Source organism: Balearica regulorum, chromosome 4 (assembly GCF_011004875.1).
Source record: "Balearica regulorum gibbericeps isolate bBalReg1 chromosome 4, bBalReg1.pri, whole genome shotgun sequence".
In the NCBI taxonomy this organism is placed as follows: Eukaryota; Metazoa; Chordata; class Aves; order Gruiformes; family Gruidae; genus Balearica; species Balearica regulorum.
Window position 1 is genome coordinate 7,092,193 of NC_046187.1, and position 144,179 is coordinate 7,236,371.

The following is a 144,179-nucleotide window of genomic DNA, read 5'->3' on the forward strand; positions in this document are numbered from 1 at the left end:
ACCAAAAAGAAAAGGGTCCTTATGAGTTATTTTGTCCCATTTCAAATATTATCATCTTATGGTCTGTTTCACAACAAGGTTATTACTAAATCAAGTCCCCATTGATAGCAACCACTGTATTGTTGCCAGAATTTAAAATTCTTCCTTCTCCAGCTTTTATAATATATCTTTGAAATATAGGTCAAGCCAAACTGGATGCTGAAAGATAGCCACATAAATTAATAGCCTGACATTCAGAAGTGCTGGTCACCAAAGCCACCATATATTTTGAGGGGTATCGGTTGAATACTTGCCATTTTGGAAAAGGTTGACATTGATTTAAATGCTTCAGCGTGGAATTAGGAGCCTAATTTTAATAAGCATTTTAAAATAAATCATGTCAATATTTATGAGGATGTATTGCAAAGTGCTGTTGCTTTGTTTTAGAGGCTTTCATCTGGATGGGAAATAATTTTGCCCAGGCAGAATTTCTTTCCCTTTACAGCAGATTTCTTGAAGTTGAAGGACCTGATTAGGGAATGGCCCTGGTGTGCAGTGGGGAGGTTTCCAAGTCTGAAATCACAAAGACTAGGCTATAGACTGGTGAAACACAAACCCCACATGGTAGCCCTTGCAATTAATTCTAAAATTCATGCCTCTCTCTCAAATTAATTTTTTTTCTCCTTTCCTCCAAATCCTGCCCCATGAGGGGCAGGGTGACAGGGCAGGGTAGGCAGCGGGGCTGACCTACTCTCAGCGTATTGCTGAGCACCCACGGGCTGCGCCTACAGCCGTGCTCTCTTCACCCTACTGATGTTTTGACCACCTTGGGCTGGTGCGTACCAAGGGGTAGCCCGCGAGCTCATGTAGCACCGTTTTCCTGGCCCGGTGGCTACAAGCGGGTCTCCTTGGAGCTGCTGCAGCTTTCACTTTGGTCAACTCCTTCCAGGTAGGACCCTGGGGCTGTACCCTTGACTCCACACTGGGACTGTCGCTGATTCTCAGCATCATTGTGCTGTCCAAATACTAGCTGAGGGGTCTTAGCGGACCAGCAACAAAAGCTGCCTTGCCATGGCCGCCTCCTGTGTTACAGGCTCAGCAACCAGCCGACGTGCGTAAATGAATGTACTCGGTGGCGTGGGTGCTGCCTGCTGGTAGCGCTTGTGCCTGTACCGTGCTTGTGCTTGTTTGCGATTCTGAACTGGGTTTTGAGTCTGTGTGTGAGTTTGAAGCCACGTCCCGCTCAGGTCAGCTGAAGCACAGGCACCGGTCTCCCCAGCCTGGCAGCGTTAACGGTGTTACTCAGCGTTACACAGGCCAGTAGGAGCTGTAGAAGCAGCCAGCTGTCCTCCAGCTACGCCATGTAATGTTTATGGGGAGCCAGGTTTACACTTTTCATGAGAATCTTCTAATTTGTTGGGATTTATCTAGGATGAGCAGAATCATGTTCAAATTGTATATGGAGCATCACAGCAGTTCTCTGAACAACCTTCATCAGAAGTGCTGTTTCAAAGAGAAGGAAAAAAGGCTGAATGGTTACTTGCAAACGTGTTAACATAAGCTCAGTCATCCCTAGGCTTCCAGCACCATGATGGGAGAAGGTAATGAGGTCATGGGTTGTTTTTTTAGGTTCTGAAGACTGACTTTGAGAACTGAGGAAAAGTAAATAAAGGATTATTTATTAAATGAAGAAAGGATTATCCATTACAGGATAAATCTTGCTTGCCTTACGTGTACAAATAGTTCCCATTGACTATGAACAAGTCAAATACTTACATAAGACATTTATAACTTTTTATGTAACCTTATAAAACCGCATATATTCTTCTATGTCCTGGGCTTAGGAACCATGCAGAAGTTAGCCAGTGAGGTGTATAATGAAACAAAGTAGCCTCACTTGTACCACAGATGTCTTTGAAGACGGGTTTAAACAAAAAAATTTCTTATGTATTTAACCATGAGGCAAACTTATCCAGAAAATATCCAGATAACTAAGCAAGTTTCACTGGAGAGTCTCATTTGCTGTGAGAACAGAGAGGCTGGGAAAAGAGGATCATGCAAAGCATAGAAACATTCAGAAGGTATTTAAACGGAAAGTTTCTCCTCCTCCTGCACATTCCTCAGAGTCTCTCAGAACAGAGGGCAGGGCTAGCCCGGGGACGATCCTTGCTGGATAATGGTAACCTTTATTATAAGACACTCCAAATTCATGTCAGAATAATTTTCTTCCAGCCCACCAGCTGTAGTTACTCAAGGCAGATTAACCAGAACATGATTGGTTTCAGCCCCTGTCCAACAGCATGAGCCAAATACCACAATTATAGAGGATGCCAACAGAGATAGTGTTAACTGTTAACTTAGCAATACTCCTAGCTAAGCCCTACTGTCCCGTCTCTGGGCTGAGTTTTTTCAAGGTACAAGTGCAATGTCTCTGAGGAGTTGGGAGGACTGAGGTGCTTCTGTCATCCCCTGCATGGGTGATGCACAGATTCATACCCACAAAATGCTCCACGATGTACGGGTGCCCTGCGCCTGTCCCGGCTTCTCTGTCAGCTGTACATGACACAGTCATACTCGGTGACTGTCTGTACCTCAAGTATGTCTGGTATTAAGTCACTTGGCATCTTGCATAGCTTTTAACTGATGTTATGCTCTATATGCTAGATACAAAAACTTTTCTCATCATCTTTCATCCTTACTGATTCAGTAGAGATCACCCTGCTTTATGTTCCCATAGGTTACCTCAGGAATGTGTAGCTAATGGCCTTTCATTAAAAGAGAAGGAAACATTTAGCCTCCTATTTTAATTTTATTCAGAGGAACAGCTGAATCCAAAAGGAAGATTTGGATGTTTCCCCTTTTCTTTGAAAAAACAGCTACAGAAATTGAGGAGAGCAGACTTGAATCACCACTAGACAAGTGCATTCAGTGCTGCTCTGGAGTCACTCACAGACATTCTTTTCCCTGTGGTGAAATATTTTGAAATCCTTCATTTTTGTCTGAATGGCAAATGCCAAAACCTCAGTGTTTTTTGTGAGGAGGAATTCTTGTCTTCTGGCCAGCTCAGTTAACTTCACAGCAAGAAGTGGGAAGTTAAGGTTATGGCAAAGGGAGGATTTCCACAATCATGTGGAAGTAGACAGCAATTGTTTCCAGTCCTTTGACCTCCTGTAGCACTGAAATATCAAGCGTTAGAATCACGATACTGTACAGAAAATTATTGAATTGACTAATTCCTCAGGGCTTTGACTGTTATCTCTATAATTTTTCTCTGAAGATGGTTTGGTTAAGCATAGACATTCATCATACAACTAAAGATCATGCCAGGAATTTTTCACGGCAGCTATCAAGTACTCCATGTAAACTTTTTCAAAAAAAGGAAAAAAAAGGTAAAATGATGTGTCCTCTCAGTTTCATGCTGGAATGTATTTCCTTTTTTGATCAGAGTATATATTGCCATGGTCTAACCTGTCACCCATAATCTGAGTTCAGTCTTCACCTTGGTCTATGTTTGTGCTGTAACTTTTTCAGATTCTGTTTTACATGAACTCAATGATAGGGCAGTTTTTATTCATCTGAAATATTTGACGAGTCTTTTCCTTGCCTCTTTTCCATGACAACTGCAGTCCTCCCTTGCGCAGCTCCCCCGGAGTGCGGTTGCCAAGATTACACTCCTAGAACATAGTTTTGAGTACGTCCCCCTTCCCTCGGCATCCCCTCGCTATCTGCTTTTCCTCAGTCTGAAGGCCCTTCCTTACTCCTCTGCTAGTCACCGTCGTGATGTCTCCATCCAGTATGTAACGCCAGGCCCTACTGCCCACCTCTTGTTTGTATTTTCTCTCAGAACTCTCCCAGCCCTCCAAAAACTAGAAACAAGAATGCAGAGTTATAGATGGGAGATGTTATATTGCTACTTCCAGTTCTGTCTGTTTCTAGCAAGTACTTTCTATTTCTGTGGGGTTCAAGTGTTTACTTTTAAAATTAATTACAACAGGAATTAAGGGTTTTACAATGGCTTTGTGGTAATGCAGTTTTAAATAGAGATGTATCCGTGAACCACTGCAATCTGACATAACGATGTTTCCTTGGAATAATCCCTGCATTTATCTTTGATGTAAAAAAAACCCTATAAAATCAAGTGTTTTAATAGGTTACATCTGCATCTCATTTTCTTATTAGCTGATTTTACATGTTAAATTTGCATTGACACCTAGCAGCTCCATGAACACAACATGCAATTTTCTAGCGCTAACAACAATTATGTAGTGTTAATAGAGAGCATGTTGACCCACACAATGCATCGCCAATCAAAACTGTCTTCTGAGAGGAGGTGGAAAAAATCTGTGTGGTTTATTATATCCTATTGATCTTCCTAATCAGTTACAGCTGCTAATTCTACGGAAATTTTAAGCTAAAATTCACCTCATTCAACCTAGTCCTTTTTTTCACATTTTAGAGTATTTTGTTGCTGTTGTTACTGGACATCACTTGTGATGTGTCTGTCACTAGAGTCTAAATCTTCCAATGGGAAGCTTAGAAGGGCAGAAAACCCCTAGTTTGATGGAGGGTATTTTCCAAACTAATGTATTAGAAATGAATGATGGACTGTTTGTCTTCAGAAAAATATGGATCTTTCTAGAGCTGGAAGGTTTTGAAGCAACTAGGGAACAGGTGAGGGAAACATAGCTGTAGGGCAAACCTGGAGATAAAGGCTTGAAAAGGATCAGCAGCACTCTGGAAAAATCTTTTAGCTGTGAAACTGGAAGTTTGAGCCATTTGTGATGTTGGCCAAGAGAGATGAAACTCTTGAAGGAATAAGTTGTTTACATGTGCTTTGCTGCCAGGACTGACTCCCAGCATCAAGAATGCTTGGTTATGATGTCTTCTTGATCGGCACTGAAGTCCAGGTTTCTTTTTACCTTCGCACAGTTTCATGTTGTGTAACGGGTCTCACGCCCCAAGTCTGTCCTACATCCCTGGTTAACCAAAACTCAGGCTCTGGAATTCAATCAGGTGAACTAGAAACTTGTCAGGGTGGACACAAAACACTGCAAGGCACTGCAAGCCGGGAGAGAGTTAAGCACTTTGCCATACCCACACCAATCGTACGTGAATTCAGCAGCTGTGCAGAATTAGGTCTGTCTTATCAAGAAAGACAGGAGCTTTCCTGGAGTTATGAAATATTCTGTGGAAACAAATTAGTGGCAAGAAAAGTGGTTTTTACTCTTGAACTCGTTATAGACCATGAGGGCTGGATATTCAACTTGGTACTTCAGGCTATGCAGATCTGGGTCTCAAGCAGTGTCATTTATTTGACACAGTTTAAAGCCACAACTCTAGCTGCAATTCAGAACATGAAAAATAGTTTCCACTGGATTCCCGTAGTTTCGACTTCATCACTTGAGTTACAATGATTTCTTGTTGTGCCTGAACAGAGTCCACAAACTCTGCAATTTACTGCTTCCTGCAACAGTCTGACACGGTCCCTTATGGGAGAAAAATAAGTTAAACAGAGAACTTTTTCCTCTTAAGGAATTATATTGATCTTGCAGATGCTGAGTTGACTTACTGTGTTTTTCCTTAGAGCGCTTGGCTGCAGATTCACTTAAGAGTAAATATAAGAGCCCTATCATCTCATTTCCCCTTAAGTCTAAGCGTTATAATCTCTGTCAGTCACTGACATGCAGTTTTTCTTTTAAAGATGAGATTTAATAGTGTGAAACAGCTCTTCAGTGTTCACTAACTTCTTTGTCATTATTTCCCAACTATAACTATTTAATTTCTCTCAAAAAATCTGTGGTTTACATGCAGCCTGAATTTCAAGTGCAATATATAGAAAATATAAATATTTAAATCTGAGATATGGTTTATACTGTTCTTTACTGGAGTGTCTCTTCTTGTTTCAAAAACCACAAGAGCGTAGCTTAAGTAGCCTACTCGAGAGAGCAAATTCATCATGTGTCTGCTTCAAGCCTCTCTTGTCGTTTAAGGGCTAGCTAGACTGTGGTAAGTAATCCACAGACCTTACTGACAGGCAATGCTGACTCACATTTCTTCTGGAAGACCACCAGCTCGCATCTTTTGGTATCTTCCTCCTCCTTTCTTTTACCCCTTTTCCATCCTGTTTTCTCTGAGATGGGAATGAAGAGGTTCTTTCATCTCTGGAGACTTCTGTTATGTTTATTTGACACAGAACTTTGTAGTTTTATTTCAGCTTGACTGGGCTCCTCGAGGACAGTTTCCATATTCTGCCGCTAGCTACAGTGCATTCTTCCCTGCAGACTGTAATCTGTGTTTCCAAAATGCGGATGACTCTTGGCATGTGCCCGTAGACCCTGCGTTCTTACACAGCATGAACCTGTCGCCTTTACATCTTCAAACAAGATGAGGAACCTCCTCGTAAGCTTCCCTAACTTTGAAGTTCTTTTCGCATTTGGCCTCAAGCATGTGTGTCCATGTTAGGATCTACAAATATATATATATATGATAGATACATATATGTATGTATATAAAGACATGTAAAGGATATATAAAGAATATGTGGCCATTAGCTTGACCTCAACCCATAGCGTGCAGTGTTTTTTTGGTCTTGAGGCGATCTCGTGGTCATCATCACATGTGCTATGGTAAGGCAACACCACATCAATAGTGTGATATGGTTCTATTTTGATTTAATGTTTGAGAATTGACCTTTTTGTGCTAGGTAATGTAAATGTGAACTGAAAGAGGCAGTTTTGGTCCCAAAGTCTTACAGTTTTAGTGTATGAATCTAACGTAGTAATCTCTTATCTGTTTTTGAGTAGTTGGTGTGTGCAGAACGCGTAGCTCAAAGGCAAAATACACCGCCACGGCACTTCCTTTGCAGCTCAATGTGTTGCTCACCATCCAGGGTTACTCTTGTAATCTTCCAATTGCTTGCTGTATTCCAAGTTGTTTGCATATCAGCGCTAAGGTGATTTTATGCTATTGGCAGTTTTGCTATAATTCAGCAAAAGCAAGTAACCTTTGATTTCATTCTGAGGAGCTCATGCGGCTGACAGAAAATGACCTTGACTTGCAAGTTTTATTTCCACAGTGAAAGAGACTATGTTTAGAGCAAATGATTTTCACTTCCCTTAGTAAATAAAGGAAAGAAATATTTTAATCTCTGATGCTGTGTTTTACAGGTAATTGATTTTTAAAAATGACTTGGCTTCCTTTTTTATGGCTAGGAAGCAATAAAACCACCTCCCATTCAATTCAGAAATTCACCACAGAGATGTTGCAAGTAGAGACCGCCAGGAAAATAGAGAGTGTAAAATACTTTTTAAACCAGACATCACATTTCTCTATAATGGTGGATTACCGCAATCATTTTCCCTTCCTTCACAGAGCACAAGGGATATAATACTCATGAGAATTATGCCTCAGCCCTTCAAATGCTAATTACCATATTATAGAGTTTAATCAGAGATGATATTTGTTGGAACGAGCAAGTTGCAGGCAGCCACTGGGCATTACTGTGGAATGCAGGAGTAAAGGGGAGTCCTGCTTCATGTTTGGCTTTAAAAATTGGACAGCCTACAGGGTGCAGTGTGCCTGGCTCCGGCTTTGGTGACGTGGAAGTTCATATAGCTGTCCCTTCTCTTGTGCTGCTGTGTTGAGATCGGGCACAGACCCTGCCTTCCTCCGTCCCCTACCCTGTTCCGGTATGGAGCCTTTCATGGTTTCTGAGAATTGCCAGGACAACTGTGGTGGCACGAGGAGATGGCTCTCCTGGAGCAGAGTACAGCCTTTGCATTGCTGGGAAAAACTGGGGCAAGGGAAAGGGCTAAGCCGTTCCCAGTTTAGGTCAAGAAGCACAATCTAGTATTTAATGCAAAATCTGGGATAGCACTTCTGAGCTTTCATGCCATTGCAGGTGTCTTTAAGGTCTCAATGACTGTTCTTCTCTGCTTTTGGCAAAAGCTCATTGCTGATGCTTTTAAGTGTCCTTGTGCAGAGAAAGTTACGTGCCGGCTTTTCTCTAGCGGTCTTAGATGTGAGCTAAAGATCCACCAAGGCCTTTTGAAAAGAGGAAGGGGCATCTGAGTACATAGCTTATGAAGAAGGGTTCTCAAAACAAGTCTAATAGGTTGATGCAATGTTGTGAGGAAGACTTGAGGCTTTTCTTCCTTTTAATCTGTTAGAGTTATTCAGCGGTGAAGTGTTGAGTAAGGAGGGGGCTTATGGGGAGGAGTCAGTGATATGCATTTCCATCGCAAATTACAAAAAGAGTGTTTTGAAGAATATTCATGAGCAGGAACAGCTTACGGGACAGGGAAATGTAAACCAGTTTCCCTAAGTCTATCCCATGCCTCTTGTGAATGGTACTAAAAATTGCAGCGTGTTTTCCTATGGCTTTTAGTGGCTGCAGGTGGTTATGGAGTACTGTGACACAACAAGTAATTGCAATTTCTTTTTGAGACCCAGGCAGGAAGAGAGTATGTACTTGTACTTTGGCTGCTTCTACTCTTTCTGTTCATAGCCATGATGAGTACTTCTAAATTTTTTTTTTTTTTTAATTTTACCTTTGCTGACTTCCTAAAAGGATAGCAAATAGTTTAATCGAATTAGGCTAGTAGTTTCGGATATGTACAAGCCCAGGCAACTCCCTAAATTATGGGAATTTAAATTTTAATTTTCCCCTAAATTGTGGGAAAAGTGCTTTTTTTTGGTCACTGAGAAGGTAAATATTTTGTAACAGTAGAAAGCATAGAAGACAAAGTGTAGTTGAAGTCTGTGGTGTTCTTCAGATTGTGTTCCTTCTAGAAGGAGTCTTTTGCTGGTTAGAAAAACTGCTTCATGCTGGTTTAACATCAGTTTTGCAGTTTTCTCTTTGACACCTTATCCAAGTTGCTGTGACAACTGTGGCCTTAGAGTTGTCCGCTTTACGGATGGGCCAATAATGTGACCGTTAAAGATGCATGCTGAGGTCAGACGCTGGCTGATGTTTGTTTAATTGAGTCCCACGGCAGAAGCTGGAAAATCCTCAGCAGGAAAGGTTGTCGTCCAGGGCACATGAGAATACTGAAATAGACCAAATAATTTGTATTTGACCTTCCTGTATCTGGCGGAGCGTTAGGGTTTGGTGCGCAGTGACTTGAAACCACTTTTGCAATTTCCTGATCCTAAACGTGCTAAAGCTATTCCTGTGCAATACTGTAACACAAACTCAAGGTCCTAACATGTAAGACAGCTACTACTGGTTTTGGTATTTTTGAATTGTAATAGGCCAGATTCTACAGTGTTTTAGCATTTTACTTTGCGTTCAGTTGATGGAAGAAAAGAAAAAGAAGCTAAAACATGAAAGAGGATAAAGAGCCCCTGGTTTAAGTGAAAACAATTCTGTACCTGAACGAGATGGCTGACGTGATTCATTGATGAACATGAACCCAGAACGGTGTGCAATTGCTGCTGATTTTGCAATGCAAGCTGAAAAGGAAGCAGATATTCCTGGTTAAAAAGACAGGAATTTCCTGGTGTGCACATAGTGCCAGTGGGTGCCAGGAACAGCAGAAGATCTTTAATGCACAGAAGGGGGTTAATGACTTAATGAACCTGCTGCACTGAATCAGTGAAAAACCAGCAAGTAGAGGGTTTAGGAAAACATGCTGACTTCTGGCAAGAATGGCTTATTTACTGGACTTCACTTATTTTATGGGCTATGATACATCATTACTTTCAGATTATATATGAGGATAATTATCAGAATTTCAGTGAAGTAGCTGTTTTCTCGGAAAAGTTCATGTATGTAGGAAAAAAACGCTCATTTATTTACGTGATTTCCTTCAAGAATACACAGAACCCTAAAGATGTTCTCCCTCTCAAAATTTAGTTTCACTAACATATAAATATACCATCCAGGAGAAGATCAATAATGATAATTGTGAGGAAAAAAAAAAAATTTTTTTTTTTTTGCACTGAGACTGTAGGGTGACAGTCTGTTTATTGGCTATAACAGAGACTTGGCATGCTTGGATTATATCGCTTTATCACTACTCACTGTGTTAAAGAAGTGCAAAATAGTATTTTTGGTTTTTGTGCATCATGTACGTTAAGAACTTTGCACTGAAAGAGAAGCGAATGTGCTGGAGACTCTCATAAAAACCCGAGAATCGTGATGGAAATGGTGGGCGTGTAAAAGCAAAATTAGGTGGCTTAGAGTGTGTGCATAGAAGTGAAAATGCTGGTTTAGGTATTTAGGCTGTGATGTTGTCCTGCAGCATACACAATATATTTACAAGACAGTAATATGTAACATTCGATGTCCATAGCTGAGTAGTATGGGAACCTATGTGCATTCTTATAGTTATCTATATGGTGAAGATTGAATATAAAACTCTTTGCAAAGTAAGGGAAAAGTATTTTAATATATCATAAAGATCAGACTCCGCTTATCTCCAACAACTTCTCAGCATAAGTCAAGCTGCATATACAAATGGGTTTGAAATTTTGCACTCATGGTCACATCCTCCCCTTGCGTAAGGCAGAATAGATTCCTTATGTCCAGTCAAGCTGGGACAATTTATAGCATCTGGCAGCTCAACTACATACATTTTAAGTATATAGATTCAGAGGGGAATATTATTTTAAAAATATGCAAAACATTGTTTTCAGAGAAAAGGAAACAAAAGTTATGTATTACAAAAAACTTGGACGTGCCTCAGTTCCAGTTTTAGCGTGAGCCTTAGAAACCTGGCCTGTGTTCCTTAAGCGGTTTGCAACCACAGGCCAACTTTCAAGGGGAACACCCTGCTCCCCATGGGGAAGGATTTATGATTTTATTCAGGATATATGAAATGCGATGATTTTGGCTGGATTTCAGGAAACAAAAGAGGGGGGCAGCGTCTACATTCATTTACACCCCTTTCAGTCTGCTTGTTGTCAATGAAGTTTTAATGACAATGAACAAAGGCAGAATGTGGGCTACAGAATGGGAACCGGGTGCTTTGTAAGAATGGCCAAAAAAAAATTAAAAAAATTGCTGACCCTTTTGTGAGCGGCAGCTGCTGGTGCTGGCAGAGCTCTGAAAAACAAGGCTGCTGCAGAGAACAGCAGCAGCAGATTCCAAGAGCTCCTATTAGGGACCTTTCTTCTAGATCCTGAATTCTTGTTCTCTCTGACCTACTGAAATGATCTGTTACAATGCAGTTGTGAACTCAGTCTTTGGAAATGGATGAAATCAGTTGTGTTTCCAAAATTCATGTATGTGCAGACAAGTACCTGTATTCCTAGAAGATGTGGGAACCTTTCATCCCCTGCGCTGCATGGATGGACATCTATGCGTTTTGAGGGAAACTGTTTGAAACTGAATTATTAAAACCTAAGAGAAGTGCCTGGTATCCTGTCAGTCAAAGGAAATGTTTCCCGCTGTTCCTTCTCACTGATAGTTTAATGTTATCTAACACACGGTAATTTTAATTTGATGAAAGCGGTGTGTGTGGGGAGAGCCGCTATCTAAAATAAGCAGTTTCTGAGCCAGATCCCTGGCTTGCATCCATTGCCCCTGCACCACTGGTGCACGAGGGAATTCCTCGGTACCGCCGAGGAGCGGGCGCCTGGCCCCCGCGGCACCCTCTCGCTCTGCCTTTCACGGGGGGAGCGCGCCTGGGATGCGGCTAAGGCGAGGCAGGAGGGATGCTTAAACCGCTCGTGAACTCTGGCAAGCCCCAACTGCTGAAACAGCCCTTGGGAGACTGTTGTGGCTGAATGCAATTTTGAAGAGTCTGAAGCAGCTCCGTGCTGCTGAGTGGGGTCCCAGCAGGCCCCCACGTGCGATGGAAAGCCCTGAGACTCTTGCAGATTCTTCTTGCTGCGCTTGGATCTTGCTGCACTTGGTAGTGACTGAGTATCTGCACCCAAATATGCTATCAGTAGCTTCAAAAAAGAGAGACAGGCTTTGCTGGATGGGAGTGAAGACCCCGGCCTATCATCTAAACATATCTGCGTTTTGTGAGCAAAGCAAATAATAATACACTGGGAGTAAGAGGTATTGCCTGGGAGGCTGAAAGTGAGAACTGAACTAGTGAGCTGTGTTCCACCTGGGATCTGCGAGAGCCTTGAGGTCATTGACAAAGATGTCTTGACTTGAAACTGTAAACTTTCTTTGGGATATGCTCTGCACTTGAATAATCAAGTATGGAATGATTTATTGACATTTAATGCAGATAGAAGAATCAGTTTAAAGGGAGACAAATACGCTATTGAAATAGGTTTCTTTTTGATGGAAATTAAAATGCTTGGCTTGTTTCGCATCATGATGTAGCTTGCAACCTTCCTCATGTCCTTAGAGAGAGAGGGTTCATACCCGCTACAGATGCATCATGTTAGCTATCATTAAATTTTTCACATATTCTCCAACACATGCACATTGTGGACCTCATTACTGCTCAACAAAAAGCTTGCGCAGCTTCAAATTAATTAAAAGGCAGCAGCGACGCAGCAGCACGCCCATACGAAACCAGAAAATCAGCGCTAGAAACGTTAGCCACCACAAATTGAGAGTCTGACAGTCTCACCGTACTAAGCTGCTCATGTCTGTCTGCCTTCTCGTGTACTAATATTCCTAAATACATGGTAAAATATTAAAATGTAATTACGCAGCAGGTACTTGATTGGAAATCAATTTCCGATCACCTGTAATATACGTCTAGCTGCTCCGTTAATATTGCTATTCAGGTACAATTGAAATTCAACAGAGAAAGTTACTCCAGAACCCGCACGAGAAGGTCACAAACTCCCTTGCAAAGCACCAATACTTCCTTTTGTTCACTCTTATGTATCTGATTACAAATTACTAAATCCTACTGCTATTTGAGAACTTCTAGATTCTAATCAGTACTTTGATGAATGTACAGCACAATAATGCAGATGAGTGATGTCACCCTTTATGCGTACAGCAGCGTGCATGGACGAAAATGCAGAGAAACCATTCAAAAGCACCGGGACCTTTGTGATTTAGGAGCTTCCTTTGTAATCAATCCTGAAGGTAAAATGTTGCCTAACAACGAGACATTGTTAAAATGTCTAATGAAACATTTTAAAAACATCACATAAATACAAAATATTCTGCTTAAAATGTGAAGAGTTACCTTTATGTTGATAAAATAGAATGAAAACCTGGAATAAGGAAATGTTACAGAAATTGCCTTATGTAAATAAGAAGGGAACATGGGTAAGTTTCAGCAATGTCAGCAAATTAAAGATCTTTTCTTTAGCATTTAGGAATTAGGTTAACTTCCTAACACTTTATGCTGCAGTAAAGGAGACTTCTTGTTAAATTAAGTAGAGATAAACATCATAGCCTTTTTTTCATGTAGTGAAATGTAATGTAATCAAAGGAAAACAATGTAGCCAGTTGTTAATAAATAAGAAAAAAATTCTTAAAAGGTAGGGTGTTCTCATAAAATGTGATGAAACCAAGTCATTGAAGTAAAAGTCATAATGTAAGTATAAACATCATGCTGTGTCTTTTTTTTTTTTTTTTTTTTTTTTACTGCAGATGACATGGTCCTGACATGCTCTTTTATTCTGTTTAGCACACTTCTATTCAGTATTTTCACTGGGTATGAAAACTCCATAGGACTAGTCTTTAAACTAAAAACCGCGCTGAAGGGATGTGAGGACGGTGCTATGGATTTATGAAGAGGAAGGAATGCCGACATCTGCCTCTGATACCTATTGAATGTCAGCTGATGTCCCGGGAGGGTAATGCCTGTCCATTCTTATCTAGTCTTCATATCTCTTTGCCTGTGTGGTTTTGCATTATAATGTCAATATTCTTTTAATGTGGATTATGAAGGGGTGACCTTGCCTTATTTTACACCACACACCATTAAACTAGGATAACTGGGGAATTTCCTGCCACCTCGCGCTGCGTATGGGTAGTCGTGTATGGTGGTGTTCTGAGGCTACCCATGAAAACGATAACAAGAAAAGGAAATGTAACCAAAGCGTATGTTCCTAAATGCTACGGGGTGCAAAGCAAAGGGCTCTCTATAGAGGTGCTGCAAACTGAAAGCAACTGTGTTTTAGTAACCTTCCTCCTTGTCTCTGCCAGGGACTGTGGAGACTCCCAGCCCTTTAGGCTGGTGCCTCTGAAGTACAGGAAAAAGGCTTTTCCTGTACAAGTTGAGTATCTTAGATCTACTCCCTCCCTCTTAGATATTCAATGCTGCTTATCAGTTGTACATGTGATTAAGCAATCTGCTGTGCTTCTATCAAACTGGCAATTGAAATAGCGTGAAAATACTAAACCACTTGTAAGTTTGTCACCAGAACTGAACAGGTATTCTATGGTACCAGCTGTGATCATAGCTTGCAGTCGGTGTAGTTTGTTTTCACGCAAGAAATAGAAACCAGCTTCTGTGCTCTTGTAAATTTAAGCTATATTCCTTTATTTTTCTATATCATTCTTTCTGACTCTGTGTGTGTATATATATATAGTTACACAACTCCAATTGTCTATGCTGTTTTATCTGGGAAGCCCATTATACAAACCTGATGCTTTTCCCAGCTGCAAATATGTTCTTCTTGCCGTGTGTCGCTTTTGATTATCATGGGGTGCTGCCTTTTCAACACTTAAGCATGTCATGTCACCGCATGATTAACATTTAAAGCAGTAGTACACTGCTTTTAGCAGTGAAAGCCAGTATTACTTACGTACTTGGTTCCCTTGTTGAGTGGAATGTGGGAAGTCGCTATCCTCTAACAGGACAAATTTCTTTCGAGTGAGCTTGAAATAAACACGGGTCGTGACAACAATATCAGTTCACTTCATTACCCCTCCTTCCTCTTCTTCCGTCATGTCTAATACATCTGATGCACTTCAAAAGATCCTGGGCGTAAGATAAGCTGTAAGAAGTCTCCAGTTATTTCTAAAGAAATCAGGGAGTCTGAAACATTGGGTGGGGTCACCTTGAATCTGTCTGAAAAATGCAGGTATGCTGGCCCAGATGGTCTTTAGACTTTCTGTGCTGTAAAGACAGGGCATTACTGTTGCTTGGAAGGAAGGGTTTTTTATGATCAAGAGCAGAAGAAAAGGATTTAGTATTGTTAATATACTGCTTGAGTGCTTAGCCATTTATATTTACAGTAATTGCTTCTGGAAAAAAAAAAAGTCCTTTTCCTGCCAACATGTAGGAAAAATAAAGGCTGATTGAATTAAGTCTGGGAACCAGTTTGATTAGAAATTGAAACAAATCTCCTAGGACTCGAGGAACCTGGTTCATTTGTGGCATTCCTTCCATACTCTAATGGGCTCTAATGCTCGATACCGAATGATAAGAAATGCTAGTTTCTGAAAACAGCTGTTGTGGGTTTGGTAGTTTGGAACCACATTTTGAGAGCTGGATGTAAACCATGAATATATGGAAATGCAGGCAAGTCAGATTGTTCCTCCAGATAGGATTTGAACCAGTGGTCATTATTTTAAAAAAAAAAAAAAAAAAGCACTAGAATTATACTTTTCACTTTTGGAAAGAAAAGCAAGACCACCATTATTCCAGCGAGTGATACTGTATAAAATGTCTGTAGTGCGTAATGGCATATGTACACCGTGTGACTTTTAGTAGGCACTTGGAGGTACTACATACCAGCTTTTTGGTATTTTCTGTTTACTGAACTGCAGCCCAGTGCCATTTTGCTGGGATGGTGCCAGTACTGGTTCAGAATCTGATTAAAAGAAAAATATTTCTGTCCTACACTCTTAACATAACTCAAGCCTTCAAATACCTGAAAAATCATGACCCTACTTTCTAACTTTTCCATCACTCGTTAAAACTTGTAAGGGATGTTTGGCTATTAGTGCCTTGCAGGGTTTGGAGGTCTTCGCCTCCAGCGTCATTCCCAGTGCAAGCTGGAAATTAAGTTTCTTGCGGCGCTTAGTGGGCCACAACTTGTGAGCAGAGAGCAACACAATCTTTTGGTCGCTAGACGTAGCAGCCTCCTTCACTTCCCCCCTTTCTCGCTCCTGTTACTTCCACTCATCGCAGTTAGGTCAAAACTCCTGGGGTGGTCCCTGACGTAACCCGCAGCTCGAAGAGTTGTGTGAGTGGCGCAATCCCAGAATGGAGGCTGCAAGGATGGGGGTAAATGTTTCCCAACCCGCTGCACTATTCTCTGTTCTCTTTCCTGGGCCTCGTGATACCCTACGCAGAGGCAGAAAATCTGCTTGGGGGACAATAGGGCTAAATAGCTACCGAAGATTACGGATTTCTGGTGGTTTTGCCCATTTTGCGGGTCATGGACAAAACCAAAGAAGTCACATGTGAAATCTCTGCGTTAAATGGTAGTGAAAGTATACAAACACTGAAACGAAGACTATTTCTGGTGCGTTTATGAAACACAGGCTAGTAAAGGAGTTTCTCCTCTGAAGTCTTGGAGATGAACTCTGTGGTTTTGCATACTTTTAAATAGAAAAATGAAAGTTTCCATATATTGGTGATTGTAGAGATAGTCTTTTTAAAAAGAAGTTGTGTAATAACAAGTACATGTCACAGGTAGATCTGTTTTCCGGGTAGCTCTTTGAAAATGACAAATTAACAATGATTATAGTTTTACATAATGTATAATTATCTATTATTTACAGAATGAAGAGTGAATAGTGAAAGTTGAGGTCATGCCATAACATGCAGTATATGAAGTGCTAGAGAAGAATACTTTTTTATGTGGTCACTTCTTCCATCATTCGGAAATTGTGGGAAAATATTTCTAAAATACAGCCTTGCTGGCACTGTATTTCAAACTGAATTTCATGAAGCAGCACAACAACTAATTAACATTCACTTAATTTTTAAAATCTTAAAATGCCTGGGTTTTTTGGTATCAGCTAATCATAGTAGAGTCTTGTTAAATGCAATTTTTATTGAATTGTTTTTATGACTTTTGACACTTTATAGAATATATGTCAGGACAGGACAATGTAAGTTAAGCATTTTGGAAAACAAGTTTTCACCAACTTCAGCGTGCGATGGAACGATAATTGATAATTTTGCAACAATTGCAAAATGTAGTTATTCAGAGAAAAATGTGTAAAGAATTGCATGCATAAGGCATGCAGTAGCACTTTGCATACAAACCTTTTGTTCAAATAGAAATAAAAAAACTCCATGTGGTGTAAACTGGAAGTGTAATGCATTGAAACTGTATGTCTCGTTCTGAAAAAAAACTTTTTATAACCTGGCTTCTTTAGAGCAAATTCATCCTATTATAGTGGGCTAATATATTGAAGAGAGATCTATCTTCTGCCTTAGCAAGACAAAACTTGTACAGAAAAGAGGTAATCTGAAGCATTTGAATTATAAATGTTTACAAATCATTGAACTTGAAAATATAAAATTTATTAGTTTTATTCAAGAAGTAAATGCAATAAAAAGTTGATGATTTAGCAGGTTAAGATGAAGGTTTTATGACATTTACCAAACTTCTTTGTGACCCAAATCTGTGGACCAGGAAGATGGTGAGGCATAGCTGTCTGCTGAAGGACAGCAGGAAGACGATGATGCATAGCTGATGTTTCAGTACGTTCCTGTACATTTTCTGTGGTTTCTGTTTGATTCGGTTGTATGTTCGATCAGATCTGTTGGATGGCTCCACACTCCCTTGGACACTGTGCCTAGTGCATTCTTGCAGGCACTTGATGATATTATGTTGTTGGTTAAAACCTGTAGAATACCCCATGGACCTAAAAGAGCCCAAATAATTTTAAAATGGTTTTGTGGGCAAAATTGCAGTCTCAGGCTTAGGAAAAAGACAGGATTCATTTATCACTAGAAACTGAGGGGGGAGGAAGGAGGGAAGCTGGGAAGGAAAGGACAAGGATGGAAAGGTGGGCAAGAGAAAGTGAGAGAAAGCATCAGGTGTAGAGGTATGCAAGAATGAGGTGAGTACAAACGGAGCAAAAAATGCATTAAGACATATTGTTTTTCTTTGCATTAAATGCCCTGTAAGCAGAGCAGTCGACAGGCAGACAGTTATATCGCCAGGCACTTTAGATTACATTAGAGTGCTTTGCTCTCCATGGTTTATGATATCATTTGAGTCCCCTGAAAGGATAAATGATATAATTTGTGATGTGACTCATACAGGAAAGCAGATAATCAGTGGTGTGCCATAATACAAGTGAGAAAAAGACAAAATAACAGTCAAGGAGTGGTTACAGTAGACATTGCATTCCTTTTATCTTCTGATACTGTTTATCATATTAGTATTATCATTATTATTTGCTAACATTATTGTATCACCTAGTGACAAAAATCCAAGGCTTGGAGCCAGGATCCTAGACAAAACGGCCTAATGGTTATGGCAGCTTCTTCCTTCGTTGGTTATTAAATTGTTTCTGTGAATGAAAGTAACAACAAGGAGAAATGCACACCATGCTGTGAGCAATTTCCTGCCACACCACGAGCGATGCACATAACTGCCTTCTGCAGCTGGAGCGATGCTCTTGGTTGGAGGGAGCCTGAATGCAGACCTTAAGAGTGTAGCTGGAGTGAGCTGAATTGCGCCGTTAATGCCGGGAAGACAGATGCCCAATGTAGTTCTTCAGACTACACAGCTTCCTGCATACTGAAAATACAAGAAAATAGGACTGACAGGGCTGGTTGGCATTCAGACTGAGGGTTCAGTATTGATTTGCTGTGGGGATGTCAGTTTTATGGCAAAGTAAAAAATTTCCTAGCTTACCATCTGTATCTGCATTTTACTGCCTTTAGTCTTCCTGTGTTTTTATTTATTAAATTACGCTAAAGGGCACCAGAGGAAACCCCAGATGAAAATGAAGTGCCTTGGTTTTTTCCAATGAATTCATAATAATTTTAAAAAAGGCTATCATCTGCAGTTTTATGCAGACCCTTGAGCTATGCTGTGTGTCATATTTTTCTAAACCCTTTTTGTTAATACTTCTGTAGGCAGACTTGAGAACTCCAAGAATTAGCTAATGTTACACCAGTAAAAGTGTTTCTTGAAAATGACAGATATAAGGAACATTTCTACTGGGGATTACATTTGGTCATATTTTTTCCATTAGATCATGCTTCTGTGGAGTTCCTAGACTCTTATTGGAAGATCCTGCTGCTCTTGGACTGTGATGCAGAATGTCCCTTACGTTCATTAGTAGCTTATATTGGAAGCAGAGGGCTTCTGAGCTTTTCAGCTGTAATTCAACAACATTAGTCTCAGGCAGGAAAGTGAAAATTTATTTACTGAAAGTAAAATATTTGTTTTGGCCAGAATGCAATTTTTGGCACTAGTACTGACGCCTTTTAGGTCAAATTTTGGTAGTAGGCTAGTAAGCCTGTGATTACAAACACAGGCGAATTTAATAAAAGTTCAATCCCATCTCATTCCTCTTGGTGTAAATCCAGAGTATTTTGCTGAAATCTATTGCCGTCTGACTAAACTTTCTGCTTCTAGGGTCTGCCAGTGTACACAGTATTTGGTGTTATCAGCCCAGAGTACATATATATTTAGATTTTCTTATTATCAGAGAAAGTACGAAAAATAGCCAACCCACTTCATAATTAACCACGAATCTAATGACAACCTAGCAATTCTAAGCAGGTGACATAAACTCGTGTTACTGATGTGACAATTACCTGGGTTAGTAATAAAGGTTAACTGTAACAGCAACAATAATAATGCAAAAATGGCCTCCTGAGGAAAGTGAGCATTACTATCCCTTTTATACAGACAAACTGAATCCAAGAGGTTAAACAGCCTGTCTAGCACTTCCACGTAAGATGGAAACGAAACGCGTGTGGACAAACGATGAATTATGCCACGTGCATAGTGTGACTTGTGGCTTTTAGATCAAACTTGGTTGTACTTATACTTGAAAGCTTGTGCAGGTAATCAAACCAAGGCTGAGTACTTCCCTTCCCTACAAGATGAAACTTCTCTATGTGCCACACAGGAGAGTAGTTTGGTAAAGAACCCTTGCTTTATTGCACTCAAAAAAATATTTTCTGCTTGTATGTAATGTGATGCCTTTTCCTTTTGTTTTCTAGTTGGTCACCGTCTTCATGCTTCCTTTTGCAAGAGGACAGCTGTTAGCAAGAGCCATACAGTTCCTGGAAAAGTTGTCTTCATACCTGGCCTTCGACAGCTCAAAGACGACGGTAATCGTAAGTTTGGAGTCCCCAAGAGTTAGTCTCCGTGTTTTCTAGGAGACTGTGTAGGCAGTAAATGCTGGTATTTCACACAGCGGTCACCTGCTAGAGAGGTGTGACTACCTGAGTATGCTGGGCCATGCAGAGCTCTTGTCACTCTGCAGAATTGCCACTCGCATCCAGAGATGAGATGAAATTTTACTTGCTGCAGAGTTTCACCTCTCTTTTGAGTGTCCCAGCCCTTGGACCAGAATTTCAGGTTTTGATTCCCTAAACTGAGACGTTGGAAACAGGAGCTAGGCACTTAATAGAGTAAACTTGCTGCAGAGGCTCGGAGCATGCTGCACTGATAATGTCAAGCACCCTAATGCAGATACTTCAAGCTCAGCGGTAGGCATCTAGATTTAGCAGTTAAGCCTAAGAGTTCTGGTTTACACTTTTAGATCTGGCCTATGCTTTTAGATGTCAGAAATTATTTAGGCAGCTCTCAGACCTGCAACAAATTGCAGTGGAAAGATCAACAGAGCATGGAGAAGCTCTGTTTACAAGGTACCGGGGACCACTTGCATAACAAACCTGTCAATGATTTATAAAGTGTACAGACGCAGTACCACGGAAAGTCTCACTCAAAACAATTGGTTACTCATTACCACATTGTTTCAGTGATCTTCTCATCTTACTGGATGTGCTGGACAGCAGGAAGGCCTGCCAATCTCTGTAGCATCTGATGATCCTTGGACAGCTTTGTTGTCCTCTCTGTAAATTAATGTCAGCTTTCCTACAGACGTATAGGACTGCCTACTGAAGTACAATGCCTGTTTTATTTGAATGTTCTCTGGGAAACAGTTTCATATCAAACAATTTCTGCACTGTAGTATTTGTACCTCGAAGAGTTAGGTCAAGGGTTTTGGATCAAAGCCTAGCTGAGACTGCATACATCATGGGGCCCAGGGAGAGAAGCATTAAATTTCTTGCTTAAAATTGGCTGTTAAATGCAAATGCATCATCCTTTGCGTTATATAAAATCCAAGCTGAATGTTCTGTATTTTCTTGAGGCAGCAAACTGTTGAACAGACTCCCCTTCATTTCAAGGTCTTTCGATCAGGCTCTTGATGAATTCATTAAACTATATATTCATTATAGGTGCTGAAAAGTATATAACTTTTCCGGGAGGGAAGTGGTCTGCTCCATAAAAAAAATCTAGCCCTGTAAATTAAAGATGTGCTAGAATGAAATACCTGGATCCAACACTGCTGTAACTTGAGCGAGGCAAGTGTTTGTAATGGTAGCTTTGGGAAGGAGGCTACTCACAGTGGAATGGATGAACCTTACCAAGTGCCCTGATGGTCAAAAATCCAGGCTGCGCTGGATCAAGGCAAGAAGTAAATTCCAGAATCAGGGTCCCCCAGGGAGGAAGCCCTGCCAGAGTCTCTCTTTTGCTATATATTGAGCTCCTGCCTGAGCATGACCTCAGATCAAAAGCACTGCAGTACTACACTAACAGAGAGGCCTAAGAAGTAGGAAAGTTTTGGATTATATTCTGAGAGGTTGTCTCTCACGATCTGTCCTTTAGGAGATCAGAGGGCAGGTACTCTGGGAACACTCTCCCTAGTTACTTGCTGCCCTACTTAATACTGAGTCCCTTGCTTTCTGTATTTTTTGCAGCTCCTCATGACTGTGAAAACTGGCTCCAGCATTGAAAGCACTGTAGTAATCTAAGGAAGAGTCGATGAGTTCCACACACCCATGTTGGCCAGAAACATAGAAAACTGCATGGTCTTTCTCACTGTTCTTTTCAGGCCAACTGCTATCAGGTGGCAACTGAGCACTTAACCAGATCCGTATCCAGTAACGTCAGGTGAAAAATAGCAGATGCACTCCTATGCGAGAAGGTCAGGTATAGCCTTTGCTGTATCTTGCTAGTGATTTTTCTGACATACCAGTACAACTTTGGCTTTCTGTGGGTTATACTTTGTGTGTATCCTAAAAGCAAAACATCGGTCAGCCCCTAACTTAGCCAGAGACTTCAAAAAAGGCTCAGTCCTCTACTGATATTATCAAGATGTCAACACTTCGATGTTGGGGTTTTTTTGGTTTGGTCCCCCCGCACTTTCAAATGACCTGTGAAGCTTTGCATACTTTGGTTCTGAATGTAAGTGCACTGCAGACATCAATCCAAAGCACCATTTTCTGACCTTTTTCTCCTTTACAGCTTGCTCATAGTATCATTGTCAAATTTGCTGGCACAGGGAATTGGCCACAACTGGTATACTCCGCAGCACTTGCTATAGCGGTTGCATATCGGTGAAGAACGTTTTATAGCAGTGGCAGTGTTACAGCATCTCAGTGATTTTTCTTAAAGATTGGACACAATCCAGTTACAAACATGGTAGGATAGAAATGTAATCTGTGTTTGCGGAAAAATAAACATCCCAGCTAAGCTTAAGTAGATCTTCCTCAGTACTGACTGTGACCAAGGCATGAGCTGGATCAAGTATGGAGAAGCAAATATTGTCCTCGTATAATGGTTCATATGAAAGCTGTACTGTGTTAAATCTGTAGGTGTTTTACATTTGAGTACCAATTCCTGATACAACTAACTTAAATCTATTAATTGCTACTTTCATTTTTTTTAAGTTGAGCCTCTCCCTCCATGCCCTCTCCTGGTAACTGAATTTTGATCCTGTGGAACCAATTCTGCTCTCATTGAAGCTTTCAGGAGCCCTGTAAAGCCACTGTAGACAAAGGGACTATAGTCAGTCACTTACCAGACACAATGTACTTTTTTTTTTACAGTTTAATGCAGACTCAAATAAGAGCCACATTTTTTAATTTTAGCATGACAAGTCATATGCACCCACAAATCATGCTGTTGTCATCAGGGTCTTAAAAAAACATACTTCTTGGAGAAAAAGTAGACTAATGCAGTTAAACAAAGTACATTACAGGAGAAGGAGAGGAAAATCCACAGAGGTGGAAGGGGAAATTAGTGTACTATTTATTAGTACCTTTTAAAATCTCTTTTCTGTGCCTGAAATATTAAATAGTGGGCTGGAAAAATGTAGTCTTCCTGCAAGGGAGTATTGCTTCCTTCAGCATAAATGTCAGTGTCTTAAAATGTAAGTTTGTCAGTGCATGAATTGTACTCTTATTGTGGTACAAGCAAATGCTTCGTGCTATTGAAAGAGTTTTCCTTAATAAAATGCAGAGGCTAGAATGGTAAATCTTTTGAAGTTGCTCCTAAACATGTAATATTTAGCTTGAGAAGCAATAGTGAGGAAATGAACATGATAAGAGCTCATTCACTAACAGCCCTAAATTGATTATTTCCTTCCTTATGTAAACTTATCAGTCAGCCCTTTGGGCTCACTTCCGAATACCAGCTCAGCACAAGAGTCTTATCACAAGGAAATGGAATGTAAAAGCCCTGACAATTTTGATAAGGCACGTACTTTGGTTATGATCCTTTCTCTTCCCTCCTCCCTTTTAAATAATTCATCTGCACTAAAAGGGGAGATGCCCTCCTTCTAACTTTTATAGGAATAGAACTCAGTGTTGTTATATTCAGAATAAACCCTGGTTATTTATTCTACTGGTTTCTCAGAATATTCTTAGGTAAAGAGACTAGAAGATATATTGACAATTATAAGCAGCTTTGGAATGGGGTGGCATAGGGCTCTGCATAGATTATTTCTGAGTTTTTAAAGACACTCGTATGTGTTTGACACAATGTAAAGATTCTCTGTAAAGAGGATACCATAGGAAACTTAAAACTCTGGTTTTATTTGCTACCTATACCCCTTTACCCCATGCCGTGGTGCCGTGGGTCTCGCATCTCCGTGTGACAGAACCCAGACTGAATAAGGATCCAACAGCTCACAGTGCAAAAGCCAAACAAGCAAACCAAAAACCCCTACCACGTGAACGCCAAACCGCACACACCAACGTACATATGGCAAAAGAAAACTGACAAGCATGGTCTACCCACCAGCCACCACAGCCTAAAACTTCACAGTTCTAGCAGCCAGAAAAACAGCAAAGCAGCCCAAAATACAAATTTAACTTCATTCACTCGTCCCAGTAAAGTAATAATTTAAAAGTGTACATAGCAAGTTTTGTGGTTCATTGCATACCAGGACAGCAAAGCCTGATAAAAGTGCTCGAATGACAGTACTGTTTTTGTTTGAGATGTGATGACATGCTCCTTAAGCAAATGTTATAGGCAGCAAATCCCTGACCCAGTAAAATACACTCCAGACCATCAAAGTAGTTCTACAGCTTGATGAAATCCACTCGTCTCTAGCAAGAATGACCTAAAACTCTTAGAGGAAAAAAAAGTGTGGTGGAATTCAGAAAGAATGTTTTTTAAGCAAACAGTGACATGCCAAAGTTGAGTGTAACTTTTCCAGTGAAACCTAAAACTAAGCCAAATTTACCTGATTTATTTTTTTCCACAGAAACTCAAATCTTGAGTCATTTTATGCAAATTAGGGAAAAGTCATAACTGAAGCTGGACTGCATATTATTTTGATTGGCTGCTTAGCAAAATCTCCTCTCAGGAATACTCATCATCAAAACAACAGCACAAATCAAGAGGGGGCTTAATCCTGACAGTGATGAAGGTCATGGCAAAGACACCCTTGATTTTAATAGGGTTAGTATTTCTCCAAAATTTTCGTGAAGCTTTGCATGAGGATGCCCCTAGACTTCTTCACAAGCCATCCTAAGTGCTTACTATTGAAGAAAAGGTCCATTGCGATGGCAAGTACAGTCGGTGAAGCAGTGTGATTGTGACAGAAACAAGACTGGAGAAAGGTCTTGGAACAAATCCAGAACGTACGTACGTGCGCATTTGCACTCAGAGGTGAGGAGGGCTTTCTGATGGAAGTCTTGGCGTCTTTGGTCTGTCTTTGTGTGCAGTAACAACTTCCATAACTCTCTACTTTCTTTGCCATCCTGATACCACCACACCTGTAACAAACTGTAGGTACCAGTAAGAAAATCTCGTTAATGTTTTGGAAAAAAACCCCCGGAATTAAAAAGGATAAGAAAAAACTATAAATTTCCAAAGTGAATGCTAGGTAGCAAAATAAAAAAGGGTGTAACTGCATTGCCTGTGATTTATTTTTTGGGGGCCTACAGCAGCAAAGTCCTCAGGGAAAGGCATTTTAGTAGGAGATATTATTTTAGTGCTGTACTTCCTATCTTAAATTAATAACGCGTAGGATTTTCAGTATAATTGATATAATCATTCATGAACCTGTTTTGTTACACAAGCGAGTAAAGAGCACTTTGCTGCTCCATGAAGCCTGGCTTGTTTTATGGAGTTTAAATTAAGGCCTTGAAGATATTAGTAAGGTGGACAAATACTATTGCTGAAATTTTCAATCCAGCAGCCAAACTGGCGTTCAAAGCGGAAAGCAGATGGAAGGACAGGGGCTTTGCACCCATTTCTGTAAATGCTGGTGTTTTTATTTAACTCCATAGGGAAAAAAAAAATTAGTGACTTCAGCTACTCTACAGCAACTGGCTGTAGCATGCATGGGTTCTGCTTTGTGACACAGAGCTCAAGCACTGGAGAAGTGCAGAGCAAATAATCAGGCTGTAACGCAGCACTTCCTCTGTTCATAACAGGCTTCATTGGTAGTGATAAAAATGAGGGTGGCATTATACTACTTAGTCATTGATTGCTTGAAGGTAGAGAACAGGATAAATTGAGAGTGCTTTCAGAGATAGTTCCCAGCAAAGCTCAGTTGTCCATCTGCAATAAACATGTCCAAGCCTCTTCGGGTTGGATTCTGCCACCTGTACTGAAGGTAGTACTGTACTATGAGAAGAGGCACGTTGGAAATTTTTTGCGGTCTGCTTAGAGGTGGCAGAATTGGGTATTTATTTAGGTCAAATAGACTTGAGTACTTGGAGAGCTCGGGAGCTGATGTAACGCACCGGCTAAGTGAGCATGGTATGAAGGAGCTATGTGCTGCGCAGCTGAGAGGCATGGGTCGAATAACTGCATGTTCTCTGAGTAGGTGGCTGCCGACACTTCATGGTGATCTGGAGACAATTGTGTGGCCAGAATTTCTCATAAAAAGATCTGCAGAGTCCCAATTAAAAAAATAAAAAAAAAAAAAACCAAAAACCCCACAACTCTCCCAAAAAACCATGCAAACAGACCAAACCAGAAGATGAAAAAGATTTTCACATCTTGTGCTTATTAATGATGAGGTTTTGAAACATGTGAAGATCGCCTACTACCTGGGCCAGCCTTCAGGCTCCTGTACTACTTTGGAAGAGTCTGGGCTGAATTCTGGTCTCAAGTATTTTAAAAGATAAACCAGTACTTTTTATTGTCTGGAAACTTGCAGGAACTGTTTTGAGGAATTCAGCTTGTCTGTTTGGGTTAAGTAGAAGGGCATAAAGTCAGGCTGGTTTATTAACTAACAATAAATATTTTTCCTTCTTTGCTAAACAGGTACATGTTGTATGAAAACAATACAGAGTGCATGTGCAAGGATTCTATCAGATAACTGTATGTTTACAGCCAAAAGTAATTGCAAGATAGTTTTCTCATACCTGAATTAAGCTTTTGAAAGGGCATTTCCATTGCTTCTCTTTGTCCTTTTTCACAAGCTACACGTTTTCCACCAGTTAAATGTAATTCCGGCTAACAGATGATCCATTTTCTGCAATGCTGCCAGTCCTGAATAGTTTGCTGTAAAAGATGCAAGTCTTGAATCAAAATGCCTTTATTTTATACTGTATCTCTAGTGCTAGTTATGTATTTATTAGATACGTGAAGCTGCGTCATACAGCGTCACCTGCATTTCTAACAGGCAAATAAGAGGTTGGGTGAGCAACATATATTCATTTTGCAGACTATCACAAGATTCAAGGCAGTGGTGTCACTCAGGAGCCTCTCTGCCAGCTGGTGTGATAAGCCATGAGATGACGTATATATACGTAGTGCTCTATGCCAGACTCAAGCGCTGAGGAACAGTGCAAAGGTTGTGTTTAGCACCCTGTGATGAGAAGGGTTATTGTCAGGTCAGGTGCAGGTTGTCCTTTGTATGTGAGCCCTTCTGCTTGCTTGAGAACCAGCTGTTTGTGGTCAGCCTAGGGGTATTCAGCTTGTATTTTTGTTTCTGTGGACGTGTAATACAGGTGAGACAATCGAGATCTGAATCACTGCCAGTATAAATGGTAAAAATAACCTGCTGCAAACCAGATTCTTGTCCATCTCAGATGGCATCATGTGATAAGCCAAAGATAAGATCAACAGTGGCCTCACAACCAAGCTGGAGATAAGCATTAAATTGACCTCTTGGCTTAATATGGTTGTTTTCATGACCCAATGAGTGGCATAACAAAGAACATTGCACACCAATCTGTGAAGCTGCTGTATTTTAAATGTATGTTAAATTTTCCACTCTATAGAAGCTGTATGGTGGAGCAGACACCTTTCCTCTTTTGGAGAGTTAAACTCATAAATTAGCATTACAACAAAGCCTGAAGAAGCTACCTCCCCTTCCATTTCCTTTTCTTTTGTGGCAGATCAGTTATTCACGTTCTTTGTTTCTGGAACCAGCTTTTGTTTTGCAAAACCTTGTTCCACCCCTGCTGTCTAGTAGAGACCTGTTCCAAGCTGTGTTCCACCAGCTGGGAACACGCACAGGCAACGGAAATGCTTTTCTTACAAAACAGTCTCTGCAAGCATTGTATCTGCTCCCTGCCCTAAAGAGGAAAGTTTTTGTTGAGAACAAGTAGACCTGTATGCCTTTCCCTTGGGAAGTTCTCCTTAGTCGCTTCAAAAAATGTTAGTAAATATCTGCATTTGAGGAAATGGCCTATACATCAAAATAGGCAAAGAGGTTTCTCAGACATTTTCCATCATGAGCTGTGACACTTCAGTCATTTGTGCTACCGTGGGAATACATTTCTAAAGAAACGTGCATTGGTCTGCTTGTAATACTTCCAAAATCTCGAGTCAATTCTGTGAAGCACATTTTGCTTAATTACATCTAGTATTAGAGTTTCCATTTCTGCAGGTACTGGATTCCCTGCTAGTGATGGGAATTACACCTTTCCTTTCATAACCAATAATCATAACAACTGTAATCTACACTCTGTACATTTATTTTGTGTGGCATCGTTGACTCTTGACACTTGCATATCCAAAGGTGACTTTGTCCTTATGCAAATCTATGGATATTCCCAGGGTCTGCATTGCGTTGTGTAAATTTCAAGAGGAAAACATATGCTAATGTGGAAGACAAAGAATATTAGAAATGCTTTTTATACAGTTGGAAACAAGTCTCACCAAACCGCAGATACTTTTTTTTTTTTTAGTAGAATGGAAACAGAAAAAATGTTTCAGAAGAACTGACTGTGCATCGGATGTGATTCAGGCTCATAGAGAAATTTTAGTATAAAATCTTTTGCAGAAAAAAGTGTATTCATTGTGAAGGCAGTGAAATGAATGGGGCTAAGATAAAAATAATAATTATATATTAAAAAAAAAAGTCAGTAACCTCTGTGTTCCATCTTTATGCACCTGTCCTGGTGCCATGTAGATGGTTTCTGCATCACATCTGTTCTATAGAAATTGAACGTGCTTTTTAATTGTCTGAGGGCTTGTGGAGAAATTGGTTTGTTAGGGTTGCTGCAAATAAAAGAAGATCTCAGTAGTCAACTATTTCTTTGTCTAAAAGAAGTCATTAAATTTGATGATAGAAGCTGTCAATGTATAAAAATATACAACTGAATGGAAGGTGAGAACAAATGCTGACAAGTGCAGTATACAGCCAGTGCTCTTGACAAGACACAGGACTGAATTGAGCAAATGGCTCATAAAGCTCATTTAGCAGGAGGACAGTAAAATCCTTCCTTTAAGGTGATTTAGCTTTTTAGTAAGCATTTATATGGAGACAGGGGTCTACCCTGGTAGATGGGGGTGCTTGCTTTTACTAGGCACTGCAGACAGCACTGCAATATAACTTTAGTTTATTATGGCACTAAAACTATTAAACTGTTATAGTCTTTTTTTTTTTTTTTTGCGTGAAGTGAAGTTTGTCTCTAACCAAAAGGGGATAGCCTTTCTTTTCCTATACTGGCTATTGCTTTTGACGGACAGTCATCTCTGTGTCTTTTTTAAAAGCATGAGTCCACTTTGTGCTAAATGGCTGCAAGGGAAAATAATATCGAGTAAATTACAGAGGTTGATCAGTAACTCACAACTACAGTAGCTCCACTTAAATGTTAAAACAGTTAGTCCATTTTCTGTCTTATTGATTAGCCTCATCCAGATGATAAATTTAGTGATGGACAGCCCTATGGGTGTCCCCCAGCTTCCTGGGGGACAAGAGAAGAGCTGTGGTGGGTGCAGAGAGAGCCCAGGTTAGGAGCCCGCCCACGAGGATGGGGATCCTACTGGTGCCTCAAGTAGCAGATAGCTGTGGTGGCTGCAGCAGGGCATGCCCTCAGGAGACAATTCCCTCTGTGGACAGGTGTGGGTGTTGGAGACGTGGAATCCCCAGATCCCTCGGAGTCAACACTCCAATAGCACAGCTGAGTGTGTTGGACTGAGATGGGGGGCTGTCTCAGCAAAAGGCCACCAGACTGCTCCTCAGAGGCAGCAGGTCTTCTGTCTGATGTCCTAGCCTGCTTGTGTCCACCACTGGTGTGTCACCACTGCTTGTCGTAAAAAACTGCTCCTGCCAGCTCTTCCCCTACCTGTCCAGTCCCCCATACAGCGCGTGGCTCTGGTAAGGTGCCTGGGCAGGCCCACTGGTCCTGGGTTCACTCAATTGTTCCAATTTGGATGCTTATTCTGGGGAGATGCACGGAAACTCTCATTTTGACTTGCAAAAATGTTTTCCAGAGTTACTCTGAGGTCAGAGAGTCCTGTGAGTCACTGAGGTCACTTAGACATAACCCAAGTGTCTTGAAGAGTCCTTTGAAAATTACTGCCAGTATTTTCTCTGACCAGGTCATTATCTGCTTACTGAAAAAAAGGATGTTTTGTAATATTCACACATTTTCGGTCAAACCAAATGAGGTAAAGGTCTTGCAACATAAAAGTCCTCATTTGGACTGAAAGCTTGTCTTTAAATTCATGAGTTGGATTACAAAAAAATCTACACTGACAAATCAAAACTTTCAAAACCATAGTTACGGTAGTGTTTGAAGGTCATATAAGCTTTAGATCAATTGTTTATTGATTTTATTCAACTGTTTCTTCAGATAGAGTATTCAGATGAAATAAGATTTGTCTTCCCATAACAATCTTTGTGTTGAGACACGTGCACTCTATTATTAGCAACCTCTATTACAGAAACTCCTACATACCTAGAAAAAGAAAAAATATAGGCTGCCATCACAGGCAAGCACCAGTCCTAAATCGAGGTCAGGTGTTGTGGATCTGGTTCAGCAAGACAGAAATCCCAGTGCTGTGCAGAGCCTAACCCAAAGCAGGACCCTGTCAGTGCTGCTAGCCCCCGATACGATGCTCACCAGTGGGATAAACTAGCCGGCATTGCAAACTGTGTCTGTGAGTCTCCTCAGCAGAGTAGCCACCTCATTCCCAAGAAACTCTCAGCTGTAATCTTGAACATTTTAGTTTAGACCAGGAGCATCAAGAACTTGCAAACTAGAACACACATCTGTCTCATATGGACACCAACAATGAGCTTTAGGCTGTCTCAGAGACGTTTTCTGGATGTGTTTTTTCACCTCTTGCTCTATGACAAATTCCAGTATACTCATATTAGCAGACTGGTGTTGTTATCCAGAAATCCCACAAAACTGAATGTGTTTTCCACTGTATCTATTTCCCTCCACGACAGAAAACCCCCATACCTAACCTTAACTCCAGCATGATGGTTCTGTTCAGGTCAGACTTTTATGATTTCAAGCCCTTGTGATCCTTCTGAAGACACTTATTAATCTGGGACTTGAGTCATTTCATGTCTCTTGTAGCTGTATAATTGAGGATTATACGAAATGCTTAAAATGTTATTAAACCACTGTTAAAAATAACCAATTAACCAATAGCTAACAAAACTAAACAAGAAAATAACAACCAGCAGGTATGTTAGGAAAACATAGCAGGCTTCCACAGAATGTAAGCTCTGCTTCTTAAGTGGATGAGGCAGACAATTATTTACTATATTTTGAGAGCATCTGGCACTAAGTCTATTGGCCATCAGGACAACTTAAGTGAAAGCGGTGTTGATCACAGTGCCATGTTAAGTGGATCTGAGTGCAACAGAAATAAACAAAACAGCGTCTGGAAAAGTTTCAGGACTTTCAAACTGGTGAGTGCTCCGGTGTTGCAGATAGCTCAGGGCATTTATTAGTAGTCAAACAGCACAAATGACAATATGCGCTTTTGTGTTTGTTGTTTCTTTCTTAAATTTTTTTTTTCTTGTTTTATTTTGTTTCCTTGTAAAGAAGGTGGATTTGATACAGCTATACTAGTGTGCTACCTCCCCTCTCACTTAAAAACAGTCTCTAGCCTGCCCATCTGACAGATCCTGCATCTTCTTTCACATGCACTCCTTTGCTCTCCTCCTTATAAGGAAACCTCTCCTTTACTGCTCTTTTTCTTACCTGACACGAACGAGACAATTCAAGTTTCCTGTAAGGGTATTAAACCATTTACATTTTTACTAACCGTTGTGTACATGTCTATCTGCTTCTCTGAAGTGGTATTTTGGTAGATGATCTAAAATGGACAGATTTGCCTGCTACAAATTCCGGGATGTAACCACCTTGCAATCTTACATCTTGCTTGCAAAGGTTGCAAGATTTGCGTATTGGCCATTTTCTGCAACTAGAAGTCGCCTTTCTAGCCATAGAACGGGCTTCCCATTACTTCTAGCCAAATGTCACATCTTCATTTCAAATGAAGATTGCCAAATCATTTCTGAGTGCAGCATGTTACCCAATTTACCAGAACCCAGAAATTTCCAGGAGTCTGAGATGGAAATCCAGGACTTTGTTTTCAGGTCAGTGATAGTGGTGGAGAGTTTGTAAGACGTCCCCTTAGCCTCTCCTTTGATCTACTAACATTTCTAGATGTGGAACGTGTCTCTACATCGCCTTCTGTTGCAGAAGTAAGCACTCTGATGGGAGAAAGCTCACGTAAGCATTTTCTTGTCAGTGGTCTCTTGTGACAGTTGCAGTTGTTCTCTCCAAATTTGACATGGAAAGATGAGTGTGGATAACTAGGAGGTGGTCGTGGTAAAAAACCAGTTCTGCTGTACTTGTTCCTCCCCTAACCTGAGATCTGTGATATACCTTATTCAAGTGGTATAAATTACTGCTGGCCCTGGAAAGAATCTATATTCAGGCGAAGAATGCTAGAAACAAAAGTAAAAAACGCTAGATAAACAACTTTAGAATGTGTTAAAAAAACAGTCAGATTTTACTACCTTGCCCTCTGTCTTTGAAATGTGAAGACTATTATAGTTTTCTTTCTAATAGTTAAAGATTTTACACTGAAATCTAAGGACACATTCAGAATGTTGGTATTGAATATCTTTTCTCAAAAGTTGGGCTGCTGTGAATTTCATTACTACAAAAAAGAAAAAAAGTCAGCATTTTCACCTTTTAATTGCATATTATGAGGCAAAAAAGTAGGTTTGATTCTTAGCAATTTCTATTTTTTCAATGGAAAATTTATTTGTATCTTCAATTTTACATTTTGGGATAAAACTTTTGCTTCTATCTAGTTTTGAAGTGCATGTACAATATTTAATTCCTTTAATTATGCCATGAGAATTTTATTGTCTAAAATACTATTTTTTCCTGTTAATAGCTGTTTCAGTGCATTTATGTTAGATAAAGTATCATTTTGATCAATGAGGCATTCAGACTATCAATTACAGAATCCTCTAGAGTTTACAGATAGGAAATCTGATGGATTCAGTGTCTCATATGCAGTTAATTGGTAATGTGCAGTAACTTATCAGATAACAATTATACCCAGTAGTTTTATACAGTATTTCTGGGAATCATCCTTTGACACTTTATTTAGAGCGTCTGTCAGCATATATGTTATTAATCTCATTGGACATCACTCAGCAGCCGCCATTCCCCTGTCTGCAGAATGAAGGTAAAGAAACCTGCTTTCTCTTGTTTTTTTTTTTTTTTTTTTTTTTTTTTTTTGGTCGTCTTGTCTTTGATGAAAGTGAAAACACATATAACATTGCGGGCTGCTTACCTTTCCTATTATTCCTGAAATATTTGGTGGCTATGATGAAATTGTTCTAGTAATTAAAGAGGTAAAATAATTCACTAGGCAGCGAATGTATGCAAAGACTACCTTGGGATGGAAAGGACCTGCAAAGAATGAGTGCAATCTCCCTGCTCAAACCAGGTCCAGCTAGACCAGGTTGCTTAGGGCTGATTCAGTCAAGTTTTGAGCAACTTCAGGGATAAAGACTCCTCAGCTTCTCTGGACAATCTGTTCAAGTGTGCTTCGTACATAGTCATCACCACTACGAAATACTAGCTTCTACTTTTGTATGTTGTAAACCAGTTTCTTAATAATGAATTTGTGAGATTTTGCATGCTAGAAGCCAAAGCTTCCCAGAGTTTTTCTAAATTGTAATTTTTTTGCGTTAAATCACTGAAGATTAGAAAAGTGTCTGTGCCTGAAGCAGGGTGTCCCTTGGACACAATGACTTGAATGATGTACTTAATTCTTAAATTGCAACTAAGAAGGCTACTCTGAGTGGTTATCTAAAGTGTTGTGTGCTAATAAATTTAAGCAATAAAACATTGGAAGATTTTGGGCCCTGCTTCAGCAAAGTCCTTAGTCTTATGTTTAACTGTAGATAAGGGAACTCATTGCTTGTAATGTATGTACTAATGCAGTTTACTCTTTCCTAGAAATGTTTTCAAAACCAGCTCCCGAGTCACTTTGAAGCAAAGGCAATGCCGAAACCTACCACTTTGTTGCAGAAACTGCATTGTTGCAGCACTGTTACAAAAAATCACAGTTGACCCGCTGGTTCATCTGAACCTCTTTCTAACATTTCTTGTAGGCTTTTCCCAAACAATGAAAAATATATGTTGCATTAAAAAAAAAACCTTATAAAGCATCTAACCACAAGCAAAGTTACAAAACCAAATCCACCTTAAGGGGAAATGAGAAACAAAACCAAAAAATCCAAGCCTGGGTCATAATGTTGCTTTTCTGTATCGCACACTCATTATGAAGGTAGCTTTTACTTAACCTCTTGGTTCTCACATCAGTCATGTTAATGGCCAAGTTTCTGATACCGGTGACATTTATCAACTGATCATCTGTGACTCCATGAGTCACTGTCTCCAGGCTTGACATAAACCACTCCGACTCTGTGCTGGGGTCACCTGGACTTTGTCACTACTTAACAATTGAAAAGGAGCAGTATTTTCTTAAAGCACAGGCCAGGCCCTCCAGTGATGTAAACGAGCACAAGAGAAGCAAAGTCAATAGAGCGCTGACCTGACGTCTCCTTAACGCTCCAAGGCAGTTGAGCAAATGGAGAAGCTCTGTTTTCCCTCCGTGCTCTCTTTTCTTTGCTGGTTTGTTCCTTTGCTCTCTTTAGTTAAATCAAACATGCCTAGATACGTGCACCAGTTGATAAGCAGCTGTTGGCTTATTGCATCTGAATACTAGGATGCATTGACTATATAATAGATGAAAAATTTTGGGCTGTTCATCTTTTGCTCTGCATCTAATGCACATCTAGAAGAAAGGACAAGATTATTTGTTTTTCTGCTTTTAAAGAGAAGGCCTTCTGAACTTAGAGAATGGTTATCTTGGTGTCATTTTACAGCGTATAGAAAGGTAACGTAGGAGTAGCACATAGGAAGGAAGTGTTTTATTTACCCTGCTTTTTGAATATAGTATTGCATTTTGGCTATGCAAATGTTATAGCTCTGTGTAGAGGCTTTGATTTCTTAAGAGGCAGAACGTTTAAATTAGGCCCATGGCTAATTCTTTCCCGTGCCCACATCTGTGAAGAAAATTCTGTGGAAAGAGGGAGAAATGAAAAGGCACAATCCCTTTAAAGAAAATTCACATCTCTCTTGTGCAGTTTAAGGTCCGTATCGAAGCTTGGACCTGCAAACTGCCAATGCTCGCTTGCCATAGGCTGCAAACTACTGCACTGCTTGTGTACAGCTAGTACAGCTCTAGGTAGAAGAGGCCCCAGCTGCAACCTGGAGGCCAAGGTTTGTCAGTGAGGCAGAGCCATTGACAAAACGGTGTTGTAATTCAGTCCTGTTCTTGGCAGCTAGTTTGAGAATACATATGGGCTTTTTCCAGGTCAGCTGGGGCTCCAAGCCCCGGGAAGTAAAAAAATGCATGCTTAGTGAACGTCTTGAAAATCGCAGTTCTTTTATTCCTGACCTGATAAATAAAATGTATCGATGGAGTTCAGAAATTTATAGTAGGGGAATTTACATCTAAGTGCCTGATGTATATTTCTTTAGTACATGAAGTCTTTAAAATATTAGGCTAAGTCAGGAGAATCAGACCACTGACTCAACGCAGAGAGCTTCTCATTGTCGAAACCCTGTCTGAAACTTCTACTGGGAATTTAGTACTGCTGCTAGCGTGCAGCTGCTGGTTAGTCAAAGGACATGCTTATCCATGTGTCTCTGCTCCTCTACTTCAGTCCTACCCTGAAACAACATGTCACAGGATCTATTTCTGGATCAATGGCAGAAGTCACCAAACAGTGCTTTCAAATTTTTCTGTTGACCAAATGAAGGCTTAACTTTCCTCTAAAGACAACAAGGCCAATGCAATGTTGAATGCCGTAATTAGCTCCGTATGTTTTGAGGCATTAGAGTGAAATGACCAGAAGTATACTAATAAATAAAGACCATATCCTGGTATTGATCTGCATGTGGAACTCACCTCTGAAATCAATAGGGAGCACTGAAAAAAATCAATGGCAGGATATGACCCTCAGATAAGCTAGTTTCAAATCATTCTGTCTCTACTACAAGAAGACAGGTTACTTTGTGTTATCTAAGCCCTCAAACATCCTCAAGAAGTTTGGGAAATAGAAAAAAGCTACATGGAAGGGAACTGATATAGAAAGATTTACATGACAAAATACTTGTGTTTTGTAAGACCTCGACTAGTCATTGCTTTTTAGTATCAACACTCTGGATGAAACATTTAAACGGTTTCTTGTAGTTGAGACTGAAAGTCTCTGAGAATACCTTGGGGAAGAGTGAGTGATGTAGTGAAAGGAACCAGTGTTTATGTGCACTTCCTGCTAGCATTATCGATAACCTTGCCCTGCATTATAACCTGGGGAAAACTCTACAGAAATTAGGCCTTCAGGCAATTGCTCTGCATGAGAAGTCAGCCATGTGTTGAAGAGAAAATGGAGCTAGGAAGCTCAAGGGACACAGCATACCTTCTTTTTTTGAGATATGGTTTTCACAGATGAGCACAGTATAGTGTGGTTATTTTTCCTCTACTGGATATCAAAAAGGCCTGTTTTTGCAACACCTAAGTTGTTTCTTGGCTATATTTGCTTGTGTTAGATCAGTGATGTGTGGGATCTTCTGATGCACAAGACTTCAAACAGGGGTCTCAATGAAACATGTTACAGCTCCCTTCAGGCTCACAAACTTGATTTCTTTCCTTCAGAAACCAAAGTGAAGGGATGGGCATATAGACACCTGGATAGCTCTCTAATATGGCATCAAGGTGCAGCTGAAACTTATACCCAGACCCAAGTGTGCCAGTCCTGGCTAACTAACTTTGATGCTCCCATGACCTGAATCAGCAAATAGCTTTAAGATGGCTGCATGGATACTCCTCTCACTAATTGTTTTCTACTGATGTGAGTATTCAAAAATTTTTTTATTTGCTGGGAGAGCAATCCTCAAGCAATTGTTTCTGGAAGTGAGAAAAACTATTTTTGATATCCCAAAGTTTTTACGTGGGCTTGCTCTGATGAACATTGTCAAATTCTAATAATTTGGTACGAGGCGTGCTTAATGTCGGCTAAAAAGGATTGCTATAATATGGAGAAAATTGTAGATTTGAACCTGAAAAAAAATTGAACGAAAGGCATTTACCCAAAGAGTTTCTATCTTCAGAGTAACTCTCTTTACTTGCCCTTGCTTGTCTTCTGTCTTTTTCTTTTTTTTTTTTTTTTTTTTTTTAAATTGCATGTGCATTTAATGCACATGAAATGTTTCACTTTGCCAGACATGGTATAAGCCTGCGCTCAGAGCCTTGCGGACTTCTTGTTCCTGATATTAGAAGATGTAATCTAGCCAAAATCCCCTCTAGATGGCTCCGATGCTTTCATTACATTACCAATCTTTGATTAGATGCTTGTCTGACTCTCTTTCCCTATCTGTAGCTTTTTTCTTATTTAGAATTGTAAGTTTGAAGGTTCCTATTTCTTTTTATCCATGAAGGAGATCTATCCCAGTAATACAAGCTTTTGCATGCTGCCCCATTAGTGTCTCATCTTAATCCATGCCTTGAGGGTTCAAATCTGCGGAGGATAGAATAATTCAGTCTCCATACAGATCCTGGACTCTTCTCAGACTATGCCAACAAGTGTGCCAATTAAAATTGTGTTTTCATGAGATTGCAAGCCTGCCCATTGCAGAGAATGTGGATGAATAAAATGGATTTATAATTTAGGTTTCAGAAAAAGAATGATTTTCCCTCCAAAATTATTTGACTTGTGTCATTGTTCACGATTTAGTCAGAACCTGGAATGCTACCTTCAGATTGTGGAAGCTGGCAAAATTCATAACCTGGCAACAAGGAAAATATTCACATAACTCTCGGCAAGAAACCAAATCAAACTATTCTTTTTAATTGCAGGTGAGTAATAGCACTCTTACATTTCATACAAATAACGTCAGCACTCTCCTGCTCTGTGATTGATGTGATGTTTTAAGTGGAGTGCTTTAATTCAGCACAGCTGGACATTTCTTGTTGGATTCCCCTCCTAGTCTAAGAAATTTTTGGTTTTAGATGTATTGGCAACAACTTACCCTGTTAAGGCTGAAAAATAATCCCTCACAAGAATAGACGTTGAATTGTCAACTCTTTACTCGGTCGATATCTCTGCTAATGAAAACTGGGGATTACTGTTTGGTTGGTTTTTTGGACCAATTCACTTGGTCTTCAAGGTCTTGTTTGAGCTTTTGGATTGAATTCTAATGGAATGGTCTATCGTGAGTAACGTGTCTGTAGCCTAAGCGCTTCCTCATAGTACTTTCTAAAGGAGTTTTTCCTTTCCCAGGATCATTTTGTTGCCTGCCGTGGCTAGGATTAAGCAGCTGGCTGCAGACTCAGGAGACCTTAGCAGAATTCCCCACTCTCCTTTAACTTGTGTGGCAAGCGGCAGAGGAGGGCTCCTGTGGGTGTCATAGGGAAGCGCTGATAGGGAAAACCACGCGCTCAGCTTGTGTAGATGCTTGAGGACCTTGCTTAAATCCAGAGCAGATTCGAAGAAGAGGATTGCGCAGCACTAGTGTACCGTCCTTCATACCACGTGCAGGCCGCAGTGCTTTGCCAAGCCAACGAAGAGTATGTAGGGAAAGAAAACTGCTGGGTGTTTTAAGAAAGGAGAAAGACTTTAAACCATTTATTTTAAGCTTCCAAAAGGGAGGAATTTAACTGTTCAACAAGTGGAGCAAAGGGCAGGATTCTTTGAGGATCCTACCGTGCTACCAGCTACGGAGCTCATTTAAACGAGGCATATATCCACTTGGTGTCTGAAGTTCCCTAGCATCAGACTCACATGGATTTATTTACAGTCTCTGACTAGAACCAACATGAGCTTTCAGAGCCCTCGAGTACATAATAACAGGAAAATCGTGGCTCTAGTTAAACACATCCCCAGGGAAAGCCTGGTAAATGTCCAGGGTAGTGATTAGGAAAGGTTAACTTATGATGTGACAAGGAAAGTAGTACAACTTAGATAACGCTAATAAATGACACTGGTGCTGAAAAATGATAGATTATTCCGATGTGTTCTGTTAAAAAGGAAATAAATAAACCAAGCAGTTTCTAGAGGAATACCCTGAATCTATCTGTGACTATGTACAGTTACTACTATTCTAGCATATTGATTTGGATGTCTATGTGTGGAAAATGTATTACAGAAGGCATTATTTAATATATAAGGAATCATCTGGTGTGCTCTGTGCAGGACAGGACATTATACAAACTTGCAATTTGTGCAGCTTGCCATGAGAGTGCACCTACAATGCCATTTATATGGGAGGAAAATACCAGTAATAGAAAGCATTTACTGAATGAATGAAAAATTTGCAAGGGAGAGATGATTTTTCTCTTCGCTCTGGTTGGTTTTATGCTCCATATGTTGTAATCCTTAGATTCAATTGTGGGGACTTTTTGTCATAAATATGCAAACCCCTAAACTTCCAACATTAAACCCCCCCACTTTTTCAAGGATTAGCCATTTTGTTATTGTTGATTTTCTTATGTTAGAATTTATACCATAATCTTCTTTCCTTCTAGTTTAGTTATATGAATTATTATTGCTGTGTGTCTGGCAAATATATATTTTCAGACTTTATTCCTTGCTACGTTGCAAGCTTTCAGTCTTGTACAGACTTTCAGATATGCTCTCCCTCTTATACAGTGATCTGAAATACAGATTTCAGTGGGAGAGTTCATAATGAAAAAAATTAAGCAATGCTTTAAAATTTGGGATCTAAATAGTTCTGTCTTGCTCAGTAGTTGAATAATTGCTCAATATTCGGGACTTCCTGTTTCTCTGATAGACTCAGCATGTCTATTCAGCGCCAAGGACTGTGGTGTACAGATATCTGATCTGTCTCTGAGAAATCCTGGTTTGTCTACGCAGCGCTGTCTGGAAATTGTAGAGCTGGTCTCACAACTCGAGCAGAGCCCTGCACCGACACACTCCTACAGCATCCAGTTTGGCAGTTACTTTAGCTGCTGTTTCTTTGGGTGTCGCCGTATTACGCTCCACTACGCTGTGTAGACATACTCAAGTTGTGTCTTTTAGGGGAGTTGATGGAGACATGTCTTAGCACAATGAAAAACAGAGACTCCTTACTGATGCGTTGAGGTCCTGTGGGTATCTGTAAAAAGCTCTGTTTCCTCAGGTCTGTTCTTGAAGCCTGAAACAGATGTTTTATTACACTTTTACTGACTCTAAGGAAAAAAATCTCTCTGCTTCAGCAGGAAGATGAGGCCTCCTGACAACAAAAGTTTTGTTCCAAATAATTTCATGTGTATTCTATGGCACATAAAGAAAAAGCTACTCAAATTACTAACTAGGCAGATGCTTTCCCCACCTCTCCCATAACAGATAAACAATATTTGCCTGGATGAAGCTATTATAAATCATACATCTATTATGCAATAATGCCAAAATGTTAAAACTTGAGTGTTTATATCCAGAGTAAGCTAATGTTCAGCAAGGTCTAACATACATGCTTTACACCGGGGTCTACAAGATGTCGCACTGAAGTGTAAGCAGCTGACCACATGGTATGTTCCCAACTCCTTTCCAGATTCAGGCACTTCGTCTAATTTTGGCAGTCAGTGAGATTTAAAGACCTCAATGTCTCTGAACATCAGGCCAATCCTTCCAGGCTTGCGCAGGCATAACAAGATTTGTATCAGAAATAAGAAGCTGGCTACGGACGTGGCTGCCAGTCGAGAGGTCTCTATGTTACATTAACACAGGTATGTACCTATGGTTGCTTTCTCTCTGGTACAGTTTCTTATTGCTACTGTTACTCTTCTTCTGATGCAATGGTAAGGATTTCAGCACGTTTGCCATGTTAATGGTGTTCTCAGTATTGCCGTGTGAAGCATAAATAGGCACCTAGGGCAGCTGCAGCCTTGTTAGGAGCACAGTCTTTCCCAGAGCCACTGCCGTAGAGGCAATGGATCCAGCTACCATGGGAAGCTCCTGGGCAGCTCCTGTCTGAAGTGGCTCTTTGCACAAACTCCAGATGCCACCCGACTTATTTGCCACTGAGACCAAACAAACCCTGGTTGGTTTTTTTGGTTTAATCAGCTTCATTTACAGGACACATGAACAGGCTTCATTTGCATAAAGGTGCAACGTCGAGAAAAAAACCCCACCAAGTCTGTATAAACTTCTTAGGAAAAAGATACCTTTTCACTTTTGCTGTATGATGAGCAAATCACTAAACCAGAGCAAAACACTGAAAAGGGATGTATCAAATCTGAGGACAGTTACTGTAATGCCCTAGCTTTTCCTTTAATTCATTTAATTAAGGAGATGTTTGGGTAATATGTTGTGTTTTTTTTCCTCAACTGGCTGCAGTCAAAGCTATGACTCTCTCTGCAGTGAACTGATGCTAGATTCCTGTGTGGTTCAGCCAGTTAAAAATACTAAAATTACTTTCTTCCCTCCTGCTCTTCCAAGCTTTCTTCTTTGCAGATGGCAGAGGACAATATGCTGGGTCTGCAATAACACCGACTCAAAATTCCTTGCTAATTGCAAGATAACTTCCTAAAGATTGCAAGCAAAAGGAAGTCAGAGAACAAAGCAATGTCAAGTATGCACATGTCACAACACAATGTGCTGATTCCAAGCCTTTGGAAACATGCTGAAAGACATGTCTGGAAAAAAAAAACAGGGAAGTGCTTCCACACAGTCTTTCAGCATGAAAACAACAGCTGAATGTGCCTGTTCCCACCAGGAAAAAATACCCTGAAATAACAAAAGGTGCTGGAAAGCTAGAAATGAAATCATCAGATGGCAAGTATGCTCTTTTGTCTGTTCCTAAAATTTACGTAGACTCTACTTCCACTGCATTGTAAATCAAGGGATCAATCTGGAGTAGTGTTTGACTGCGAGGTGCCAAGACAACCAAGAAAAATGGAATGTATAAGCAGGTCTCTCTTACAATGAAGGGCTAGTAGAACAAAACAGAAGTAAAGCAAACAAAGGGCCACACTTTCAGATAATGTATCTGCAGGAATGCAAACTCTGTGCATTCCTGATCACCCCTGTAGGTACTGAAGGTACAAAAGACACGCTCTTGAGGAGAATGGCATACACAATGTTTCTTTGTGAAACAGAGTCTGCATACATTCCCTTCATAACCGCAGGTAAATCTTTGCATCATTGGCGTACTCTAAAGATGTAAGTGTTTTCAATTAGGTCTGTCACTGTTGGCTTGCCGAGTCCAATTTTCTGTCATCTTGAAAGCTAAGGGTTAGTGAATTCCAGGGGAAAATGATGAGATCCCTGTGAAGGATGACGTGTACAACACAAATGAAACACTGCATGCATCTGACTTAAGATGTTACAAGATATCACCTCCAAAACCAGAAGGATATCATACATAAGTGCAAATGAAGCAACATTCAGTAATGAGTAATGATGTGACTAGGCATTTTTCTTTCAAAGCTGACAGAAGGAAACAAAATTATTCTTACTTTCTGCAGGCAGAAACAGATACCGAGATGAAAAGCGAGTTGCCTAACATTGCATATCAGCTCAGGAATACATTCTCCATCTTCAGATTCTCAAGTGACTTTATAAAACTGTTCCTTTTTGTTAACTGCTGAGCCCCAAAGAGCACTTATGACAAGTGCACCTGAAAGGCTTGTTTTGCATTTGGTGTTGTAGTTGTGCTCCCAGAGATACATGCCATAAAGTGACCTCAGGGTTTGTTCATGTTTCCTACAGTGGGCATAATGTGCATGAAAATGAAAACCCAACCTTTACTTTAAGCAAAAGTTATTTAGGTACATTTTTACCAAAATTTTCCAGAGATATGTTAAAATCCAGCATAAATATTTCTGCCAAATATAGGAAAAAGTGTTTCTGTGATTATAAAGGCTGAACATGAAATAAACTGAGAAACTATTTATTTCTCCTGGCTGCAAACTGTAGTATCTCTCTCAAACCTGTTTGTCTGCTAGGTATTCCCTGACAGTGTGCTTTTTGGGATTCAGGTCTTTCTTGCTGATTCTAATTTGGACTCCAGCTGTATGAAGCACCATTTAAATTTGGTGTTCAGCTGTCTTCCATAGATTTTCATGCAATTAATGGATTGCTCCTTCCCTTTTGGGCTTAACTGTTACTGCTGTGCATGGCCACATCAAATTTGGGAGCTGGCAGGGTAATTAGGCATGTGAAAACTGTTAGGCAATGAAGGGAAAGAGAGATGGGGAATGCACCTTAAAAAGAGCTTTTGGGTTGCACTTTTGTTGGGCCTGCCAGAGGTTTTGAAATAATGCAAAGGAAGAGCCTGCCGTCCCAGATATGATATTCTAGGGAATTGCTTTTCCAGGACCAAGGGAATAGTGTCTTTCATCATAATTCGTCCTCTGAGCCCTGCATAAATGAATGGAAAAGCTAACTTAGCTAAAAAAAAAAAGAAAAAAAAAAAGAAAAAGAAGAAAAAAGAAGAAAAAAAGAAAAAGAAAAAAAGAAGAAAAAAAGAGAAAAAGAAGAAAAAAGAAGAAAAAAGAAGGAAACACAGAGGTTAAACCCAAGCACTATTACACCTGTCCAAAAGCACTGAAGAGATGTAGCAGGTGGTCCCGTCCCACCACCTGTGCTTGTCTACTTCCATTCCAAATAATCTCCTCATCGAATGCGGGGAGGAGCAGACACCCGGGAGGGTCCCACAGGAAGAGCAGGGACTGAAAAACAGAGTGACTAACCAGAGAGAGAGGAACCTGCCGTGCAGGAAATACATAACTTGGGGAAGGTAAACCAGAGCAAAAACCACTGGCGACAGATCCTTGTCTCATTTACAGCTTGTATATCTACAGCAATGCTGCTGGCTTCAGGGGCAGCCCTTCGCATTTATGTCACGTTGGTAATGGATGGGAGGGAAGAGGTCCTGCAATTCAAATGTATAAGCTGCCATCATCTAATGGCTTGCAGAGAAAAAGGCCAATTAAACAATGCTTTTATAATAGCACCTATTTTCTTTATTCCTCCTAAATTGCTACAGGAAATGCTTTAATTTAATAGAGCAAGCGGATGCATTGTGTGAATTCCAAATGGCACGCTAACAACGTAATGATCCCTGCCCTCCGCATTGCAGGGAGGACTGTGGTTTGTTTCTCAGTGGGCTGCACCTACAATAGCTTTTTTATGACTGTCAAGACTTTGACTAAAAGGAAACAAAGTGCTGGCTGAAAAAGAAATAACAATAAAGACCATTCCTGTCATGTATCTGAATATTCCCTTTCACTCATTCTGTTCTGTGCATGAAATTTCTTAGGTAAATACAGCTAGAAGGGGAAAGGTACCTCAAAGGAGCCCGCTGTTGCCAGCATGTATCCTCACATTCAAGTGGGATCTTTTGAAGTGAAAACGTTCTCAAAGTTGAGGACTTCTGTGTCAAGCTTCCTGCTGGGCATGACACACACCCCAGGGCTGATGTGGCTCTACCTTTTCGCAAGCTCTTCTTTAGCAGAGTGATGCTCTTGTTCTTCATGTGGCAGCCAGTATTCCCTTTTCATCAGGTCTGCTCACCAGCATTGCACCGACATGGCTTCTCGGGATCCAGCTTGGCACTGCTTTGCCACCTTCCACTTTGCACACAGAAGTGGTCCCCGAGTTTCTTGTACATTTTACATCTAGGCCCAAAGGCTTCCAGAGCTTCCAGTCTGCCCCATGCAGTGTGGAATACTTTGTGATAACCTCCTCCGAGATTGAGTATATAATCCTCCCTACTTTTCTTCCATCTGTTCCTCATTGACAGGACATTTTTCTGTCCTGTAAGGATCAGCTTGGTGAGAGCCCTGATGCTAGATTTGCTGTTCTGGGAGGTCCAGCTGTTAGTCCTGGACTTTTCTTAATCCCTTCTCTATTTTAGCAACACAAGAGGATATGGGCAAAAGTGAGGCCTGTTGAAACCCATCAGAAAGGTTGACTGGCACCCTGGGTGAGGGTGACAGACCCCAGGATCCATGTTTTCTGTCGTGATAATTATCCATAAAAATGAACACTGTAGGAGAGCTAATCCCAAGACATCCAGCGTAATTTCTGCAAGCTTTAGTGGTCTGTCTTGTTGTAGCATTACTTTGTATTGTTTTTTCAGTGAAGGTACCTTCAATTTGGATTTAACGCTGTAGTCTCAACGTAAAGTATTGTTCGTGTCGATAGCTATTTGGCTGGTTTATTTTGAGCAGTGGTTTTGAGATCCTTTGAAATACTGAATTAAAAGAATAGTACTGCAGTTTGCTTTCATGAATCAGAAGTACTTCTTTCATTTCTTGCATGATGTTGCCAAGACAACAGTGTCCTAATTCCACCTGTACTATTTGTTGCAGTGTTTTGAAGCACACAATGTTTTGGAGAACCACAATGTTTTGGAGCAATTTTTGTTATGGAAATATTTATAAACCTGAGTAACCTCCCCCCCCCCCCCCCCCCCCTTTTTTTTTTGTAAAAAAGTATTTAAAATCTGTAAGTAAATATTTATTCCTGGCTAGAAATTACTTGACATTTAACATCTAGAGCAAGAGGCTTTTTTTTGTTCATTTGACTCTCAGAATACACAGGCTTTGTGCTAACTTTTCAACCCAAAATACCACGTATGCAGAAGAAGGACTAAGGTTCTAGAAGTGTAAAAGTCAGGATATTGAAAGTGATGACTCTCTGCAATCATGATGCCTCAGAAATATATGACATTTTCTATTATTCTGTAGGGTGATAATTTTAGACCTTCATATACTTAGACAATGTGGCCAATTTTATAGTAACTTTTCATTCATCAGTTTGATACTTTTACAGTCTCAGCTAGCGTTGCACTTAACATGCTTTTTTAATATTTAATTTCCTTGACTAAATCCATAAAACAAAGATGAGAGGATTAAATAACAAGAACTACATTGACTTAAATCAGTTCAAAGTTCACGCTTGGCTTCTGCTGTGTACTTTTAGCAGAGAAGCAAGAAGTTTGTTGGTAAATGAAGTAGCAGAAATGCTTGTGCTATCCCCTCTTGTGAAAGGGTCATGCCAGAACATGGACAGGTCCAGAAGGACTTGGCGTGAAGAAGTGGTCAGCAGTGTTGGTTGGCAGCTTCCTTCAGACCTTTTTCCTGGAAGTGTGGAATCCTGTGATCAGCAGGCTTTTGGTAGTAATACTTAAGGTTCCTGTCAATATGAATCTTGCTGAGGGATTCTGAGCAGGCTCTCAAAAACGGGATATGAGAAACCAATTCATATTGCTATGAATCTAGTTTGAGGACCTTTGATAACAAAAGCAGCAAAATGCATATGGTAAGATTCAGATCTGGGCAGCAATATTATTTTTTTTTTCAGTGTTGTCATTTCCGTATTGATCACATCTCTGACCAGAAAACAAGGGAAGAAGAATCAACTTTATATGAAGTTTCTGCCAACTTGACTCAGGGACATTGTGATTCTTCCCATTTCAGGAAGACCACTCCTTTTCCAGGTGACTCCTATTCTTCTTCTTTCTTCAGCTTAGGTAAACGGAAAGCTGTGTGATAAAGGCTCAGTAATCACACTAGAGTTAATTTTCTCATATATTTAAAAGCCATCCGAAGATGTCGCCTGCCAGAAATTGCTAAGGTTGCAAAGTCCAGAACTTAAATGTTAGGAAATGTCTTATTCATAGCTGCCAACAGAACCCTAATTCAGCTCTTTTCTGTGTTAAGATATAATCTTTAATTGCATAATCACGTACTATTTTTTCCAAAGGACCTCTGTCTCACTCAGGGCACAGGACCTACAAGAGGGCTGAGCAGAGGTTATGCAGGCACATATAAATCTGCCACTTCCTAATTTAGCTGTCCTTGACTTGCACCTAAATAATTTTGCTTTCAGGGAGATACGTATTATTTTTTTTCTTAAGTCATGCCAGACGACCATTCTGTAAATGGTTTCCTTTGGTGGGACTTTGGACATTAGCTTGCAAAGGCTCCGAAAGGAGACGTAGTTAAGAAATAGATAATCCAGTAAACACAGCCTCCATGCGTTTTAAACATGCATAGACTAACACTTCATTTGCTCTCAGTTTGGAGTGTCACATGGTGTTTCAAGTGCTAAAAGATTTACTATGGTTTATGGCTCAAATATTTCTAACTCAATTTGTCGTTTAGCACCAAACTCCCCTGTCCTGCAGCACACTCAAAGGCTAAAGGGCATTGAAGCATTCTCCTGCTTAACTGCCCATGGACTGGAATAGCTCTCATGACCTTTCTATTGCTCTTGGGATCTTTTATGAAATTAATTATTAAAATGCAAGGTCTCAGGTCTATCTGTGATGTAATGCTTGAGGTTTTCAGCACAAACGCAGATTCCCTCAGTCACAATATTTTTTATACATTAAACAGTTTCTGCTGGAAAAAAAGAGGTCCTTCAGTATAATTTTGCTTTTTTAATCAACCTTATTAGCATTTGCTCTTCTGCAAAGCGCTATTAACTGAGTGCATTTCTATAAAATTTCAAAGTACATCTTAGTCTTTATGACTGGATGTTACTTTTAAAACATACAACTTCTGGCAGGTATGACCTCGGGTGCAAACATAACCTTATTTGCTAAGAAAAAGCTATTTAGCTATCTAGCTTTGATTCTGGTTCCACAATTAAAGCGCTTGGACACTACTACAGTGAATGGGCTGAAGCTACAGGTATAATGAGCTGGAAACAGAAACACAGATAAGAAGAATGAAGTTTGAGGAGTAAGTTGTCATATTCAATTCTGTTAACCTCGTAAATGGAAGAATGTCTTCCCCAGTCATCTTGAGTCAGCATTCAGACAGATAAGTGAGGAGGATGTTACCACAGTGGAAGACTTGGAAAGAAGAACAAGAAGGTTGAACAGGGAGGATTTTGGAAAACGCCCAACCTTGACTTGCATTGGATGTCAAGTACAACTTAACCTTTATCAGAAAGAGTCCTTAGTCCAAGAGGCTTGCATGGCCAAATCAGCAGGTTTGTATTTTGTAAAAAGAATTTGCTGCAGAATTGCATATCAGTCAATCGGAACAATAATTATTGAGTGGCAAATGCATTTTAAGGCCTTTTACTGGCACCTCTGCAACTGATCCTACAAACAGAGATCTATTACAATCCAGGTTGTCATGCCTTCAGCAAATGCTGGTTTTGAGTAAGAATTCAGCTGTGGAACACGGAAAACCTTCAATATATTGATACGTGTCTGGGCTGTGTAATAGATGAGCAATCTGAGGCAACACTGAAAGAATCCTTCCTTTTTCTCTTTCCAATTTCTCCCCATCTGGGTTTACTAGATTACCCAACAAATATGAACTAATATTCTAGTCTGCAAAGAGTTCTCCTTGTGTTTGGAGGAACGAGGGATTTCATAACAGTTTTATGAGATGAGTTTAGAGTTGCTTTTTGGAAATGGGTTTTTAAACAGAGGATGTGTTTTATCTTTCCTTAGAACACATTTTCCTGATTTAACTTACAGGGGTTTGTATTTTTTGTATAATTTAAGCAGTGTGGATCCAGGGCCCAAATTGTGTTGACCTTAAATATAATCTTGGAGAAGGGAATGTTGAAATAGCAAAGGGAAGTTCAGTTTTGTGTTGAAGAACAGGGTCAGTGAGAAATATTTCAGCTGTTAGACTATCCTGATTTAGAAGGCAAATGAAAGGCTTCTGTGCATCGTACTGACGTGATGTGACTGAATGAATGCAGATGCATCATGATCTGAAGTCTGCTAAACTTGTGTTTGGAGGGCTGTGAATATATAAGAGAGAATTTGTTCCCAGGAGAAGCCAACCACTGGTTCTGGAAAGATCCCAGAAAATCACAGTGAAGTTATGCAACTAATCTTTATTGCTAGGATGTGGTACAAAATAAGATGATTTATCAGTTTAATCAGAGTTTCTGAGCATGACAGACAGCAGTTATCTGTCAGGTCAGGTACAGGGCCCAGGAGGTGCCCTAAAAGCTCAGATCAAAGTGTTACATGCATACAATTTGTGGCCCATTGCGGCTGCAGCATTTTATATTATGTTGAATATTTGAATATTCTGTTAGGCTGCTCCTTATGCAGTAGATGTAACAGATGACCAAACCCAGGCTAACAGGGAAGAATGACTACAGTATCTGACAACATCTAAGACCTTATGCTCCTGCAGTACTGGGGATGGTTTCAGGAAAACTGGATTCCCAGGGAAAGCAGAAGCTCAGATCTGTTTTTCTATGACTTCAATTGGGAATTGAGGTGGCAGCTAACCCGTTGCCTGTTTTTATTGCTGTTCTGAGATGGCCATTCATTTTCTCCATTCCTTGCATGGGGAGCTTAGGCTCTCACCCCATGTACTCTATGCCCAACAGAAAGGGACCTGAAAGATTAGGCCTTATGTCTGTAGGAATTCTTGAAAGTATAAGCATATTATTATCTCTCAGATAGTCGCTTCTGTAGTAGGTGGCCAACTCTTGTAGTTACTACTGGTCAGAGCCCAAGCAATAAACTTCCAGCCCACAGGTGTTTAAAGACAAATGCCATAGGTACATCTACGCCATACAGCTATGCATCAGGGCAGCTAGCCATACACAGCCCAGGTGGTATTTCTACATGGTCCAGACATTAACCCATGCATGAGCATGGGTGTGTGCTTGGGGTAGCTAGCCTCGCTCAGCTTAAGCATTTGGTGTGAAAATTCTGTAGCACAACTGTTGTTTTGGGTTTTTTTCATTGGGTGGACGGGGAAGGGAAAGCAGCGTGTTCCCTGCCTGAAGTCTGTTATTCAATATGATTTCTAGTATTTGAAAAATTATTTGACTAATATTTAGATAGTATTAGTCATCCATTTCCATCAATTATTAAAAAGGACTCTGCACAAATGTTTAATTTTTCAAGCTGCTCTGCTGCTTGAAATAAAAATGGATGTAGAGAAATGCTGAGATTTTTGAGAGAGATCTAAAAACAATGGAGTCCTCCTGAAAAAAAATCAATGGAATTTGTTCAGTTCCTTTAGAAACCCAGCCTCCGCCTTCAGAGCTTTCTCAACAGTCTATATTTTTCCTAATCACTAGCAAAACAAGGGTAAAGGCTTTCCCAAGGGAAATCTGCTTAAGCCTGTTGCAATGTCTGTGAGGAGTATGGGTGCTGGTGGAGAGTGATACAGGGAGGAACTGTGCTGTCAACAACAGGAAGCTGGTGAAAAACGAGCGGTGCCCCTGGGGAGGTGAATGCAGAGCAGATGGCTCTAATTGTGAGTCACACTGTGACAACTGACAAGAGAAATTCTGCACTCTTGACACTTTAAAGATACCAAAAATACCAGAGAGCACATTCCATGGCTTCTTGAAGACTTCCATATCGAGGTAGCTGGGGGGGGAGAGCTCCAACTCCTCCTGTTTCCATCACTAAACAGCCCATAAAATTTGCTGTTGATAAGCTTCCAAGCAGCCAAGCATTCTAATACTTAGATAAGTCACTAATGTTAATAAAACCACTGAAGAAATAAGAAGGAAGAGGTGCAAAGGGGATTCATGTGCAGGGCAGCACCAGTTGCTTTAGATACTGATCCTTTCAATTAAGGGCAGTTCTGGATAAGAAAGGGAAAAGTAACATCCTTGTTTATAAGCACTGATAGATTTTGAAATCTCTCTCTTTTTTTTTTTTTTTTTTTCCTTCCATCCGGAATGACTGCAAACATTTTCTTGATGTATTTCAATTATGGCCCGGATACAGGGTTGCAGATTTATATTGTGCTTCTTTAGTGGAGTTACAAAAAGTCAAGACCAGAAACCATTCATAGTTGGTTGCCAATTTTTTATTTTGGGATGAATGCCTGGCTTGGGTAGGTCTGCAGATGTCAACAGAGCTACCCCAGAAATAGGTTTTATTTGCTGTATTTGCTTGCTTGATGCAATTGCTTTAGTACCAGTAGTTTAATACCACACTCAGGTAGTTTGTCCCTTGAGCATAGCCTGGTTGTTTCACACGCACCCTGATAACATAAATCAGCTCCTTTACTTGGAACTCCGTGGCCATTAATATCCGGCGAGGCATTGTTGTTATTCTTCTGGTACTGTGCAGAAATTTTCCCTGGATATTTGGGGAGGTGGGGGGGGCGCGGAATTTCATAGTGTTAGAAATATTTTTGGGAGTGTCTCATTCTGACTGGATTCAGATATCTGATATTTTGGCATTCTCTACTGCTTTTCAAATTGTTGTCATTTGTGAAAGTTCCTGACAATGGAAAAGTGCGTCGAGTCACTTGGGAAGGCAGCTACGCTGCACAGCTCTTCCTCCGACAGCTGTTAAGCTGCTGCTCAAAGGTGCAATTCAGAAGTTGCTGGGTTTGCTCAGGCAGGTCACACAGTTCAGCACTTCTGAGTCCAGTTCAGTATTTCTGAGTTGGAGCTATTCTTATCATTTCCTTTTATTATTATTATTTTGTTTTATGTTATATCAGTTAGCTGGACTCCGCAATTTCTTTCTGTGGGGTAAGTCTGCTATGTAGAGATACTGAAGACGAACTGAATAAGCTTGGTAGAGTACCAGCAGTAGTATAGCCTTAGTGTGGTGCTCTGCTAAGGTGGGCTAACTTGCTCTATTAAGTGTTTGTGTAAACTGCAGTACCTGTGGTAGTCATGGCATTTCGCATTGCATCATCTAGAAATCCCACTAGGTAGCCTTCCCCTCAGCACTGCTGCGTTAACACTCCTGAGGTTACGCCAACGGGTACTTCTTTTGTCCGGTTCTTTTGTGTTACCGATGCAGCTTGAGATGGGGATAATTTAAATCCTTGGGCATTTTAGAACAGAATTTCCCTTTGTAACTGCTGTCCCAGACTGACATTTGACTTATTTGCTAGCAGATATTTTATATAAGGTCAGCTGTTAGTGCCATTTTTAAGATTTTTGTTACCTCTGTGAAAAGCCCAGGATTTACCACTAATTGGAATAAACCTACCAAAATGCTTGTGTGGTCATGCTTTAGAATTTGTAAGTTGTATAACACCCATGTACACTGGGCCATATTTTCTAAAATCGTGAAACTTTTTTGTATCTAACTCATGGAGAGCTTTGCAGATACACACATCCTATGAGTCTCCTAAGACACGCAAAGCCCTGCCATCCTTCTGTGGTATCGCCGCTGCCAGAGAAGCCTACAGCAATGCAAAGCCAATGAGCAGGACTTAGGAAGCCCCCTGCTTTCACGTTCGGTATGAATTTCAAAGTTTGTCTCTTGCGGTGTTTTTTGTTTCCTGCTGGTAGCAGTGGAGGGGAAGAGGAGCAAGCACCATGTGATCTTCTGTGCTTGAATCCTTGGCAGGGATTTTGAGACCACAAGTCTTTGTCTCCTTATAAATGCTTTTGCTTGGAGAAGTTGTACGATGCGGTGGAATTTCTTTCTTCTTTATATCTGTGTTGGCTAAAGCAAGACAGAGGAACTTGAAAAGGCTCGCCCTCCTCAAGGAACGCTATCTGATTCGTAAGCATTCCTAGAGGTTAAGGCTGGTGACTATCAAGAAAGCAAATACTTCACGCAAGGGTAAGTCCTCTAATTGTGTTTGTGTTGAATAGCTGCCAGATCCCCATGTCAGGATGTCTGCAGTCACGGCTCTGATCTCACCATTCCTTCCTCGGCTGTTGCACAATTGTGTTGCATGTTTGTGGTAGGGGAGAAAGTTGGAGAGCTGGGCTATGAAACCATCTCAGGGAAGGAAGCCATGTTTTATTTTAGTTGCTTGGTTTGGATAAAAGCCTGTAGGAGATTGAATAACATAAAAACCCCATAATGCGGCCCATTCATGGATCCCAAACCTGGTCTTCTATACAGATATGTGAAATATGAGGTTTAATAGCCAGGGTGAAAAAGGAAATGTCGATGAAAATGTGTTCGCTGGTGTAGTAGAAATCCTAACGTACATATGTGATAAGTCCTCGCTTGTTCTACCTGGACTTTCACCTGCAGTTGCAGGGTCTGTTGGGCTTAGCCTTGTAGATGCAATGAGGGAGTTTTTGGAAAACTGGTTGTGAATCTGCTCTTCTAATGGATCACGTCAAGAGTCTTTTGCAGCAGACAAGTGAGACAAAACAGTGACAAATAACAGGCTGTGAAAGAGGAAAGAAACCCAAAGATACTGCAGGCCATGAGCTTAGCAGAGGAGAGAGAAGGAAAGAATATCATAACTCCTTCCAGCTGCAGCACAAGGGTTTTGGGGTCTCTCAGCACATGTAAGGATTGAAAGCCACTCTGGTTACACAAACATTCAATTCCTGAAAGAAGAAAGTTGTCTTAGCCACAGAAATGTTGGTTAAAAGTAATATCCTGATTAGTCTCAGGACCATAAATCTTTCTTAGATGATAAAGTTGTGCATTGCTCCTGTTTGGTTAGAAGAAAGCAAATTTCACAGAAGTCTAATTTTACTATCGAAAAATAGTAAGAGGTTGGGTTAATCTATGACCGTCATGTCATCTCACATAATAAAATCTGGTGAGCTCGTAGCAGTGCTCCAGGAAGACGTCAGTTCAACTTCCACTAAACCAGGAAGAGGAGAATTATCCAGAGCAATAAAGAGCTTGTACAAATAATACTGAGGAAATCAGAAGTTAATCTGAATACCAGCTCACTCAATCTAATCAGTATGAATAGCTCCCTGCCAGATGCTCCATTACCTGAAACAGGGGTCAACTGATAAACATCAGTCAGTCCTCTCATTTAAAAAAACCCACCAAAACCCCCAAGAAAACTAACAAACCCTCTTCATCTCAGAATCTCAAATTCCATCATACCCGATAAGCACTAACCAGTTCCTCATCGCTCATTTGCAGTTCATATCCTGAGCTACATAGATTTGCTGTTAGAGATAAGGATATGAAAAAGTAAAGCGATATTAATATGCAGGTTGCAACCTGTTAACCTCTTTCAAGGCTGCTGTGCCTGACATTGTAAATAGAGGTGGTCAGTGAGTCTGCACAGGAACTTGGGGTCTGGCCACATGCCATTTGTTTAAGGACGTTAGCCCAGATGAGTATGTTCAGGGAAAACAGTAGGAATCATCTGATGATTGAAAAAAAGAGGGAGCAAGCAAGAAAGAACAGGAACGAGAAGGACCCGCTGTATGGCTGGGGGCTGCTTTGGGAGCCGGCAGAGAAAGACGTCGCCCGGCTGGCATCAAACCATACAAGTTACATTTTGATTCTTATACCGTGCTTACCACCGTTAGATATTTGTGAAAGTTATAGCCAAGACGGTGTTTTTCTGCCTTTCCCTTTTAGCATGGGTGGGATTTTGCTGTCCTAAGAACCAGATGACCCCAATGAATAGTGGCGTTAAGATAGCAGTCAGGAAAAGATGGTTCCTGACTCAGTATTCTGGTGTTTGAGTCAAAGGTTTGTCTTCAGTGATTTACACAGTAGTTTTCTAATTTTTTGGGAAGGTACAGGAATTGACTTTTTTTGCTTTTCTTAGTAAGTGAGAGAAAGGAGGCTTGAGCCACGCTATAATGCAGAATCCTTCTTTACAACAGCCTAGAGGCTGCCCAGAGAAAATCGTTCTTTTCAGTTCTACAGACTTTTTTTCTTCATGTGTTTTAGATTTACAGATAAACTAATTAAAGCTAATCAAAAGAAAAATAGAACGCAACCAATATAAAATCCCCAAACATGCTTTTAAAGGTCACTGACACAGTTATATTTAGTTTTAACATATTTTTAATTTCATTATGTAGGAAATAAGCAGAGATTATTTCCTCAGACAAACCAATATTTTCTTAGCTTGTTTTGTTGACTTCAGATTTAGCTAAAAATATTATGAGCTGTAATAATCTGAGAACGGTATGTCTTTTTCACACTCAAATTGTTATTCACTATCACCTTACCTGTTAAGGAAAAAAATAAAGCCTCTTTGAATGAGCCACAGGTAAATTAAATTTAACTCAATTCTGTGATCGAGGTCTTCTGGAGAAGAACTGCCTGTAGCAGCTTGTATCTGCTTACAGTCATGGAAAGTCTACACCCAAATTAGAAGTCAGTCAAAATTATTTCAGTGAAACATTTTCCTTTTAAGAAATGATATTGTCATTTTTATCAAAGTGAAAAATAGAGAAACCTATAAAACTGATTCATTTAGGTCATTATTTATGGAAACCAGATTTACTGTTTCACATTATGTTGAGTTATCACTCATTTTTCTTTCCAAGCACACATTCTCTTTCCACTATTTACTTTTAATTTCAAAGGGGGAAATAATGAGATAAGGATTTTTTGATTATTTTTTTCACTTGAAATGCCTAGCCAGTAATGAAGTAAAATATTCTATGCATCCTTAAAAAGCCAGACACCTGCTATTGAAGGGGAAATAATAATAAATAATAAAAAAAAAAAGAGAAAGAAAAAGAGAACAGGTGCAGTTAATGGGCCAGACTAAAGTATCATGGGAGATTTTCAAAGCTGCGGATGAATTTAGCCGCACCACTTCCGAGGAATATAAATGAATGTTGTTTACTTTGGTTTTCTGAAGTTTGAAATTATCCTCTTCAGTGTAGGCTTTGGAGGGAAGTCCACTTGGAATAATTGCAGACATTTGAAATTACCGTGTTAGCGCCACCTCACATGACAAGGATAAATGCCACGCACACGCTAATTTTCCACGGACAAACAGTATACCAGAGAACATTAGCACGCATTGTCAGCGAGAAGGGAGGAATAGCCTTGCCTTTACATCTCCTCTTTCTATTTTGTTACTTTTATTTCAAAATTGCCTTTGAGTGGGGAGCAAGGTCTGGGCGTTTGTCCGAGGCAGGCAATATTATCTCTTTTTTTTTTTTTTTCCTCTGGTCTACCAGAACTTTTGCTCCTACCCACACTCCCTGTTGCGTTTGTTTATCTAAAACCATGCTGGAAAATTACGAGTTTATGAAAATGTAACACTGTGTCTGGATGCATGAAATCGTTACGTTATTAACGAAAAGGTCTTTTAATCATTCATGCCCCTACTCCAAATATATACATGAATTGATACACATGCATTGACTCTATTAAAAAAACAGCTTTCAGAAAGCTTTGGAATTACACAAAAATTAGACAATACTGTCCAATTAAAACCCCATCTAATTTATTAATAGATAACTCTTGCTCATCTCTGGACCTAATTCACATGTTGGGCTGATCAAAAGACACACCAAATTAATTTAGGTAAATGATATCGATAATCTTATTCTAAAACCTTAGTTCTTCGTAAGGTCTACCATTTTGTAAGGTTGCTGTGGAAAGAGTGAAAACTGCTTATTGAAGTGATTGTGGCTTATTCTAATATCCATAATGAGGGACCGTTTTTCCCTGATGTATTCTACCCTTAGTAGACCTTTATATTCAGTATTTAAAATTGTTTTGGGAAAGTGCCTGTGTACTCAGACATGCAAACTGCTTTCCTTGGCCTGTTTTGTTCCTTTTTTTTTTTATTTTCCATGAAATACTCTCTTGTATTCTTCCCGTACAGTGACCCACTGCATGTAAATTCAAGGCAATAACCATGTTACTTCTTTTGTTCCACTGACCTACTTTAGTTAGGAACAAACCCTGTTGTGTTAGTTGTTACTGCTAAGGTAATATCACACGCTGCATTCCAACATCATAACGGATTTTAATTTGAAATTATAGAAAAACAAAAGGATTGAAAATAACCCGTAGGTGATTGAATGAGCTCCATGTAGAATCATCCTCAGGTCTGGATTCATCTGTCTGTCTTTTCTACAGACTGGGGGGAGGTGTGTTGTTTTTTTTTTTTTTTAAAGACAGTTCTTAATGCTTGAACAAATCCCTTTTTCTTCCCCTCGGTAATGTGGTTAACTGTCTGGAATGTGAGCCACTGGAAATTCTTCCCCACAGAAGAATCTCCATTAAGCTTTCAAACAGAGTTACTTCATCCCCACAGCTGCATGGATAGAAGACTTGCTAGTGCCTAAATACTTACTGTATATGTCATCCTTAAATTTAATTATTTTTTTTTCCCAGCCAGAGCTTTGGGAGCAGGTGCTAGCCTTTTGCTTCCTTTCTGCTTCCTCTGTGGGGAACGGGCTGGAAAGAGCCAACTAATTAGAAAATTCTACAGGGAAATTAATTCTGCAAACAGCTGAGGAATGACATTTCAGTATAATGCTCACTTTGTCTGTCAGCAGAGCGCTGGTCGGCTTGACAAGTGGCAGTTCTCCCAGATGTTACATATGTTGTGATGAGACCAGAACTGCATCATACGTTGCCCGTTTACTAAAAACCGTGATGCTCTGGAAGAGTAAATACACTAAAACTAACCTCTAGGATGTGCTATGTTGCTGCCATGAGGCGACAGCGTGGTATTTTTACATATGCTTGAAGTGTAGCGATGAACCAAAGCGTTTTTAGTGAGCTGAGTTCCAAATGTTGGCTTTGCTTTCATGCAGGGCTGAGGCATGGGGCAGGAGGGTGAAAAGAGACATACTGAACGACTCGGTGTGAAAGGGCTGGGTTGTCAAAGTTAGGCTTGCATATTGGACACATCTAAAAATACGTGCAGATCTGTAACGTGTCTGAGCAGAACGCTGGTTTAAACAGTTGGCTGGTTATGTGCACCTGAGAAGAGTCAGATCTGCGTACGCAGGCTCCCCTGTTCAGAGATGCTGGTGACTGAAAACTGCAAAGACGGTTTGCTCTGAAGGAGCCTGTTGCGAGATGTTTGTGGAAACAGCGCTGCCTTAGTGAAGATGATGACAGCCTACTCATTTCTCAGAGATCTTGCCAGTATCGGTTTTGTCATCTTAGTATTTCTTACTTAGGGACTAACCTCCATTTAGTCACTTATCCCATCTTAAGTGATGTGCCAGGTGCTCAGTTCACTTCTCGTGACAGACCTTTGTGAGCCTCAAGCCAAGAACAGCATAAAAACCCCAGTCCTCCTCCCAACCACATTCCTTATCTCTTCCTTCCAAAAAGCCCAAATTTTCCTCAAACTAACATGAGGTAACCCTCAGGAGCAGACTTCTCATGCATACCGCTCCCAGAGTGACTTGACAGCCCTTGTTTCTGTCCTGCCAGGAGATGGCCCTGGGCTTCGCTTTCATCTTCAGCTACGCAGAAGTGTCGCCCAGACTCCAGATGTCTGGGAATTTGCTCTGGACTTAACACGGAAGGAAAGACTTGCAAGTGCCCATTGAGTAATATAGAACTGCTTTGCTTATCTCTTTGGTCCAAACACGATGTTGAAGCTTGCAGTGTTATGAATACCTCTTTGTGCGGCAGCTGGTTCATTTTTGAGATGTCTTATTCTCCCTTAGCGGGGCTTGGATTCTTGAGCTCTTTTTTGTACTCTTTATCTCTGTCATGAGTATCTGAATGCTTTTCTTTCCTGTGTCTCCTAAGAACTAATTTGTCATATCTAAGAATATAAAAAGTAGTACATTCATGTAAGTCCCATGGAGATACGTCACTTTTCTGTAGCTGAAGATTTTCCAATGCATTTTCCTTTTTCTCATATTTGCTCTACTGTAACAGGACGTGACTTTTTCTTTCTTTCTTTTTCTCTCTTTCCCTTGTCCTGTACTTCACAAATGCAGTAATATCCCATATTCTGTCTCAGTCAAAAATCTCATCACTCCTTATTTTCTTATCAGTCTGTTCTCTCCGGCATAATTACATTACTTAATACATTGCATAGTGCTGGAGCCAAGGACTGGTTTTAATGGCGAACAATCTATATCCTATTACCAGTTCAGTGCTACCATGCAGATGTTATTGGAGAATTACTTGGTTATGACCCTTTTTTAATCAAAAAAATTCAAATTTTTGCTATGTTCATGCTGAAGTGTAATCATCTTCCAGTACTAAAGGGCTTTGACTTCAAAAGAGTCACTTTCGCCGATGAAAATAACAGCATTTAAGAAAAATCAAGCCAATTTCTAAACTTCCTAAATTCACTTCACCTGATAGCAATTATAGCTTTCCTAATGAGATGTAATTGCCTAAGAAACCATTGAAATAATATGCAGCTATATATTAACAACTTCCCCTTATCATCTTAATAATTAAAAAAAATCTCTTTGCATGTTTTAATTAGTTTTTATAGTTGCATACATTAACAAATTGGCAGGACTAAAAGGCATCTATCTCTATGAGAGAGGTGCGTGGACTCTCGAATGTAAGCAACTTGTTTCTAAAGTCTCTTTGAGCTAGAGTGGTCCTAATGTCCTCATATAGAATATGATTTATTCTGCAGTCACATTTGCTGAATTAATTGACTTTTTAATTTTGAAATCCTAAATGCATCACTACTTGGCAGTTTTCCAAAGTGCATTGTGATATATCTGATGCATGTATTATGGAAATGTGTCAAGCGGTCCATGTTTAATGCGAACGCCTGTTCGCATTTACAACAAGAGCACAATTAAATTATTAAATATTATTATCACATATTCTTCCCAGAATTACCTGTTTTATTATGGAGTGCTTGATAATTACAGGAACACTTTCAGCTGAAATTTTTAAAGCGATTGTCAAATGGGAAATAAAATGGAAAAAGTGTGCTGTTTATTGCAGGTAAGTGTCTAGCTAGATTGCCTTTATATACTACCTAGATAAAAGTTCTTGGTGATTTAATTTTCTATTTATTGTCATCTAGACGCTGAAAACACTGACCCAGCTGGCATGGAAATTTCATTTTTTCCAACTTATGATACTGGATTAAATCATAAAAAAGAGCCATATTACATCCATGGAGATTCACTAGGGTGATCTGCCCTGAATGGATTTTTATATGGGATAAATTTTTTTTCCAAAGTTCAACAAGAGTCAAGATTATATCTGTATGCGTTTAGGAGCCAAAAAGCATAAGTAAAGGAGAAAGACACATCTGTCTGTGGAAGCTGTTGAATAATTGCACATTTGTACTGTTTGCTTAATGGTATGGCTGATGAATCTTTATGAGTTCTGCTATAGAGTACAAAAGAGCGAGAGCAGTGTGGATAAGGATGTTTTCGTGCGATGTGGTGGTCATTAGAAAGACCAGGAGGGGCCAAGCTAGAAGGAAGAGACGTCCTTGTTTTGGGGCCATGGGAGTGTGTGGGGCTGTAAGGAGAACAGGAACGTTAGGGGAATTGGGCAGTGAATTTAAAAAAAACAAACCACCTTTTAATTAAAATGTTTTGTTATGTTCTAAACACAATGCTTGCTTCACTTTGGGGTAAAGTGAAATGCTTTGTTTTCTCTTCATGTGTTCAAGAGGACTGAATTTCTATTTTGGTTTCAAGAGATCTACCCTTTTAAAAATTTGAATTCTATTTCAAAATGGTAATGCTGGTTTAAGAATCAAAACTTCTGTTTACTTATTTCCGCTTCAAAGCCCAGTAGTTCACTTACCCCAGTTTCAGGGACAAAGCTACTCACTGAAGTTGATCTGAGTTTGCAAAGGGGTTTAGTGTGTCCCGGATTCCATTTTTCAATTAATTTTGTATTCATCAAGAAATTTCATTCATCTCTAGCTATAATGTTTTGTTTTGCAAGATTTTTTGGTAGTATGTGTTTGCACACATACTGCAACAGTTAATAAAGAAAACCAATTTGATTTATGACTTGTTTTGCTTGTACAAGTTTGTGAATAGCAATGCTTTATATGTTTTTAATTAAATTCTTTCTTTCCTCCGAGGATGTCGCTATCCAAAACAAATTGAGAGTTTTGTTTAGAAAGTTTACTCGCACCTTGTATTGTTATGTATACTCTTGAGACAAAGTTGCATCTGGGCTAGATATTTATTAAAGAGCAGTTTGCAAAGTTCAGAATGGAAAGTTTTAAACTTTCATGCTGTCCCTAAGTTTTAATATATGCCTGGCTTAATACGGCATTGCAGTATTAACAGAAATTCTTTATTTTGCATAATAGACAAATCTCTGCAAAATGTAAGCCTTTTCTTGATGCAGTTTTGCAACAGCTGCAGATAACATTCTTTGTCGAATTTCTAGATTGTTCAGTAAGGCCAACATTCATAAAGCATTTTATCTACTACACTTTAAACATTTTCCTTTAGCTGTTCTAAAAATGCGAGTGTTATTATTTTCTCTGAAATCCCATCAATTTGTTATTTGTAGGCATGGCCTGGAAAGGAAGGAAGGAAGGATAAGGAGACAGTGGGAGTGAATCAATATTTTATTGTAGTGACACTCTGGTGTTATTCCAGCCAGTCAGTTTTACTTATAACCTCCTGACTGCAGCGCTATCTATTGTGGTTGCTGAAAAATGAGAGGCTACGTCTTCTTTGCTGCTAGTTGATGTGATGTAGCACAGATGAGAAAATAGGTAGGTATTCCTGCCAGCTCTGTTCTTTGGCCGGAGGCTCTGATGTTTTAAAGCTGTGCCAAGCTTTCCCAAATGGCAGGCGGGCGGGGGGTGGACCTGTGTACAAGGCAAGGCACGCTAACCTTCTTCTTATGGTGTCTCTCTTCTTCTTCCTCTTGCAGAAATAACGCCTGCCTCAGACATAACGTCTTGGGAGCTCTGAGGACTTTAGACCGAGGAAATTTTATGCGTCTGCTGTTCTGAACTACTGAGGAGACTTTTGCAAATGTACCTTCCTTGCATCAGTTCATGGGAAGTGTTTGGTGCTGCTCATATCAATGCACTTTTTTTAGCCTTCAGAACTCTCTTTAGGTACAAGATTTGGCACTCGTAGCTATTAGAGGTACATCTCTAAGTGTGAACACAGGCAGATGTCTTAATATTTAAATGGTGTCCAAGTGATAATTAGGTTATGAAACTGGTCTTTATCTAAACAGAACATAGAAAAGCAAGAGGGGTTTACGGAAGGTTGTTTACCTTGCTTTCACACTTTTCTTAATTTTAATTGGTCATCTAATCATTCCATTGTATTGATCAACAATATCCAGAAAGACACGAACTTAACTGTGCTAAGGATTAATCTAAGGAAGCTATTTACACATCTGCAGGTTGTGGCCAGAAAACCATGCTATGAAACTCATCTGAGGGCCTGCTGTTGCCATAAGAGAAGTGTGTTGGGGTCGCTAAAAGGAGCAGGTCAGGTCCCTCATAGCTGAAAAAAATAAAGTCATGGCATGTGGATCAAAACACAAAGATTTCCAGAAAAGACCATGATTCTTTTGCCATTGGTCAATAAAATTTTTACTGTTGACTCCCACAGAAGCAAAGTTAGGTCAGTACTGCCTGCTTCTGAAATCCCACCCTTAATACCAGCCGCCTTAAATGTCAGCCTGCTTGCCTTCTTTCCAAATATTGGAAAAGACCTTGAAATCTCCGCCCTTCAGCCCCACTGAAATCAAAAGAAAAGACTTTAGTTGGTAGTTTTTTGTTTGGTTTGGTTGGTTGGGGTTTTTTTTGGTTTGTGGGTTGGGTTTTTTTTTGGTAGGCCATCTAGAAAAAAAAAAATTGAGTGAAAATCGGATGAACATAGAATGATTTTTGACACATTTGGCAAATGGTAGTGTTTTCAGAAGTTTGCTCGCAAAAACTGTTGTGTAAGCATCCACTTGCTCAGTTTGAGTAAGAGGGTTTCTTGCCAGGAAGGGGAAAAAAAAAGATCACCAGTTGGCAATATTCATCCTTTCCACTCATATTTTCTTTGCCTATGACTCCCGAGGTGTTTGGTGGAAACGGCAGTGTTGCTTGTATATTTACAACTAAAGCACAAGAGACTGAAGTGAAGATATGAGAACATGAATGCTTGAAAAGTTACGTTCCTGGAAAAAAGACACACAGATGAGCTGACAAAGAAACCTGATGCTCAGAACCACACTAAGAACCTGCAGATGCTCAGCATTTAGGAAAATCAAAACACTTATTTAGGAGCCTAAGTTACGCATTAAGCAACTGCCCCAAACTTTCATAACACACTAGGAAAAGAGCAGGAATAAGAAGAGTATAAAATATTCATAGTTATCTATCCTAACTACTAGACCATATATTATATCCTTTGTCTTTATTTTTGGGAAGAAAACTGTATGACCTGAATTCTTTTTTTTTTTTTTTTTTTTTTTTTTTTAATAAAAACATAATCTGAGATGCAATTTTTATGCTGGGCTGTTTTTTAACTGGGTTGTTGCTGAGGAATTAAAAAAAAATCTGCAAGTCTCACATTTTTCTTTACATAGTTAATGTTACAACGACTGCCCAATTATTTATCATTCTGTTCCATTCATAAAATTGTGCCATATACAGTCATGTAGGAGTTGTCCAGAAGTTGACATGGCCTTTCATTGCTAAAAACTTTGGTTTGGAATGGAATGAAGTCAAATACAGGAAGGAAATTATTATGGAAACTAAGAATTTGAGACCTCAGCTATCAGCAGACACAACAAAAAAATTCCTCCTTTTATTGGAAGGCATGTAATTACTGATCAGACAAAAATTGCCAAGAAATATTTCAAGAAGGTATTTGGCTTCTGCAAGCTAATTCTGCCATCAGAGTGCTTGCCAGACATAAGCCGAGCATCACATTGTGATATATTTTCTTATATGAAGAGAAGTTATAGATATAAAAAGGGTAAAATTTTGGAGTTCAGGCTGTTACTGTCTGTTTCAAGGAACCCTACCGAATGTCTTTACAACCTCGAAAGCTCCTTTATTAAAGGAAAGATAAACTCCAAAGAATGTTGGTAAACTAACTTTTTTTGCATTGAAGTGGATAAGATTACCATGGATATACCTGCTTACATTATCAGAGTCTAGGAATTTTAAGATAAACTCAGGTTCCAGAAAAATTCAAGCTATTCACAAGTCAAAATAATTTTCAAATACATCATGTGAAATAGAGCTATACATGTGATGCTCATGCAAAGAATTTTCCAAGTTAGTTGGAGACATTTAAGTGTGGCACTGATTGCATGTGTTTAACCTTTGCATGGTAACAGTGTTGCTTTCAGCTGGAAATGATGAAGCCATGCATAGGACATTTGCATATCTAAAACATGTTCATAAACTAGACTTTAATGAAGCAATTTTCAAAATTTTATCGTCATGTTTATTCGAAGTTAAAATGATATATCGTACACAAGAATATCAAAATAACAACAGTATTATTTTGCTAGTGTGACAGAACAAGCTCACATAAGTAAAAATAGAGAATATTTACTGCACAAAAGGAAGCAGATGTGTTAGGCATGGATAATAGTTATTCAGAAAATGGTAGCATGGGGGAAAATTAAGAAACATTGCACATCTCAGCTATTCTTAACTGTGATTTCAGCGGAAGCCACCTTTTTTCTGAATAGAGCTGGTTGTTATGTGTACCTGCATCTTCATATCTTAAAATGACCTTAAAAAATGTTGAGTGAAAGCTAATTCTAATTACTATTTAATCAGTTAATATTTGAAGGGATCAGCTTTGCATGGAAGAAGTACAGGACTAAATCTGCAAAGAATACAATGCTGGCTAGCGCAACACCTAACTTTAAGGCACCCTGCCAGCTAGCAGGAATTTTTGCTCCGATTAGGCACGTCTCTTCCTTAATGAAGGGAGAAGAAGAGCTAAGTCAGCTCAGAGCAATGTCACTGGAGACCAGCAAGCTGAACTCTTCCAGAGAAAAACAACAAGATGCCAGCTGTATCCCTCAGAGTAAGGCATTTAACTCTACTTAGGTTTCTCCACTCCGAATCTGGTCTTTGAATTAAATATCTCCAAACTGGCCAAAGGAAATCCCATCCCAATATGTAAAGCATTCACCTGAGTAGGGACCTGTTTTCAAAAATCTCTTCTGCTTTAGCATGAAAATGTCTTTCTCTGGCTTCCTGGTTCTTTTTGTTGATTTTTTTTACTTAGTATATATTGCATACTTTGAGAGACGGGGAGGAAAGTGCATTTGATCAATCAACTTGATAGTTTTATATTCCTTGGCAGAGGAGAGAATGGTATTCAGGTTCCTGGTCCAATGAACATTTATTTATTTATGCAGAGAAGTGCTTCAGTGGGACAGGCTGGTACCGAATAGTCATAAACTGCCAGGATTACTGAGGGATGGCTGTGGTAATCAAGTAAATTAGTGCAATCGATATTCAAACACAGGGCCATATATATGTGGAGACAGAATATCAGGCCAGAGACCTATGAATATCACCTTTCTTCATGTACACCACGAAGAAAACCATCTCTCTGTATAAGGCAAAATAACAGTACTTCTGCCTTTTCAGAACTTTTGTTGTTGAATTCTGAAAAATCATGGAAAATGCCATTGTCTGATGTGAAAAACTTTATTAAGATGAATCAAAGGAAAAAGGTAAAACCAGCAAAATCCTTTATTCTGCATACTTCTAAGGGAAGCATAAAGCAAGCCACATGTGCAAAATGGCAGAGAGATCAGATTGTTTTGTCTTTCTGCAGGGAGTTGAGCTGTAACCACCTGGCAGAGCGAGGAATTGCTGCTCCACCAAACACTTAGCCCATGGATAGGTAGCACTCTCCTGCTATTTCATGACAGAGTAAATTGTTTGTTTGAACTTGTCGCTGGAGGGGCACCCTGTTTACGATGGACTACGGATGTCTGTGGAACGTTGCCCTTGAAGAAATTGCAATATTTCCAGCAGGAAACCCAAATGCTAAGCAGATGTAATTTTCTTCCAGACCTAAGCTATTGGCCTCTTCAGTTTTAGGTTTATACTGGCAGAAAAATATGCGCTTCATCCAGTTTAACACTTTTAAGACAACGGTCACAAAACAATGACATTTCAGCCCTGTTGACAAAGACTGGAAGCCACTGGGAAGATCGTGCAGATCTGCATTTCCCTGAGGGCACACAGACTGCTCATTAAATCTATTCGGTCTTATCACTTATGCATTAAACTTAAAAAATTGAAACAAAAAAAGAAACCCAACCCCTAAAAGCAAGTAACACTCCTACTCAGAGGATGTTTAAGGGAGTTATTCCAACTTGATCTTTCTCCCACATACCCTCTATGGGAGGAAAAATTTATGGAGGAAACAAACTGAAAAAGATCACAAAGATCCTGCCACATAGATTTCCTGGTCTTATTCTATACAGGAAGAGGCAAAAGTTCTTTCCTCAAATTCCTTTCCCCATGTAAACAGGGAGAAGAATATTGTCTTTTGTCAACATTTTGTTTTGCTCATTTGCTGTTATCTTCAGAACATGCTCTATGAAGATGCAATTTATTAATCATGTCTGTGTTGTGTTCTATAACAAAAATGATCCTTTGGGACCATATTTGTAATATGTGCTGAAATGTATTGTTTGCTAAGTGGCCTTATCTATAATTCAGAGAGTCTTGGTGTGCTTTGGAAGACCATTTGGCAAACTCTGTGCAAGGAAGTAATTTAGTTATCTGGCTGCATTAAGGATGAAATCAATTTAAGATGAATTAGGACATCTAGAAAAAAGATATGAAAAAAAACCCAACAACTGAAGGTCTTGGCTTTGGAAGACGTAATTAGCCAGTATTGCAAAAGCCTTGGTGAACATGCAGACAGATATCCTTTAGTGGATCTAGAGGAGCAATTTAAGAAAGTATTGTCCCCAGCTTTCCATTCCTACCTCTCAGCTGCTTGTTACTTTATCAACGGTTTAGATGTGGTGTGTACCCTAGCAAAGCCTGTTTCAGTGACAAAACAGATTAATTTAAATCACTGTCCGAGATTATTCAGGGGGCAGAGAGCAAATCACTTTCAAACGACATGAGACTTCATTTCAGTTTGAGTCCCTGTCTCCTCCTCTTGTTGCTCCATGGCCATAAAAATGCTGTAGAAGGGATGTTGCAACCCAAGTACTCCAGTGAAGGCAAAGCTCCAGCTCAGATTGACTTCAGTTCCAGAAGGTTCAGGTTTATAGCATGAACTCAGACTGGTTATTGAGAATACACTGCTCAGTCTTGGCTAAGTGAAGATACAGTTCACAAGCATTTATGTCAAGTCATTTGCAATACAGTGATAAATCTGCGCAATTTTACTTCCAGCTCAACAGGGCATTGGACGTTACTAAATCGTTTAACATACGTAACGTGATACTCTATGATAAAAATGATCCATTAGTGAGCTGAGTGACAAAAAAGCGTGTCTAAAAAAAATCCGTAAGAATAGGCCAAGATCATTTGCATTTATATTTTAATGATATCCAAATGGTCTTCTAACTGATGAGCAATAAAACTCTAGAAAGAGTTGAACTTACTGGCAGGCTTTATTCTGTTGCAGTGTTCTGTTTGACATAATTCCATAACCTCTTCCCTTCAATAAATGTCAACTACGTTGTTTTATTTTTTTAATTTCGTAAATGCCCTAGCTGTGAAGAGAGACAGAGCATGAAAATTGTGAGGGATATATCACGTTTTGCATTCACATGCTCATGGGTTCTGTTAGGGTGACTGAAGGGCCAGAGACGATCCTGCGGGAAGACTTTCAAGCAACAATAAATATGGAATTTGTTTCCAACTCAGTGTTTTGAAATGCTTTGAAAGCTTTAATCAAAAGGCCTTGCTATGATCATCTCTGGTAGAGGAATAAGAGTAGTATTTTATTTTTATTTTATTTTTATTTTCGGTGGTACTTTTTCTGAAAACCACCAATGGGGAAGACAGGGGACTTCATGACAACATAGATTAAAAAAATGCTATAAACGTATCTACTGGCAGAAGATGATAACAGTTTTTGAAGATCGCCGACCAGTCAAGAACTGCTACAGCCAGATGACAAACCTCCATTGCTCTTACTCTGAAGCTCGAGTAGTTAATGAAAAGGTCTGTGTGATACAGTAGTATCTGACACAAAGGAACAGCCTCAAAGGCCTTTGAAGTCCTTTCTTATCAAATGTCCTTTAGAAGGTAGAACAAGGCATTAAAATAAGATCTTTGTGGTAGTTCCACATCATCTGCAGGGACCATGACCATCTGGCTTTCAGTGCTCTCTCTGGCTGATTGGAGAGTGTGGGACTGGTCTTCTGTTGATGTGTCTATTAAGAGACACTTTTGCAGACTGTGTGATTTGCAAACATTATAAAATGATTGCATTATAATGGCCTAATCCACCTCCTACAAAAAAAATTGGAAGACACTTAAATCTTCTCCGGGGCTGAAATTAAATGCGTTTGTGAAGAAGTCACAGAAAGCACCGAGCATGGTCAATACTTGCACCCTGCCTCACAGCGTTTGATACGGGACAAGCAGAAAAAGGGAAATTAAGAGCTTTCATTTCTGTGGGTACTTACTTTTACACTGTTATTGACACAGAACCTTTAGATGCAGATTTGGTCTTGGAAAACTGTTTGTTTTGGAGCATAAGAAAGATGGAGATGGCCTTAAATAATCCCTTACCCTACACGTCTTGGAATAAACTAAGAAAATAATGTGCCATTTTGCACAAGCATGAATTGGGATCCATACAAATAATGAATAGCAAATGAAGCGCATTGTAATGAGTGAAATGAGGCTAACGACAAAGCTGTCCCTGAGTGTCTTCCTCCTAAGGTCAAGGCTGACAGAAATAAGCGAAGCTAATAAACTTAATCCTCGACCCAGCTTTAACAGTATTCCCAAAAGCCATTTCAGAAAATATAAACACGTTAAAGACAGCCAGAAACCTAATCTGCTCAACAATCACAGATTTCTCAGTTGTGTGTTGAAGACATAGCAACCTAAATTACCCTTGAAATGACTCTATTTCAAGTCATATGCTTTTCTGCGCTTCATACTAGTAGTACAAGAACTTATTCCAGACAAGGACTTAGCTTGGGTTTATGTTAACGTATAATTTGTAAAAGTTTGTAATAAACATGCCTCGCTGAGACTGGCAGAAATTATAGGAAGGAAAACACCACTACTAACTTTGGGCTACTTGCTTTGATTCAGACCTCATTGTGTTATGTTTGTTATGGGAGCTTCAAAACTGCAGAGAAGTGATGAATCGTTGTGTGACTAAGACCAGAATTTCCAAAGCAGCCTCTTCTTTTTAGAAACTCTCTTTTGATTAAGGATTTTGACTTCCAGTGTAAATATTCACCAGAGGCCTGATGCTTAGGACGGGAAGCATACTAACAGGCTTTCATTCAGGTAGGAAGAAACATGCAATGCATAATTCAAGACCTTTGGCCTGGCATCCTGTTATACACCCACTGAAGTCGATGAAATTTTAGGGTGTACAGGAAGTGCCAACTGAAACCTTACAAATAAACACTTAGTGAATATTTATATAAATATGGTAAACAGAAAAGAAAAATACCAGTGTGCATGCTGGTGGTCAGTCTGAAATTGCTACTCTTCTCAGGCCAGTTTTTATATCCTTTAGAATAATAGGGCTGTCATTATTTTTCCAATGCTTTTCAACTCGTGGTAAGAGATAGTTTCCCCTCTGTTAGTCACACAAACTAAAAGCAGGTCTGTAATCTCAGTTTAGCAGCATTTGGCAACTAGTCCTGTTTGTAAATGATGAAAGGAAACCAGGCAGGAACCTATTTACCAAGTTTCTCTGCAGAAGCATTCAGTTTTTCCAAGGTTACTCTTCTCTCCACACTGACCAGCTTCTCTGCACTGGATAAAATTTTTGAATCCTTCAAAATACCAGTTTATTGTTGGTACAATTCAGGAGCTTAAAAATTAAAGCATGCATCAATGTCTTTGAAAGTATGTTTTAGAAACTACCATGATACTGCACTTTGTGTGTATGTTCTGTTTTATTATTTAAAACCTGTAGATGTTTTGATCAAAATTGCTCTGAAGAACCACACCTTAAATAATAAAAATCTATGTTTCTTGTTCTTCAGAAATGAAGCTTAATCTATTACTTAACTATCCAGGAAGCTACTGTTCAAAGGTGATGGACAATCTTGAATGAAGTGGAAAAAAGTTGTTGGTATAAATTAAATAAATATTTATTTATAATAAATGGTGGTATTTTAATAATTAGTGAGAAGTCTTGCATTTATAGATTTTTCATAACATACTGTGTAAGTAAGTGATGAAAACAAAAAGTTGATTATTCAACATACAAAAGCCAATCTTAGAGCTACAACAGATGGAGAGTGCCAGAGCCAGAAGAGAGTGAATATTTTTTAAAAGCTGTGTGATCACGTAATTAAATGGAGTCGATTAAATATGAGAATTCACAAACATTCAGGTCAGTTAGGTTCTGTTCTCACTGACACTGGAGAAGTAATGAAATTTCTGTTTTCCTACATGTACACACTGTTTGGAAAATATTTACTAATGTTGAAATTAATAGCATCACGGCCATGCGCTTAGCAAGCCCAAAACTATAACATGACTCGAATGATCAATTACACATAACAAAGTGATTATGGGGGCAAAGAGAACAGCAGAAGTTCTTCCAAATTGCTGAAAAATTACACGTATTGTTAACATTTGTCTCATAAGCATGACCAAACCAGTGACACAGAAGAATGGCAGGAAGGAGAGTGGGAAGAAAAGGGCATGATTGACCTGTTAATGATTACAGTGCTTGACAAAGCTGGAAATAGTTCCACCTTCTCCAAGTCAGATTCTCAAAAGACTATATTCTCTCCTTAAAGAAAAAATTTCATTTAAAAAGCCTTTAAAAATGACACCAAGGACAGTGTCTATCTATCATCTGCAGAGTCTTTTCCAATGATAACTGTAGTTAGGCTTTCCATTTTCCCAGAGATACCGTACGTACCTGTTGCATCTTCTGCTGCACCAGTGGAGATAAAGCAGACACTTGACTGGCTTTATGATTCCTGAGGTCACACAGTTCCTCTGTTTCCTGTTTTATGGTGGGTTCTTTTTTTTTGTATTTAGTTCTCACGTAAGTGGGGCAGCTTTCATATGGTTTTGGAAGTATGTGACCAGCCGTGAAGTCTCAAAGAAACAGTCAGTTTTCTTTTTGGTTTATATTGCTGTAGGTCTGTTTTGGCTTGACTATCTTCCTCTTTACAAGCACCTTTCTGTCAAAGAAACAGAAGACAGCTTTCTTACTCCCCAGCCATCCTGCAAAGTCCTGGGTGAAATAGTCTCCTGTAGCCCACAGGTCTCACAGCAGTAATTCAGTCAAGTGCACAAATTCCACCCTTACCCCTGTGTTTCTTACGCTGACGTTGACAATCTCTGTGGGGAATGACAGCGAGGAGACTGGATGGCTTAAAATATTATTGATGGGCTGCTGCAGGGCTGGCTACAGTTTTTGTAGAGTCACGCACTCTCCATTAATCTTCTGTTAATTCATCTTGTGGCTGAATCCCACAGCTAATGTAGAAGACTTCAGCCCTCTGTTTCGCCAATTTGCTCAAAGGCAGGCTGGTGGCAACTGAAAGCTATCATGGCTAGACCCAATGGTTGGTTGTGAAAATTGCTCTAGTGGCCTTGGTCACAAAATGTCAGTATCTTAAAAGAAATTCCTCCAAAATAACTGCTAGCCGAAGGTTCAGGGGCAACCAAGGGTTTAAAGAAAAGAAGGGTGAACTTGTGTCTTCCCTACAAGTGTTTTCCGTACGCCAGCAATGAAGTGCAAAGGGGCACTTTTATGTTAGCACCACCCAGGCTGTCAATAAAGAACTTCTGTCCTCAGAAATACCAAATCGAGTTCATATGAATTTCCCACTCTTCCAAAACCACTTTCCCACCAGGCAGAAGAGATCACAAAATTAAACAGCATTCCCTCCTTCTCACATCTCTGCAGTTTGTAAGCACTGTGCCTCTCATCATGTTCCCAGGAGGTTTCCTTAACCATAATGTCTCATCTCTGCAAGCAGCTGCTTCCTTTTTGCACAAGAGTTCTTGGAGACTTGCTTCGCTTATGAAAACTAAACCACTGAAAAGCTGGTAAATAGCTAAGTTCTATTGGGAAGATGAAATCCCACTTCAGATGGACAGATTTGCTTAACCTAGAGAATAATTCTGGAATAACTATTGTTTTGGCAAAATTCTAAAATGGAACAAAGTTTGATTGTTCTTGGCTTGTCCTAATTTGCTTACTTTGGGGTTACAGCTGACCCTCAATATGCACGTGTTAGTCCCGTCACTGCTAACAGGAGTTAAATACACACACGGATCTAAGAGAGGCTTGACCGTTTACTCTCAGTGTTCCAAGGTCAGCTGCAGTCCGGACCTTTTACTTTCTCTGTGCTCCACTAATTGAGAACAAAGCTTATGCAAGACTTCCTTGGGGAACATGGGGTCTGAGGTTTTTACAGTCCACAAGGCTAACATTCAAATATGAACCACAGCTGTTTGGACAGGAATCTTGGACCACTCTGTTTTGAACGATAGTGACCTGCTCAGCCTTACCAACTCCTGAAACTGAAATCCCCGCACAGCTAATGACTGGGATGTGAAAACTGCCTGGCAGGCAGACCTGGGTAAAGTGACCAGTTTATAGTGCTCTGGGCTTTGCAGGTGGAAGGGCTGTTCTTTCTCTTCCTCCCCTTCTCCCCCCATTGCTCTACAGATCATTTCATGCATATACATATACGCATATGTAAAGATTTGAATCCGTATTCACCATCCAACCAGCTGACCCAATGTTCTTGTTGCAGATGGTGAAGGTCCTCCCTTCTGCCAAGTACAGGTATTTTTATGAGTCCCTGGTAAGAGGTAAAATAAGAAGGGAAGCAGAGCGTGGGATAAACTAGTCACTCAATTTAAGTAGTGATAGACCTCCAGTGCCCCAACACTTTTAAATGCAATCTATATACCCGTGGTAGTACATGTGTTTTGAAGTATATAACACATATAAAAGTGTCAGTTAAACCTTCCCTTTGATTGAACTGCAATTACACAAGTATTTAGAATATCAGCAATGAGTAATTTTGCAGAGTGAGAGATGATACGCTGGATAATAGTTAACCTATTTAAATGGACTGGCAGTCCACCTTCCAGTGGCCACTGCGGCTTGCATCGGGTGATAATCACGGTGGAGGCTGCTTGGCTGATGGTGTTTTTCTTCAAGTCAATGATGGATCGTCTTATAGCACCTTACATTTAGAATCCATTATCTTCTTTGCAAAAATGATATGTATTCTCTGTATTAATACCCGATTGCAGCAAGACAAAGCATATCTTGATCTGTTTTGAGTGTCTGACCTTTCACATTCATTTTGCTGTTGCAAAGCACATGGAAAGACTGTGGAAAAAAACGCAATTTCTTACCATCTAGTGCTATAATGAATATCTCTATGCATCCCAGATAATAGGAATTCCAGCATTCATGCTTGCTATAGAATATAGCAAGCAAATGCTAAGTATATTCTGTTTGTTTTAATACGGAAATAATTTTGACTGCATCTTTGGCTTTGTATGACATGGAAACTGGTGATTGTTTATGCTTTGCTACTTTTTTTGGTCTGTATTAAAATCCCACATGAGAAACAAATTTTTCTCTAGAAACAAAATGTTACTTTTTTGGGAATGAGTTCTAATTAGTTGGGCAGTACGTCTGTTTCTTTTCAGCTGGGAAAACGCAATGCATATAAAATCCTGATGGATAGCACATGACGCTGGAACCAGCCCCAGCCAATCAGCCACGTCACTTGATTAAAAGAAACCTATAAGAATTTAAGTAAAAAAACAAACCCAACAAGATAGTAAGAGCAGCAAACTGGCTGCAATATGGGATTTCATCATAGCTCTCAGATTGCTTTTCTTTTGCTGGTTGGCCTCCCCACACCTTATTGAAAGTTAACCTGCAGTTGTATTTAATTTAACCATGTGCAGGATTGGTGGTTAAGACCCTAAATATCAATGGTGGAAGACATGTGGTAAGCGGGATGGGGAGGAAATTTGTCATCAGACTACATCGGGCCGCAAGGACCACAGCTTTAGGGCAACGGGCTCTTTGAAGGAACTTGACTGAGAGAAACGCAACAGAAATCCACCCCGGCACAAACCGTGGTATCGCAGACCAATTCCTTTTGTATGGGTTTTGTCTGTCACCGAGACAAAAGGCACGTCTTTCAGAAAGCAAGTAAGCACATATTACGGCAATCACTCACAGCCTCGCTGGGCGCAAAAGCTCCTGAGGATCCCGGGGTTTCACCCGATAGGAGGGTGCGATTTTCGGAGAGGTCTAACGCGGGCTATGAAGAAGTCTGAAGGAGAGGGAGGCAGGCCTTGCGGAGGGACGGAGCGGCATCTGGAATCCCTACGGACAACTGCAGGAATGTTTATTATTCTTTGTTTATTATGTTGAGTGTGTGCTCTCTCCCTCTTCCTCTCTTTGTCTCCCTTTGTTATTTGTGTAATAAAATTCCTCTAGGCATATAAAGTAAGTCATCTGGAATTGTGCAACTCCCTCTGCCAGGAAGCTGGAAAAGCCCCTCTCCTATGCGGAGAGAAAAATACGGACTCATCTCGACCACTGAGAAATTACAGAAATACAGCATTTGTCTTTGGGTTACATTTATAGAGCAAAGAGCTGTGGCAAATAATTGTGCTTCTGACTGTTAAAAAAATCTGCTTTTATCCTGTCCAAGGTGTTATGTTTATTTAAAACTTGAGAAATAATTTGTACATTTTAAAAGAAAGCATGCAAAATACATTAAAAAGGCTCAGTGTCAGTGTTGTTTTTTCTGCCAGCGGGCGCAGAGAAGGAAAAGGAAATGAGTAAGGAGAGAGGAGCGTCTTTACAGCCACATGGCTAGTGAAATTTTCTATTTATTCTTTGGGGAAAAAGCAAAGTAGCTGCATAGCTGCTGGTTGGATGGGTGCCGGTACTATTTTTATTGGCAGGCAGGTCTGAGTGGCTGAAAGGTGGTCATTAACACCCTGACACAAAGTGCTGACAGGGCGATTATAAGATTAACACCCTATGTTATATTAACAGTGTCAAAACCTCCCCTCACCTGTCAGTGAGAAATAATGGCACGAAGAAAAACATTATAGACATACTGAGATTTTAACACTAAAATGCCACACAGCTACTAACTTTTTCAAATTGGTCTAAATATCTAGATGACTTACCGAAGTCCAATAAAATGAAAGAACATATTTTAAATTTTAGTTTCACCAAATTAAAAAATTAACACAAAAGCTAAGGCACCAGGCTTACTTCTTCTCTTGTTGATGGCTTTTAGCTCTGATCTGCCTGGGAGGGGGTCTTTCACAACTGATGCCACTTGACATTTGGGTTGAGATCTTGCAAACTCAGGAGTTTCCCTTGAGACTTGATAAATTCGACAAACAGAACTTTGCTGGAGAATCTTGTTGCTGATATATGCAAGGCAAAAATTGACCAGGCTCTTCCTACAAGCTCCCTGGTTATCCCAGACAGCACGAGAACCTGGTTTTACCAGTGGAAACCTCAGGACCCTGAGGACCCATCTGAATTCGAAAGGGTTTCTTCTCTCTGTTCACAGAACAGGAAGGGCAAACCCTCCAGCACAGCTTTAGCTAACGTGGCTTATGCTGCCCAGTCTTCTGCCAGTGTGATTAAATAAAATAAGCTAGGGCAGAAAATTCTTCCCGTAGCACTAAACCTACACTTTCATTGGTAAAAAATTAATTCATTGTGTTCCTGAATTGTATAATCATTTTAATCTTTCAAAGAACTAAAATGACAATATATTTTACTACTTGGGGAGAGGAAGGGGGGAAAAAAAAATATTAAAAAAAATAGTAGAAGAGATTCAACTTCCAACAAGGCCTTTCCAGGAGGAACATTCCTCCTTCCAACTGCCTGCAGGAGGAATGCCCCTGCATCCATTTTGGCCCTGCATCAGTTTTTGCACCTTTCCAGCAGCGGTGGTACGGCCACTGGGCATGGCGAGGCTGTGGATGGGAGCAGGACAAAACTGTCCTGGATGCTGCGCCTGCAGGGACCCCCAGGCCTTTCGCCCCTCTCTGCAGCATGATTTGGGCTCCACAAGCTCTGCCAACATTCCCCATACGTGCCCAAATATGCCTGGCCACTTGCCTGGCCAGTTTTATTCCGCAGTTGTTCCCCTCCTAGTGTACGTGCTCTGGAACACCGGTGATGCTCCATATGATTTCTTTACCTTCAGTTCTCCAGGGTGCCTACCTTCACATTGCCCAAGTTTTGCCAACCCGTGCATTCTTTCTATATAGTTTTTAAATTATATTTTATATTGTATACGATGGCAGTATATTCTATATGCTATATAATTTTATCTGTAAGATCTATAGATAGAATATATAATACATATTCTTTATATATACTTCAGTTTCTAAACAAGATAAAGATACAGTCAAAGCACTCAAAATGCCAGGAAGTGTTTATGTCTTGCATAAGAAAAGTTCAGTAGTTTTAAGTAAGATTTTGGGGATTTTTTCAGAGCCCTGCAATGCCATCATATCATCGTAGCTTAAAGTTTATTGAAATCCCTTAACAAAGCGTATGTCGTTAACTCAGAACTTGTTACAAATTACTAAAGCGCCATCTGAAAAGTTCAAATGTCTGGGAAACAGATCCAACAGAAACATTTAATAACTAAACAAGGATAAAGGATGGATTTATGACTGCTGTTTAGTTTGGGGGCTGTTGGAAGACAATGCAAAAAAATTCACAAACACTTCCAGAGCTTCTGTTAAATGAACACTGTGCCTGCAGAAAATGGAGTATTTATTACAGCAACTGATGAGAATTGCCAAAGGTAGGGAGTTTCCAATAAATAGGATTCTAGGTTTAGGAACAACCTGTTAAAGTATTTGTATGTGTAATTTTATTACAGCATCTGCTTTGGCTGAAGCCAAGGTCTCCAGGGCAATTCTGAACTTTCAAGTCATCTATAGAATCAAGTGTCTTCATCTACAGATCTTTTTTACATCAAAAAATGAAAAATATGACATAATTCAGAGAAAATTATGTTTAATCATGTTTTGTTAATGATATTCATGCAGTTTTCTATGCTGACAAGAATCTCAGAATATTTTCTGAAATGTTAGAAATGCCTTTAGAGATTCTTGGCATTTCACAAAATTTGAGTGATTTTTTTTCAAAACGAGGAAGAGTCAAGAAACACTGCCAGGGTAGTTTGGTATCAGTGGTCTAGTTTATAATGAGATCAGGTGGCCAGTGAAAAGACACTCAAGTAATGAGCCCTTGCATACATTCCAGTCTTCTGGGAATTTAAGTCATACATAAGGGCTTTGTTTACCAAATGAATGGCATTGGGTTCCTCTCCATCGACTTTAGCCATAAAATGCTTAACTACACTGTTGTAGCTGTTCAGCAAAGGTGTATTTCACTCTGCTTTATTTCACCTTTATTAACAATAGCTCTAAGCTGCTTTGGGGGAACCCTCTGCCCCGTTTATATGTCTCTGGAAGTAAGCAAAACTCAGAGCCGTCGGCTGTTGCCCTGTTTGCCAGGAAAGGGAAGATCGTGCAGCACTCCTGGCCCAAGGACCTCTTGCTCTGCTGGGTGAGACGGAGGCAAGCTCTTCGAGCGTTGCTTCTGCCGGGAAGTATTAAGAGGAGATTATGGGCTTGGTAGAGCTAAAATCAGTGATCGGTACCCGCCACAGCTTCGCTGGCTCTGAGGTCTGAACGGGAGCAGAGCAACAGGCTGTATCCGCTAATCCTTATCCCTTTCTGTCCGCACATCTTCTGTGTGACAGGGCGAGATCACGGGTCACGTTCTGCCCCAGCCCCAGCCCTTCTTTCACCGTCACAAATCAAGACACACTTTGGCAAAGCCAGGGTGGCAGTCAACAACAACAACAACGACAAAGCCACAGCACAATGAAAGCCACCAAATAGTTAATAAACTATGAAGTCACGTGTAGACATGAAAGTGGGAGGAAAACTACCTAAGACCTTATTTACAAAGGAGGAAAGACATAAAAGACAATTTTCTGTGACCACTAAAGGGATAACTTCATTAGGAGATATTTGTGCCAGAACATGAACAGACTCTTGACGTCAATCATGCTGCAGTGCCAGAAGCTTTACTGTAGTCATTTGCAAGGGGTTTTGAATGAACAAGGTGGGGTGGTTTTTTGTTGTTGTTGGTTTGGGTTTTTTTACGGGTTTTTCTTGCAGTAAGGTGTTTCCCTCTGACAAGCAGTTTGTGAACGCTGCTAACTGAACGCTGGAATCCTTGAACTTTGGTTCCCTAATTTGAATCCAGTGCCTCGACGCACTGGGAAGACAATGACCGTACACTCGTCAGCCAAGGTTCATGCTCCTGCAACCACTGTGCAGCCCGGTCAAGAACAAAAGTCACTTTAGGTGGCCAGTGTAACTGGGCATTGTTTTAGCATTATGTGAAAAGCAGTAAATTATCTTAGTGCTTTTTTAAACAAATAGCCTTATATTGTATCTTTGCCTCAGACAAATTGCTGAGTGACTTAAACCCCACCTACATTAAAAACAAAATTCCACCTTCTCCAGAAGAAGCATGTCTCTATTCTCGGGTGCACAGAAATCACGTCTTCTGCAATCCCTACATCGTGCTTGATGTGAGGTGTACTTTATCAGCTATAATATGTCCATATTGTCCGTGGTGTCGAAAGGGCAGGATATTGATGTAGATTTTTATTTCCAGCAGGCCAGAACAAGAAATGGGGAGATATGTTTGATGTGAGCAATCTATTGACACAGAGTTTTGTATGTGCTGGGTTTCCCAGAACGGCAACATGTGAGTGATCAGCAGTAGTCCTAGGAAGAAATGGGGAGCAAATATTTTTGTGAGTGCAGGAAAAGAAGTAGAAATCAGGTACTCTGTGTAGCTCATACCCATGCATTAGTCCTGATGTAGGGTATACTCTATCAGCTAGTTACATATTGTCCAATGAAAGTATTTAATTAATAAGTTCTGATTTATTTATTTTTAGAAAGCTAGTAAAAATGTGACACTTTGTCCTAGAAATGTTGCCTGGTGTTGTGCAAGGTCACCTATGTGCATTAAGAAAGTGGGGGGAGAAGTGGGACAGAGCCCACAGATAAGCCACATTTTAACACTGAAAACTGTTGTCTACCTATGTGTCTTCTTATCTGCATTGCTTTGCCTTCCTTAACATATGGATAGAGAAAGATGGATTTTTTAAGGCAATTATAGCATGGTATACAGAACACTCCACTTTTTCATCTCTTTTGAAAATACTTCAGTGCATTTAAAATTTTGGAGACTCTTTTTTTATACAATTGCTTTAGGTGGATCAATTTTATTTTTCCTCTTTACTTTCCAGGCTATTTTAAGCGAATAAATAGATTGTTCCTGCTATCCTTTTTATATTAAAAAAACCCAGGCAAACACACTTACATAGATCATTGACATCATGGTGAGTTGCAATAGCAACAAGAAAGCAAAAGAATTCCTGCTTAGACTATTGCAGTTTGGAGATGAGTCAAAACTGGACAAAGCATTGAACGGTGACTTACTGTCATAAGCTGACTTTTGCCAAAAGCATCGAACCTTCACAGATCCAGACCGGGAAGTTTACATCATCAAAAACATCCCACGGATGAAATCCCAAGCATCTACGGATGAAACTCAAGCGCTGCCCATGGGACTGCTCGGCGGCGCAGCACTGCTCACGCCCACCGCATCGTATCAACGCAAAAATAGCAATGCGGATGCGTGCCGCGAAGACTTTCCCATCCCCTCTCTGCAAGTTGAAGGCTAGGTTGTATAGTGGGCACAACAATGCCATACTAAAGCAAAGTTGTTTGTCTATGGTAGCTCTGTTGGCTTCGTGGCTATTGTTGCTGTTTGTTTATTATCGTTTGTCAAGATCTATTGCTGTTTAGAACAAAACAAGCACTGGTTTTGAACGGTTGCTTAATGAAAGGAACAAGTTTCAACTTTATTCCCCGCTTTCATGCAATCAGGGGTTATGTTTATTTAGAAAGCTAACATTTATACAGATTATGCACTCTCAGTGGTTTCATGCCAAAAAATACACGACTGAAATGGGTCTTTCCATCACTCTCTCAGTGTTGACCTATGATTGTTTTTACAGGAACTGGATCTTTTAAGCAATAGCCTCTGGTAGAGGAAGGGGGAAGCACGGCACCTTGTGCAATAATTTGCAGACGGTGGCTTGAGCAAAAGGATATGCAAAATGCATTTGAATCACTCAGCTGTCCAGACTACCCCAAATACTATTTGATTAGGATAATTGCCAGTGGGACTGGGAAGGGTCATCAAGCAAAGCTGGATGATGGGGGGGGGAAGGTCACCAGTTTAAGGAAGTCAAATTTTTACGCAATGTGAGACTTTTGATTGATTAAGCCATCCAACAAACTTTTCAAAGTATTAAAAACAGTGCAATAAGAATTATTAGAGATGGCAAATTGACCTGGAAAAGTCAGTGAATTTGAGTAGTAAGTCTGCGTTTGTTGTATGTGCCTCTCATTGTCCTGCTCTTGAAAATGCTTGGAATACTGCTGTTTCTAAGTGAGCGGGGTCCTGAGAAATAAATGTTTGTCTCATGTTTACATGCAAGTGCATATTTAAAACTCTTTTTAAAATTCTCCCACAGCAAAAATGGAAAATTATTATGCTCAGAAGGATCTACCCAGCCACTGCCTTTCTATTAACAGATTATCTTGAGGTGTAAATACCCAGCCTGAGAAATGCCCTCTGTGTCAGTCAGTCAGTAGAAATGGTACACACTCATGTGACTAGAGAGCGCTTGAAAACTGACTTTTCTCAGTTGAGTATCTTTCCTAGGAGACAATGGTTTTCCTATGGAACCATTCTACATTAAGGATGTATGAAAAAAAAAAAAAAAAATGTCTTTCAGCTTTCCAATATTTTTCCAGCTGAAAAACAGTGACAAAGCTTAAGGATGTGATTTCGCCCCCCCCCCTTCCACATTCTCACACTTTCTAAATGTTTTCCAACTGGCAAAACACTCAGTGTTACTCTGTGTTCTTTCCTGCCTTTAGACAGAAAGTCAGTTTAAAGTACAGGAAAGCCCTGTTTGAAAACAGTGCTAGCATTTCTCTGTTTTGAACTATTTTGGGAGAAAACAGTAGAATTGAATTAGTTTTCATAACTACAAAATGAAAAATTCACTAGTTCAGAAAACATTGTCCTCTGAAACATCTTCCCAAACTTACCAGAAGCATATTTTTAACTTGCAGTTATTTTTCACTCACCTTGATGTGGCAGTCTTTGTTTTAGCCAAGTCTGTCTTACAGAGCCACAGTCTCTCAACAGACTTTTTCAGTATTTTCCTTTAAATAGAGATCTCGAGGCTGATTTGCATCAGCAAAGTGTTCATTAAAAAGGATTAAGCACGGTGAAGTGCTACGGCCCCTTGAAAGAAAGCGAGGCTAAACACCATGCACCTTGTCTCCATTGACGGTGACAACCCAAGCGTCCTAATTTGGGGGCTTTTTGCCTCCCGTACATCAGGAAACCTAAAGCTTTCATAATGTAGCACAAATTACCACTTTGGCAGGTGACTAAATAATCACCGTTGACTTCTTCCCTGCACAAAGTTTACGTTGGGGTTGCGTATTGGTGGCACAAAATGTGATGCAACTGGGGGGGCAGGAAGGCGGGGGGTGGCCAATTGGCTTTTCCTCTGGGTGAGCCGTTTCCGTCTTTCTTTCCCCTGTTCCTTCTCAAAGCAAGAATTAAGTGCCTAACTCGCTTTGTCTCATCCCTCGATGAATGGGTGTATATGTTGTGGACCCACAGCTGCTTTCGGTGGCTGCAGGTCCCTCAGCACGGGGCTTGGGACCGCTGGTGGAGGTAGATGTGCCTCAGCCCTGCTGGGAAGCTCCCCCAGACCCAAACAAGTGGCAGAAAAACTCAACCCAGAAAGACAGCGGGGATTCCTTTCCGTTCATCTCCCGTGCTTGCAATTTCATCGGGGAGGAGGTAGTTAAACTCATTGCGATGAATAGGTTCCCCCATTTCAGAGACAGAGGTGAAAGATGCAAGCAAGAACAGGGTCCAGAGGTGGGTGAACCTGCTCTGTGTCTGTACAGAACATGCACAACCGCCTCGAAGTGAGGAAAATGTTGCGATTTACGTTTATTTGCTGAGCTGCCTCATTTCATTGCGCGGGGTTATCCCTCTCCGCTCTTTCATGTAAGTCAGTCGTGCAATTAACTGGCGTGCTGCTGTAAGTGAAGATTTCTCTTCAAACAAAGGAGAGGAGGGTTCTGACTTTCAATATATTTCTGATCACCTACAATCCTACAAAGTTTACTAAAGTGGTTGTAGGGTTTAGCAGCCTTTCATCCTGTAATTACATGTTGTGTCTCAAGAATTACATTAAAGCTGGGGATAGAAGCTTCTCAGAAGACTTAGTAAATAACTGAAATGTGTAAGACTCTCTTTATTCAGAAAATCTGCCTGGAAAGCTCATAAGAAAAGGCTTTCCTGCAAGATTTTCTATACTTCCTACTTGAAGACAGGCTGGAAATCTGAGAAGAGTCTTTCTGTTCCAGTTAAAGTGGGTAGGTGCCAGGCTTTCAGGAGGCGAGGGAAAGGCGAGGGGAGGAAAAGGGAGTTACACTTTTTCTTCAGAAATTCAGGTTCATCTTGAGTTTTCGGAAGAAGCTAGGATTCACTTCTGTTTTGTCTGAACAAATTTCTTCACTTTTATTTTGTCTAAGCCTTCTGGCTGAAGTACAGCATGGGCTTGGCTTGCCTGAGAAGTCACATTGAATTAACAGGTCTATTCACAAAGCGTAAGTTGAAGCCTGTTGTAAATCTCGGCAAGAGCTAATCTAGGCTCCGCGCACCTCTTGCCAGGCACATGGGAACCTCTTCTGCACTGCTCGAAAGACCAGCTCAGCCCACGTTATTTGAGCTGTGCTTGCACTGAGCTTAATACAAGTCCGAAGCCGTGCTTCCAGGATGATCTTTGCTCCAGGAACATCAGTCAATATGAAGTTATTTTGATGTGAGGCGCTACATTTTCCGAAAGAACAGACTTCATTTCTCCCTGCTTGTGCTATTTAAGACAACTGCAGTTCAGTTTTTAAGATATTGAGGTAGACTTCATAACCGATAACCACTTAACAGCTGTGAAACTATGATCTGAAGTCGGCTAGTTCTTAAGCAGATATTGTGGCATGAAAGGCAAAGCACCTGGCAAATCCTTTACTGCGTTTTCACCTCCGAAGAGGAACACACACATGTGTAGAGCGGTGGGCACAACGGGCTTAGGTACATGTGATGCAGAGTAAGACTCCACCAGAGGAGTAAATGTGCAATTCGAGTAACTACATGAATAGATATGTGAGCATGTAATGTTCCAGTCACAAGCAAAACATTCAGATTGAATCATGGATAATGGTCAAAGATATTTCAGGTGCAAAATTAAGGAGCTAAGAAAGAAAATGGGAACTAAATTGCAGACAATTTCTAAACCAGCCATTTTTTTCCCAACCAAGCTTTGGAGCTAACTTTTCAATAGCAAGAGAGGTAGGTTTAGGATATCCAATGCATACGAGTTCAGAACCACAACGTTTTTCCACAGAGAAGCGTGCCATGATCACACAGGGTCGGTGTGATCACTCAGGACATCTCCCAGAAGCTCCAACCCATACCCCATACTGCTTTTGGACTTTGAGACCAGGAAACCAGAGGCACCAACCACACTCGCTCAGAGGTACACAGTGGTCCAAACGCCAGCCCCACACATGAAAGACACACCTGCCTCCACCCCAAAAAGCAGCATCAATAAGATAGCAGCAACAAGATCATTTGTAAGAAAAAAGGTGCAAGCCATCAGATTTTAGTTAGGCTTTAGTGTGACTACGGTGTAAATGGCACACAAAATGACTTCCACCAGTGATTTGCTGCCACCCTTCTTCAAAAAAGTGATGGGTGCTGCATTTTTCAGGTGCCTGGCTTGAAATAAAGCAGACCTTTTTTTTTTTTTTTGCTGTCAATCCTCTAACTGCATCCTCTCTCAAAACCAGACCCTGCTAAGGTGTCTCACGTCTGATGGCCAAGGCACTGATGGCCAGAGTAGCTCTGTCCTATACTGTGCTACCAAGAATAAACACTGTAGGAGCATAAGTGCCAAAAGAGAAAAAAGAAAAAAAAAAAATCCCTCCCTTTCATTTTTTTCTTTCCTTGCAAGGCCAAACATGCTGTCTTTGGACAGATTTCAATCCTGCTTTAATTCATTAAAAAAAGTGAAACAAAATCACCATTTACATCCTTGACAGCTGGCAGGTTTTATGTGTTCTTACTGCTCCTGCCAAGTCAAAAAAAGTTTTCATTCAGCTCTGTCATGCATCTTTGGAGTGCTGGAAGTGTGAGAGATGTCAAAATGTACTCATAACAATGACATACAGTACCTGAAGGCAGGAACGTATTATGCTAATCTACTGGTGTAAAGGAAGTTACAATTCGCCTTTTTGCTTAAAAAAAAAAAACAAACCAGAGAAAAACCCACGACAACATCAGAAAACATACCAATCCCGAAAGAGGGAGCATTTTGCTTTCTACAAAGCCATCTAACATGTTCCAAGAGCTTTCTGTTCACCAGATTGCATTCCAGCATATACTGGGGGGGGGTGGGGGGGGAAGAAAAAAGAAAAAGGCAAAGATCTGGTGTTTTATTGTCATTTCTTGATGCTTATTGCTTCTGTGAGAATAGAATGGTCATGGAGCTCAGGTGGTGGGAAGGGCCACCACAGTGCTACGGGCAGGTCCTGCCGCTGCTGCAGACCCAGCAGTGAGATGAAGAACGGCAGCCTTCCTCTCCCGCAGGGCAGCAGCGCCCCGGACAGCGATAGTTCGCACTCCTACGCGATTAGATTCGCAATATGCCGCACAACAGGGCGCCGAATGGAAACATGGTGATTGTTTATCACTGCCTTGCAGCTGCTGCAGGAGAAATAACAGAAATGGTCTCCAGCTTACATTTTCCGCAGGTCTCCCATGGCACTAGCAAGACAATAAGGACCCCCCCCCCCCCATTTCCAAATAAAAAGCAAGCACTCATGTAGCAGATCCAAGGCACCCCCACCCCCCCAATGTTTTATGCCACAACGCACGTAGACCACAGCCTAGATCACATTGCACAGAATCTATAACTTGCAGGCATACGATCCAATCCTATGCATCCAAGCTGTATACAGTCAATGCGTTTCTTTGCCAGGAAGGGGCTGTACAGAAAAGCTTGGCAGCTGTTTGAACTCGGTGGCATTAGGTGAAGTTGTCTAGATTACAGTTCAACAAAATCTTAGTTGCCACTTTAATTCTGATGGGGACAAAGATAAATTAGAAATTGGACCTCCTGAGATTGCATTTCCTTGTCTTGCTGCCCACCCCAAGGAAAGGCAAACAGAAGTTAAATCCACCTAAGCACAAGTGTAAGAGGCGAAACTTTCCATTTCCACCCTGCACAGCTGTTTACATTAGAGAGAAACATTTCGGGGGGGGGGGGGGGCGGGAATAAAGAGAAGAACCCCGTGATCTAATTACAAGCCATGAGCACACCACTGCCATCATCTCCAGAGGCACTTGGGAGGGAGCTGTTGCAGCCTTCAGAACTGACGCCTCAGGAAGGACAGATGCCAGATCATTATTCTTGGCTTTAAGATAGAAAACAGCTTATGGGCATAAGGTGCTATTTACTGCCTACAGTACATTTCAAAGAACAGCTATCATGTCAATCATATACTCTTTGTATTACTTGACTAGGTCATTTTAATTTTGCTGTGGTTAGTTATTTTAAAATCAGTGTTATTCTGTGATCAGCTACCCCTTATCTACGGTGGAAAGAATAGCTTGGGGTTGTGTCTTAAAGACCACAAATATGACTAGTCTTGGCTCTGAAACTTTGAGACCCATAGGCACAGTCTTTTCTTACAAAATGCAATCATTATGGCATGCATACAGCCCTAAGCTATTTCACTTATTAAGCCAACAACTGCTTAAAATGGCAAGCTGCTCTTGGAAAAATCAACTTGCTGCTTTTTGCCTGTACAGGATCCCTTTTGATACACATAAATTTTTAGAAAATCTAAGCCTAGGGCAATTGTCTACCTCTGAGATACAGTTACAACAGGGTAATAAGTAGAGTCTCAGTTACACTTCTGTGCTCATCTTTACACACAGTATTGTGGATGCAACAGATGATTTGTTATTTGCAAGAGTTCCTTTAAAAAAACCCCACACACCAGTGGAAATGTGGCTTTGTGTGCGTACCTGGTGTGAGGGAGATGAAGAAAAACACTAGCCTGAAGGAGCAGGAATAGCGCGGTGTCTTTTTACCAGAACCAGTTCTGGGAAGTTGGAAAATCCAGATGCGTAAGATGTAGGTACGTCAAACCGCACCATCTTTTGGTCACTGCTTTTTAGGAATGGGTATGGTGCCCCAGCGCTCAGTTCACATCGCTCCTTGTAAAGAAGTCCTCACACAAATGCCTGTGATCATCTTGGGAAACTGAGGGGATGAAAAGAAGCAGCAAAAGAGATGGACTAAGCTGGAAATTGCTGAAATTTAGTCCTCCTTTTCCTTCCATTGCACTTGTGAAAGTTGTGCGTAGCAATAGAATATCCTGGCTACAAATACAAAACTCCTCAGCAAAAGGAAATCTGAAGTATCACTATGAATCACTCACACACATTCTTAATAAAATTAGACCTATGCCAAGCCAGGGCTCTCCAAAGACCTTATGACCACACCGTTGTGACTGAGCAGACGCTATGTACTCTTTGAGTAAGGAGTCTAAAGAGTTGCTCCTGGAAGTGTATTTTCAAAGAAGAAAAAACAGAGGTGGAAAAACAGGGTGGCATGGTGTCATGATGTTGTTCCAGGATGTTGGCTTTGGGACTCTGATCCAAGACAGTGGTAGACAACATCCCCATTTCTTTTTGTATATATATAAAAAAAAAAATATCCCAAACAAATAATCTTTTGAACCATAATATATATTTCAATCTCTTACAAGGAAGTGAGTCTTGAAGTAAAATATTTCTTCATATTTCTTTTGATTTCCTTTAGATTAAGTGACAGGTTGCAGATTTCTGCAGCCCCGTCAGGTTATGATCGTGAAGTCCAATATGGTCCATACAAACGAACACCCAAAGAACCTTCATGTAGAGACAACGCTCTGAATGCTGATCAACCAACACGAGGTCCACACATCGCCTCTCCAGCAGCTCTGATATTGTAACAGCACGTCATTTCTGAGACACGGCACTGATAACAGTCATGCATTGGCTTTCGGTCCCCCTTCCTCAGCAGGCTGCACGCACGTCACGCCGAAGGCTGGCTGTCCTCCACGCGGGCAGGAGTGCCTTTCACCAGCTCTGACGTGGGGTTGGACACGTGCAAGGTGCTGGCAGCGGTGGGGGCTCTGGAAGCCTTCAAGATACATGGCGCTTTCTGAAAGTAAGATCACTTTTATTACTGAGATGATGTGAAACTGTTTATTTTATTAGGTATCTTTTCAAATCATTTAATTACCATATTAGTTGTTTTCATAGCTTATATTCTAAGGGTGCAATTGTGTGACTGAATGAAAGATTGTCTCCTGCCAATTTCATTGTACAAACAGCCTGGAGCTCTCTCTGCCTTAAATATATATCCAGAAGTGGGCTGAACGTGTGTGGGAAGTGGAGAGAGACTTTGGAAACAAAAGGCGCTCTTACCCAAGTTCTCTTTTTAAGACTTTTGTTCACACATCGGTATTTTCTCAAATAGTTAATGATCCTTTGAAGACAGAGGGAAAAAAAAAAGAAAAAAAAAAAGTAGTTCTGTACTTTGCTCAATGCTTATCAAATGATTTCACAGTTGTTTACAATCAGTAAAATGTTGCTCTGGCCATATCAAGGTAAATATCGAAAGTCACAAAATTCTGTGATTGCACATCTGGGAAAGATATGCTTTTCCACATGAAATATAATGCAGCCTTGGAATATTGGGACTGCCAAAAAGCATATCTCCACACCATATAAATGGTGCAGTTGCAAAAATTATTAACCTATGGACCTTAAAGCCAGCAGAGTTGTAGATAAATGATATAGGGATATAGAGACATCGGTAAATAGAATTGTTATCAAGCATGATTTTTATTTTCATTTTTTTGCTGTTCCAAAGTTATCCTCCCTTTGGATCGGGGAGTTAAAAATGTAATGGCATAAGAATTCCAAAATATTTCTAGAAAGGAAAAAAAGCAGCCTTTAGAAGATGCAATCCACTATAGAACACCTTTATAGGTCAAAATTGCATTCTTTGTTTTCTTGTTTCCAAAGAAGAAACCACATTGTTTCATCAGAGTAAGTCTTTTGGTCACAATACAATTGCATTTTTCAGAACTGCATTTTCAGGGTGAAATATTCTTCTCACAAGAGGTTTAGTCAAGCCTCTCCCTTTCTCCTCATCTGCTGGTATATCACCCTGGCAGGAAAAGCATCTCCGGTGTGCTGGAAAAACCTGTGACCACCACGTCCTCCAGGCCCTATTCAGAAATCCCTGGAGGGTGTCAGACCGGTGAGCTCCAGCTCCATATTCCCAGCCAGATGTTCCACACAGGGACACGGGGTGTCACCACAACAGCTGGTGACCATAAAGCACCTGCATGGAAGCTGCTGTGCCTTTCCCAGCGACCGCAGCTGCAGGAGCGTTGCTGTTCGCTGAGGTACTGAGCTGTTCCTCATCCAGCTGTGCTCCACCGGACACTTCTTCATGAAATGAAGGAGGACAGCTGATAGCACGGTGACACTAACGTTGGCCAGATGACAGCTGAAAGTTGTCTCTACACACACCCTTGCTTGATTGGACTCGGTGTCCTTCCTTTGACCCTCAGCTCCTTCCTCTGACTTTGAGTAATGAGTGTAAGCACTCCCAGCTATTTCAATACACCTTTTTCCTATTTTTCTACCAGCAGAGAGGATATTCCTCCTTCGTTGCTCATACTCATATTTGTCTATTTTCTAAAGAAGCAAACATATCTTCTGGGTGGTTGGTGAGATTGAGCTCATCCATTGGGAAAGGTTCATGAAATACTCTGTACTGCTCCGGTAGCTTGTGACAGCAACCTCCTCACAGTTTGTTGGAGGGTTTTCCTTCCAATATCTGGATAAAACACACCTGCTGAAAAGCCTGATCCTATACTAGTGCCACCTGTAATCTGTTCTAATACGTCTAGAAGGACATGTTCTCAGGGCTCATCCTCTTGTATGATACAAAAGTAAAGGAAGATAAAACCTTACTGAGCACTGAATTTCCCAGAATATGGCTGAGCTCATCTGCAACTAAGCCACAGTTGGTCATGTACCTCTGTTTGCCTCAGATTAACCCTTCCCCCTCCGTCTGTGAGGACTATACTTCACACAGTTGTTTAGATGGCCATATCAAATATAACCCAATTTCAGAACATGGGATGCTTATTATTCCAGGATGATTTCTTAAGTACATCACTAGCGTGTTTTCATGTTTGATTAGGTGTACCGGAGTGGTTGGTGGGCACCTGACGTTGGTGCTGAGATGGCTCCTGTGCTCGGCTGAAGCCACCCAGGGAGGCACGTGGGCAAGGGGAGCAGTCCAGCAAAGGACCAGAACAGGTCTCCATCTACCCAAGCCAAAAGGGCTCCGGAGCGCTGCTGAGAGAAAAGCTTTTAGTAGTTAGTCAGTCGTATACTCTTTGTGATTTAATTTTTTGCTCTTGTGCTTTCCTGGGTTCCCACCGCCAGCAGTGGAGAAGTCCAGCGTGGCTGCAGAAGACAGTTGCGGGGGGTGTGTGTGCGCTACCAAGTGCCACATGCTATTACACAGCAGCGAATGCTCCTCCGTGGGTCTGCGCGGGAAAAGTCTGAAACGCAAAGCCAGGCGCCTCTGTGATAGACCAAGAAAACTTCCCTACATAACTGGGGGGCAGAGAGAAAAGCAAATTTTCTTCCTGAATGGGGTATTATACAGCGTGTTTCTCTCTGAACAACAGAAACGATCGCGAGGAAAAGTGGAGAGATTAAAACGACACAACGCTGACGGTTCTAAACCGAGCGTAAAGGGGTTTGTCTATGTGGGGCCAAAGTTACACACTACTGTGTACAATCAGATAAACAGGCAAAGTGTCAGATGAAATTGCTTTGTGAGAAACAGAATCTTAATTAAATGATTTTTAATGATGTTTTAAAATGATGATGGTTCATTACATAACCATTTTTTAATGACCTCCCCACCCTAAAGACTGCTGCCTCTAAAAACCTAAGGCTCAGAATGGGAATGTCAGTGGTGGCTAAAAGGGAAGGATTTTTCTCTTCCTCAGTTTCCCACCATGGAAAATGTCTATTAATGAATACAAAGAGCAAGGCAACAGCTTGCAAAAATGCAAAGTCAAGCTTACCTGTGGCCCACCTCTGCAGCAATCTTGTTTACCCATCAACACCTCAGGAACAATTTCTTCTTCATTCACATTCCTCAGCAGCAGCCTTTATTATATGGTGTACCACATCCTAACGTTAATTAGCACTTCACTGGCAGGCTAAGTATCATTTTTCAAAAGGACTGCAATTAACAAAATAAAACAAATCCCTTTTTAGTTCAAACACCATCGCTTCATCCCCTCTCTTCAAAGCGATGGTGTCAAATTGTTGCTTTCCTCTCGCAGCTTGCTGTAAACCAGCAACAATGGAAATATTTTCCAACGCATGATGGTTTTCACTTGCCTACCACCTTTCACCTGAGTATTTTAAAACACTTGGCAAAAGCAAAGGGTGGGGAAGGCTATTGATTTTCTTTGGGGTTTTTGTTTGGGTTTTTTTTTCAGTTTATATGGGGAATAGTAGGCAAAGAGGTGGTAAGTAACTTGCCTTGGGTTACAGAATGACTCAGCAGCAGAGTCAATAATAAAGCCTGCTTTTCTGGACTCTCCGATTATTCTCTTCACAAGATAATCCAATAAATGTGATGATTTCACTTCAATTCGAAATTTGGTAATGTGTCTTTCTTGGAAAAAAGTGTTCTTTTTGTGTTGGGGAGACATCCTGGTTTATTCATTGTGTCGATATAATAAATCGCCAGCCCCATCCAGCCTTTGAGACCGATGCCAATGATGGTCTGAATGCAGAGTTGGTGAATGAGTCTCACACAGACATCAGCTCGAATGATGTCTAGCAAACTCACAAATGCAAAACTGTAATGCTACAGCAGTATTCGTCTGCAACAGATGGGAAACCATGACAGACTTGCTGGTGCTTCTTGATTTTGCTGGATGGGCCTTTCAGTTGATGTTATACTCAGAGATGGGAGAGAAGGCAAGCTTAGAAAAACACAGTATTACCTCTGGAAATTTTTCTCTGGGCAAAATTGTTTATCTCCCAAAAAAGAAAAAAAGGAAAAAAGAAAAAGGAAAAATGAAAAAGGAAAAAGAAAAAAGAAAAAAGCCCCTTCTTCCTGGGGGGGGCTAGCAAAGCAGTGCCTTCAATGTCTCGTCCTCACAAGCCAGTTAAAGGCCTTAGAAGAGGCTTCCAAAAATCACCCTAAATAACCTCAGAAAGGAAAAGCAAATTTGTTACACTCAGTTCAGCCCAATTTTGGGTGAAACGTGACAAAGCCACGTGGCCGGCGGTGCTGTGGAGCCCACCCGGTGGTGGCAGTGCCTTTGCAACACCTCCCGATGCCGGCAATATCTGTGCTTCGTAATGAACTTTCAGGGCCTCCACGTGGAAAAGAGGCCGTTGACAAGTACCATCCCCTCCTCATGAAACGTGTCCGTGCTGTGAGAAACTACGAGTCGTAGTGTCCTTCCAGCACCTGGGAAGAAGGGTGATGTTACATCTCTCTTGAAGGTGACGCTGGCCTCTTGGGCAGACCTCATGCTGCCCACCTTGGACCTTGCCCTGACTTTTTGGGACCGAGAATTGTATGGCACAGCTGGGATTTAATCAACCCCATCACACAAATCTCTCAGCTGCGTTTCTAGACGTCCCCCCCCCCGCCCCCAAAAAAAAAAAAAAAAGAAAAAAAAATAATTAAAAGAGGTCTGGGAGAGCCATCACAAAGGGACTAAGAGCTACACTGGAGGTATCTCCCCTGCAGGCATTATGCCTCTGAACAGGCCAGAGTTTAGGGCAGGTCAAAAGCAAGCTGCTGATCTGGAAATAATGGTGCACGCCGGAAAGACCCTGCCGCCGCGCCCGGCCCCCCCGCTGCGTGGCCCCTCTGGCCAGCACCACAAAAGGAAACACAAACAAAAATTAACTGCAAAATTATTATTATAGCTCCCTGGAAGTATTATTGTTATTATTTTGATTACTATTATTATGCTCAGGTCATTAAGGACTGCAGTTTTGCGTCAGAGAGGTGAAGCAGTGGTTTCGGGGATGCTCTTGGGAAGGGCAGGTCCGTGCTGCCTCAAACCGCTCACTGTTGTGCTGTTTTCCAACCAGCCTTGCTGTAATGTAACCTCTGATAATGCATTCTGACAAGGGTTGTGTGCTGCTTTTGGCTGGGAGAGAGTTAATTTTCTTCCTAGTAGCTAGTTACGGGGCTGTGGTTTGGATTTGTGCTGAAAACAGTGTTGATCACACAGGGATGTTTTCGTTACTGCTGAGCAGTGCTTACACAGAGCCAAAGCCTCTTCTGTTCTCACCCTGGGGGTGCACGAGGAGCTGGGGCAGCCGGGACAGCCATAATCATGGTTGGACACAGCTGGGACAGCCATAATCATGGTTGCTTTCCCTATGGATAAAAATAAATGTTAACGAGTCATTTTTGCTCCTGTTGGCATCTTAAAGCCATTGGAAAAGTGCCTGAAGAGTCTGTTCATAAGCTGCATCACCTATAAAACTAATATATCTCTTTCAAATGCAAAATCCTCACTGTCAATGCGAGCATTATAACATGTGCTGCCTCCTCAGATCCTGGGGGAGTTTGCCAGGAGGGCTACAAACGCCAAGATTTTTGCTAGAAAAGTCACATGTAGCGATCACAGGTGCACAAGCTTGGGGCATTCACTGCTTTTCTATACACCTTCAACCTGCCAAGGAAAAACCAGGCTTTAACCGTCCCGAGAAGATTCCTCCAGACTGAACACGAGGGTATGGAGCAGGGCAGCCATGGCCACAGTGAAAGATCCGCATTTCCCTGGCAAATACGCTTCCCGCAGTACTGCTCGCCTTTTGAACGCATTTGAAAAAACACGCGCTAGAACGGCGTGTCCCCGTTTGCTTTTCGCGCTGACAATTGCCAGAGCTCAGGTTACAAGAACATCAAGTCTCCTCTACGCACGCCAAAGAGTAAAAATGTGCCGCTTCCAAGTGAACGTGAACTTTTCAAATAACCTCCTACTATTCCTAGCCTGCGCCGTGTTTCCCCCGGCGTGATATTCTCCCCTCCGCAAAACGCTGGGTTCTCTCGATGGGTGAAGGAGGGGGATGATGCACGTATTCAGGTAACCCTCTGCGTCACTGGGGGTGCAATGCACTGAGTCTGTGGGGCTCAGTGGGTAGGATACATCGGGGTTTTTTGGTGGCAAACCTGGCTAAAGCTGTTCCCGGTGACTACTGGATTTCTTGTTTCCTTTCAAAGCAACCTAAGGCACATCAGCCTCAAGAAGAAGAAAAAAAAGCCTAGCCTTATTTCTGTATTCGATGTACGTTTTGCTTACCATTACTTTGGGAAAGATACCAATTCACTTATATCAAATTAACTTGTTGAACATTAATATTAAGCAAGCCCAGTAATTCCTATCAAACGTAATATGTTAACAAGGATACAATTACATATACTCGTGGTCTATACCAGTTCAAGTTAATTAGAGCACAAGCCTTAACAGCTAGTGACACTCCGCGCACTACAGCCGTCTCACTAAATCCAACGCTCCTCTGAAACACCTCATGTAATTTACAGTCGTGGAGCCATGCCGTAGCCAGCAGATGAAACAAGAATGTAAAAGACGATCCTACAACAGTTATGTTTTTCTGAACATTTCCACCCCTTGACATTAACTGTAATTTCTTTGATTACTACACCTCAGATAGTTCTCTCCCCACCCCAGTTTTTGGTTTTTTGGTTTTGTTTTTTTTTCCCTTTATGCTGCTGAGAGAGCTTTACTCACTGTCACCGTTTCCTTTATACCACCAATTAGTCACAGCCCCTGGTTGTGTGGGGTTTTCATGTGAGTGTGAGAAAGCAGGCATGAAGAAACCTAGGAAAATATGAATGCAAAACCACAAAAATATGGCAGGCATCGCCAAGGCCAGGTGCAGGCTCTGAAACTGTATGTAACTTAGTTCCAAGTCATCTTTACATAAACTTGTGGTTAATATTGTCACTGTTGTGTTGTCAGGCTAGTTATGCTCTGAAGTCTGGGCATTAGTTTTTTTTAAGGTACATCCTAGGACCAAAGATATTCAAAAGCAACCATCTAGCTGTGACATTTCATCGGGAAACAGATGGAATATGCATACGTTAAATCAGGTCTTAAGTTCTTTAAGCAGAATGAAAGGAACTGCATTATTCACTGTGGTTATTGGTGCACAGTTACCCTCACTGTGTCCTCACTAAGCTGCAGAAAAAGCAGATAATTTTCAGGTTTTACCCTTTCCTTCTCTCTTCTGTGATGCTTTTTCTCATCAGAGCTCGCTGCCCATCCCCTCCTCCGGCTGCCCTTCCTCACAGGGTACACACTATTTCCTACCAGCCCTTTTCTCTCCCATCCCTACTGCCCACATCACGCGAGGAGATCCTGCCCCAAGCCACCGGCAGGCCGCCGCGCCAGCCATGGCTCCCTCCCCTGCTAGCTCAGCTCTGGGACAGGCTTCGGTGCCCTTTTTGAACTTGGGGAGGGGGGATTTGTGCCCAGCTGCCCGGAGCAGTTCCAGCAGCGATCCGCAGCCCTTTCGTGCCCTCCCCCTCCCTTTCTGCTCCAGCTGCTGGACCCGTTTCCCCGCCGTGTCCGCCCACCCCGGGCATTCAGGGCCACAGCTGTTTGATCAGGTCACGGTCAGAGCCAGCGGTAACTAGCACGATAAACTGCTGCTGGAGAGATCTGACTTCTTCCTTTTCGTTTCTTTTCCTCCGATGGGGACCTCTCCCCTGTTCATCCGAGGGTACGGTGGCCATCGAAGCTGCGTGGTGGCTGCTGGATGGCTGGCGAGGCACACGCCAGCTAAAATCAATATATCTCGTACTCCTTTGCCATTTATTTTGCCCCCCCCACCCCATTTACCCTTGCGGGCGTACAGAAGGAAGAGCAGGCGAGCAACGCTGCGGAGTGCCGGTCACACTTCTGCTCCTTCAATCACAAAGTGAATTATAAAAGCAGACCACTTTGATTTAGTGTGAGGTACCAGAAGACTTTTGGATGGTCACTGCTGTATGACCTCATGCAGACGAGCCACCTGTTAGTGGGCTGTAGCAGCCATAAATTGGTCCTGGGGATGCCTGGATAAAGAACTGTTTTCTCTGTTGTCCCAGAGGAGCTGACTTATCTGTATAAAATATCTACTTCATCTGCAGAAATTGCCATTAAAATATTAGCTTAGTAATATTTTCCATTAGCAATTCCTGAGCTTTCTGTGCTCCCACGTGCATGCAGATGTAGGTACCTACATGTAGACGCACCGCAGGCTGTTGGAAGAAACACAAGTGTGTATAACGCTGAAACATAAATGCAACTGCTAAGGTTCAGCAATCATAAAAGGTAGGAAATGTATTCTTATTAAAAAAAACCCCAACAACCAGCATCAGGAATAGATAGCAAGGAAGTTTTAGAGTCAGTTGTATACTTGTTTATGATTCCAGTTAAATTCCTTTTTTTTTTTTTTTCCCCTCATGGATTACATAAATTTTGAAATCTCGTGGCTTCTGGAGTTTTGATTTGGATGCACCTTTAACAAAGTTAAATACAGATTCTATAGGAGATCAACATTTTTATTTTTCAAGTGCAAAAATGAACTTTGCTGTAGTCTTTTCTACTTTATTTTTAATTCTTTATGGAATATTTTCAGAAAAGAAATATTGATGGTTTTTTATTTCCCCCCCCTCCCTTTCTCCCTTTTTCTCTTTTTTGCCATCACCTGTAACAGAAAATCTAGTAGGCTTGTACCAACTCTTTCCTTTTCCTCACTCTGTACTTTCTCTTCATATCTTCAGGTTTGGAAAAGTCATAGGGTGGGGAGAAATGGGATTTTTCAAAAGGTAGCGGGCTGCAGAGTGGCCCAAGGCAAAAGCAGAACCCCAGTCTGCCCAGCATTTTTCAATTCATAGCGATAAGGAGCAAAGAGAATTGAAGACAAGCAGTAATGATAATGCTGCTGCTGCTAAAGTAATTCCCTTTTGAATATTGCCAGATAAAAATAACTGCAGTGGTTCAGAGTGAAGGATTAAAATCTGGCTTTTGCAAAACAAGTGCGTTTCACGGGAAATGTTAAGCAATCTCGATGATAACACCGTATGGTGCCTTTACAAAAACACAGGCCAAGAGCCATGCCAGCCAGAAACGGGAACCCAAAGCACTCTGCAGCTTTTGGAAAGGTCTGGTGCTCTCGGAGCGTATCTGTGCCATGGAAAAAAATGCACCTGATCCTTTTCTACCCACACCAACGACTGGGTGGTTTTTACAATGTGGCAGAATGGGGAAAGGGTGCGTGTACGTGTGACAGCGAGAGAAGGGGAACGAGAGGAGCGGGCTTTCTGCGCTGCTGAGACATCTCCATCTCAGTGTTCAAAATCAGGAGCCTTTTATTGCACTTCACCTCAAACCTAGCGGAAAACCTCTTCCTCAGACACGGGTCTTGTGCCAGTTTCGAGATAGATATTCCATTTTGTGTTGGTTTTGGATGTGAAGCCAATACTGGCCTAATCATGGGAACTGAGTTGCAGCTTTAAATTTGGAGACGTAACCAGTTCTCCTGAATGCTTTTAAACACTTTCAGCCCTTTGGATGAAAAACGCTCACGCCTGTTTTACCATTAGTCACTTGGAGTAAGACCGCTGGCTCCAAAGGACCAGCCAAACCCTACTGGATACACAGCTGCTTCTTGAACATCCTTTGCATTACCTCAAGTATCTAAAGAAAAGGTATTTATACTGATGAGTCATGTGCCAAGTGGCATTTTCTTTCATTCCAAACAAAGATGTGAGGTTTACATACGTAAACCACATACCTCTGTCTGCCATACTTTTCCCAGTGCGTTTTCAGGCAAAATAACACGCCAGATGCCAAGACTACAAGTTGTTCAACAGCAAATCCAGCTATCACTAATGCAGGTATCCATCCTCCAGTGGAAACGGTCTCCATCAACAGCAGACAGTCGTGGCTTTTAATATAATTCAGTGGCAGGTAATACAAAGCAGTACTTTCACAACTGGAGCATGGATAAAAAATGACAGAGTCGAGGAACATGACAAGTTACAGGCCTGCGGGGTGAAGTTCTGACTGGCTTTAACTGGAAAGCTTGTTTTCTCTCGAGCGTGCATGTTTGCCAACTTCAAATGGCACTTACTATTTTTGGTAAAGTTGTTGCAAGCCCTCACACATGCTTCATCCAGCACCAGTTCAACAGTATATGATAATCATTTGGTATTAAATGCTGGCAACGGAGCCAGAAGGTTTCCTTCATGCATCCTCCTACCACTGCCAAGGCAATCAAATTAATTCCGTTAACAGCCTGCCAAGTCAACTAGCCCACTAAACTGTCCCGTCTTAAAAATGAAATCGAGACATTCATATCAAACCGTGCCGTTTCCCCACTGAGTGTGACAGCTGGAGCCCTGCCAGCGGGAAGGTCTGCTATCATCGTACGATGCCATGCGATGGCTCTAATGAGCTGACATTTCCTGTTGCTAAATTGCCACGTCTGAAAGCCAAACCAAATAGCGTTCAACCTCTTTAGAAACCAGACGATGGTTTCTGACTTTTCCTTCTGCCTTCTCTTTCCTTGCTTTCGACGTTTCTCCATCCAAACCTGCCTAGATAAAGAGGTCTGAAGTAAAAAACTGCTCCTGCACCATATGGACTATATCAATATAAAATGAAGCTGTCTCATGTTGCTTCCCCAGCCTTCGTAGTCTGCTCTGCAAACTGAACCATTCCCCTGTTAATTGAAAGGGGGGGGGCTGCCATGAGCAAGCACAGGTTGCCCACACTGGCCTGGCAACACGGTTTTGCCCTGGATCCATATGGTTTCCTTCCATACATTTCACTCTCCACTGGCTGCTTCTTTCAGCAACTACAACCAACAGCGGAAGAAGGGAGATTTCAAATACCTTTTCTAGGATCTCCAAGGAATCAGTGCAGAGCGTTCAGGCTGCTGTCACTATTACATCTTTTGAGTCTCTCATTAGCACCATTTGTCACAGTGAAATGTTAACGCTTCTCTTCGGAATAATTGCCTGAAGTTTTTCATCTTAAGTTTTTCATCTTCAGTTTTTCACCTAAAGGAATACTCTTTGAGGAGGTCAAATCACCACTGCGTGTTGAAACCACTGCTGTCTTAAGTCCAGCAGTGCTCACTGACGTAGACACTTCTTCTGAAGCAGGGACACAAAAGGTAAACCCAAGGAATATTAATGGGAAGAAAAATTACAGGTTCAGGCCTCCTATGGCAATAGAGCTAAAAAAATAGCCAGTCATCCTCCATGGTTCTTAACGCACACTCCTCAGCAGAGGTAATGAGCTATCGGACAAATCGAGTTGAACAAGCAAGAAAGAGAAGTTTTGCTAGAAAGAGGATGGAAAATGGGCAGAATGGCAGAAAGATTTTTTATTCACCCGTATAGAGAAGGCCACTAGGTACAAGGCAGTGCAATTTTTCTACATTGTTATTCACTAGGCTTGGCTAGAGTTGGAGAGGGGACTTCATCTACCTGCACCAGGCTGCTCTATTAAGACTACGAGCTAAATAGGGGCCTGTTTAGCTGGCAGCATAGTTTTCTTCATAGCCTGTACTTTTGCTCTCCAAATGGTATATGAATTTCATATACCTCAAGCTGTACTTGCAGACTTTTCCCTAATCCACTGCACTGGTAGTCTTGGCTATCCTCCATCAACTTAACTATTAAGTCTCAGAAGTCTGTTATAGATTTTATGGACTTGGGGGAAGCTCACTTTGCTAGCGTGCAGGCTACTGGCAAGGGGCTGACACTCGTCTGTTCGGTTTGGTTTGCTCCTTTGTGTAGCGACACATTTCATACTAGTGGCACTAATAAATAACTAAAGGTTATTCCATCTATTTCTTTGGATTAGGTTGAATTCAAGGAATGAAAACTACCTACTACAGGGAAGTGTCTCCTCTGGCAGCAATGTGCCACTAAAAAATTGACAGTACTGGTGAGAACTCAAGCGTGTCTTTACAGTTTCCAATTTTCTATGCCATGAATTAAGTCTCCTCTTTAGGGATGCATCAGGTGACAAGAAAAGACCATCAAAAACATCAACACTAGGAATGAGAACTCTAAAGAGTTTGGTAATTTAAGAGGTTTTCAACAGAAGTCTTTTTCCCAGAAGAAAAAAGAAAGATGGTAATGCCCCAAGATATCTCAAATAGACTTTTACCTAAGAGACGTCCCATAAGATAACCTGTTGCTTCCCTGACCAGCCTGGGACACACAAGTCAGTGGTTGTGGTCAATTTAATCACTACGTACGGCACGTATGCCTTAGAATTTTGAAGACATCCACTTCATCCCTTTCCACATTAATAGGGCAAAGATTTCCAAGGAGGCTTACAGCATAGAGAAAATTAATGAAGAAAATAGGTACTGACATACCTATATAGAACTATACATTGTGTCAGACAATCAGAAGTTCAATAATATTAATATACAATCATCACTCCTTCAGACTTTTTTTAAAGAGCTTTGTGTAGAAAAAAAAAAAAAAAGCAGCATATATATAATAGTGTGCCACGTACGCAATGCAAATAAGATTCAGGTAAATTATGTCATGTTGAAGAAGAATGGCCCCAAATCTCCACAGGGAACTAAAAATGAGTTCAAGGTGAGTGTGCTCACCTTAGCCATTCCTGAGAGAAGGTTTGGATCCTGTCAGAATAAATGTGTTTGTGAAATCCACCATGCTCTGATTTTTAAGCGTCTGGAAATATAGCAAGGATACAGCATTACATATGGTGTTAACTTGATGGTTAGCATTTCTGCCTCAAAACCCAAGCAGGAAAGGGCTTCAACCTTATGTGAAAAATTAGTAAGTACTAATTGAACCTGTCAAATTATTTTGTTCATGTTTAGTTCGAGGTCCAGATGAAAGCTGGCTGGAGTGCCACTGTGGGTGCTTGAACCAAGCCATCGGGAAGCGGTACGGGCCACGGGTGGTACTCAGCATTCTGAAACACGCAGTCACTCTCTTCGATGCTGATATTTGAGCTCAGATCCTAAAAGTAGGTACCCAAATGAAAATTACCTAAGAATATTAGATTAACAAGTCTGAGATACACAAAAAAACAAACAAAACCTGCAAACCTCCCCCCCATACCAAAACCAAATCTCATCCCAGTCAGGATCAAGGTGGACTTTTCCATATGCGAGCTTTTTCTGGAGTTCTTAAAGCTCACATATAGAAGTGATTTCCAATTTAAAGACCTTCTTAGGAGTGTGTATGTGTGTCTCATTTTCTACCTACTTAGTAGATCATAAAATCTTGTCATTCCAGTTTAGAACGAAACTATCGCATTCCCATCACAGCAAAAGATCAAAGTTTTGTTCTATATGAGATGCCAGTATTAGAAATTTTCTGTCTTTGAAGAGACTGTGCTGTTTAATTTCTAACAATCTGGCATACATAGTGCGAGACACCATAACAACTGGTTTCTGTTGTGACAAGTGGCAAAGGACATTTAGCAAATAGCTTCAGTGTAGAAATTAGTTTTGGTCTAAGGGCAATATCACTTAAAATCTAAAAGGGGGTATTTAAAATATAGCAGGAATTCTTTGCAATTATTATGTTAATACAGACAACGTGTTTTCCAGCAAGTGTGCTGTGATATACATTACATTCTGTTGACAATTTGTTTGTTTTCTGATGTAACAGCTGGGGTCATATGAATTGTGTGTAATTATGAGAGGTGATCTTTCAAATTACTGTTTCTTGGAGAAGTCCCAGAGAAGAAAATGGGATCTTGTGTTAAATGCCCACAGGATCAGCTCTGCTCTCTTCCGACCAAGAGGAAAATGCAGGAAGAAAAATCCAAGTGACTTTCCATTCCTGTTTGCATGATATTTGCTTTTCTTAACAGGCAGATGTAGGCAGACTGACCTGTTGCTGGAAGGGTGAGCACATTGAAAAGAACAAGGAAGGTTACATCCTGAGATGACGATGTACGTTAATTGATTAAGAGAATGTTATGTCATTTCTGAATGGGCTTAGTGTCAAACTCATGCTTCCCTCAAACTCTGGCAGCATTAATAGCATGCTGTTGATAAAATAACTCGAGGTCTTGCTAACTTTGACAGCTCTGCAAGGGTATTTTGGAAGGATTTAGTGGTTTTGAATAGCTTATTTCACTAACCCATAAAGAAACACTTTCCTTCAACACAAGCATGAGTGGTTATTTTCTATACTTAATAAGGCCAAGGTAAAGAAAACCCAACTGCATATTTTTAAATATTTTATCTTTACACAAGCCTGGGTTATGCAGAGCACAGAGCCATACACATACTTTCACAGAGAAGGTAATAATATCTGACAAAATCTCAAGAACTGCCTAACTTGCATGTCAAATTTTTCAAGCAGGAGTACAAAATCGGAAAGAAATAGTCACAACAGAGGTGTTATTAAGAATAGGAACCTCCCCATCCGATAAGAAGCTACATCTTCTGCTCACCTCTAGGGATAGAGAAGCAACAGGAAGTCAACAACTTCTGCGCATTTCCTACAACACTGCAGTATAATATTAAACAACCATTTTTTCTTTCAAGTGTGTGTGGAAGATCCATGCCTATAAATGGTCCTGCAACCATATGCAGGGCCTAGCTATTTATCCTAGAGATTTCCTAACTTAGGGGTGAGAGTATGGGAAATATGGAGACAGCTGTAGGAGTGAAGGAATTCTGACTTTTCCCAATACTCTTGGTCAGTTTTTAGATGCCTCTGTTCTGTGGTGGACTTCTGACAACCTACTGAAGTCTCTTTCTATCCATTACAAAAAGTCCCATGCAACCAGTGTTGAAAACTGTAGTTTTAATTTATTTTCTATTATTATTATTATTACTACTACTACTACTACACATAAAAGAGTTTCAAAATCCCTCAGTGTTTCACATAACCTTTCTCACATGACGTGAGAAACACTAGCAGGCTAGAGACTATTATGAAATATGCTGCTACAGAATGGAATTAATATCTAACATCTCTGTCTCATCTACATGAACAATCTGGGGAAAGAAAAAGTAAGCAGCAGAAATAATTAAAAATAACCACCATCATCTACCTCCTTGTGAGTCCTTGTTTCATTAGTCACGGAGTTTTTGGTTTGTTATTTTTTTCATCTTGTTTAGATTAAGGGTCATGGTGATGTCCTGTCATCATCTCAGCACTGTGCGCATGTGCCCCAACAACTCATAGATCAGCGTACATAGGAAATTCATTAAAAATACAATCATTTACTACTAGCTTTGGATTTCTTCAAAATGGACCTTCATCTCCATAAGAGCCTTTAAATGCTTTCTGATCAACAGCCAAGGCCTTTTTTCGTTGGGTTGGCGGAGATGGTTGTGTCCCCCTTTCACTGGGGCTGAGAGTGGTTTCAGATGTTACCTTCTTCATATCCTGTCCCGCGCTGTCCCAGTAGATCTGGGATCCATTTGGAGCCCTGCACTTAGTCATCACGTTAGTCATAGACGACGAAAACATTCTGTTCCTGTTCGCCGTCCAAACACTAAATCCCTGCCCTGGAGGATACGCAATAAATACAACGTTATTGTGCGCCGAGAAAGCCCGGCTCGGCTGGGTAACGCAGGAAGCACACAGTGTGATTAATATATACACGTTAAATGCTTTTTAATGGTAAACTTCTGAAGCTGCAGAATCTATATGACCTCCCCCTGGTATTCAAGTGTGACTTTGAGGGGTGTTAGAAGAGAGAACTGAGACGCACCGAACTGGCACCGGGGAGCGGTGTGTCTCATTCCTCAGTCAGCTGCGTTGACACTCATTTATACTAGACAAATGTGGTAAAAGGGAAAAAAAAAAAAAGCCTTCATAAAACATACTCTATTTTAATCACTGTGTTTTACAGAAAAAGACTGTAAGCAGACAGAGCCAACATGCAGTATCCATAGCTTTGACCAAGCACAAACACTGACTGTACTTCTCACTTCCAGGACAAATACCTTTACTCATTGTTTGAAAATAAAGGATAAGCATTGCGGTAAGACCTGTGAAAAGCAATCAAATTAAATGCCATCCGTATAAACCTGAGAAAAATCTGAAAAGTAAACAATGCCTCCATCAGAGAATTGTTACAACACTTCACTGTTATAATTAATATTATACTGTCTTCCTCAGCAACAGCCTATGGCTTGTTCAAGCTACATAAATTTTGAAGAGGTTGACATTGTGATGATTCAGTGGATAATATAGTTGGGCTCTTGTTAAACTACAAGTAAAATTTAACCCGATTTCATTTCATAAATGACACCTGATTAAGCTTGCCCAGCATCTCATATGTCAGAGGACAGCCAGCCTGATACAAGAGCTGAATTGACTGAGAAAAATGACTGGAGAGGACCGAAATAACAGCCATAATAATTCATTCTTCTACTTCAGTTCGAAAAGGAGGTGACTATTCCTGTCTTGCACAGACTTGAAGAAAGTGACTTTCCCAAGGTCACCCAACAGTACATGGACTAGAGTCCAAATTGCCAGGATCCTACCCAGTGCTCTCCCCGCTAGGTTACAGAGGAGATGCTCTCATTATTTCCAGCAATGAACGCATGCTGTACCTTCTCACCTTAATGCAGCGTGTTTTCTGTTTGCATGTTTTAACTATGGAGCACCTTGTTCTTCTCCCATCACCATCTGCTGTCACAGTTTACATCTACACATCAGGGAACAGGTACTTCAGTGTGTGTCATTGTTCGGTTTTTCTCTTCATACCCATGTTTCACAACACTGTTGGAATTAGCAGTTTCTAAGCATTCACAAACCAGTTTATTTCATTACTGAAGTTACTCCAATAACAGTAGCAACCCTATTGCTATGTGTTCAGTGGTGCCCCTCAAGTCCTTGGCATCTGGAGTGTGGTACATTGGTATTACACTGTGACTTCTGCGGCCAAGAAATGGGCTTTTGTATGCCCTATGAAACCTCCTCTAACTCAGCCATAAGTCCATTCCCTGAGTTTCTAGGGTCATTAATCCATTAAAATGTTAAGGGTGGGGTTTTCTACAAAGCCTAGCTAGGAAGGTGTCTGTGGCTTTCGGTGACAATTCCCATTACAGTGATCCCTGTGATTTCCTACTAGCAACTGACCTGAGTCAGCGTAGAAAATAAAGGAATAAATTGCTTCGGAAGGCTGTGAAAGCAAGCACAGGTAAGTCTTTGCTGTAGTGTCAGCAACACCATATTCCGCTCCCCTGCTTTACGATCTGGAACGACAGTAAAGAGAGCTGAGAAGTTACCGTGGTGGTTGCAAAAACAACCAATTGCTTTTCTCTGTCCGGGAGCCATCTGATCTGCTTTGCATTCAAAGTCTTTGCTGGAGGGAGTTATAGCTCTGTGAATATTACTGTGTTCTTAGTCATACATTTATGAGATACAAAATATTTTCACTGAACATTTCTTAGAACCATTATAGAGCACTTCAACACTTTTATATGCTTTAGCCAGTTCTATTCTTTGCCTCGGTGACTTTCCCTCTCCCAGATAAAAGAACATGATGATTTCACCTAGGAGACCAATGCTGAGGGCATCAGCAGATGTGCTTTTGTTTCTCCACACTGACTCCGGGTCTTCTCCAAATCCCCAGTCAACGCAACTGATTTCATTGTTTCCAAAGGGGTTTGGACAAGGCCTTTTTCACCATCCTGAGGAAGTCACTTTGCCCTCTCTGCTCGGCACACGCTTTTGTGAAACAGGGATGGCCACAGGAACCCGTCTGGGAGCTGTCATATTAACTAACTGCATGTTATTATGATGATGGATAAGGAAACAGTTAACGGGCTGGCCATTATTACTACAGGTTGGAAAGAAGTAATTTTTGTTTATATTTCATTGTTGTTTAAAGTACTCGAACTAAAAAAGGAAATATCTGATGATTAATGATGTGTTTATATTGACTTTCTTCCCACCCACGTTTTCCTAACACGAAGAAACGCTTCCTCAGCAAAGGAACACGGTGTTAAGAGGGAGGTGTCACAGGACAGAACGAAAGTTAGAAGTCTCTTTTGCAGGAGGGCCGGTTTGCAATTTTCAGGACTCGAGCACGAGGAAGGAGCCATGTCTCAGGCCCCACGACGGCTGCTCCAAACACGTGTGGCACTGGTGGTGGTTGTGTGCGGGGCTGGGTGCATTGCAAGGCCCCGCGCATGCTCCTCACCGGTCCCGGAGAAGGGATGAAGCCGTGCCGGCCCATCGGGGGCTAGCGGTGGCCGGGACGGGGAGCCTGGCAGCCGGCTGCCCCGCTCGGAGGTGCTTTGCTGCTGGGGGATTCCTGGCCGCTCCCCACCCTGCTTCTCCGCGTGTCCCTGCCTGCTCGCCGCGCTTGCCGAGTCCTCCGGCTTCATTGATTTATCTGTTTCTTCACGCAGAGCTCTCCAAGATCAACCCCGAGCCACGGGCGAGTGCCGGGAGAGGCGGCAGAGAAGGAGGGCAGCAAGCTCTTAAAAGTGAGCCTCTCCAGCCGTCGCAGAGGTGGCTGTGCCAAAACGTGGAATGATTGCCTATCCCCGCTTTTGCACGGTTTTACGGCTCCGTTCACACTTCCATCCGTCTCCCTCCCCCTCTCTTCCCCCCTCTCTTTTTCTGTCGGATGCTTCAAGGAAAAGAAAATTTATGGAAGCGGTTCCAAGAGCTGTTTTCTCTGCCTTGGTGCTAGTCGGTGCACGCTCCTGGCTGGCTCAGCCCTCCCTTCTCCCTGCCCGGCTCCAAAACTCCTTCACCTCACACAAAAGATAGATCATGTTACCATTCATTAGCTGCCTCCCGGGCCCCGGCCCCCAGAGCTGGGGAGTGCATCCCTAAAAAGTGCCAGGTACACGCAGCTCCCTGCCCCCTGCACCTCCTTTACAGGATAAAATTCCCTTTCCAGGTTCCCACCCTGGGAAAAGTGTGAATTTCAAGTCTTTTCTGAGACAATAAAGTAAGTGATGCTAACTTTCTGTGTAGGGACGAGTAGTAGGAAAATCAGGTTGTCTTCCTTTCTGGTCTAATCAGGAGATGGCTTAATAAATTTAAGCTAATGATGCAGAGCAGCGATACCAGCCCGAGCGGCACCGTGCTTGTCCCGCATCCCCAGGGTCAGCTTCAGGCATGCTCCAGCAAGGCAGGCAGGACGCCTGCTCCCTCCAGCCTCTTTTCCTGCCTCAGCGTGCCACAAAAGCACCTCGCCTGTCGTGGACAGCAAAATTAATTTCGCCAGGACTTCTGAACTTGCTCTGGTCATCCAAGCCCAAGCAGCAACGGCAAAAGGCAGTTCCCTGCCCTTCCTCTGCCCTCCTCGTCCTGTCCCGCTCCTTATTTCTTGCTTCTCCCTGTATCTCACCCCAGGGCTTTCAGACCTTGGTACAGCTCTGTCTCCATCAGCGATAAGACTGCAAAGTGCAAAACTTGAAAACCCTGATTCAGTCTCTAATCTCGGTTTCGTGCTCCTCTTCTTCTAAACCCCGATGGCCATTTTTGTCTAGAGTTGGATCCTGATCTCAACAGCAATTTCAAGAATTCAGAGTTGTTCACCGCCTCCCTTCTGCTGGCTCAAACCCAGATCAAATCTGGATTTCAGGGACTGCATTTTCATCACTCGCATATTTCTGTATTCAGACACTGCTCACGGCATAGAGAACATGCTGCGGCCAGCCGTGAGAACGGGGTTTGCAGGGTTGCAAACGCAATGATATGGGTGCTCACCGAATATCATAACACATTTATAACACAATCATAGTTGTTATTAAAAGTATCTAAATAAAACCTATTTCCTGTATGCAGTGTTGAATATTTGTAACGACTGATTTTTTATAGAGAAAGAGAGATCCCCAAATGGCCTAGTCTGAATTTACAGTTAGCATCTGGGAAAATATTTCAAGTAACAAATTCATAAAACACACTCAAAGAACGTGTTTATTTGACTAATGTTGGTATAAAAACAAGGAGCTCAGAAACTAAGATCTTGTATGACCGGAGTCAGTGGAGAGTGATTTTCTGGAGGTGAATGGGTAACTTAGAAATGGAGTGGTGATGCTGACGGGCCCCGAATCTGGTGACACTCATGGGACTGTTGTGAAGACTGCCGGGCTGAGGGATATAGCAGCAGTATAAAAACAAGTCCGTTTCTAAGCTTTGTTTCTTGGCCTTCCCTCCGCAATGATGTCTCACCTACAATATAGCCAGTGACTCATCCTTCAATTATTGCTGCTGTCATTCTGGTCCAAATTGCTCGGAGGAAGGGAAGTACTGATAGAGACACTTCGGGAGATTAAAATAACCGTGTCTGCGGTGCTCTGTAACAGCTTTGCTATAAGGAAGCCGCTTCCTCCATGATTACTTTGTTATGAATTCACTTGTGCAACACGTTCTTGGAACAGCACGGTTTGTTTCTGGAAACAGGAATTAGTGACAGGAGATTCATTATAGACAGGGAATATTTTCCTTAAAGAAAAGCTGTCAGGTCAAGTCAGGCTTTTATATTACTGTTTGTAAAACAAGGTGTTTACATACCTGTAAACCTGCCATACATTATTTTTTTTTCTGATGAAAGTCACCTTTAGAAAAGTAGGTGGAAACAGTTCTTTGGCACCGAAGGCAGAGCAAGAGCAGAAAAGGCCAAGCCGCCGCGCTTCCCCGCTCCTCCCTCCCTTTGCAAGGTGCCAGTCCCCGCGGCAAGACGCCCGGGGCGGCCGAGCACCCCAAACTCAGTAGCAAACCCTGCGAGCAACAGGGACGTGCAACGTGCTGCGGGGAGCTGTGCACCCCACTGCCGGCGGCAGCACCCCCGGCTCTGCCCGCGCTGCAACGCTGCCTGCAGGGATGGTGCAGGCTCCTGCCTGCAACCTGCCTGCCTCCTGCCTGGAGCCTGCCTGCAGCCAGCCTCCTGCCAGTCGCTACCTCTGTCCCCAGCTCCATGGGAGAAGCCTGAGTCTTTGTTGTAATGCTAATAATTAAGATACTCTAGATGATAAGTAGAAGTGCTAAGAAATCACCATGCTGTGTATTCCTCCTCTGTAGGCAGCTAGTCAACTGTTTTATCTAGATTATCATCTCTGAAGGAAAGTATTTATAATTTGGCAAGCGTGGTCAAAGTGTTTAGACAATTCAGTCAATGGAAACCCCTGAGCAAAAAAGAAAACTAAAACAAAAACATGGAGAGAGAGGGATGTAGGGGGAGTGTAAATCTCATTTGATAAACTGTGTCTTTAAACCAAATCCAGCCTCTTTTGCCCATGGTGAATTCATAAGGACTGTTACTTTCTCGGCTTCAGAGTGTTTTGCACCCCAAAGGTGAAGGAAAGCAGAAATACAGAAATCAGATGCTCAAATCAGAAACAGGAAAACTGGAAACCACGCAGGATCTCTGCACTTCTGCTTTCCTTACTCCGGGGCTGGTAGAGTTGGCATTGGACATTTTTATTCTGGAGTGAACACTCATGTCCCCTAATTTACCCTGCCACTTGCCCACCCCCAGGAAAACAAAATTTGCGTTCAGATAAACACAGACCCACTCACAAGCCTACACAGACAATTTAATGAAGAGTTTCCGAGTGGAAACCGCACATCATTTCCCCAAATTAAGGGCTGCTTGATAGAAACCCTCCGTTCCGCTCCGGAATAAACAGAAATCAGGAGGCGAGGGGCCAAGTCACCTCCTTAACTCCCATCCCCTCGCAAGCATCACCCATTAGGCTGTGCAAACACAAACCTGTGCCTGGGAAAGATAAAACCAGCCGGGTTTGCTGCTGGCCTGGCTCTGGCGAGGGTGGAGCTGGCTTTGCAGGCGTAGGGCTGGAAATGCCTGTCTCCTCCGCGGTGAAAAAACTGGAGGGCGGCCAGGCTCTGCCGGTCTGACTGCTGCGGGGAGGAAGGAGCTGTAAGCCAGCAATTAGTAATCCTGCTACTAACAGGAAAAATTGCTGGGAAGTATAAATAGGGTCGCTGTTTATATGCGAGTTAGCGTAGGAAGTCGTGTTGATGATGGTTGGGTTGTTTTGGGTTGGCTGGGTTTTTTTTTCCGGAAAGCTGCCTTGCGTAGGAAAGGATGCGGTTTGTGAGAATTGCAGCGCCCGGGTGGGGAAGAACTTCATGCACGGAGGTTTGGGGGATTTACCTCACTGATACTATGCATATATAATCATGCATTGATGAGCTCCATAGCGTAAGACATAATGTGTAATCCTTTGGTATATACTGAGTTTTATGCTTACCTTGTAGTGTGCAGGGGGGGAGAGTCTTGGACTTTCAGAGTGATTGTTTCTTATTTTTCCTTCTAGTTTTAGCGCCATTCAAATGTTACCACGTACACACAGGCCGTCCACAAAGATCCTTGCAGTTTTTGAAGGGACAGGAGCTTTTCCAAGCAGCATGAAGAATAAACTCAGGAATGATCCACAAAGTAGTCATAATAAGCACAGAATTGAGCAAAAGACAGACAGTATATGCTTTAGAAAGTGGATTAGGGTGGGATTTTTTTGTGCAAACTGTACAGCAAGGAAATACAACTCTATAAGAACTATTGGCATCACTTAATGCTCCAGAGGCCTGAAATGAAGAGAAAATAGGGTCCAGAAAGTAACTGGACTTCTAATTTTCACCGACTGCACAAGTCTCTGCTGTCATCAGTCACCTTCTGCTTCTCTTTCACTCACGCAGCTCCTCCGAAAATCGAAGGGCTGTGCTGCAAGTGCAGAAGAGTACGGACACGATGAGCCCCTCTTCAGGAGAGGGACAGAAGCCAAGCGGGTAAACTACAAATAAAGCTGTAAATAAGCTTTTTTGGTATGCGTAGGAAGATAAACTCCAACATACAGAAAGTAGAAATGGGGAAATCTCCTTGACTTTGTTATCTATCTATCTATCTGTCTATCTACCTACCCACCCATCCATCCTTCCCTCCCTCCCTCCCTCCCTCCCTCCCTCCCTCCCCAGGAAAAAGAATGGATTTCACAGTGGGCAAGTTGGAAAAGGAGCCATCAGAGCACAATTACAAATTTCCCCGAGTTCTTACAAATTAAAAATGTTAATTTATTCATAATACTAAAAATGAACTACATTAGGCTAGAGGATAATGACAAAGCATGCCTCTTGGAACATCAACTCATACATTTCATTGCAAATCTAAATTTGAAATCAGTCCCTTAAATATACCAGCCATGTCCCCACTGGAACTCACAACCATGTGTAGTTTGGCCGGTCCATCTAACCGCTGAATTAAAGCGGAAAACAGACGTGCTGTGGGGTGCAGGAATTATTAGTGATGACATGCATCACATTTGGAGCAATGGGGCAGAATGACAACATAACACGAAGAGGAAATTATCTCTGACATGCCCTTCGCTTTCTTTAACGGTATATCATTTCTGGTCCAAACTATGTAAGGAACTCAAGTGCTATTTGACAGTACCTGGAGGAGATGACCTTAAAAATTTGCCAGTTTTGTCTTAGATAAATAGATACAATTTCTTCAGTGTTCCCCACACTTCCTTGTGCTTACCTTAGAGAGTGCTCCTAATCTGAGGCAGCGATATTTAGCTCTCAAGCAATTGGCAAGTTTTAAAGGATCGTTGTATGCTTTTGTGCTCAAGTGATAAATCTGGATGAGAGTTCCTGGCACGGCCAACGGGAACGTGGATGTGTGCTGCAGAAGACAGGTTTACAGCATTAAAACCTGGGAGAAATAATTATGTGAGCCACTTTGGATGAAATCATAATTAAGCCTTATTGGGGTTTGAAAGTTTGGATTTACAATATATTTCACTCACCGTTTTTCATTTTCATGAACCTCTGGCAGTTTCTGCTTCCAGCTGGGACAAGAAGCAAAGTGGCTAAAAGTACTGTGAAGAAAACTGTGGGAAACCCATATACTTTCAAGAGGGCACGCTGGAAGTCTCGGGAGAAACTTTGTTCTTTTGAGACACAGAGCTCTGTCGTATTTCTCGGGCTGAAGAGTAGGACATAAAAATCAAGGAGCTGTGATACTTTGGGGGTTCATTCAAAGTGAAACCCTTTTCCATGCAAGGGAAGGAAAAACGCCTGAGGTTCAGTTGTATTTTCCCTGAGGAACCCTTGCCTTGAGGCAGAGCACAGCAGAAAATAAAACACTCCCATCCTGGGCCAGGATCAGAGAAAAAAGGACCATGTTCCCTCAAAAGGGAAGTGTAATGCACTGGTCTGGACCTTTGATAACAAACCACATGCACCAGTATTATGTTCTCCGGTTTCTATGCACCATGCAAGCAGGAGCAGCAAGTTGGATGCAATAGGAAGGACTGCACTGATAGCATTGCTTATAAAATTGTATTTCAAACAGCACTGAAAATGGTTAACTTGCTGTAGTAATTATTTTGCAATATTATTCCTCGGACTGTTAGAATATGCTACTATCAATACCAAAAATTGGCATTTTAAAGGCCCTAGATTTCATTCCAGGTAACACAGGCTGCAAAGTGCTGCAAGAACTGAACCGTGGACTCTTGCAAAGGGGAATTATGTAGAAGTCCAGGAAAGAGACGTGAAAAGATGTGTTCCGTTGTCAGACATACGTTCAGCACTTGTCCATGCATTGTGAAACATCTGAGCCTGTTTGTGTGCTCACCGCAGCCGTGAAATGACTTCACGGACTCCCATGTCAGAACTTTACACCTGCATCCTACCTAGACCTCTGACCTCAGTGCCTATAGGAAAGCTGATTCTCCTCACTGTCACTTTCTTGCTTTTTCATGTGGCTAAGGAGGTAGAAACTCCAAGGTTAGGCTTGCAACAGTGTGACTATGCACTTACTTACTTGAAATTTTGGCCAATATGTTGATAAATAACGCAAATATCAAAGAATGCAAAATATTGTACAGTGGCAACACCCATTACCTCCAGCACTGGCAAGGATTACATTATATAAACATTTATGTAATACAAAAATTCCATTAATTTAGATAATAAAGATTAATACACTAGTCTAAAACCACACACCCCTGAAGAGAGCTTGAATATTTTTTACATTAGATCCTTGGGAAAAAAATCCCAAACAACAGACAACTTCTGATTTCAAATGCCTTGAATAGAGATTTGCTTTTTGGGTCATTTAAAATATAGCAGTTGGATTATAGGTGCCTTCGTGCCTCTTGTGTAGAATTCATAAAATGAGGCTTTATCTCCAGAGGTTATCGGGACAGACTAAAAAGAGTAGACTTTCTGGTAAAAGAAACAGCAAAGAAGTGGTGGAGACGGAGGCCGTGAGCCAGGAGAACGCGCAAGCACCTCCCCGATGATGGACCCTTGAACTCGGAGAGCACTTTCTGCTTTACTGGGACTACTCACATACTCAAAGCTACAGAGATCCTAACTTTCCGCTTTGCTCCCCGCATAGAAGACATGTGAAGGGGACATACCTGGCCTGTCTCTTCAGGGAAGAAAGGGGACAATCAGGAGGTAAGCCTCCACCAAAAGGCAGTGGCTGGTCCACCCAGGTTGTTTTGCTCCCACAAATAGCCTGTGACAATCCCGTTATAGTTAAGGAGATGACAGTGCATCCGAAGTAAAACATCCTAGGTCTTGCTCATGGGAGAGCATCCCTGTCACTTCAGCTGCCAAATTTCTCATTTCCAGCCACGACACAGGTCGCATGCAAATCAAGGAACTGAAAAAGAGGTGCAGAAGGACAGAAATAGCTCGGTGGATGGATACCGGGGCTCAGCCTCCAACCTGAGGTCTCTCGTGAGCTGCTTTCTCACCCACAACACATGCATGCTTCACCTGCGTTATTTCCCAGTTCAATTCAACAGTTACTTGTTCAGGTTGCTAACTTTCGTGCAATGACGTGCTGTGGACTTCTCTTGGGCTTGGGACTGGGCACATACCTCACTGCCTTCCAGAATAAAGATATAAAAGCAGATTTTAAGACCTAAACCCCATGCAATACAACAAGGATATGGAATTAGGCTTCCACTTCAAGTGTCTCAGTAATCGAAACAATGTCCAAATCCTCTGTCTGGTTTGGGTTATCTGGAAGTAGTCCAGCATGCTAGATTATCCAGATAGTGAGTTATATATGTTAATGGGGAATTTAAGTAATACGATTTACAAATGGCAAGTACACACTCCTCTGGTTTTCCAGCTAAATCCCAGGAATGCATTGCTTGGAATTTCACAGAGCAATCATAAACCCCCCACCAGCACACTCCTTGTATTCCTTCTTAGGGAAATACAGTGCTGAAGATCATTATAATTCCCTTTTTAAAACTGATTTTACAACTGAGGTCTAATTCTATAGAAAACAACATCATACCACATTGCAAACCCGTACTTTCATCACAGCCTTTTCACTTCATTAGTTTTTCTCATTCTTGCATGTCCTACAAATAGCAGAACACAAATGAAGACTGAAAACAACCAGCGGAGTGACAGAGTGACAAAGCCAGATTATTACTGGCTTTTATTTTACCCAATAATATCCCAACCCATTCCGTTTTAGGCTGAGTTTAATCCTAAACCTTACAACCTCACATGGTCGTGGCAGTGTTGGCTGCTTTCTCTTAGAAACAACCTCCTGGCCACTGCTGGAGACGCAGTACCTAAATTAGATTGTCTCAGCTGGGTATTGCATGGCACCAGAGAGGAGTGGAAATAGCCTCCCTGCAAGGATAATGAAATGCACACTGTAAACTTTTGCTGAAACTATACACCTTTCCTTATTCTTCTATTATCAAAATCAAGTTTATAGGAATTTTATTTCGGAATGTATCAGTTATCTCTGCTTGCAACATTAGCAACTGCTATTAAAGATAATAGGTAAGAGGCAAGTGATAATAGGGAGAAGGTGACAGCTCTGACTGACATCTTTACTGGTATGGGAAGATGGAGCAGTTTACGAATTTTTCTAGCGGTGGCCCAAAGAACAATCAAGACTGGCTCCATAATGTCTTGCCAAGAATGCTATAATCTTACTCTGCAACGTCTTCAGCAGGAGCCAGTGACATGAGAGCTTCACAGGAGGTCATGCTATTGTGTCAGCAGATGTGCCTAGGCATATAAGGCGTAAGATGGGCATAGGCATAAGTCTCCCCCAAAACCTGGGTTCTCTCTCTGGGGGCAAAGGAGCAATTGGGGTAGATTTAATGCAGGGGCAAAAGGGTCCATTTCTTTTTGAGGTGATCGGTATGGGCATGCTACCACCAGTGAGGAACCACTCTGGTGTCTCCAGAACCATTCTGGAGTACCTATCTTGTTAATATTACTGCACTTGTCTAAGCCTGAGGCTGGAGTTAATTTTCATTCAAAGGGGCAGGGACGGGCTCTGCTTTTCTGGTGGTTCTTGCTCTCTCCTCATGACCATATTGTTTGCGTTTTCTGCAACCTTTAAGCGATAAAGGGAGTATAATAATCTGTGTGTTGTCTCCCAGCCAAACTGTCATCTCAGCCGATCCAGCAGATCAGCAGCCTCAGAGATTTTCTAAAACAACTTCCAGGCCATACGTACGAGATACAGGGCACTTTATAAAGCAAAACCAGATCATTTCTCAGTCTACAGCCACCCGTGAAGTGTCAGTCTACAGGAATCAATTCACACATGTTTTAATCAACTTGTAAGTTACACTGGATATATGGGAATAGTTAAATTTATAGAGCTTGGAGTCTGGCCCATTAAACCCTGTCTATACTGTTTTAACACTTCTGGAAGCCTACATTCAAATTTGCCTCGGGTCACGATTGAAATAAATACTCCTTATTCCAGCGAAATACCCAGCACAGATTCGTCAACATGTACTGAAAACAGAACAAAAGCTTCCCCGTGCCATCCGTGGGGACCGTGGGGCTGCTGAGGGACTGGGGAGCGCAGGGCAGTGGGGTCATGCAGGGACGTCCAACGGCCGAGCTCACAGCTCCGGTTTGCGGAAAAACAAACCTCACCAAACATGCACGAGCAGAAATGTGCCTTGCTATCATCGGTTGAGATGAGACCCAGGCGTTTGCCGAAGCGCTCTCGATTACCAACGGCTAATTTGGACGTTTTCGAAGCGTCTGCAGGTTTGCTCTTATCGACAGAGTAGGGTTTTCTATGGCATTTTCTCTTGGAGCAGATTTGGTTGATAGCATCAGCATTTGTGCGGCAGTGTTAACAGGTCTGCCTATGCAGGTACCACGGAAACCAGAGACAAGGGGTTTGCCAGTCAGGACAGGAATGTTTATTTAAATGTAAGGAGAGAACCAGATCTGCAGCTGCTATACCTGCAACGCGTCTCAGAGGGGGACCCAAGGCAAAAAGTGACTGACCTTGAAAAAAAGCCTTGTGCCCTGTGAAATGGGAAAGAAAACAAAAAACGACCAAAAACTCTTGTGAGAATATGCACTCTCCATACTGAAAATGCATTTTCGGTTTTCAGAAAAGACGGCTACAGCATGCATGCCCCAGGTTGCCCAAGACAGGCAGGCTTACGTGCTGAATATCAACACGAGAATTTGTGAAGGTAATTACTTCAATTATCTTGTTACCTTGGCAGCCACATAACACACACTCAGGCTTTAATGAGTCACCTCAACCCACCGACCGGCTCCCACGCAGGGCAGGAGCCGTCTCCCAGAGCTCCCTGGGCAGCTCCAGCTCTGCCGGACGAGCCGGGGGGTGGCGGGGGGCTCCAGCAGCGCCGGTCATCCCCACCTCCCTCGGCTCACGAGCCCGGCAGTGATGTTCGGCTCAGGGTGGTGAAGACACTGGTTTGCTGCCTTGGACACACGCTTTTTCGAATGGCAGCTGGTGTTTGGGGGTGCCCAGCAGCCTAAGAAGTACATGGGGCTTTTTTCCCCAAGGGCTAAGAAAGACCACAGTTTAGTATTTAATATACTACTGGTGACACAGTTGTGAAGGTACTGGGTCAGAGCAAGCATCATTGTAACAAAAAAAGCCTAATGTCAATTAGTGCAAAATAAAGCACAGGTAAAACCCTTATTTTCCACTACTTAGGTGCACGGACTGTGTATAAAATTGCCAGTACTGAGCCAAATGCTGGCCTGGATGCCAGCGGTGTGGATCTGTAGTGCTGTCACCGAGTGACCGCAGCTTTTTTGTATACACTGGTGGATAACTGGCTGTACGAAGCCTGTTTTCAAAACACTGCACTGCAAAGCCTGCATAACTTATTTTATGTATGTTAACAAAAGTATGCAGAATATATAACTTTAATATCTCGTTCTGTATTATGTAAGTCTATACATACACCTATGTATCTAGGCATAAAATATTCTGAATAGATGGGTTGATTTTGATTGTCTTATTTTTGATTATCTGATTGTGACCAGGAGGTCGAGGGAGGTGATCCTGCCCCTCTACTCCGCTCTGGTGAGACCCCACCTGGAGCACTCCGTCCAGGTCTGGGGGCCCCAGTACAGGAGAGACATGGAGCTGCTGGAGAGAGTCCAGAGGAAGGTCACAAAGATGATGAGAGGGCTGGAGCACCTCTCCTATGAGGACAGGCTGAGAGGCCTGGGGTTGTTCAGCCTGGAGAAGAGAAGGCTCCGGGCAGATCTAATTAATTGCGGCCTGCCAGCACCTGAAGGGGCCTACAGGAAAGATGGCGAGGGACTGTTTGTCAGGCAGTGTAGTGACAGGACAAGGGGGAATGGCCTTAAGCTGAAGGAGGGTCAACTTAGATTAGATATCAGGAAGAAATTCTTTACTGTGAGGGTGATGAGGCACTGGAACAAGTTGCCCATAGAGCTGTGGCTGCCCCTGGCTCCCTGGCAGTGTCCAAGGCCAGGTTGGATGGGGCTTTGGGCAACCTGGGCTAGTGGAGGGTGTCCCTGCCCATAGCAGGGGGGTTGGAATGAGATGGGCTTTGAAGTCCCTTCCAACCCAAACCATTCCTGTGATTCTATGACCTTAGTTACATAGCAACTGCAAATATCCAGAAAGAGCAAGAAAAATGATTAAAGTTCCTGGGAAAGTTTGTATTAAGATGACAGGTGAGAAAAATATTTTATGTATTCAGTAAGGAATTGAATAATAGGAAACAATACAATGTATAAAACAAGGCTAGTGATAATGAAATGATAATGAGCCTCGGGCTTTTATTCATCTCTCTGTGCAGTGTGGCAAGAAGATGACCTGAAAATAAAAGGAAACACACACATACCTTTTTCGTGTGTAATCCCTTGCCACACAGCAACTTTGCATATACTGCTGCAGCAGTATGTACAGATCACGGTGTTTTAGAAACACCATATAGTTACTACACTTGCTAAATCAAAAGTTTGCACAGGAAACATGGATCATGTGGGAAAGGTCAGAAAGGAGTCTCACTTCAGGTCAAGTAAATCCCTCTCCAGCTACTTTTTTATTAAGTAATAATTTAAAACTCAACAAAACCCACTGTTGTTATAATGAGGGAAAAGCAACTGAGAAAAAGAAAAGAGCTTTTAGTCCAAAGTTTTGGAGCTTGTGAATATTTTGTCTCTGGAAATTTGGTCTTTTTTGTTTTACCACTGTGCCGGTCCCATCATAGGTACGATCATGCGTACAAACGGATGTTTTTTCCAGTGGTGGCGGGTGAAAGGATATTTTGCAGACAAAAGACACCAAAACATTTGTATTGGCTACTCAGAGGTGACAGTTTCAGCCTGATGTACAAACACTACATCTAGTTCGCATCTGACTACAAGAAATACATGTATTCCTTTCGTTCTCTTCTTTTTAGTCTTGCTTGCTTAGCTTTCTTTTATTTTTTGGTTGGATGAAAAAGTTCAGAAAAATCAGCAAATAACATTGCAAGCAAACTGGAATAATTTTGACTACCATCTTATTAATACCACTAGCCTAAATTAAGCAAGATGGAAGAAATGCAGCTAGGGTTGCTGCACATATTTCCCATGAAGCTGGTAGCAGAGAAGGAGAGAGAGGAGCATGGCCAGGGGTTGAACAGACAGAAATCTTGACAACCAACTGCATCACGGCAGCAGCTATAGGGTACAAAAGTAACAACATTTCCCCATGTAATCACAACAATTTATTTTTAATCACAAACAGATGGCATTCATAATCAGTTTTCTAAAATCAATCTAATGAGAGTCCCAGCAACTCCCAGCTGAAGAATTACTTTAGAGGGCAAGGGAATACCTATAGCTCAATTTACATACCTTGGCAGCAACATGCAAGCCAATGGGGATATCCCGAAGGAAATAAGGTCACAAATCGCCAGGGCAGCAGCTGCATTTACCAGTTTAAACAAGATTCGGTTGTTGAAAGTCTACATCTTAAAGGCCAAATCAACAACTCATAGACCAAACTACGAATCTTCAACGCAAATGTTATTTCCATCCGAACATATGGATATGAAACCTGGACATCCTCCAGAGGCACACAGGCAGGCAACTTAAAACATTTGAGAGAAAATGCCTCAGAAACGCTAAATGGAATGAAAATATGAAATGGAATGGATTCGTAACAAAGGTCAGGAGCTATCAAGGAGCTCAATAGCTCCGTACCTCTGGCAAATGAAATGGTGGATTTGGGACACACGTCAAGAACGAAGGCAAGCATCCGCCCCATTAGAGCTGCCAGAGGGTAACTGGAAGAACGCATGCGCGGGGCTGACTGCACGACTCTGTCAAACATGCTCAGAGGATGCAGGAGAGCAGCACGAGGATGGCCATGTACATATGATATTGGCCCTAATTAATATAAGGGTCCTCTACTCTTTGTTTATTGTTACAGGAATGAATTACAAGCTGTGCAGGTACTGTATAAATGAACAAAATTTTCATTGACACCCCCCCCCCCCCAACATTTTAGTTAGGCTGTGTTATGCTTTTTTGGGATGTTACTTGAGTCTACAGGTTCCTAGAAATATTAACACTGTATTGAACTGATAATAGAACTCCTGAATTTATGATTGGTTACAGCTTGAGGGGAAAGAGAATTATTTTTTAAGAGTGGATTTTTCTTAATCATGGGAATATATTTTTAAAATCTTAGACTTATAAGAAAACTTCTGCCTTGTAACCTTAGATACCAAAACCACGGATAGATTGATGTCAGTGAAACTAGCTCTATCATTTAAAAAATGCAGGAAGAACAACTGAATTTGTGCTCACAAACACCTCCAGCAGCTGACGTTGGGGAGTCACTCAGGCAATTTCAATGTGAGTTTCCAGGGTGCTGCAAACTGGCAATGGAGCTCTCCCAAAGGAACGGAAGGCAGTGCTGCTGCTGACTGGGGCTCCAGAAGCAGCTTTGCACCGAGCTCCCTGCCCGGGGACGTACATGTCCAACCTTGGCGCATTCGGGGTGTCTGCGACACGGACAGTTCTGCTGCCTGCTGAATGCGATGGGTTGGATCTTGGCGGATTTAAGCTGTCACTATCAATCACAGCTAGTGAAAAGCTGCTTTCCAGGTGGCAAAACCAAGCTTTGTTTGGAAATCCTTTCCTAGAATGGTTTCTTGTGACTGGGGGGAAATATTTTGTTTGTTTTCTGGTCTCGATGTGATGGTTTTTCAGATGCTGCGAGCAATCCACCGTATTGGAGTAGATGCACAAACAGCAGGAGGTAGCTCATATTCAAAGGAGAACAAGAGAGAAAATAATGAATTACTGCTGGCCACTTCAGTAAGAACACCAGTCATCTAATGAAAATATTGACATTTATGGGAATCCACAGACAGACTTAGACATAGTTGTGGTCTCTGCTACTGTATCACGTTTCATAATGTTTTATTTCTGTTTACCTTCCAAAACAAACTACTGTAACTAATATGTTTATAATAATTAAGGAGACGACAGCCAAGTCTGAGAAAAGACTGGCCTCTGAAATTCACGCTTTTCCCAGCTGGAATGCTTAATTGGGCTGGGGACTTCTTTTCTCTCCCTAATCAGATAGGAAAGCTGGGAGAAATGAACAGGGGCCCTAATTATCGCTAGTAGAACTTCATGAAAAACAATGCGCTTACACAAGGGATTCATTTAATGCATTGTCCCTTGCTAATCATACAATTGGCAGCTAAATAACCAGAACTAATATATGGGTATATATGTGTGTTTGTATGTATATGTGTGCACGTGCATATTCATGCCTAAGGATGTGGTATATACGCCATCCTGGTCACTTCTGAAGCTGGAGGTTGTGCACGGTGCCCTGAGTCAGTGTGATGATAAGTATCTCAGAGACAATCTCCCTTCTGGCCTCGAAGCAGCTTTTGTGGTCTGTCATTGCGCTGGGGCTGACAGTGCACAGACCCTGCCTGGGAGGAACAGGGAGACAGCTTTCTCAGCGAAAGATCTGTGACTATTTTGCAACCAAGAACTATACCAAACCTGAGGGGTTTCCCTCCAGGAGCAATGCGATTGCACTGAGCGTTACGAAGATGTGACCGTGTTTGCGGTTTTGCAAGGCTGACGCAGGCTGATCGCTGCGGCAGCAAGTCTGTCCCGTGCACGTGTGTCCCTTAATCTCACCGAGAAAAACATATTCTTTGCACATTCTCTTAATTACTCAACAGGGAAGGCCTTGCTCAGCACGTAGCAGAATTCAGCTGATGCCGCCTTCAGTCTTCTTGTTCTGGGAGCAAAACAGAGCTACCCTTCTTGATCTACCGGTGGTGAAGGTTTCCTCAGGTTTGTCCATATGATGCTCACAGATCTGGCTGTCACCGCAGAGATAAGCATCTATCGGCCTCTCATCAAAGGCTCTCGCAGCTTTCCATCTGCCCAGCCACGCTCTTCTGTGGCGGGACTGGGGAAGCGATTCCTTAAAGATAATCATGACATGGATCTGCCAGCTATGAAGTAATGTTTATTCCTTCTGGATCAAAAAATTGTCAGGAGAACATGTTTTAGAGCCAAGGCACACATGTCTCTTCTTCCAAAAAAGCTGTATGCCCTTTCAGGAGCTAGCAATCTATTTTTTTGGCACTTTGTTAATCGTGTGTGTCAGCTTGTTCCTTAAAAGTATTGATTTTGTTTCCAAGCAAGTGACCAAGTAAATTAATAGAACCCATCAAACCCAAAACAACAGTGAAGATTTCCTTAACTGAAGATTGAAGGGTCTAAAATGAGCCTGACACTCACCTTAAACACTTCGTATTGCTAAAAGAGATTAACTGACATGCAAAACCAGCAGGCAGCAGAAATGCATTTCTTGCTGTCAACATTTCTTTCAATTTTAAATTACTGGGCATGCACAAAAGATTTCTTCAGGTTCTGCACAGAGCATAAGGGAAAACACTGACCTTGGAAATGTAACTCTCTCTCACAGCAGTAAATGTATTCTCTTCTACAGCGTAATCACTGTTGTCTGAAGTAAATTATTGTTTGAAGACTACGTCCTAGCACTGACAAATACTACATTTCCCATTTACTTCTAAACAACCTTTTCTGCTCTTTGCAGATCCCAAGTGCTTTATTAAATGGTTACAATTAAAGCATCAGTTACCCCATAGGTACTGGAATCAGTCTCTCATTCTGAAAATAGGCAAGCACTGTGTGGCAGCTGAAAGTTCAAAACCCAGCTTTTCTCAAATAGGCCAGCCGTGCTTAGATTTGGGAAAGGGTGAAACTAATTTGAAATATTTAATTTTTAAAAAGGACAGTAGAAAGGATTAATTTTTTTCCATTTATCAAATCTGAGAGTGAAAATCTGATTTATATAGCTCTCTAAGTTACGTAGCAGTTATGCTGGAAAAGTATAACTGTGATACCATAGTTTCAGAAGAATCATGATAGAGCTTTAAATCAAAAGATTTTATACCATTTAACACTAAATCTGCAGTGATAGAATATGGCAATATAAGGATTCTATAACCGAAAAGGGATTAAAATAAAATATTCATAAACCCAATGCATCTCAATACATTCTCCTAAATCGCATTGGAGTTGTGTTTGTGTGGCCAATGCTGTGAAAAGTTGCTGGTTAAAAATGCTAGAATGTACTTAGGTGTCCTCTTCTGAGGGCAGGAGTCTCTGAATCTGGAAAGCGTTTAGGTTTCACAAAAGGATATGAGAAAACATTCCTGACAAAGCCTCCACGGTCCTACTTGATCTGAATTTTTGAATGACGTGTTGCAAGCTGCTGAGGTCTCTGAGCAAGACTTTGCGAGAGTGGTGCACGCTCTGCTTCTCAGCTTTCTCTATTTCTTGGTATGTGATGGGTTCTCCACCGTTCTGCTGAAGCACGGCGGCAGGGAGCCCTGTCCACCTTGCGGGAACCCCTGCAGCCTCGCCTAGCTGGAAAATCACTACTAGACAAATAATAGGAGAACCTGTTTCTTAAATCCGTTTTTGAAACTTCCTGTGCTACTTTTTTTTTTTTCTTTTTTTCTTTGCAGGGTTTATCCCATGACCAATTTTGGATGTTAATGCTTCGCATTTTGGAAAATGATCTTGCTGGTTATTTATGCCCTATATCTCTATTTCAGTTATGCATTCAGCAGCTGGAGTCCATATGGAAATGTTAGTCATTTTAACTGGGTGAAGACCTTTGCAGATAAGGGATAGGAAATGTGATCTTTTTTTCCTATTTGGTTCCTAATCATATGCCATTAAAGAGAAGTATATACGGAACAGGATATTTTTCCTAATATTGTGATTTACTATATCAATTTCAACCAGCAACTTAGGCCCTGGTGTAGGAAGCAAACAAAGAAATGTTTTATTTTAGAATTGTGAGCAGGAATTAATGGGACTAAACAATGCACTACCTGTTTGAAGCAGCTCAGCCTTGAGCAATACCTTCGTCCTGTAGGAACTGTCATCTTTTTCACTTTCCTACATCCCTCAGAAACATTTCTACCAGGGAACCAGCTCATAAAAAGCCCTGCCACCTCCAGGAGTCACACTGGCTTGCTAATATACGCCAATACCGGACTGAGGTTGTAAATACCTGTGCAAAGATATACTGGCCATGGGTGGCACATAACAGTAGGTCAGCTGTACGTACAACACAAAGAAGTTTATAGAGATCTAGGAGAGACCCAGAGGACCCATCTGCCTTCCCAACAAACGTCCCACCATAAACACAGTGGGTCCTGCTCAGCCCTGCTCTCTCCAGCCATGGTCAAGGTAACACAGCATCATTGACCTTGACTATTTATTTGCAAGGCTCCCAAAAGCACACGAGGTGTCCTACAAGAAGGGGGGAAAAGTAACTAAACCTTGTCCTGGAAAGCTAATAATCCTTGGAAAGACACAACAAGAGCTAGGGTGAAAGGCGACAGATAATGCAAGAGACAGGGAGAAAGTCCCCGAGGTGATTCAGTGAGCACGTCCCTGGGGGGAAGGGAGGAAATGTGTGTATTCAACGAGGTTAGCATCACTGCAGCACAAGGGGCCAGCAGAGTCTTTTAGTCTCACAGGGCTGGAATATTTAATTTCAATTAAATATCCAGGCTCTTCTGGTAACCTTCAAATCCAGGCAGCTTTATCAGGTCAACGGGGTACCATGCTTCCCTGACCGGATTTGAGTTTGGTCAGCAGAAGATGCAGAGGGTGCTAAGAAGTGAAGCAGATTTTGTTTGATTTCCTTTTTACTTCAGGAATGTAAATGAATTTCAGCTCCCAGCTAAGTATCAAACATCTGTATGTTCCACTTCCTCGAGAAGCTGACAAAACAAATTCAGCATTAAAAGCAAGAAGAAAATGAACCTTACAGACTCATTCTCATCTGGGCATCCTTTCCTGGTTTACTCTTTGCCAAGCCATGATTGCAAAAGCAATTCCTTACGCCCTTGAATAAACGACAGAGAGAGCTGTTCCAACAAGTACAACCAGATAAGTTGGCATGGGGGTGCTGCATTTAATAGAGTTGATAGCTGCGTGCAAGAGAGTTAGCAGGAAATGCCACTACTGGAAGTCCAAGGCAGCAATGGAGCTGACAGGAAAATCAATTACAGAGCTACAGTGAGATGGTGGAAAGAGAATGATGGAGAACTTGAACATTAAATATATATATATATATACTAGAATTTCAATCGAATAACCATCTTGCACCTGCTACACCTACACAGAAGAGGAATAGCTTGTGCAAAACCTCCTCAGTGAGAAAGCAGGAATAGGAAAACCATAACCTAATGTTACCAGAAGTTTTGAGGCCAGATGGAAAATCCATGTAATAGTACAGAACATAGCTGGTCTGCCGGTGTGCAAATGTAAACAAGCTGCACATCAGCTTTATTAAACTTAAAACAAGCAATGATTTTAGGCCAGTTTACCACAAATAGCTGTAAGATGTTGCCAAAAGAAAATTGCGAATATCCTCACAAATCCTACGCTTTAAAACTGTCAGTTTTTCTGACAAATTCAAGTCTGAGGAATCTGAATTCACTTAGTCATTTTTCAAAGAAATGCTTTCGGAAATGCAGAAACTGCTACACTTAGATGAGCAAATATTTTTGTATTAAACTCTTTGGTGACAAAAAACTTGGATAGCTAGCTTCTTTGTGCAAGTCAGTGTCAAGCCCATCACTTGTTTCTGGTGAAGAAGAAACCTGGGGAATTTAAAATCAAAGTTTTTTGCTTTTCTGTTTTCGACAGTTCATTATGAATATTGTCTGAATTATATAGACAGAGCATGCAAAGATTAAAAATGGGGGCGGGAATTATTTTGTTGCCGGTCCAACGATAGTATGAGATTCTCATCACCACAATGGATTCCACTTGGCCAAGAAGGAGAAACCCGACATCCAAAGGAGGAATCGAGGCCGTGAGCTGGCCCCCATGGCCCCCAGCTGTATCCTGCTTGCCAGCCCTGGGCTCACTGGAAGCAAGGCAGGGGCTAGCCATTTCTCACCACAGTATGGACGTGGCTCTGGAGGGCACCATTGGGGTGATTCATGGGATAACGTGGCCACCACCATGACACCATGCTGAAGGTCTGGCTGAGATCAGAGCTGCTGACAAAGTACTCATTCAGCAGATGATTTTAGTCTGGGTGCCTGAGTATCGTTATTTCTGATCTAGCGGAGGAATGGGTTAGCTGAGCGGGGAACACACCACTCCTCCCAGGCTCCTGCCACAGATCCATCACAGTGATTTGTGCTGCGGTGATGCAGCAAGGCACGATGCAGAGCTTCGAGAAGATGCCTGCAGAGCCTGCCAAGGAACACGACCTTTTTTTCCTGTCTGTCAGCTCAGGGTTCACAGAGGAAATCATTAAATTGGAACCAAACATTCCTGTTGCAAAAATAAAGGACCTGGTAGGCCAAGACAACAATTGCCAGACAGGTTTGAGCTGCAGATGTGTAGCGCAGAGTAAATACTTTTGTTCTGGAGTTGATAAATATCCTAATAAAAGATTGCATCACGAAAATGGAAATTTATGCCCGGCTTATGGTCTCTACCGTGGAGCGTGGCTGCCTAACTAAAGGTCTCCATGTACTCAAACTTAAGACAAGATAGAAGTGGATGCCGGATCGCAGCGTAAGGAAAGGCTCGGTTTCTCTTGGCTAGGGCATGGCCGAGTCCATCATTTAACGCCAAAGTGTTTTGAAGCAAGAGAAGCAGATGGTGTCCTGACTATCTGTTGTAAAAAACCAAGCAGGTGTTGTTGGGTTTGTGAAAGTCATCACTGCTGAATTCCTTGTGGCTGCAGACATCGTGCCAGGATCCCACCAGGAAACCAGGATCCAAGCAGGGTGTACAGTGCCCGGGGGTGCAGGACATGGGGGACTGCAGCCACGGGGAGGACTCGTGGGGTGCTGCCCATCTCTGCCCGGTGGCAAATGGCTCTGGGGAATGGTCCAGGGAGGGAAACGCTCACAGCTTGTTTTCTCAGGTGTGCAAGGAAATCACATCACCTATACATTTTCCTTTTTTTTTTTTTTTCTTTTTTTGCATGGGCAGTTTTGCAGTATGAAGCTTGCAGAGCTGAAATAATATTGAAAGAAATCCTTCTTTGCAAGGTAATTTGAACTCCAAACTGAGTTTGGACTTAATGATGTTTGCAGGCCTGTTGTGTTCATTTTCCCTGTACATTTCAGTGCTCTGGCGTTCTTCGTGAGAATACTCACGGAAAGTGAATTTCAGGTAACAGCTCACTTTGGACTTTACAGTTGACTTTTATGCTTGCCCTTTGCAAATCTCATTATAGCAATTAGTTAGATAGATGGCAGAAGAACAAAAGTATCCTGTGGGGGAAAACCTGGGTCTAGTGAAATCCAGGATTTCTGCCCGTATTTGTAATGTGACAAACAAGACATATGCAAATTTCAAGTATTCATGACTGGCTAAAAGAAGATTTCCACTCCAAATAAATTAATCAAATAGTGGGTGCATCTAACCCAATTTACAGACAGGAAAAAAGCAGTAGTTGTTTATTGTAATGTGAGTTATTGGCTCAGGCTAGAATTCCAAACCAGAACAATTTTGCCAAATTTACAGAGAATTTTAGTGTATTAAATCTGTTCCATAGACATGGCCCCAGTAGTTGATCTACAGTTCCTGAGATGCATAAATTATACAATGACTCTTTTTACGGTTTGTCAAGTTAGCAGTGGAAAAGAACGCAGCCCTCTTCTCTGGTTGCATTTAAAACCCCTGAAAAGCGTTGTTAGGAATTGTTGTGTTACTGTTACGACACTGAGTTCCACATTGACTTACAGGGTCAGTGGGAAGTATCATCATCTTGGGACAGATGGGAGTTATGGGAGGGACAGATGGACTATTCTTTCCAATATTTCATTGCTATCATTTCTAACAAATTAAGAAAATTAAAATAGTTGTTTTTCCTCTTTCTAGATCAGCTTTAATCTTGGATTAAACTTGGAACAAGTCTTGAGTTTATTTTACCCTAAATACTCAAAACAGATTTTCTCTGTTAAAACTCTTTTTCCTGTACAGTGAGGCTTGTTCCAGACCTATTTCTTTGTGTAATCAGTGAATTAAATATAAATAATACAGAACTGAAAGAAAATACTTGGTCATTTAGTCACTGGTGACTTGTTTGGATGAACTGGAAGGCTTATGGTTTTCTCAGATGAATCTATGCCCGTGCACAAGTAGTTATCTATCTAAAAGCAGCAAAGTCCCAAAATGTTTTACCTTGCTGGTAAATCACTGTGCACTCTGTGTACGTGCACTCGTTCGTGCCTGTCCTCATCGCCGTGCTGGAAAGCGTGACCGCCCTGGTAGCGCCCTATGCAGCGCTATCTCAGCCCATGCTGATTTGGGTGGGCACATACTTCTTAATTATGTCTCAAGGCCTTAGAGAACAAGAGGAAAGGTAAGTACGGGCTATAAACTGACAGTTCGGGTAGGGTTGTTCAAGTTTCTTTTCCCCCCAAAGCTGAGCTTGTGTGTCAGGAAGTTGGCAGTGTGCAAAAATGGCATTTAGCAGGAGCTGGCAGCTGGCTGCATGGCGCCGGGTTGCTGGACCGTAGATCCTCTCAAGGTTTCATATCCCAGCACTGTTTTCTAGAGTAGAGAAACAAGATGGGCAACCTAGATGCTTAACACAGAAGTGAGTGTCTCATTTTATAATCTCTTTACTTTATTGGCTCTAGGGTAAAAGGGAATTATTCATAGAGGAATTGTGTAAGTGCTGTCTTTGTCAAACATGTGCAAAATGAGAAATAAACATTTAAAACAGCTGAAGGGCAAAGAAGGCACTGCCAAAAAATGCTTGTTGGAAAGAAGAAAATTAAATTTAAACCAAGTGCTACTAGTATTGCAAAAGAACAAGAAACAGAACCTTCTTCTATACACAGCACAGGAGCCACAATGCAAAACCCGGGAGGGGAAGGAAGGTGCCAGCACCGACAACGGGAGCAGCACCGACAGAGCTGCGGCGGGAGCACGCGTGCCGCAGGCCAAGTGCGAGCCGGGGCTGACTCGGGCAACCTTTAATCCATGTCTCTTCCTGCAGCCATGCCTCCGTCTGCTGGTGGTGGGACCGGCCCTGTTGCCATCCCCTGACCGGGAGTCGCCGGCTCTCATTGCAGTCGCTTGCTTGGGCAGCCCCTTACACCCGCCGTTGTACCCCAAGCGCCTCATATGTCAACGCTGGCAAAAAAACGGAGCTTCAGTAGAGCAGAACCGCCTTGGTCTGCTTTGCGGCAGTGGAATAATTAGCTGTAGGATGCACCAGACCGAAAGCATTTCCTCTACGTTTTCTAGCAAGTTTTGAGCCCCAAATTGAAACACCCGGTAACACCTGAGACACAAACAGTAGGACTGTGGAGCAACTGCAGCGTATTTTCTTCTACAGCTCCCTGTACACCTAGCTGAAGGGCAAGTTTTAAATAACGCCTTTTGGGGGTGCCTCCGTCCTTCTGCAGGCTCCTGAACTCCTGCTCTGCGCAAGGGACCAGCGCCCTGCGCTTTCAGGGTGGGCAAGTTCCTACACTTGAACATCAGACTGGTGAGTCTTCGCAAACCACGTTTAACCAAGTACCCCGTTTGTGGGAGGCTAACAGAAAAGCACCTGTGTTTCAGGAAAGGCTGTTCTATACCGTGCCTGTAATCATGCCTTCCCGCACAGTTTACTACAGGCTGGATTGCAAAGTGGATTGTAAATAAGCTAAGAGAAAAGTTAAGGAAACAAAAGGCACGGCTGCTTAGAGCCCGACGGTCCTTGGCCTGGGATGCTGAGGAGCAGGACCCTTTCCCCTCTTGTAGAGCTGGTGCAGCTCCATGGTAAACAGCGTGCAGCCACCAGCTGCAAGGAGCTCCTCTCTCAGGAGGAGTCATCCGCACTTGCCTCATAGCCTAAAATCTGCTCATCCCATCTGATTTTTGTCTTTCTGTACTACTTACAGGGATAAAGAACAGCCAAGATGTAATTTGGCCGTGCTACTGTCTTTTTGTTAGGATTACAAAATATCATATCATCTTGGTCAGCTGAAGGAACAGGGTGTTTAATTTCTTTCTCTCACTCTTTATGGAGACAGGCCTGAGCCATTGCCATTTAGATCCAGAGCCCACGTTGAGCATTTTCAAAGCTGCAGGTTATTCAGATGGGGGCTTCCAGCTTAGACCCTGCGTGCTGCCAGCCCCATTTCGGACTTTGCAAAAGGACAGAGATGCAAAATCTGTGTTTGAGACTTGCGATGAGAAACTGGGGTATGACATCTCCAAATAACATCCATCTAAGTTCAAGAGTGGATTTCAGGTCGTGTGTGCAAACCCTGCCCTAGCATATGTTTTCTACGAGTATCTGACAACTGATGCTCTGCTAATTAAAATACTTGGGCCGGACGGGGAGAAAGGATTATGAACTCAGAAAACCAAGTAATTTTCAACCGCCAAACAAACGTAAGCTTTTAAGGGACAGAGTTATTTCACTTGCACCGCGTCTGTCTAAATTTTTACTCTCCAGTAGACAGATGAAGGTACAAAGCAGCTGGAGAAATGGAGAGGTTGTGATGCTGAGAGCAGAGCAGGCTCAGGTCTCCACTGGTGGGATAACCACCAGCAGTGGAGCTGGTGCTTACTTTGGCAGAAGCAAAGAGGGAAAGGCAGCCTTTCAGGCAGCCAGGAGAAAAAAGCTGCAGAGAAAGCAGCAGCTTCCTTCTTGCTGGTGGCAGCTAAGGAAAAAGAGGGGAAAATCTGGTTTGGGACCACCACCTCTATGAGGCTGAGGGGATGGGGGATGCTCAGATTTGATCTTTTGGTGCTTGACGTGCAATGGGGTCTGAGGCAAGAGGGCGTTGCAAATGGCTTTTGAAGGCTGTGGAAGACGAAGGGGATATACTTCTTGCAGAGCAAGGCAAAGCCAAAGAGGTGAGGGAGGTGATGCTGAAGGTGCTGAAGAAAGACCCAAGGAAAGAGAGGGAATATAATAAAGAGGAGGAAGGGTCAGAAGCAAGAAAGAATAGAAAGAATTAAAAACTCTGTAGATATACAAAGGAAATGAGAGGAAGTGTCCCTCAAAAAAGAGAAGAAAAGCTAAGGAATGGACTGAAGGGAAAATTGCAAGGAAAAGGGTGTTGCGTGGCTGACGCTGCCACAAATAGCAGAAAGCACGCTGCATCTGCCAGAAGACTGATCCCAGGAGAGGTATTCCTGAGACTTTCCAGGGACTGGTCCTGAAAAAGAGCTTCTGCTCTTCCCCAGTGTCTTAGAGCTGCAAGGTGAAGATAAGAACCAGATTGCATTTTAACTGCAATTTAAAACACACCGCAAACATATTCATGTTAATAAAACATAGCTACATTTCAACCTCATTATATGATGAACCGGACATGTAAATGAAGGGATCCTTCAGGAGAATTGCAGGACAGGAGGAGGTAACAGGCTGGTCTTAAGAGACACTATCCCTTCGCAGCTCTAATTTTGGGAACAGCTCTTTAAACTCTGCATCCAATTGTAAACTGAGCTATCCAAGTTTTGCCCCTTCATTTATGTATGTCATACAAGCAGGAAATGGGAATTATACAATCTGCCTCTGGCTTCTGTAGCTAAGCAAAACACTGCACAGGCTTACTGCAACAAACTGAAGAATTCCTTAGTAACCTGGAATGCAAAGTAAATGAGACTGTTTCCCCTTTCTGATGATAGATGTTTTGCGTGAAGAGAAAACCCTAACATTTGAGTACACGATTATGTGTGAATTCCTCACTGAACCATACTTCGTGTGTTTTAAGATGGTTCTAGTAGCCCATTCAGACACTTAAAACCAAAACATAAACTCATAATTTTTTCCTTCCCCCCCCCCCCCGAAGTAAGTGGATATATTACTATCTAGAGGCATGTAAATTTGTACAAATTTATGACTATGTTCTAATTCAGTTTATTTGTTGATTTATCCATTTCACCTCTTTAAAGAAAATAGACCTGAACACTCTTCAAAAACTGCATTTGTGCTGGAGGACCACAGGTACAGACGCAGGTTATACAGGCAGCGCTCAGCTCTCGGGACTCCCGACACAGAAGTCACCGTCTTGTTGTAAAGCTTGCGGGCAAGAAGTCAGTCCTGCCTAATCCCAACAGCAAATGCAACAGCAGACCAGCATGTTCTGCCTGCAGAAGCGGAATGGATGTCTTTTAATTCACCTTCTGTGCTCCATAACTTTATTTGGGGTGTGTGGGTGAAAGGGGAGATGGGCGGGATGCATCATTTTCAGGCACCCTGGCTTCTCCAGGGTGCCACGCTGTCGCTCCTCCCACCCTGCCCATGTCTTGCAATCTTCTCCCATCTGTGGGAGAGGAGGTTGATGAGCCTTCATTAGCAACTCTCCCCACTGTCACTCGGGGGATCAGGCAACAGGGTGTGATCTCAGCTGCTTCCTTCCTTCCTTCCTTCCCTCCCTCTCCTCTGCAGGGACCCAGGACCTGATGTAAATCCACTGACGTCAACAGGAGTCTGATCAAAGGGGCCGGGGTTAGACCCCAAGGGCATTGTCTCCAAGAACTACTTATGGCAAATCGATGTAACTTCAAGGAAGTGCCCTGACTTCAAAATTAAACATAATCTAATTTTAAATATCAGATGGAGCAATCTTCTATTTAGGTCCTGATCCAGGAAATCATTGAGTACTTATTTAACTTTAAGCATCTCATTAAGTTCTGTGCTGTCCAGCGTGAGACCAGAATACAAGTTCACAAGTCTTTGGTTTAAGTACATAATTAAAGGTAAGCATGTGGCTAAGTGTTTTGCTGAATGGGGATGAAATTACTCGCACGCTTAGATGTGGCGCTGAACCACAGAGACAGTGGCTGCTTTGTGCTGGCTCGGAGTAGAGAGCGCGGGCAGCCTCTACTATCCTGCTGCGGACAGAAGAAGGGAACAAGGCACCAAGCAAGCTTGAGGAGCAGCCATTTCTTAGGGAAATCAGTAGGATTGAGACCTGCTGCAGAAATATTGACTGGAATAGAGAAAATTGTGTGCCTCGTCAGTCTGAGCAACTTCTGCAGGCTTTTCCCCATCTGGTTTTTCCTCCATCTCCATTACCTTTCCAGAGGGGTCTTGCACAGATGCCGAGAAAAGCGTGGCCAAATGAAGAACAGCACAAAGAAAAGAAAGCGCAGAAACTAAACAAGATGGAAAAGCACCTGGAATGTTTTCTAGGAGCTTGCAGGCTGTCAGATATTTCATTGCTGCTGTAAGCTGAGCAGAAAGGAGAGACCTAGCGTTCCTTGCTTCACGTAGATGGGCACACCCCGCATTTGAAGCTGTTCCCTGAGTTTCGTTGCTCAGAAAACGAAGCGCATGGCAGTTGGATGACACTAGGTACGCTCTAAAAATGAAAGCGAAGAGCGTGTGTTACAAGAGCCATGGAGAGGCAGAGCCGTGCGGCCGGGACGCGGGGCTGGGGGGCGGTGGTGCTGCGGGAGCTGCGGATTCCTGGAGCGCTGGTGCCACCTGCTGACCCCCCGCTCCTCCGGCTCCCCTACCGATGGCGTGGGATGGGGGGGTCTGCAAGTGAACCTTTCTCTGCCCCCTCGCGAGCTCCAGCTTTCTCTTTGCTTAAAAATCTCAAGGAGCAAACACATCTCTTCTCCTTTTGCGTTTCTGCAAGTCTTTCAATCCCCAAGTTTTTTAAAACAAGCGATGCTCAGATCCAGGCTTACTTATTGCCGTTAATATTCCTGGGCTAGATGCCACAATCAGTATCTTGTTTAACCTTCATTTATCTCCAAACCTCCTGAGCTTTGCAGAAACGAACCTGCCCTCACACAGGGATGGGAGAGCCACCCAGCCCTTGCATTCGCAGCATCTCCGCGGAGAATGAGAAAGGTGTCCTGCACTGTCAACTACATCCTCTTAGGTTTCTTCATTAAGCTTTACACCCTGCATCAGGATCGCGAGGTGTACGGGAACAAGTTCTCCTTGGAGTCACACTAGTGATGTCAAGGCACTGCCACAGCCCATTGCCACACGTTACACGGGCAGAATCCGGTCACCTTCTCATTCCAGAATAATAGCATGACACAGCAGTAAGAGGAGGGACACAGATTAACACAGAAAAACTAGCGTGAAAACATTCTAAGTGGTGAACACTGCAGTTTGGACAGCGTGTGATGTCCAGAGTGAAATCGCAGTTCGTGTAAATCACTGCAGCAACGTGGACTTCAGCTCTGGTGACTTGCACAAGATCTATGTCATTTCTATATGTGTGGCGCAACAGGCCAAGCAGTGGCATGTAGCCATGGGTCTGTGGATGGAGATGAGAAAGGAGACACCCGAAAAACCTCCTCTGCAGGACCTGTTTTCCAGGAATGCAGCTTTCCCTCAGCCGGGCTAGAGCGGGGAGAGCCTTACTAAACACCCTCACAAATTCCCTGACAGAGCAACCCAGCGGTTCTTCTATGGGTTTTAAAATCTATTTTAAAATGCCTGACAGCATTTATTACTGCAAAAACATTTTTCTGGTTGATACTTATCTTGATATTCTGCGTCCTCCCCTGGAAAAATCCACAATTACCTTTACAGACTCAAAGTGGGTGATATTTAGGGGCACGTGGTGCCCACCACCCCTCTGCCATCCACAGGGCAGGCTGAAGGAACAGAGCCAAACCTGGCAGGCTCACCTCCACAACTTGAGACAGGAGCTCCCAGGGTCCCTGTCCCGGACAAGGGGAAGGAAGAGAGAGATGGAGAACACCACACCGCTGCGTATTACGCTGTGTCAATGAGCACTAGAGATCCAGATGGGCTTTTTGAAAAAATGCACATTCAAAACATTTAATGCAGTACCTCATGCGTATACCAACAGGAAAGGACTACACACACAGAGCGCCCATTCCCAGTCTGACACCCAGCTTAGTGTCCAAAGACACTTCCCTTCAAATGCTGCGCACTCAGATTTATTAGGCAGCTTTATGGACTGATACTTCCTCACATTTTACTAGTTTGATTAATTCAGCTGGCACCTCTGATCTCGCTTCCACTATTAACATTTTCTCTTGAATGGGATGACTCTGTAGTCTCACCATTGATGTGTTTGAGTCAGATTTTACATCAAAGATGTCCTGGGTTTTATACTGTCAGAAGCAATTTTGTCCCAGAAGAATGAAGATTGTGATTATCCCAGGAGGAAAGCTGTCAACTCAGCTCTGTGTAGAAAAACTGTTGTCTACAAAAGCTTATTTTGGACACCCCTTGGCAGACTGCCCTCTTAAAAAAAAGCCCACTGTTACCTACATGAAAGACTTTTTCTAAGAGCATTTGTGTGTTTGCTGACTTGGTTTGTACAGCAAATTCAAATGAGAAGAAAGAGAGTAAGTATGTCTTTTTTCATAAGCACTCAGTTTTCAAGGCAGTGTATAGACAAGTGATAAAGGGGAGCGTAAGGAAGGCATGTTTTGAGAAAGGACTGACAGATGCTGAGCTTTGATGATGCTCTCTCAATTAAATCCAAAACACTGCGGGATCACACATTTTCAAGAGATGACCGAGCCTCAGTTCAGGCTCTCCATAGACCTCCAAGACTGCTCCGAACACAGGGGATCTCCCAACCTTTGCTCATTTTGGCAGGTTTCGTCCAAGACGCACCACCGTGGTCTGAAGTGCAGACGCCTACAGGCGCAGAGGTGGGACACCACGGCTGGCTGGCGCTAGCTCCCAGGGAGGCAGCTGTGTCAGGCTACCTGCGATGCTGGATCGTGCAAAAAGCTCTCACCCTTAAGCATGCTGACTGCAAGCTGGTTAAAATCCAGCACGCACCATATTTTATGCAAAGAGCTGTCTCGCTACGATCCCAGCAGCATTTCTGTTGTGCTGCAGGATGAGAACACCTCGCAGCGGTCGCTTTTCACATAGTTGGGAGTGTGCAACTCTTCTCTGCCATATAAATCAGCTTTGTTTCCAGCCGAGCCAATGTGGTCATCCAGGAATCTGAACGTCAATGAAATTTCTTCTGGTCCAAGGATCCTTTTCCTTTTGACTTGTTTTCTAAAAGTACCCCAGAAGAAAATGCTGCCAATGAGCAAACCTGGCTTGCCTGTATTGACATGAGATCTAGGAATTGAACCAGGCACAAGAAACACCCTGTCCCCAAAGCGAGACTGAAGAACAAAGATTTTTGGTTATGATTTAATGAAGCACTTCAGCAAGACCTTAATACCCACTGATGTCAAGAAAACAAGCTTACAGTGGAATAGGTGTGTAAGTGGTTTACTGATTCCAGGCTTAATTACACAAAGTAACAGATAACGAAAAAAATAAAAAAATGGTGAAAGACAAAAAGAAGAAATCTGAGTGCCAAAGTCAAAAGGTAAAGTGGGAAAGACAATTAGAAAATAGCTATTTTGAAAATTCTACACTGTGAAAACTATAAGCCGTCAGAGTGTTCAGAAATACAGGTTTCTCCCTTTAAATGCATGCCTTCCAGGCTTAATCTAATACGGTGGTATTTTGTATAACTTCAAAAAAAGTCCGCCCCAAAAAAATGACAGGATGGGGTACATTTCTATTACTGGAAATGGAATTTTAAGCACCGAGTTTATCTTGTCAGTTTAGCTCAGCGGTGATGTGAGCTTGCAAGGGGTGAAGTGGATCACTAATTGCCAGAAAGCATGACAATAAACTGATAAGCACCGGAGCTAAGAGTTTTTAGACGGGAGATGTTTCGGTAAAGTGGGGACTGTTTGAACAGGTACTTTTTCTCTGCGAGTTGACTTCTCCCACAGCTCAGTGGTGATTGCCTGACTTTTGTTCTCTGATCCCAAAAAGCAGCACGCTGGGGGTTGTTTGGGCCAAATCAGAGAGACAGGTATATACCTGTACACCTCTCTGCCAATGCCAGCTCCACCCTGCAAGGCTTGCAGCTCTGTTTATGCTACATTTTTCCATGGCTCCAGACAGCCACAGTTTTAATTGGACCGGCTGATTGTTTTTTTAACCCTTTTATTTTATTTCATTTTATGATGCTAATCTTGGCACTGAAGAACTCCTGTAATTCAAATTACAATATCAAAATACACATCAGCTAATATAACAAAATGGCCATTCACCTAAAATTAGGCAACCTACCATAAACAATAAACCAAATTAAACCCACGCTGCTCCTCTCTTCCTTTTGGCCTGAGCTGCTCCCCAAACATCTAAGGAAGAGACTCCTCATGCGGGGAAGGTTAAGAGATGCAGGAGGGTGACAGGGGGAAGTACCAACCCTGCCCTGGGCTTTCAAACCTTGTGATGCATTTTCCTCCTCACGAGGGATGTGCAGCAGAGAACAAAAAACCCCAAACAAACCCACAAGACGACTTGGCCATCTTGAAAAGGAAATCCTAAAAGTTGTGGAGGACTAATCGGACACAAGCGTTTCCTTCTGAAGAGTTGCCATGGCTGGCAGGAAGAAAATTAAAGGAAGGGAGAGAGGGACTGGCCCATTTGGGGTGCTTTGTTCTGCTCAGGACTGGCCTCCTGGAGCTTCCTCCACACCCCCCAGTCCTCAGCTGTTAGAAACAGCAGCAGCAGCAAATGAATAAAGCACTTCAGGAGCACACGAAAACCCTCAACTCCCTCCCCTCACACCAATTAGAAGAGGCACAATTTCAGCAACCGCACAGAAAGTGCATTTTTGTCTTTTTCTTACTTCTCCCGTATCTCTTGACACGACGTGACGTAAGCCAAGCCTTGCTCCTGCAAGCAGCTTGTGCTGGCGGTGTGGCTGAGTCACCGGCTGTACCCACACGTGCAAATCGGAGGCTCTGAAACGGTAAGCCTTGACAGCCCCAGTCCCCCGGGAGAGAGCCTGGCTCTTAACCTTGGTCTGGAAAGTGCCCTCAAGACTCAGGCTGGTCTATCCAAGGGGTCCACAGGCAACGTTTGAGCCCGGGCGCGTCGGCATCGCCCGGCAGCGGGCAGGGTAGAGGGAAGGAGTGAGTCGACAGGCGCTGCTGCTACGGTGCGTTTTGTGTTTTTCTTCCAGGTTTAGGCAAAGTTTTCCCTCATTCCTATTTGCTCAGAAGGTTATTTATGTATTAGTGAGCTAGTTTTATGGCACGTAGCATCTCATAAATTTCCCCAAGATCCCACTGGACCACTTCATAAAATACTTACATATGCTACTGACTGTCAGAATAAGAAACGATTTGCAAATAGTCTGAACGCTGGCTATCACTAAAATAACCCAGAGTGAGTTTTGTGGAGGTTCTCATGGCCTTGGCCATTACCTCAGCAGTCAAGCTTACTGCTGCACAATAAAAGATACGAAGTATTGTGTTTCCCACCGAGGGTACAATTCTGTACGGTTCGCAGTGTAAAGGAAAAGTGCAAAATAATGTGCCAGACAAAACTTTAAAAGCATTTTTGTTTAAGGTAATTATGATCTCTATTTATGCCTATTAAATTACAAAGATTAATATTAAAGAACACACAAAAACTGCCAGAAGGCAACACCTGAACTGTGTGTGATTAACACCCATGCTGTTTCTAAAGTAACTGCTCACTCATCTCCTTAAAGCTGCCTAGATAATTGCGACTTTTTTGTCTAGAGTTCATTTGAAATGGAAGAAAGCAGGGATTTCCTACTCCCTAGCCTGGGAACACTTGGTGGACTTTGATCCATTGTTTACGTAGTGTATCTTTGATAACACCTTCCAGTACGGGAGGTTTTATTCACCTAAGCACGGAGGGATGTTTGCTGTAGCCACGGCTGTGCCAGCTTTTTCCATTCAAATCTTGCACAGGTACAATTGCCATAGTTTTCCTGAGCCACACATAATCATAGATAAATAAAAAATGTTTTTTAATATTTATATTACTTGGACATACATGTGCTATATAGCTCCCAGAGGCCAGCAGTAGTGCTGACATTTACTGTTACAGTTTTTTCTAATCTCTTCAAAGGTTCACAGTCATTTCCTCAGAGTTTCAGCTCAAACAATACTGTAAAGTGAGTATCAAAAAACCTTCTACATACCGCCCAAATTTTTTGTAGGCCAAAAAAATATTATCCTCAAGTAGTAAGGAAATATTAGACAATAAATAAGAGAACAGCTTAAACCAATCTAGATAGACATTTGCTGGCTTATGCTGAATTAAGACAAAGGTTGAGAAGAACAAATGAGTCATCCAGATATTATGGATTTCCAAAGTGATCTTTTTCTACAAAACACACCTCTTCTGAAAAAGCTCATGTTAGACAATATTAAACCTATCTATAGCAGATGTACTTGACAAACACCTTGCAAAAAACCCCACTGTGCTATTACGGCATTAACCCCTATTTTTTGGAGCTGTTGAAAGTAAAAAGGACTTGTGCAAACACCTTCATTTACACAGGGCCACCAGTGTAAACTTTTGAGGAGTAATACTGATTTTTTTTTTGAGTGTTATTAATAGCTTCAAGCCAAAGTTAGAAGAAAAAAAAAAAAAAAAAGAGAAACTTGGCATCTTCTGTCCCTCTGCTTGAGCTGGAAACTTCAGTTATGAAAACAGGATGGATAAAAAATAGTTCAGTCCAAGTCTCATGTGGACTAATATGATTAAAAAGATAGCATATCACTCAGCATGTTTCTTTGGTTCTTAATTAATGAAGGATAGCTACAGATTCATGTCTGTTAGTACAGTGTTTTATTAAATGCCAGAACCTTATATTCTGCTTGCAACTATTGATTTAATCTGCTCACAGCGTTTGCTTGTGTAGAGCTACTCGCACTTCACATCCTGGGTACAGGAAGAACAGCTGGATTCTTCACACATTTCTGTAGGCGATAAGAAAACCTAGCCTGTCTGGTATTTGCCATAAAACTCTAGCCTGGGTTTTTGGGTTATACATTTATTCTCTGGCACTGACCATCACTGTTTTATCAATGCTTTTACAGGCTGCAGGAGCAAGCCAGCAGCACGCCACAACAAACGTGCATGCTGCCAAACTCGGACCCAGGCTCTGAAACCTCTGCCCAAGTGTTGTGAACGGTTAGATATGGCACTTCTGCTTTTTCTTTTTTTTTTTTTCTTTTTTAAAGAAAAGAACCAAAGGAGCACTTACATAATAGAAAGCAGTTCATAGCATGAGGAATGTCTGGGAGGGAATAGCATGTTTAATTTCCTCAGCAGGATCTTTTGCTTGAACTGCAATTGCGGCCAACCTGATGTAGCGACAGCGTGCAACGGGAGGATGGAGTAAAGGAGTGGGAGGGCTGGGGTTAGGTGGACCAGAGGGTTAACGAGGGCACTAAGCTGAGGTTTCTCCCTTGCAACACAAGCTTCATAGCCTTCATTATTTAAACAATGAAGCAGGTATTAGACATCTTTAACAGTTTTCAGGAGACCAAGCCTCCTTTACAGTAGTCTCCAAAAGGGGAAATGTGGATTAGACCCTGTTTAAGGCACTCTGCTCTGCAGCTGGCACCTTGGAGGTTCTCCAGGGTGCCCTCAGAGTTGGCTGAGAGGGCCAGCCCTTGCATACAGCCTGTGTAAGGAGAGCAATAGTGGACAAAAAAAAAAAAAAAAGAGTTCAGATCTTGTCAGGAAGAAGTTACACGTCACCTGACAACCAGACCCATCTCATATCCTTTGACTTGCTGCCTTGGGGAACAGCTTCAGATCTCGACATTCATGAAGCATAGCACACAAATGCAGGAGTCCTACAGCTACCACCACTTTTTGCTACAAAAAGCCTACAGACAATGCTAAGGGTCAGGCAAGGTCCCCTTCATACAAGAAGGCATGGCCAGGTACAGGTTGAGCCTTGACACAGCACAGGTATCTGAAGGGTTTTGCCCAGGGATGCTGTAAGGGGTGGTGGCAAGGCTCACACGTAGAGGCACCAAGATGTGGAGAAGCGTAGAGGGGCCTGGGCAGTCCTGGTGCATCCCAAGAGCTTTCCGTGGAGAAGTGAGCAGGGCCCCTCATCAGGGGCTGCCCTCAGGAGCAACCTGACAGAGGAACACTGACATGACCAGCGAGGTCCCACCCGAATGCCTTTGCAAAGCCCATAAACTTTTCAAATGAGTCATCAGGAAGAAAATAAATTACCGGTTTATTTTCAAGTTTGTGTAAAAATAAAGGCTCCTATACTGTTTCTATTATGAAGGGCTCTCTTCCCATAACATTTCAATCAATGCTTTGCCAGCAACTGCTCCTTCCTCATACCCTCCCCTTTCTCATGATTTCTACCTGCAGGTAGGAAAAAAGAAAGCTTTTCAATTGCTTGTTTCAAGGCTGTCATCAGTTAGCAGTTTTTCTTCCTACCAGATGACCAGTCAAGGTAGAAATTATAGAGCTCCTATGGAAGATTATATGTTTAGCCTTTCAGAGTGGGGAGGTATGTAACCTTTCTTTCAAGCATCCCTCTGTCACCTTCCCGCCCTCTCCCCGAGGCTCATTCCAGCTTGTTCACAAATCAGAGGTAACTGACAGCAGCAAATCAGATCACATAAATCACTCGCTAGCGGGCGAAGCGCTGCAGCGGGGAAAGCAAGGGTGCACCGCCATCGCCGTGTGAACCAGAGGTCACCGAGATGCTCCTCACCGCTCGCCTGCAGACCCCGGTGGTAGAGACGGCCCCCGTTCCCCTTGCTCCCACGTGGGACCGTGTCCGAGACTTCCACCCTGGCCATGAGGGGAACCTGTGATTTCAGAATTATGGATGAACGGTCAAAGTTGGGGGCTTAATAACACCTTTAAGAAATAAATCTTGGCTCAACCCACTGATGTTCATCATCTCAAAGCCACTCTTAGCGTGCTTCAGAACGGATTTTGACATTGAAATCCACATACGTTGGTTTATAACTCCAAGTTAGGGAACGAACTGCATCATTCTGCATTACCGTGACAGTTTCATTACGTGGTGGCTAAAATACAGAACACCGTTAGCTTTAATATCTGCCATGCTGACATTAATGAGCTCTATGGACAGAGATGTGCAAACCACTGTGCTGAACCAATAAATTAGAAGTAAACAAAGTAGTAAGCAAGAGAAACCTCAGGAGTAATGATTGGCTATTTGCTGGCTGAAGCCCATCAGTGAAATGATCTGCTTCAATGGATCACTAAATTACCAAAAAATGGGGTGAGGGGGTTAAAAGTTGAGTATCTTAACACCATTTTTAACATCAAAGTGTTTTCGTTTTGCCAGAAAGAACCCCCAACACCTGCAGACTGACATCAAAACAAATAAGTAGTTGCCACTATACTGTCATTAACAGAGTTTTAGCCATTTATACCATATCAAAACTTGACTGACCAATTTTTTGGGGGAGAAATTGCTTTCTCCACCCTATGTACCTACCTAGGCCCTTCACTTTAAATGATAGCTTTTGCTCAGAATATCCCAAAAGGTGTGGGTAGACATGCTGAAGTGTAAATATGGTTGCGAATTTTCTCCAGGATGCTCATCTCTTCAAATTGCATTAAAGGTTTGAAAGGGAAAGAAACGACCCTGAATAACCTATCCTTCCTTCTGGTGGTTTAAGGACTTGAAATTGTTTTGCAAGCTGAAGGTAACCAAATCCTCCTGAATGCTAGAACAATGCTGGTGCTATTAGCCCTAGAACCAGGAAAATAAAAAGGAATTTAAAAAGCCAAGAAACTAAAAGAAAACCAAGAATTCCCTGTGTGCTCCCAAAATATAATGAGTTTAAATTAATTTGTGTTGTTTCTTTTCCTAACTTGTGCAACTTTGTTTTAGAAGGCCATATACCATTTCCAAAGGATAGTGTTCAGAGAGCCAGTGGTTAAGTATTCTGGTGGACTCCACACCATCAAATAAGTCACATAACGTGATGAAAACAGCTAGTTTTATAACTTTATTTTACAAATACAATCTACTGATTTGCATGATATGGGGCTATACAGTATTATTTCACCTGAAGATACTTCACAAAATCCTACACTATGAATTCATGTCATTCACGAACGCAGCACGTTCACTTCCCCTTCAAGAGTTCTCCATCTTACTAATTAACAGACCTGGGTGCAAAGGCTTTAAACAACTTCCTAGGGATTGAAGAAAACCACAGAGACACTAGATAAAGGGCATTTTTCTTTCGATGGTCAGAATTATTTCATCTTGCATTGACCAGGTGAATCTGAGTACAGTGCCCCCTCAAAACAAGGCATCCACCCATGATGAGGTTAATTTTGTTTCTAATGCTGTGGCCAAGCAATACTTTTTTTCCCCGTTATTTCTCTTTCTGGTCTACGTCAAGATCAGATGTTGAAATACTACAATGGTAAGAGAGAAGCTCTTGTATTACACCTAGAGTACCTAAAGCAAGGGAGTGTTTAAAGTCTCTTACTGGATTTCCCCAAATGAAGAATATTTGTTCTATTTAAAAAAAATCATATGAGAAACCACACTAGCAATAATACACTACTATTTTCATTCTTTTTATCTGTTGCTAATATAACACATTTAGAGTTGTATAAGGCCTGTAGCTGAATACCAGGTGTCACGGTGGAAGGCTCCGTTTTGCTGAAGCAAAGACAAAAAGAGATCAAAGTTTTAAAGACTGGTGAAGGGAAAGCTCTAGGAAGCTCAGTAGAGACCATACAGTTATTTTTAGTCCCTGCATTTCACTAGTTCCTTCCTGATCCTTTTCTATTCTCACACCTACGCAGAGGAGATGGTATCCTATGTCCTGAAGCAACTTTTGTAACGCATAAGGAATTACTAGTTTACACTTAAAACTATGCTCTCCTGCAAGAAAATATGTCATTCAGTTCTATGCTGTGTCTTGCTCTCATGAGGCCAACAGAAAAAGCCTAGTGTCAATGGTGAGATACACCTTTGAGAGCATTTTCATGAAAAATATCATCCCTCTCTGCTCTTCCAGTTTTGCAACCCCAGTCTGGAGGTGTGGTAGCTAGATTTGAGGACCATGAGTCAACTTTTTGGTATGTATTCACATGAAGCATGACCACTAGGCAAGAGAATTAGTGTTCTTCATTATCTGTAAGTAGTTATCATCATCTTGGGAAGTCTGGTACCTGCCTGGTTCAACTTTTTTCTAGGCAGAGGGTGAAAAATCCACCCCACCCCAACCTATTAAATCTTTAGAACAACAGTTGTACTGTTGAAACTGTTATGCAGTACTGTTGTACCGCAGAATTTTCTCAGGTTTCCATCTCTAATTGTAATCGCTGTAGCCTAATTCCTAATACTAGTTTCCTTCACGTGCCTTTTTTATGGCACTTTTCCTTGGTCAGACATCTCACTGGCTGAACTCCACATTGCAGGTCTCAAACTTGAAAGATCTTACCTGCTCCTACCTCCTTAAATAGCTGTTGATTACATTAGTCTCTAAAATTGACTTCAGGGAGAAATGAAGCTGTCTCAAAGCAACGAAATCTAGGGAGCCTTCGGTCTCTTAGAAACTCAGTTTTGAATCAGAGCATAACATTAGCTGAAAACTCCTTTCTAGCCTTATTCTGTACAGGGAGCTATTGGCACCACCAGAACAAGACAAAATATTTCCCTTGTGTTGGAAATCTGTTTGACATGTTATTTTGTTTGTCGATATTTACAGTAGTGCTCAATTTTCTGCTAAACGTTTATTTCAAGGTGGTTAAAGCCAAACAAAAGGAAAGGAAGGCAAGAACAACGTGCCACAAATGAGCTGCAGAACACACCCCTTCACCTAAACAAGGTTGTAAGCAATCTGCCTCCTCTGCTGCTGGTCAGCTTGACTTTCCATCATATTTTCTATCTTGGAGGAATTTTGACAGGTTTATGTGTGACACTAGGTTACCCTGTAAAGCGGAAAGCCTGTAATTAGATGCTGCGCAATCAGCTACCTCCCAGTGGCAACCGCTCTGCCTTAAATCTGCCATCACACTTGATCGGGAAAATGCCTCCAGGGAGACCAGTGCCTCCACAAGCCACTAACCTGTCACCTGTGGGACTTCCCTCAGCACATACTGCCTCCTCTGTAAGGGACCTGCCCCAAAATTCACGGTACGGCCATGGATGGGGGCACGCTTGTGTCCTGTAGCGCTGCCGCAGTACTGAACTCGGGAAAAGTTTCTTTTTCCCCAGCAGCAAGGAGCGAGCAAGGCTCCAGCCTGCCACCACCAAAGCCACCAGGAGGTCCCCTCCTGCCCTGCGTTGGGGTACAGCTACACAGTTTGTATGTAAGTGT

The 144,179-nt window shown here is 41.7% G+C and overlaps 3 long non-coding RNA genes across 3 annotated transcripts; all 3 read left to right on the forward strand.

The window, feature by feature from the left end:
- Nucleotides 1–12,859: 12,859 nt before the first annotated feature.
- Nucleotides 12,860–14,263, forward strand: LOC142601651 (uncharacterized). Its single transcript, XR_012835189.1, has 3 exons — nt 12,860–12,988; nt 13,502–13,707; nt 14,060–14,263. It is a non-coding gene; the product is annotated as an uncharacterized LOC142601651 (long non-coding RNA).
- Nucleotides 14,264–20,009: 5,746 nt separating this feature from the next.
- Nucleotides 20,010–60,537, forward strand: LOC142601650 (uncharacterized). The gene is made up of 6 exons (XR_012835188.1): nt 20,010–20,123; nt 36,769–36,964; nt 37,847–37,968; nt 40,662–40,836; nt 46,421–48,058; nt 59,707–60,537. It is a non-coding gene; the product is annotated as an uncharacterized LOC142601650 (long non-coding RNA).
- A 183-nt stretch (nt 60,538–60,720) lies between these two features.
- On the forward strand, nt 60,721–65,339 carry LOC142601652 (uncharacterized). Its single transcript, XR_012835190.1, has 2 exons — nt 60,721–61,377; nt 61,539–65,339. It is a non-coding gene; the product is annotated as an uncharacterized LOC142601652 (long non-coding RNA).
- The last annotated feature ends 78,840 nt before the right edge of the window (nt 65,340–144,179 follow it).